Source organism: Peromyscus eremicus, chromosome 2 (assembly GCF_949786415.1).
Source record: "Peromyscus eremicus chromosome 2, PerEre_H2_v1, whole genome shotgun sequence".
Classification (NCBI taxonomy): domain Eukaryota; kingdom Metazoa; phylum Chordata; class Mammalia; order Rodentia; family Cricetidae; genus Peromyscus; species Peromyscus eremicus.
The window spans coordinates 3054209-3198387 of record NC_081417.1 but is presented as its reverse complement, the minus strand read 5'-3'; the positions used below and the strand labels follow the sequence as shown (position 1 = coordinate 3198387).

Below are 144179 nucleotides of genomic sequence, written 5' to 3'. Positions count from 1 at the left end.
TGGATTTTGCTATTACTTCTAGAAATATTACCTCAGTGACCAATGTTCTGTTTCTGTTGTTATTGTTGTATTGTTTTGCTGTTTCACAAAAGTTTGTGAATCTCAGAAGTCCAGTGCATTCTAAATGGCAAGTGAACATAAATTTGAGAGGTGGGTATTTGTTGGAGATGAGGGGGCATTAACAAATAACTACTGTTCAGGTGTGTGTCTAGATTTGAAAACTTTCAAATGCATGAGGCAACTTTAATTTTAGTTTGTCCTACTGCTTGTAAAACATGAAGGGAACCCAGGGCATGAATGTAACTGGTGAACTTCATTCTTGATGTGTTAAAATTGTTCCAGCATTTAACATATACTTAATATCAGCTATGGGATAGTCAGTGTCTTAAAAAAAATTAGTCAATCAATCAAACACTGCAAAACAAGAAAATAAAAGCTCCTCTTTTGCTCACTTCCATTTTCTCTAATATTGAAATAAAAATCACTGTAGTATGTGCTTTTGAATGGAATCAGTAGTCATTTGCTTGCTGTAGTTGGAAGGGAAAAAAAAGCTATCTGACACTGAAGCTGCACTGGCTTACTCTTTCCTGGGGGAAAAAAATATACTTGCAGTATTGAAGAGTAACATTGCAGGATCCGTTTAGAGAAATATGGCAGCAGGGAGTTGCCAGAAAGTCTGATTTGCCTTGCTGAAATATGTCTGGCTTAGATGTGGATTTTCTGAGGATGTTTAGTTCAAGAAAGGATGATTTTGTTACAAGATATTCAGGTAAATTAAATATTTTCTTCTAACAACTGTCAGCTGAATGAGTTGCCAATGGCATAATGAACTCTTGATGATCTCATAGAAAACATTTTAAAAGTATTGTTAACATAGCATTTTATTTGTAACTAGATGTATTCATAGTATCAGTGTCAGGATTCAATTTTTAAAGGCATTGCATTTAATATTAAACTGACATCTCATAGTCATCTGCTCATGAATTAAAACGACATCATGTAGAAATCAGTTTGCTAACTTACAGTCTTTGCACTGAAAATTTGTTATTTGTATAGGGATGTAGAAATGTTTTGTCTATTAATAATCATGAGAGATTCATAACATAGGTTCATGATATGGTCTAAGTGATCAGAGGTTATATGCTTCCTTTTATTTTTGTCTTGAAGAACTTTTCCTGTTACAAATGTGTTCTCAGCTTTCATTTTATTTATATGATGTAACACTATTACATATCTGTGCATAGTATGTTTTATATTCTTCAATTTTGTTTTTTCTAAAGCAACCAGAATTTGCAGGAAGTTCATTTCATGACAAAGATTAATGTTGTCTTATTGATTTCAAGTGAAATACGTGCAGGAAAGATTTGCTTTGATGTAGTTAACTTGAGAAAATTCTAAATGTCACCCCTTCAACATGCCTTTCATGGGGTTGGAATCACGGAAAACAGAAAGCCATCTGAAAATGGCCACACTTGCTTCCTAGCAATTTTGGTTTAGGGCAGAGTTATGCAAATAGTTTACTCTCACAGTCGTTGTAAGTACTCCACGTTATCTTCCTATGCTGAGCATTTTTCATCTGAATCACCTGTGTTATAGTTTCTTTTTTCCATAGTTGCTAGTGCTTGTCCTGTTACTACAAGAGGGAATGTTTCAGGAAGCATGCAGTCCTTTGGTTGACACAGCTGTTTCCTCCCATCCTCACTGGTGCAGCAGAGCACGGCAAACTTCTGAAGTCTGTGAGTTGCTTCTCTGCAAATGAAACAAAATAGATTTATTTTACAGAAATGTAATTTTCATTGTTCAAAGCAAATAAGGACTGTGCTATAATCAGGACCAGGGAGCATAGGTCACTACTTTTGTCTTATGTGAATTTACTTCCATCAGTATTGTATTTTAAAGATTTTCCAAATTATAGTTAAGAAAGTAATGTTAGTTCTGGATAACCCCTTTCTTTAAAGAAATTTAAAGAGTTTGTGTTGAGAGAAAGAAACTTTGTTTTAATGAACTTTTACTTCAGTTACCTAGTTAACAAATGTGTCTTAAAACTGTTTGGTCAGAAGATTTTAGTACATGCTGTGAGCAATATAGAGCTCCTTGCTACACCCAGGAATGTACTGAGAGCAATAGCCAACATTTCCTGGAGAAAGGGCAGCTGTTGCACAGCATCACGGAGAATCATGCATTTAAAACCTGGTTCTTCTACTAAGTGTGTGACTCTGGCTAGTTTAACTTTTTTAGCCTCAGTTTCCTGGTCTGTTTAATGGGGACCAGGATAGTACTAGAAAACAAGTGTTGTGTGAAAACTGAACAAGATATGGTATATAATGTCCCTGGTGTGTCATGCTTGCAGTTTTGAACTTCTGCTTGAGGTTCACACAGCAAGTGGATGCCACACTAGGCCACATCACAGTTCCTGTTCTCTCCTACAGTGTAGAACCTTGTCCTCGCTTCACTTTCAGAGGCCCCAATTCTATGAGATTCTTTGAAGGACTGTGTCAACTCCATGTTGTGCGCTTCTGTGCGCATACCAATCTAAGGTAATATGCTTAGACTGTAAGTGTATGCTAAGTATAGGCAACTAAACTGACTTTTCAAATGGTTGTTTTGTAACTTTCAGAAGAGCATATTAGAATTCTGTTGTATTTCTACATAAACGTCCTGTAAGAAATATTTACTAATATTTAAAGTTAAAGTGAACCGTCTATAATTTAAGTAATTAGAGCAAAGTTCCTTAACTATTGAGATTATAGTTCAATCTTATTCATATTTTTTATTAATGATTTTAATTTCTTGTGCCACTGGGATTTATCTAATTTTTAGCTTACATTATTTCTTTTCACTTAACCCTTGAATTAAGTATAAGCATTCTTTCTTCAAAGCTATAATTATTGAAAAGTACTTTATTTTACTTTTTATCTATATAATGATACTTGAGCTTCATTTATTGCTGAGTGTTTTATAATGTAAGATAAAATTCCATACTAGTGACCTCTAAGAGATACCTAGATTGCATTACAATATTTGAATATTATTTTGTCAAATGTTGCAACAAATCTATGAACCTTTCAGAAAAAAAATAAAGTTTCCATTTTGGGGAGAATGTTGTTGGTAAGGAAATTTTTTCCAATTCCGTATAACCTATGCCTATGGGAGAATTTTCCAATTCCATATATCCTATGCCTATGGGAGAGTATTGTTGACTCACAAAAAAATGCTAGTGCATTCTGTCTTTAAATTATTATTTATATTTTATATATAACTAAATTTTATAATAGAGTAAGTTTTTGAATTGTGATAATTTATTTGATTTATACTGTATAAATACAAAGTTGCTAGAGGTATCTCCCCAAGTTTGCTAAAAATAATAAATTTCTAGTTTGCTGATGATATGTTAATTGATACTGGTCTAATGAGGAACTGCACTTGGCTATTCCATGAAAAACATTGATAATACAATTTCATAAAGTATGAATTTTTGTGGTGTATTTTCCAGATCTCTCACAACTCTAAAGTTGCATAGTTTAATTTTCTAGGTTCTGAGGTTTTCCTCATGCAGAAAGCATGGCTAAAAGCCGGATTGGAAAACCTACCTCCTTTTTTTTATGTGTCACATACATGTTCAGTATCTATGTGGGTAAATTCATGCTTGGCCTGAACCAAACTTAGCTACCATTGTTTACATTGTTATGCAGAACCAGACTAACTTGAAATGGTTAATTGTTTAAAAGTAACAAACAGCATTTCTTTCCTGGAATATAAATAAAAGAGAATATGAAAACAGAATAATTTTGCTATTGAAAGGCTGGTTTGTAAGTGATCATCAGTTGTCAAGACATTTTGTTTGCTTCTTGTTTCAGTGGTATAATTGCTCTGAATTCAATTATTTACCTCTTTTACCCTTTTCTCCTTCAAATATCAAACAGTTGTGGAGAATTAGTCTTAAGACTATTCTTAAAGGTGTAAAAAAAAGTGAGGATGAAATATGCTCTGAAGAAAATGAAATCAGGAAAAGATTGAGGCTGACATTGTGACTGCTCCAGAAAGAGGGCACTAATTTGAGCATACAACCTGCAACACACAGAGCCCTTGGTGCTTTTGTGTGGGTGAAAGATACCAGTGTCTCCCAAAAGGGTTAAGGAAATGCATTCTGTTGCATCTGCTTACTAAATCCCTTCCTTTAGCAGAAATTCAAATTTTGTAAAGATTATTCGTTTTATTGATGCATATAATTATAATCACAAGCCATCTGCTGATTTGGCAGGCATGGTTAAAATTCTCTAACTCTCATAACCTTTCAAGTACAGTGCCCTTGGGACTCTATTTCACTTTTATATTTTGGAAAACATGTAGGGACAAATAAGGGCGGTCATCTGCAGAATGTCAGACCTGGGGAAATGAAAGAATGGGGATTGAGTTGTGTTGGTGGTTATTTTCAATAGTAGGGGAAGAAGTTATTTTCCTTTTTTTTTCTGACTTCATGAAAGATGATCCTAGTTTCTATGATCAATTTTGGAAATTTTTTTCCTAGGGATTAAAGCTCTGTCATTACCCTCCCAAAAGGCAGGTTTCAAGCCTAACCAAAAAGAACATGCCAAAAAACCTTCCAGACATTTCTTATGTTGGTCTTAACAGATAAATTCAGTATATTTCACCTAGTCTTTCTAAATTATGGAATATTTATTTTTATTTTTCTGAAAATATTCAGTTAAATAACCTTACAGCCTAAGATTTTGGGTTGTAAAATAACTTACACATTTTGACATCAGTCTTTAGTTGAAAGACCATGTTTCTAAGCATTTTGACTATGTTGTTTTGGTGTGAAATCATGCACTGGTCATATTTCACATGGCAGGAGTCTTATGTGACCTTTTTCTTCAACTATAAACATTTGAAGCTTGGTGGGCTTCCATGCCTGAATCACTTACTTCTGTGGGAGTATTTCTTCCATAATCTGATGTTATCAGCTTTAATACTCCAATGGTCTGGCTTTGCACGCAGACAAATCTCGGCAGAGTGCGAGTCAGCTTAAGGGAACTTGAAGAAGCCATAGGAGTCCAGGACTTGGCTTCATCAGATAACAGAAGCAAGCACATACGCAGCCAATGTGTTTCTCAGTCTCTCTTTCTTGCCACACACCATGAAATCATCCAGAGAATTATTTTTTAGAATTTTGAAAATAAGGAAGAGAATTTCTAATTCTAGTATTGCACACGTAGTTTTTTTCATGGCAATAGTGAAGTATATGGCTTGACTATACATTAACAATAATAACCTTCCACAGCCACCAGATACTTGGTTTGAGCCAACTGCTGTGCTGAGTTCTTTAATGGACAGCTTCATTTATTACTCAGAATAACCGTGTCTATCTTTACAGAGGAAGCAATGGAGACTGAATCATGAGGTGCTTCTCATGTCACCAGAGGAATGAAAACTTGAGCCCATGCTCTTAATAGTTCCCCATGTATAATGGCTGAAATAGCATCAGCAGCAAGTCGTCAAATAATGCTGGGTGCTAGGTATATCTGGGTTCTATTATAGTTAAATATGACTAACACATTGAATAAATCAGATGAGGTGACCTGACAAGCTGCTTTATTTTCCTTGTCGTCAACATCTGTCACTTTAAGGGTGACCTCTGGAATCCTTTTAGTCCCCCAAATTCTGTAACTGTAAACAATTTATAATTAAAACATGAATTTGAAAAATAATTTAAAGACAACGTAAGCACTCATGATACCTCTCAAATGGATATTTACCATGCCAATTAACCCCGATAGCAAAAATAGCCTGTTCATGAACCATGTGAACTTTATGTCTAACCTAAATATTAGAGTAAGAGTTTAACACTTGATCTCACACTGAAAACTCTTAGCTCTGTGAGATAAACGCAAATGCTCAGAAGCATCTGATAATTGAATTCCAACTTTGTATATTTTTGATACTAATATCACACTGACATCAAGCTAACTACCAACTGCAGTGTTTTATGTCTATAAATCCTCACAACTACCACACCAGGTCAACAGCCAATAGCACAAAGTCAGTTCTCCTGCCCTACCTGGAGGTGAGAAAACGGCACTGGTGAGAGGCCATGCACAGCCATGACTCTGTGCATGGCTGCGAGAGCAGAACCCAGCTGAGGCCAGGCACCGCGGTGACACTGTGAAGACACGTGCACAGGCTTTGCTTTCAGGTTTTTTCTATGAGATTTCATTAAGTTTGACTTGAAAGAAAGTTCCACTCCTCTAGACAAATGTTTGAAACCCTAGACTACAGTCTACAGCATAGGTGGACACATCACAGTCTTTGCTTTTGTACTAATCTTAATTAGCTTGTGACTTAATCATATAGTTTTCTTAAATTATTACAGAATTAACTTAGGGTACTTTTAATCTTTTACAAATGCTATGCTGAAAGTATAACAACAAATAAAAAGACAAGGTTTGACAAAAATCCCTTAGAAGATAAACTATCTTTAAAGCTGTTTGTTCTTCTTATTGCCTAACAGAGAAATTCAGAACATTACTAAGAATTGCTTAAATGTTTCTTCAGAGAAGAAATAATTTAAGAAGGAATTGTTTCAATTACGATATTGTAAATCTTAGATGCCCATCAAGTGCACCCAAGTTTTAATATATTATTTCAACTGGATATGATTTTAACTAATTTGTTTGTAGTATTTACTAAATGCCGAGGAAGAGAAAGAACAATGTAAATATCAAAAATAAATAGAAAAAGATTGCTTGGGTTTTATATAATTGGTTGACTAAGAAATATTTGTGTGCCTAGGTTTCTAAAATGTAGAGAATGAACACAAGCCTAGGCCCATGACTCCGAGCACGTATGAGTCAGCACAGGGCAAAGTGGTACAAACAGATTGGTATTCACATGACAATAGGTTTATTGAAACAAGTTATGGCCAGGTGTAGTTCCACTCAGACTCTCAGCCTTAAAGTATAGGGCCCAGGAACAGCCTGTTCTACCCATCCTTTAAAAGATGATGCTGCAGCATAAAGAACAGAGTGGCTCTTAGCAGAGGCCATGCTGTTGCTCAGAGACGGCATCATGAAAGCTCTTGTAGAGAAAGCTCTTAAACAGTGTTGGAGCTATACATTCAACAGACTTGCTGAGAACCTATTATGTTCCACTTACTTTGTTAAGCAGTGATGCTAGTACATGAGGATTCACAGTGCTCACAGCCAATTAGGAAGAATGAGTGGAGAGTAGAATACTTGTATTGTGTAGAAGGCAAGCCCAGGATTTGAGAACTAGAAAAGACTAATAAGTGAATACTACAAGAATATGTAAATGTACACCATGCACCTATCATCTGGACACTGGGGATTTGATCTTAGGAACCACATACAAAGTAGAAATGACAGCCATCTGTCTTGGACAACAATGTGAATGATGAATCAAGACAGTATATTCAGAAGGAAGAGTTGTTCAGAGGGAACGATGTTGGGTTCTTCAGGGAGTATAACATTTCCGACAACTGGTACTGATGGTGACTGGATGAATGTCAAGATTAAGATCCAGGATGGAAAATGGACATTTGAATGTGGTTCTTAAGTATAATATTGACAATGAGAAAAGAGCCCAAATTGTAACTGGAGGACCAACTATGAATAGCAAAATGGAGAGAAGGAGGCTTAACAAGGGAAGAATCTAGAGAAGGCTGCAGAAAAACTGGGGTGTTAGAAGGTGAGATATAGACATGTTTTCATTAGCTGGACAATAATGTTAACTGCTCAGAAATCGACTGATAACCCACCGTTAGCTCTGTCAGAGAGAAAGTCACTGATGACAACATCCAGAGCAGTGTCAATGGAATTGGGTTAGAAGCCAGATGTCTGTGTGTAGGAAAAGTTAGGTAAGAAGAAGAAAGTTTTTGGGTATTTCAGTAGGTTTGACTCTGAGGAGCAGAGACAGCAGTATAGGAGAGAGGAGTATATGTGGAGAGGCAGCAGAATGATAGGAATTGGAAAGAAAGGGGATGTGGAGGAAGCAGGACACAAATGCAAGGAGAGTATCTTGGGAACCCACTCTTAGAGAAGAAGGCACAAATTCAGGGAGATGTGTAGGAAGAATAAGGATGAGCTGCATCAGGCAGTGGGGACCAATGCAAAACTCCCTGCACAGCTTTGTTGACCCAATGTGAAATGTAAATCTTCAACTGTGAGGCCTTTTAGCATGTCAGCTTTTATTACTTACTTTATTTATATAATGAGATTAAAAATTAAGGCTTCTACCTAACAAGAGAGACCCAGAAGAGCTTTGGAGTGTCCCCTGGAAAGTAAGTTATCATAAAAGATACAGGCAGTTAGTGGGTTAAAGCAGTGTCCACTTTGCTTACTGTTCTTTAAGCTGCGGCCATCTGCAGGAAGGAGTAGCAGAAGATGAGACTGGCTTCTCTCCAGAGCGTGTGTCTGTGGAAGGAAGTGGCCAGAGAGGAGCTAGAATCTAGCAGGCAGCAGATACCTCTGCTCTTCAGTGCATTCAGCCTAGTACTTTTGTTTTGTACTGGAGACAAAACAAAAGTTTTGCTAGTTTTCTCTTTATGATTAACATCCCCTCCAGTCCATCTCCTCATGTCCTGCTTACTTCTTGTCTAGAAGCTGGCTCCCCTGCCTCATATGTCTGTTCAGAGCTGCTTAATGTCTTTCTATCATGCATAACATACAATTCAGACTTCTTAAATGGTCTGTGTGGCTTTACCAGCTGATAAACAGACCAGATCTAGTTTACATACTACACACTTTACTCATTTACAGTGAGTTTGGTAGTGTTCAGTCTGTGCTAAGTTCTGCATCCATCGCCAATGATCATTTTAGAATATTTTTATTTTCCCCCAAACCTTCTGTCCTTCTCATTTAGCATCCTCTCAAATGTTTTCTTCCAGTTCTAGACAGCCAGCATTGTACTTTGTACATCTGTAGAGATGTGTCTTCTAAACATTTCATGTAATTGAAATCACACAATTTGTGGGTTTTGTGCCTGACTTCTTTCATTTAACAATATTTTCAAGGCTTGTCACTATTTTAGCATATATCAGTATTTCACTTGCTTTTATTGGCAAATAATATTCCATTTTTCATTATTTGATATAATTTTGGGTTGTATCTACATGGCTTGTGTCTACATGTTGTAATTGTGAACTATGCTGTGAGGACACTTGTATAATTGGTGTGGATATGTTTTTATTCTCATGCATGTAGCTTGTAGTTACATTGCTGGATTAGAGTGACTTTGTGTTGGACTATTTGAGGTGATACTAGGTGTTTCCTGGTGTGCTTGGGCCCTTCTATGTTCTTATCAGCAATGTACACTCTTCTTCACGGCCATGCCAGGATTTGTGACCTTCTCTTCGATTTTTTTTTCAATCCGTGTGGGTGTAAAATGACATCTCGTTTTGTTCTCAAGTGTGTTTCTCTGTGGCTAATGACGCTGAGTGTCACTTTCTGTGCTTATCATGTCACTTGTATATTGTCTTTGGAAAAATGTCTGTACAAATCTTTCCTCCATTTAACAAAAAATTTAATTATAACTCCTATTATATCTTAATTGCATATCATGACATTTCCAGGCATACATCCACTTGATAATTTACTTTCTTCTATCCTTTCTTGCCCCCACTTTGGCCAGGTCTAATTGGGCTGCTTTTTGTTATTGGGTTATAATCATTTACAATATATTGTAGATACATGGACATGTTTATACACGGACACATGGATTTCTCTCTCTCTTTCTGTCACTCTGTGTCTGTCTGTCTGTCTCTCTCTGTATAGGGGGCATAGAAAGTGTGAAGTGTGTGTGTGTGAGCATGTGCTTATGAGTCCAGAAGAAAACTTGGGTGCCATTCCTCAAGTGCCATCCACCTTATTATTTTGAAACAGGATCTCTTGCTGACCTGGTGTTCAATAAGCAGGCTCCCACAGATATCCTGCCTGCTGACCTGGTGTTCAATAAGCAGGCTCCCACAGATATCCTGCCTGCTGACCTGGTGTTCAATAAGCAGGCTCCCACAGATATCCTGCCTGCTTCAACATCCCCAGCATTGGAATAACAAGCACACTGGCAGAGCCTGTTTGTTTGTTTGTTTGTTTGTTTTTAAACATGGGTTCTAGGGTTTGATTTCAGAATCTCATGCTTGAACAGCAAGCATTTCACTGACTGAGCCATCTCCCCAGCCCTGATGCATATGGCTCTTTACTGTCTCAAATCAACAAAGCTTGATTTGATCCCTTGATGTAAATGGCTCCTACACTCTACGTGACATTATTTTTCTATAGCACTTATTACCTACTTTAATCTGTGCTGTGTATGTATTTACTCTGGTTTTGGATCTGCTCCTCAGTGGGAACATAGTTTCAGTGATGTAAATGGCTCCTACACTCTACCTGACATTATTTTTCTATAGCACTTATTACCTACTTTAATCTGTGCTGTGTATGTATTTACTCTGGTTTTGGATCTGCTCCTCAGTGGGAACATAGTTTCAGTGATGTAAATGGCTCCTACACTCTACGTGACATTATTTTTCTATAGCACTTATTACCTACTTTAATCTGTGCTGTGTATGTATTTACTCTGATTTTGGATCTGCTCCTCAGTGGGAACATAGTTTCAGTGATGTAAATGGCTCCTACACTCTACCTGACATTATTTTTCTATAGTACTTATTACCTACTTTAATCTGTGCTGTGTATGTATTTACTCTGGTTTTGGATCTGCTCCTCAGTGGGAACATAGTTTCAGTGATGTAAATGGCTCCTACACTCTACGTGACATTATTTTTCTATAGCACTTATTACCTACTTTAATCTGTGCTGTGTATGTATTTACTCTGATTTTGGATCTGCTCCTCAGTGGGAACATAGTTTCAGTGATGTAAATGGCTCCTACACTCTACCTGACATTATTTTTCTATAGCACTTATTACCTACTTTAATCTGTGCTGTGTATGTATTTACTCTGGTTTTGGATCTGCTCCTCAGTGGGAACATAGTTTCAGTGATGTAAATGGCTCCTACACTCTATCTGACATTATTTTTCTATAGCACTTATTACCTACTTTAATCTGTGCTGTGTATGTATTTACTCTGGTTTTGGATCTGCTCCTCAGTGGGAACATAGTTTCAGTATTGTCCATTTCTGCATCTCTATCACCCTTCCATGATGCTATAGACTTCCACAGTGGAGAACCTGGACCTCGGAGCAAGATGCCAGTCCCCAGGAGTTCCGAGATACTGATGAGCTAGGAAATTTCTAGGTTTTCTGTGCTACAATTCTATTTTAATGGTGAAATGATGGATAATTTCTGATTGATATAGCTGTGTGTGCAGCATTTATATCAGTCTCTAGAACAGAATAGGAACAACCAGTAAATATCTTTGAATGAGTATTAATGAATTTTCCTATGTTCAGATCCACTTTTCTACTTTTTGTTTAACTAGTCTACATTACTTTATTCAGTAAGCAGTTTCATTGTGACATTATTGCACATGCATAATAGTGTACGTTGACCACATTTATCCCCTTTTACTTTCAATATTCCTCCTACTTTCTTTTCTCTCTCTTCCATACCCTTTTTCTGTCTCTTGTTCACTTGAAGAACATCTCCAAAGATTTAATGCCCCTCATCAACACTGTGGCCACCTGGAGCTGCTGTGGGTGGAGCACACACCTGTGGACTCCATTTTGGAACGATCCTGGAGTTCTGAACTGAACTGGACCTCCATGGCTCTGGTGTCTGCTGAGTGTTTGCAGTGTACCATGGCTTTGTGTGCTGTGTGGCTCATGCAGTACTCACTATTCTAGAGTAAATTTCTGTTATTGTCCACAGGAAATGCGAAAGGTAGGGAGACTAAATGCATCTCTGAGACCAAAGAATACATGTGCTAGATTTAGATACTACATCAGGCTATTGTTACAGCCAAAGAACATCCTCATTCTAACTTTGTTGCCTCAGGCCAGGGTTCACAGTTTCCAGTCATCATGATGCTCACTTACCAAGTCTTTTCCAGCATACTGGTTTTGTGACTCCTACTGCATTCCAGTGTACTATTTACTACTGGAAAATTTTCTTACATCCCTTCCAACCTATAACTGGTCTCATTGAACCACAAAAGTTCACCTCCCTCAGTGACCCTATTCTGGATCTAGGATTTGGTAAAAGACATGAAGTGGATAGATTCCAACTGCCTCTTAGCCAGAGAAATCCAGCATGAGGAATGGTAATGCCAGATGAGGTTTTGTATGGGAATTCTTACAGTATAGTAAGTTCATTCACCATAAACCATAAATAGTGTCAATTCTTGAGGAGTTTAGTCCAGTACCTGAGAAAACTGATTTGTATGAGACTGGAAACCACCATTATCTCACTTGGAATCAGTGTGCTGAAGTAAGTCCATTTGTATGTTTGTGTAAAAAAATTGCCCTTTTCTATTGTCCTTTTTTTTTTTTGTTTGTTTGTTTTTTGTTTTTCAAGACAGGGTTTCTCTGTGTAGCTTTGCGCCTTTCCTGGAACTCACTTGGTAGCCCAGGCTGGCCTCGAACTCACAGAGATCCACCTGCCTCTGCCTCCCAAGTACTGGGATTAAAGGCGTGCGCCACCACCGCCCGGCTGTCCTTTTGTTTTACCCTCTTGTTTTTCTAGAAGTGCCCAATTTAGTTCTCCAAAGCATTGAAACATGTAGTCATTCTTCCAGTTTAATATGACTGGCTTAACTGTGACAATCCTTAAATGTAACTGTTTTTTCCCCTATGTATGCAAGCTAGTAGTCTTGTGAAGAGAAAAATATAGTGGTATTATGCATATGTTTATATTTTTGTTTTTATCCCTGTGTGTGTGTGTGTGTGTGTGTGTGTGTGTGTGTGTGTGTGTGTGTGAGAGAGAGAGAGAGAGAGAGAGAGAGAGAGAGAGAGAGAGAGAGAGAGAGAGATGGTGTGGAGCACTCACTCATGCCTGCACATTTTCAACCCTGAGGTTGAGATTGGATATCTTCTGTCACTCTCTATTTTTTGAGACATTGTCTCTTACTGAACCTGGAGCTCATTGTTTTGTCTAGACTGACTAGTACCATTGAGTGAGCCTCCAAGATATGCCAGTCTCTGCCTCCAGAAGTATAGGATGTCAGGCACATGTGACTGTGCTGAGCTTTCACATAAGCTGTGGATCAGAACTCAGGTCCTCATACTGGCATGGCAAACATTTTACTCGTCAAGTTCTTACCAGATCCTGCTTCTGTTTGCTTGTAAAGTAGATATCAGTTTATTAATAAATTGTTCATAATATTCCTTCCCAACACTCAAGAGTCTAAGACAAAAAAAAATTGTTATGAGTTTGAGGCCAGTCTAGACTACATAGTGAATTCTAGGCTGGGTTAAACAGTGAGATATCTCAAAACAAAAAAAACAAAAACTAAAAAGATCCTCTTTCCTTTCAGGTATAGCATCAGCAGAACATGATAATTAACTTGAACTATGCATTTATTCATCACATTGTGGAGTCTCAGTGTATACTTTTATGCTCACCGTTTTTGCACATGCTGTGGGAGCTTGCACGTCTTATCTGTAAATATTTAATGCATTGATTTAATATATTATTTTCCTAACATATATATCACAGAGAAAGTGGCCTTAGCCTAGAGTCTTCTTATTAATTAGCGGGCTGGTCTTCATTCAAATGACATCAGTCTGGCTGGACATCTGCTCATGGAGGGGAGGTGGAGTCACTCATTCTTGCTCACAGGAGCTTCCAATCTGAGAAGAGCAGGTGGGGCTGGGAGAGGGCATGTGAGGCTTCTCACAGGGACACAGAGCTATGAGTGGAATGGGGAAAAGAAAGACGGAGAAGAAAGAAAGGCTTTCTACCTAACTGCAGCAAGGTGCTATGTTTATGAGAATTCTTGTCAACTTAAAAAACACATCATATAAATTAGATCTTTAAGAGCAGGGATTTCATAGTTTGGAAGCATTTTATTTCTGCAAGCTTGTTTTCAGAAAACAGTCATGTGATAGAAAACCAAGAAAAATTAAACACACGGAATCAGACAGCTGAACAGTGTTTGTGTTGGAGATGAGATAGAAGCGGAGATGTCCAAAGCTTCAATGTTTCTGTTAGAGTTGATGAATAACTGATAAATATTTGGGGTTGTGTAGGTATGTTGATTAGATTGATTTGATAATTCCACTTTATACAAATAAATGTGTATAATTCTAATTTGTCAATATCAATAAAATAAATATTTAAAAAAAAGAAATGAAGAAGGTCACATTCCTTTGGTACCTACCAGCACTAACTATGCTGATTCAGCAAAGGTCCATTGATTAATGATGAAATTGGATAAAAATACAACCAGCATGAATTGAGCTGGACTGACCATCACATGAAACAGCAAACCTGGATGTTCAAATGATCACATTTATATCGTCAGATTCATTATAATTCTTAAAAGCCATATAAAGAGGGACATCAGTTCATATTCCCTTGCACTTTCAGTCCATGCCATTATTATCTGCATTAAAATTTTGTAACATTATGAAAACATCGCATAAATTACATTTTAAGGACAGGGTTTCCATAGTTTTAATGAATTTTACTCCTGCACCTCCTTTTTCAAAAAAAAAATATGACATGACCAAAATCTGTTCGTGTTTTCTCTCAAACTTTGTAACTTGGCGTTTGTACTTTTGGGGTCTAGTTTTTATCAAACCAGTTGGATTGTTCCTCTAAGTCTTCAATAAATAAATTCAACACCTGCATCTCAAAGATCTTTATTTGTCTCTTTGACTTGAATGACAGGACTATCTTCCCTATGAGAATGGCAGAACATGTATGCCTGCCATTTGCAGAAGATTTGCCTGGCTTCTCTTCTCCAGGAGAATAGGTGTTGACAGAAGATTTCAGTGTATCAGTTAATAGCTTGCCTAAATAATGCGATTCTATACACAGACCATTTGTTACACAGATATTAAGTGAATTTATTATTTGTGATATTATTGTCCTCTTTTATTTAGATGAGATTGGCATTGTCTATCCTTTCTGTAAGACAGCAGAGACAAATAACTCAGAAGGAACATTGATTCCTATAAAATCTTTTTCATGTGTTTACTGAACCCACATTTATTGGAGTTCTGGTATATAAATTCATGTCCAGGACAATCTTCCCTGTCCTGTAGAGATCAATGCTAAAGCACCTGGCTTCTGCGTAGTGATAGCCTGCTGTTTTGAGAGCCACTCTCCATTTCCTTACTAAAACACACCAGGAAGATGTTTCACTCTAATTTCTTTTATTAATCCTCTCTTTCTAACAATGTTGCAAAATGCCCTGGTCAGGGATCTGACACTGAGCTATCTATATGAAGGACAATTCGGAAAATAGGTTTTTCTATACTCCAAGAGGTCTCTAGTATAATGTGACCTTCAAAATAGTGGTAATCAAAACAGAACACTTCTCATGTGAGTGTGTATCAGAAATATACTATGCCATTTAGAGGAATTTTCTAGGCTGCTAACACTGAATGTCTCAAGTAATTTTTATCATTGCTTGACATTTTAATTTGTCTTTATTTTATAATTTGTAATTAATCTATTCCCATATTTTATTTGCTTTTTGAAAATTTAAATATTGTACAAAGTCTTCAATTTGTAATTTGTGAGCTTACATTTGATAATCACACCTGTAATGAAGCACATAATTACTGTTTATTTCTTGATATGAATGGCTTCATCTGAAGGGAAGAACAAGTTCAATAGTCTATAAATTACTTTTCAGGATGTGTTTCTGTCCTGTTAGGACAGAACATTCAGTTTGTATCTATTCCTTTATATCATGAGGTATTAATGCTAGAACAAACAAATGTATCTGAAATAAGGAGGACATGCTTGTTGTCCCATATGGGCATTTGTTAGCCTTTGGGTTTGGGGACTCTTTAGTGTGTTTAGTAATGAATAGTTAAGGCAATGGTTTACAAAGTGCAGTCTCCAATGATCAGCATTATCAACACATGTTCTCAGGTCAGGTCCCCCTCTTTAACTATGGAATCAGTCCTCTGGGCTGGATCAAGCCTCTGCATAACTCTGATGTAGGCTAATACTTAAGGACCACTGCCCCATTACTTTGCTATCAGTATAGCCTGTGGACCAACAGGAGCATGTGGTGCTGTGTGAGCATTGTATGATGTTACAGCAGAACTTGCAGTGTCTAATTGAGATCCTGCCTATTAGCAAGATGCCTAGGTGGTCTCCATATGTATGAAAGCCCAAGAGTCATTGATTTAGAATTTAGGATTTAGAGTCTGGAACTTTCCGGAAGCAGAGGATCTTTCATTCAGGGGCATTTGGAGTATGTTCAAGTAGAGCTCCCTGCTACTTTATTGTTTGTCTAGCCCCTCAGCTTTCTCCAGATTAAAAGGGCAGAAGAGATTTATAAACTTCTTCACTAACCTGTTCAGATTTTATAAGGGCACACTCTTTCTACACCATGTGATGGAAAGATAACTGTAATTTGGTTAAAAGAGCTGTGACATAGGTAGTAAGTCAGCTATAGCTTGTAGGTGTGTGTGTGTATATATGTATATATATACATATACATATATACACACATGCACACACATATGTATGTGCATAATGTGCATATGTGTTCTATCTAGCAATGATCTAGAATACAACGATGATCTTGACACAGACAAAGATACAATTTTCAAGTCTCTTAATTTTTGAATTTACTTTGCAGTTATAAAGCTATATCAGGCATCTTTTTCTCTTAATCTCTTTCTACTGTTGAATTTGATTTTTAGTAATGTAACTGCTTTAAGGGAACCTTTTATAAGTGAAGGAAACTGCACAAATCAGAGGTTATTTGTCTTTGATTACAGTGGGTTTTGCCATGCTGTGGCACTAAAGAACAAGTTACACAAAGCCTTTGAGGGTGCAATGAAGTTCATCCCCTTCCAAGGCTTTTACCATTATATATTTATCAGTGATAAACCCTGTTTCCAGCCCAAAAAAAGCCATTGATCAAATAAAACCTTATTTGTCAAAAATTATTTTATCATGGAAACATATGAGCAGGAAAGGATTTAAAAAAATCCTTTTGAAATCTTTACAACACCCCCATATGTAAATAGGTCTGTCACTCCTGTGTTTGTCCACAGCTCCAGCTCCAGATGAACCAGGGTAGTGTGTGGTGGCAGGAACAGCTGACTCATTAGTAGAGAGCAGTGAAAGGTAATTAACCCTGGGAAAAGTACAGCTGCCATGCGGGCTGTTCCTTTCTGTAGGATCTGATTAGAAATTAGTGTTAAACCACTGATTCTTTTTTAAAAGACTATCTTTGATAATTCATTTTCTCTCTCAGGTGTGTCCCTAGAAAAGGTTCTCAAAAGTACTTATGTGTAAAGGTCTCAAATCCAAACAATGTTTTCTCTTAATAGTAGACACCTGTATTCCTTGTTGTAGGATAGTCTTTAAAATAATATCTCTGGCTATTGAATGTCGTACTATCCAGACTCATATTCTGATGCACAGTTTGCATATTACCCTAAGTCTGTGGTTCTCAACCTTCCTAATGCTGCAACACTTTAATAGAGTTCCTCATGTTGTGGTGATCCCCAACCATAAAAGTCTTTGCTGCTTCATAACTGTAATTTTGCTACTGTTATTAATTGTAAGGTAAATATTTCTGGAGATAGCGGTTTTCAGAGTCATGATCCACAGGTTTAGAACCACTGTTCTAAAATATTGTTTATGCAGTTAATAAACTGTAGATATTTGATATTTAATTAACTTTTCTCTTTTCTTCTTTCCATGTTTTCTCTGATGATGCTTCCATCTGTAGCAATGGCAACTCTCTGGTTCAAATTCAATAGCTGCTAGGGAAGGTAAGTGATGCCTATTTAAAATTAAAATTCCCCTCAAAAATACCTCTCCAATGTCAATGTCTTCGAAAATAAACAAGTTAAGAAACTTGATTTTAGAGAACCAATAAAGATGTTGGTATTTATTAATATTGGTACTGAGATTTGTGACATCACATGTATGATAATGAGGGGCACTAGTACTGAAATATTAAGAATTCCTGTAGGTGACTAGAGATTGTGGTGCACAGGATGATTGCCTCCCTTCCAAAGGTGTGTCTAAAATTGGTGAATATGTTACTGCATAACAAAGGATAATGAGTCAGTTAAGAACTGTGAGATGGGAAGACTATCGCAGACTATGAAGGAATGGACAACTATCCATGGTTGTTACAAAAAAGACAGTATAATGAGTCAGGGAGTTAAAGCTGGACAATGACTCAACAAAACCACCCTTTCCAGCTCTGAAGAGGAAGGGGACATCGTCAAGAAAGGTGTCAGTGTCTCGAGGCAGGAGTGACTTGTAGTGTCATTCAGCAGCTCCGTGTTGTCAAGAATGAGGAACTGGGCTTTCTAAGACAGCTGAGTAAGAAACTAGGTTATCCCTTACAGTGCAGCCTGACTTTGTTTCACACTGATGAGACCATAAGAAGACCCCATGCCTCTACAACTATAAAATAATAATAGATCTGTTTTTTAAAGCTATTAAGTTTATGAATATTTGTCAATGAAATGAAAGAGAAATAATAGAGTAAACCAACCAATAGGTAGGATATATTTTACAGCTAGTAGTATAAGTCCTAGGAGGACTATTCTGTTTCTGAATGAAACAAATTCTTGAGAGGCCAAAATTGAAAGTCTAAGATTATTTATTTGGGGATGTAAATGATATTTATTGATACTCAGTGATTGTATCTTCCATTTTGTAATGCTACTCCCTTATAAAAGTGGTACGTATCATATTTCTATAAATGCAGTGGTTGTGTTACTGAAAAAAACAAAGGAATGCGTGTTTATATGACCCCTTCAGTGAACCTGAGTGAATATGAGGTTGGGTAAAAACAATGGAGTATCAGAGAGGGCAGAAGCCCAGGTTTCTGCAGCAGAAGTTCAGTCTATACATGAAAGCAGAGGCTGCCATTTGAACTGTTTTTCACCTGTATGATGCAGAGACTGGTAGTGATCTTACTTGATTGCCCTATCTTGGTGTGTAAATTGGTTGTAATATGGAATTCCATAGGATGTCATGATGATGAAGGGACATTGAGCGGTGCAGTGCCTATGAAACTCATGTTTCCTGATAAGACTCCAGTAAAGATGAGAGACATTTGCTTAGTAATATATCTCCTTTCACTGTTGATAAAATTGCTAGACATGCTTTGTTCTTCCTCCTAGAAATGGTTGGTTCCATTTTCTTCTGCAATATCAATCAACTCATCAATTTTGAGTATGTGGGCATACATTACTTAAAGTAAAATGTAGGTGGCCAATGGTCAGGACCTTCTGGTAAATTTTGAATGAGAAAAAGAAGACTCTAAGAATGAGGTTCTCATAGATCTTAAATGGGTCAGCACCCTTCCTAGACCAATCATTTTCCAAAATCTAGCTCACTGTATTTCATTTCAGATTTGGCATTCATTTCTCAAGAAGAGCCAATTTAAGGTTATGTAATTTTTCATGTAAATGAAGTAAAAGTCGATATTGGGTAAAAATCAGACATAGATCTGTCACATTTCACATATTGTCTTCTTTGCACTAGGGAAACTTTTGAACACATAGGAAGAAAGAAATGCTGGGTAGGGTGGCCTCAGAACTCTAATCCCCATACTTGTGAATTGAGGTCATCTGTGATATGTAGTAAGATCTTATCTCAACAAACAAGCAAACCTTGTCAGTTTTCTTTAGCTAGCAGAACAACCAAACTGACTAAACCTATAACATTCCAGATACTGAGTGCCAGGGTTTATTTAAATCAATTAATAAGCTATAATCTCAAGAATCTATGTTTATTTTGGGCTTATTTCAGTTCAACATCAATGTATTGAGCATATACCATAGCCATAAAATGGTTTCTAGGGAGCATATCTCTCCATCCATGGTCCTACCTGAGCCTAAGTAAAAGTAGAAAGACATGAGGAAATAGAGTGAAAGGCAGAACCTAATTATCAAAATGAGCAGGCCATCAAAATTCTCTTGGAGTACAGGATTCCAGAGAATGCTGTCTATCATGAGTGGGAGTGGATTTTGCAATTCTCATCCTTTTCTTGGAAAGTTACATATCAAATTAACAAATTAAAGGCATTTAATTTCAGATAGTTAATTTAACCATCTGCTGTCTTTGACCCTTTCACAACTGCATGAAAACATAGCTTTAATACAGTGACCAAGCCAGTTTGACCACTGGCATCCTTTCAATTGGTCTTTAAGAATGTTTTCCTATTTTATTCAGGGTTCTCTGAACATCTCATGAATCACAATCATCTAGAAGTTGTCTAGGCCCCACTCATGTCCACTAGTTCCTCAGTCCCCTTTTGTCTTAGGATGTCCCACATTATATTGGAATCAATCCTTGACTTGCCTGTTTGTACTGTTGAGGAAAAGAGTTGTGCCTTGAATATTTTTTATACCCATTATTTCCCATTGGGCAATATGTATATTACTGTCCAGTAAGTGTATATTGAATGATTAATAGTATATTTTAGAAGAAAGATACCTATGTGAAAATAATCTATATTAAAGATTTTTGTTTATAATGATAAAGTCTAAGGATTGTGTTCCCAAAATCCATTAGCTCGTTGGCCTCAACAACTAAGAGTCATGCCATTTTCTTTTAAAAACTTCAGTAGATTCTCCCATTCCATTTTCATCATCAGATAATGAAGACAAATGACTATAATTTTTATCATAATTCATATTTAGAGAACATTGTGAAAATGCTAATGAAAACCAAAAAGTTACTATTGAGAAAAATATCAGACTTATTGAAAATATTGTAAAGAACCTCTTGAAAGTAGTAAAGGAAAGTGGAAAATATCCAAGGATATCAAAAATATTGTGTGACCATCTATATAATAAAATAGCCTAAAGAGAGAAAATTCCCTTTGCATAATGAAAAACCTTGTTTTTTTTAAATCAACAAGTGTTCTTTGAATGCCATTAAAAGTGTTTTTTGCATTATAAGGATGTTTAGTATAGATTTACTCAAAATAGCACATTTAGTTGTAACACAAGCTTTGAAGTTAAGTGGTTAGTGTAGTAAAACATGGTTTCCATAGTTACCACAGGAGAACAGAGAATAACTTTTATTTCTTTGGAAGCCAGGAAGGGGCTTTAAATAAAAGATTATGCAAACAGACCCAGGCAGGTTCATTATTCACGGCTTCACATCTGATTGGGTTTTTAAATGGGGAAACTCTTGATATTATAAGAAATTAGAGTGTTTCCACTAAAATCTAAGGCGGCACATTAAGAAATATCAACCTTCCTGTTCTCTGGACATTTCAAACTCAATTCTAAGTCAGGAGAAAGATTGGCTTAGCAGATAACTCTATCAGATACATTTTACTTTATTGATAAGCCATGTTGTAAACAAGTTGGTTAAAAGCTGCCTGCTGAGCATAGTAACTCATTGCTCATGGCAGATCAGGGGTCACAGGCAACTTTATTATTCACTATCAGATGTATCCTGATGGACTGCCTATGGAAGGGAACTTGAAATCCATACTCGTGAAGATGTACTCAATGCTGGACTCATTGCTTTCTCTGTTAGAGTTTAGATATGTTCTTTCTGAGTGTTGATGGAGGTCACTGTCACACTGTCCTCTGCTGCACCTAACCCAAGGAGTTTTGTACAGTTGCCACTCAAGACACAGAATGACATGGTTTCTGGACTCAACCTTCAGCTCACCAGTCTTTAAAGCAGTGTGATTAACAGGACTTTTGCAAAGTTTCTATGTAGTTACAAGGACAGTTTCAATCTTCTGTCATTTTTTTGCATTAGCTATGATTATGCTTTTACCACAAAAATGCATTTGTTTTAAAGGTAACAATACAGACTGGGAGAATAGCTTATGTTTCATCTATATTTATCAGCATTCACTGTACATTTGTGTCTTCATTACCAGGAAATATTAAGGCACATTGTGCCATCTATTCCTGTTTACAGTTTATTATGCAGAGATAGGAAACACTTAGCATGTAAAATGAATGTAGAAATTATTCCTGGATAGAAACACGGACATTTCCCACTCGTTGGCTCTTTCTCCTCCATCACCGGATCAGAGTGTAATTGTCAGTAATCAGGCCTGCTTGCTGCTGATAAAACCACTCTGAATGCTAGCAGCCTTCTTTGTGTGATGACTCAATTATTCCAGAAGTGCCTCATCAAATCTGCCCCATCAGCTGGGCTAATAAATAAGGAGAAGAAACTGGCCCCCCAAAGCAAATTATAAATCCATTTGCATTAACCATTTCGTTGGTCCATGATCTAGGCAGAAATAAGCATGGCAGATTGTGTTAAGCTTATTTGAATATGTTTATAATGTTTACAGCATGCAACTTTTTTTCCCCACAAGGTGTTGGAATTATCAATCATAAATGGCATCTAAATGCAGTTATGTTAATTACCACATGGCTTTAAGTATCTTTGAGGGCTATTTTGTTGGTTAAATTAGGTAAAATGGAGAAATAGAAGTCTTATATAAGGTATTGGAATTGATTCAGACTTTAAGGAGAAGACACCATGATTTTCTTAAAGAATTGGAAGGACAAATATCAATACTAGGATGCATACTTGTGTAAATGTAATTGTCCTGTCTGTGTGACAGTGCAAGCCACAGTTATTTGAGTCCACTATATGACTTCAGCCTCAGAGCAAAAATGACTTGTTCTCTAAGCAAAATGACCTCTTCTTAAAGCAAATCAAAGTTGCTGTAGAATCCTTGCACTTAAGATTTCTTGAAATATTCTATAGGACAAAGATTCAAAAGCTGGACAAATCCCTAAAAAGTCAACTAAATCACTCAATCATAATTAGTATATTTGTTGATAAATCTTACTTTTTTCTTTTAAAATAACCAAATGAATTGAAGTTTGGTTTATATTTGAGCTTTAGTGATAAATCGGGGAAGCATAAAGTATTCAAAATGGATGATGAAAGGCAATTTGATAAATAACATAAAATAATTCATCTTATTGAATATCCAATAATTTAAAATTGGAAACATCCTGCAGAAACCTAAATGATCCTACTGTCTCACCTTGCAGTAAGACCTATTTTTCCTTGTGGAGTATATGAGGCTTACAGAACCTCCTTGTCCTACTCCCTCTATGATCAGATACCTGACTGTGGTCTCGTTGTGAAAAAAAAAGCTTATGGACAATAAGAAGCATACTTATTTACCTAAAAGACTTAAATGAAACTCATGCTTGCATTCATTTGTTCCAGAAAACAAAGCACATTCTCTACTATCAACCTGGAGAGCTCAGCAGAAGAAATTTATTTTAAACAACATAAATATTATATGGTAACAGACTCACAAAAATTTGATGCATCATTTCCTAAATAGAGAATTGTGTGCTCTAATGGACAAAAACTACTCTAAGGCTTACTGACTAGAACTCCAAAAAAAAAAAAAGAGAAACATGAATAGAAATAAATGTCAACAGAAATTATGAGAAGTAAAAATCACAAATGGAAACTGAAGAATTCCATTGTGTTTGCAGTTAGCCATCAACCTTATATATACATATGTATTAATATGTACATAAGTATGGTAGTATGGGATATTATATATCTAAGTATTTATATGCACATGATATAATAGTATATTATACAAAATTTGGCTGTAACTTAAATCATTATAATCATTAATATAAAATAAATCATGAAGTTTAGAACTGCAAAGAACTTGTATTATAATTCCAAAGCATAGACAAGTCTAAGATAAGCCTTTTCTTCATTCTAGATGGTGAATAATCTGTGAAGCTGTTAAAAGTTAGAACAGTGGATAAGACAGTAAAACTGTTAGAAGTTGTTGAAGCAGGACCTTAAGAAGTAGTGATACATAAGAAGATATGTTGGTATTGTTATGTGGACTTGTTAAGGAAATAAATCCAAGCGGTCTTTAGAGACTATTTGAACTTTCCAGGCTTCTGAGAGGACTGTTGGTCTTGCCCTTCCTGACTAGACAGAGCAGACTGGTTTCACTGGTAGGCAAACCCTACAAGAACATTGGCAATGATGATGAGCTCATGTTAGTTACATGGCATTAGTGGTGGTGGTGAGGTCATGTTAGAACACATTGATTGTGGTGACGAGGTCATGTTACAGAACATTGATGGTGGTGGTGAGGTCATGTTAGAACACACTGATGGTCGTGATAAGGTCATGTTAGAACACATTGATGGTGGTGGTGAGGTCATGTTAGAACACATTGATGGTGGTGGTGAGGTCATGTTAGAACACATTGATGGTGGTGGTAATGTCATGTTAGTTACACCATATGGGCAAATGGTGGTGAGTTCATATTAGACCAGAAGTTGTGCATGGTACACACATTGCATGACAAATTCATTTGCTCCTTCCCCAAAATTTTCACTTTACGTTTAGTTTGGGAGATTTAATAAATATTACTTCCCTTGGAACTACAGTTCTCAGTTTAGGGGTCATAGTTGACACATTCATCAATTCATTTAGTCCATTCATCCATAAAAACAAAATACAATCTCAAATGTTGCAGGTCTCTTTTCTTTGAAATAATATAACAAAGTCATCATACTGTATCATAGACTTGAACAGAACTGACTTTTTCAGAAGCATGTACTCATCCATGAAGTTATTAAGAAGTGACATCCTTTAACTATTTTCAGAAAGGGAAGTCAGCAAATGGAGTACTTGGTGATGACTTCATGGAGTTATGACATCTGAGCAACTGAGTCATTAATTAGAAAGATACTGTGCAGCCTTTTGGCCTGCCATACTTTGGTTACCACATAGTTTCTCCTTTTAAGGTTGCTGTTTCAGGAAAGTAGGGGCTTCCATGAAAGTGAGTGCATACTTCCAGGTGGAGGTAGAACTGTTGGGAGTTCTTGGAACTGCCTTAACAGTGTGAATTCCCCATGGGCTATTATGCATTTAAGTTAGGAAAAAAGATTTTTTAAAAGAATATACAAAATAGCCAAAGAATGGCAAATAATAATTGTTAAAACTCCAAAGTTGGCATTTAATAAAAGTGGGGTTTTAAAGGCGTCTCCTTGTCATAGTGCATATGTAGGAAGAGAGGAACCCAGGTTGCAATGGGAGATTCCTGTTTGATTATGATGGGCTTCTAAAGAGGAGCTAAGTGGAACTGTAAGTGACCGACTCAGAGTGAGCATCCTGAGAGGCCCTGCTTCCCATTTGTATTTCACTGTGCTTCCACATCCTGGGCCTTTGCATGTCAAATCATATTCCTAAACTTATCTTTTCTCCGCACCCTCTGCACACTTCTCAAGCAGATCTCAGCTGTGCTGCCTCCGTTCTAGTCTCCAGGGAGGGAAGCCGCAGCAGATGGGGTTAGGGCAGAGGGCTGACGCATCTGACAGCAAACGGCTAGGCTGCTGAGTAGAAGCTGTGAGCATTAGGAAGCGCCTTCTCCCAGGAGACCCAACTAACCACTGAAGAAAGTTGAAAATGAGCCCTTTGAGGAATGCTATTAAAAGTAGTAAAAAATTGCAATTGTGCAGATGACGTGCTGCTGTGTGCTTATTCGGATGCTAATGAGTTTGACATTAGGGAACTCAGAGGCTTTACAGCTACTCCCTTATGTGATTCAGTTCTTTATTGGCAATCTTTGAGAAAATAAATGGAAAACGTATTGCTAATAAATACATAACACGATAGGGCATTAGACAGAAAGCCATTACTTTCAGGATTTAGAAAGAGCTTTGTTCACCAGTGTGACTGCTTCCAGAATCTTTTGTTTTAGGTTGGTGTGTGGCAAACAAAGGGCAGTAGGCAGGTGGAAAGCTCCAGAACTCTTTCTGAACAAGAGTGCAGCAGAACGAGTCAAAAACATTTATTTTTTAAGTTGCGATCAAATACAAAGTAAGAATTCCCAAGCTGTGGCACTCCTTTTCCATTCTTCTAGCCACAATTGCTGACTTGAGTTGAAAAAGCATCTGATTCGTGTCTGGTCAAAGCCTGCAGGGAACAGGCATCTGTGACTCAGAGGCCACTGCTTCAGTACACTGCACAAGGCAAACGGCAGCAACAGAAGTCTCCTGCAAGGAAGGTTGGTAGCTTGTCTCTTAAAACATCAAACTGCCGGCTGTGAACATTAACCATGGGCATGAGCACATGGTGTTAGTACAGCAGGGCCCGCTCTGATGCTGCATGCATTACACTGGAGTTCAGTGTTTTGTTTTTCCCCCCTACTCTGGAACCAAATAGAGGGGATACAGCCTTGTGCACGGTGACTTGACAGTAATGTAAACCAAAAGCAAGTTGTTTCCTTGAAAAGCCAGTTTCCACACTGGCCATGGGATTAATATCGTCTTTTGCTGGCCTCTTTCAGAACAGCTGCAAATAACAACAGGTTCATTCTATCTTTTACAGCATCATTGCTAGAGCTCATTGCAAATTGTGCTCCAACTTTTTCTTTTTGATGGCTAAGATTAATAATAATAATAATAGTCATAGTAATAGGACTGTGGATATAGCTCAGTAGTAAAGTGTTTGTCTACCATGCATAAGGTCCTCGCATCAGTCCTTAATGCCACAAAAAGAATCAAAAAATTATTAATAATAATACAATTTGCAGTATAACAATTTTATTGTTTGTAATGTGACCAACCAAATTATAGGCAAAAGGTGCCAACATGTCCTCTGTTGTTCACCTAAAGTTCACTTAAATAAGCATTTTTCTTGTCCAGCCTGATGATATGCTTTCTTTCTTTTACTTTTTTTCTCACTAGGATGAATTTCAAGATTTTCCACTAAATGAACAAAAATACTGGTATACAGATTATCTGAAGAAAGAGTGGTGTGGTCTCATTTTTATTATTAAAAAATGGATATATTGGAAGAAAAAAATGCAAACAAAGAAATTTTGTTTTTGGTTTTTGTTTTTTGAGACAGGGTTTCTCTGTGTACTTTTGGTTCCTGTCCTGGATCTCGCTCTGTAGACCAGGCTGGCCTCGAACTCACAGAGATTCGCCTGGCTCTGCCTCCCAAGTGCTGGGATTAAAGACGTGTGCCGCCACCACCTAGCTCAATCAAAGAATTTTTATAAGGGCTCTCTTGTCACCAGTGGTCACCTATATGGATTTGTCTTAAAATTCATTGTTGCCTCTGGATTTAGAATTGTGACTGTTTTCAGTATAACAGTCAACTCAGTATTTTAAACTACTGAGCAACTGACATCCTCTGGGGCTATAAACCTTTGCGTATCTAGTTATTTGTGTCTGCCTAAACAGAAAGATTCATGGTTAAAATAAATTCAAGAATCTAATATGAGTTCATTTGTATTAAAAAATTAGTTAGCTTAAAGATACTTTAAAAACACATTCTTAAAAGTATTCCAGATGACTTCCAGGGCTAGTTCCTACAAACACTGAAAAGTGAAAATTTGATTGTCCTTGGGAAAAGTCTATTTGAAATAATGTATGTCCTCCAAAGGAATTATTCTTTAAAATTTGCGTATTTTGTAGCCAGTGAATCTCAAAATATGAGCAAGGAAAAATGTGAAAAACCTTTTATGTGTTGCTTGCCTTAAGTTATGTTTAAATGGTGCATATTTTTAAAATACACAAAACTCCAAAAACAAAACTGGTGACGCCCTGACCCCTCCTCCCCACGTCACAAAGCTGTGACTCTGAGGCCATGGTGCAGCAACTAATAGAAATCTTTGGCATACATCTGTTACCTATGGGAATAATAGAGCTATTTGCTGCAGACATTGGCAAAAGGATGCAAGCATATGGCTTTGGTTTACATTCAGCATTGCCAGTTGTATAAAGTTTCTGGATCGACTCTACAACAGTGGCCACAACTCAAAACCAGAAAGACAATGTAAATTACATCTCCACTGCAACATTTTCCAAGCTTGTTTCAAGTCTAAGCTATTTCCTCTTGCTGCTGCATTTTTCAGGGACCCCGGAAAATTCCCTTTGGAAATTATTTCAACTGTGAGTAACACACACAAGTATGATCCTTGGATAGAGCTGTGGTCTAGAGAACTATACTTAATCTGATAACAGGCTGAAGCTGCTTCCTCCTTCAGGTTTTCTGTTTGTAGGGGGATTAAAAGTGGCTAAGGGAGACAAGGGGAGTCATAAATCTGAAGCAGACATGCCATTTAATCCCTCAGCCTTTTATACAGAATCAAAGACAATACAGAAATAGGCATGTACATATGGAGAAATAGAATCAAGAATAGCGTGCCTTAAATAAGTGAGAATTAGAAAAACACTTGTAAATATGTCACCATAGGAGGCTATAAGAAAATATTGTTTACATTTTTAAAAAGATTGACACCGAACATCCTTCTGTTCTTCCTTAGTAATCAATAAATGTATAAAAAGTTAGACAAATAGGAAAGTAAGAATGGAGGAAACAGACAAATATTCTAGCCCAGCATTTCTCACCACAAGTCAACATTCTCCTTTACTCAGTATCACAGCTCGTTTTTTCATAACTTTCCTTATATAAACTAGATATCTAGGCTGCCACTTTGGACTGACCCACAGCTATGTTTAGAACAAGCCATCATCATTAAAGGAAAGGACACTTAATATTGGGCTCTTTGTCCTCAAGCTAGTCAAATTTCATTCTGATAGACTGGCATCATCTAGTCATTTCATTTTTCTTGACTTTCAGGTCTGTTCCAGTTTTTTAGATTTCTCTTCATTATTTTCCTAAATTTCACTTCTGATAAGGAACTATCCTTTAGGGATTCACAGGATCTCAAGGTGAGGAAGCCGGGACTTTTCTGCATAGCTACTGAATAGCATCTCCATTTTTCCATGGATTTCTCAGGGTTGAAAGGATATCTTATGGGCTGGGGATATAGGTCACAAGAAAGGCACTTGCCTAGCAAATTCAAGGCCCTGAGTTCAATCCCTACTCTCGCTATAAATAAATAAATCAGAGAGGACATCTCATAAGAATAATACAATATAGTACATAATGTAATATAATAAAGTATTGCCATTTCAAACATGCCAGGGAAGAAGCACAGTGAGCCCTGGTTAAAAAGCTAAAAGAAATTAAAACACAGCTTGATTGATAATTTTTTTGCATAAATATGAGGACCTGAGTTCAATTTGCAATATCCATATAAAAAGCCAGGCATAGTGGTGTGCACTTGTAATTCCAGTACTGGACAGATGAAAGTTTCTGGAACTCATTAGTCTGCCAGTCTGCCTGGATCTGGGAGCCCCATATCACTGTCCCAAAACTAAGATGAATAGCTACTGAGGAATGACACCCAAGGTTCAGGCCTTTACATGGACTTATGTGCATGCACACCCACATACCCAGGTACACTCATCCATATACAATAACTTCTCCCCCCACAAACAAAGCACAGGAATAAAAACAAAAACTCTAGAAGAAGGGAAATGATTGAACATTGGATATATTAGAAGAATTTCTCAAATTGAAAGTCCCTATTTGAGGTAGATATCAATATAGTGTTAACTGTGTACAAGTTTTCAAAAATTACCTCAAAACCGAGTTATTACCATGACTTTCCCATGTGTTGTGAACCTGCCCTTCCCCTAAGAACTAGACTCGATGAATCTGCCTACTTTACTGTATAGGTCTTTGTTGAAGAAAAACCAAAATGCAAGTGAGATTGAGTTTGTAGGTTTTGTATGGTGTTCCTTAAATCCTGCCTTCTCAGAAGACTCTCTGGGACTTCCTTTCAACCCCCAAGTAGGTTTCAGATCTCTGCACTGGAGTGTTGAGGTAGGAATCTGTTTTTTTTTTTTTTTTGCCCTGGATATAATAAACTCCAGTCATAAAAGATGGTCAAGTACAATAGCTAGAAAATCATTCCTACATCTCTGTATAGGTCTGTAAATAAGTAAAGTCGCTAAATCGCATCTTTCAACAGTCAACTAAGTAGATTTCATTCTGTGGTTACTTTTCCTCTTCATTGTGTATCAGTTATTTCTACTCCTGATTCTTACATATCCTTTATGAAATGTTTATTGACTTTCTTCATTTTATAAATGTTTTTTCCATTTGCAGTTTGTTTTTACATCTGCTTGACTACCCAGAACAATGTACCAGGAAGCCTTTTGCAAAAATTTTCCCATGTTACTTTATTGTAAGCTAGATTCTGAACAAGAACTATCTTTTTTTCTGCTGTAATATTGTACATGGTACATGTAAACTACACGTTACATTGAACTCTTCCCAGTTTGTTGAAACAGGGTCTCACTGTGTATCCATGCTGACCTGGAACTTGCTATGTAAACCAGGCTAGCTGGCTTCAAACGCACAAGATCCACCTGACTCTGCCTCCCATGTGCTGAGATTAAAGGTGTGTGCCACCATGTCTACCAAATTCATCTTAATACAGTTTCAAATCAAGAAAAATAGCAATGGTACATTAGAATTCCTTGTAAGTATCTCAGAAATATCTTCTATTTTTTTTCTGCGTAAACAATGAAGTGGACTATACAAAGCTATATAAAAGCCACAGGACATGTTTTTACATTAAATTTCTGTTTTGAAAAAAATCATAACTTTTACAATGTTAACTAAAATCATTTCAATAACATTTTGATGCCTAAACAGAAAGATAACCAAATATCACTTTCCAGCAAGGGGAAAAACAGTTTCTAAGAACTGTAATTTTCAAGATTGCATTACATGTTACTTAGGTCATTTTTCCTGACTCATGTAACAATTGGGTGCCTCCTTTATAATTCAGGAGGAATTTGACAGGATGGTAACCTCTCCTACCCCAAGTTTTCAGACGTACACAGCACAGTGGTCTCTGCACCTTGAACGGTGTGACTGGAGAAAGGCACCCACTTTAGTACACGGTTTGACTCTAGAAAAACTCCCCATGTTCCCTTGAAGTTTATTAAGGCCCCTGGTAGTTATCCAAATGAAGAACATTTAGAAGGTCCTGATCTCAGGTATAAAGTTCTAGAGAGCAAATACCTACTGTGGTGTGTGTGTGTGTGTGTGTGTGTGTGTGTGTGTGTGTGTGTGTGTGTCTGTCTGTCTGTCTGTGTGTGTGTGTGTATCTGTGTGTGTTCATACTGCTTTCTGCTAATGAGTTGTGCCATGGTCTAATAAGATCTGGTTTTGAATTAGAATGAAAGAAGAGAGAAAGACATCTCACAAATGTTGAAACTCCCCACAAAAAGAAATGCTTACATATTTTAAGTTTCTGATATTACTACTCCCCACACAGCAGACACTGAACTTACCACTGCTCTTGAGGGTGAAGGAGAGAAGTACAATGAGGCAGACAGCCTATAAATTATAGCCTTGTTCCATTGCATGCCTATGATGGGCCCACAAGTTCAACTTCAAAGCTAACTAACACTTAGATGTGAGGTATATGTTACACCAAAAAAAAAAAAAAAAAAGAAAGAAAGAAAGATAGTTCAACAAAATACAGTTATGAGATAAGCTTTTAAGACTGGTCAAGGAGTGTTTATGTATTCTCTCCAGTGGCAGTGGTAAGAAGGTGGGTATGTAAAGTAACTACAAGACCCAGACCCATAGCTGGTTCCTCAAAGCTCCTATAAAGAAGATTGAATTTTAGTTTGTTTCTGCAACTTTTGTGTATGCCTTCTGGAACTCTTGGCAGTCTGTGTTCCAGTTTTGGTAAAGGAATTCATGGAATTCAACCATTCCTTGTGTTGGGGGCATTTTTTAGAGTGGTCAGGGAAGGTTAATAGCACCTGTGTTGCCAAATAATAGACTTGCATTATGTGAATGCTTACCCATGGGAATAGTGTCCTCAGAAATATGTGATGTGTTTCATCACTTTAACCCTCACATGCTACTGATCTCTCTTAATCTAGTTATTTGTGTAGCACACAGAGCTACGTTTGCATGAGCTGAGCCACTTTATATGCAGCAGAGATCCTCCAGGGAGGAGGCGGATTTCACAAAGCAGTACGTGCCGTCCTGAGTAAACCAAGCCCTTTTAATCCTAGGCATCTGTCATAAACTCATATGGTTTCAAAAGAAAGAAAACCAACAGGAAAAAAAATCACCTCTGTTTTATTGTTGTTTTCTCTTATTGTGTACTTTTAAAATATTTATAACAATGAACCATTTTATTTAGACTAAAGTGGCTGCTGTTCAGCCAAAGCCGTGAACACTTTTTGTTTGCTAATTTAAAAAGCAGTTCAATGATTGGTTTATTATTATGAAGCAATGACAAAAGAGTTCTGGTGGGTTTAATAGTTTTAGCTTACGAGAGCTGTTGTTAATTTCATCTGTAGTATTGCAGGTGAAAAAATGCACAATGGATAAATAGTCTATATTGGTTTAACTGAACATAATATATAGTGTGTTCTGGAGTTGTTTGTCTCAATAGACTATAGTAATCAAAAGTAATGAACCTATTATGTGCAGGACCTTGGAGAGCGTCGAATGGCAGTAAAAGTGTGGCACATAAAAGGTTTATTAAAGGAAATTAAAGTCCATCATTGCCACACCTGCTCCCCTATTATAAGTCCATGGCAGGTCAGTGCCTTCAATCACAACCTAGCCTCTGAGAGTGGAGCCTAGCTCCCATTACCATGGCAGTCACATTGCCACTGCTCACGTCAGGAATTAAGGATGGGAGCCACAGAGCATTCCTGCTGCCCATCTCTTCTTTTCCACAAGCAAAATACCTTATTTATATTAAGAATTCTAAAAATTTGCAGGAGTGAATTAAACTAAGAGGTTATTAGTGAATTCTAGCTAAATGAATAGATGTCATAGGGTCAGAGTATATCAAAACAGAAGGCTTTGAAAGCCTTTGTGTCCCTTTGATTATTTATTTGATTACATTTGAAATATTCAGTAATGATGGGAATTTGATACTTCCACACACCTCACTTGGATTTTACATTTCTTCTGCATTTGAGTGATCTCATGGCTGTAGTTTTTCCAGAATTCGGAGACTAAATGTAGTTCACTGTTGATAGTTATAATTCCCAATGGTATTTTGGAAGGGCACTACAAGAATTTGCCTTAGGTTACATTTTTACATAGGCAATTGTTTTTCCTAACTTAGAAAAGCTATAATCAGAAAGTATCTAGAAGACTGAAAATATTTGAAATTAGTATATCAGTCTGAAACTTTTATCTTTATGTTTGGAGTTCTCACTTCACAAGCATGGCTGATGAGACAACCCTTTTTCAGTCGTTGGAACTCTATAAGCATGCAAATCACTAGCAAACACTTATGGCCAAGGCCATCTGCCCTCTTCTGTTATTATCTCTGGTTTCCAACATCTGTAGATGTGTCTCTAAAATCAGTGGTACTTGAGAAAAGTCAGCCAGATCCCATAGAACCAGAAGGAAATCCAGAAACATGGAAGGCTATACTCTGCTCTTCATAATGACCTTCAGCATTTCTAATTATGTGTTTTCACAGTCTGGTCAATATCAAAGTAATGATCTCAGTATTATGTGTTCATATTACAGATGGATACAGAGGTTGAAGATAGAACATTGCATATTCTCTCAAAAGGAACTGAAGGTGAGTTAGTGAGCAGCCTCCCTGACACTGTGCCTACAACACAACAAAAAATGGTAGTGCCTATGCTTGTACCTTGCATGTAGTAAGAGTAAGTGAGGAATGCTTCACAGAAACCTTTGGGTAGCAAGAATGATGATCTCTAGTGACTGGAACAAAAACTGGATAATTAATTGCCAAAATGATTTTTATTTTTATGCTGTCTGGCTTAGTAGTCTCAATCTCTACTTAGTTCAAGTGAAATGATAACATTTGTTTTTTGACTGTTCCTGCTGGGAGTTCCAGGCAGCTCCAGAAAGTAATGTTTGGAAGATTCAACTTGTTGGCTACCCCTCTTTTTTTGTAACCAACAGATGGTAATGTAATATTGAAATATAAACAGGCCCTTGATGATCTAAACAGCTGGAAAACAGGATTGACTGGCAATTACACCCCTCAAGGAAAATAACTTTTATTATAATTAGCTATATTTTTGTGACCCTGAATTCTAAGTGGAAAACTAGTTTCACATGATCTGAAAACCTTCTGGTGAGCTGACCTTCAACTCCCTTCTAGTGTTCACGCGGTTGGGGGAGAGCTGAGCCACTGCAACCCTACCTTCCTGGGAAGGTTTGGGATTTACAGTTGAAAGAGACTAATCAAATGCAATGTATTTGTTAGCTATGTGTTTACATATGTAGTCAACATAGTTAAATTTCTATTTAACTGAAATCCAGAGTATCAACATTTTTCATTCAGTCAAGGATAAAATTTTTAGTTAAAATGTGTGCAGTTGTTGTCATTGACCAGTGCATCCCAAATGCCAAGTAATTCAGTGTGTAGCATGGACTTTTATCACTGAAACAGAACTTTTACCCTGTATTATTATTTAGTTTTAGTTTAAATGACTTTTGAAGTAATCCTATCCTGTATCTTTAAATTTAACATAATAAGTTTCTAGGGCTTTCAATTTTTGTGCAACAGACTTCTCAATGGGATATATGCTTAAGAAAAAGGGTCTATTTCATTAATTAGAATAAACTCAAGCTTGCTCTAAATAGCACGATTCTAGAGATTAAACTTTGTATCTGTTATTTTCATGTTTCAAAGCATACCACTAAACCACACTTTCAAGATGTGGGTCTTTCAATTTGCAATTATTTTTGGTCTTTATTTTTATTTTATTTGATTTTATTTTTTGGCAAGTGCCACACAGCCTTAAATAGGGCCAACATGTTCTTTTAGAAGTGAACTACTGTTTCTTGTGAAGCATGACTAATTTTGAAAACCACCTGTTGTCTCCCTCCATATGCTGCTTATCCTTGTGTAGGCAGGTATTTACCAACATGAATTCCTTTATTTCCCAGCATTTCAGGCAGAAAGTCAAAGCTCTTTGAATAAGTCCCTTATTTTGAAAGGCTGTTGATACTAACAATGCTAAAGCTTGTTCCTGTCTCCTGTATGTAGGAACTGTTTGGGATCAACTTAAGGTACTGACTAGTGAAGCTTGTAGGTCTCTCTGAAAACTTGCTTACTGTCATTAAATATGAATACACAGGACTGTGTAGCACATAGGTAGATGCTTGCATAGAATCCACAACCCACTATATCTATTCCCAGAACCACAAAAATAAATAAATAAAAGCAGTAATCTTGGAATTCTTTTGAATAGTTTCTCATTAAAAATAAAGTCAAGTTTTTCTTGTTTCTGATTTTTTTCAAAATCTAACTTCTAACTTCAGGTCATTGAAAAGTCTAATCAACAAGAAGCCAAGGCCACTCAGTGTACCAAACCTAGATTGAGTCTGTTCTGGGGCTGTGTTGTCTGCCCTCTTAGTTCCAAAACAACCAGAGTGAAAGAACCCGTTCCATTTAGTGAGAAGCCAGGTGCTGTCTGTCCTAGTTAGTCACTAGTGTTATCTCTAGGTAGGGGGAAAGTTTCAATCATACAGTTTTAAAAATAAACTCAATTGAGACTCTTTCTTTTCTTTTCCTATCTTCCTTCCTTCTCTCCCTCCCTCCCTCCCTCCCTCCCTCCTTCCCTCCCTCCCTCCCTCCCTCCCTCCCTCCCTCCCTCCTTCCTTCCTTCTTTCCTTTCTTTCTTTTCTTCCTTCTTTCTTTCTTTCACTTTTTTTTGTGAACAGTACCAATGGATTCTCTGATCCAAGAGCTCAGGTAAGATATCACCTTCATGACTCTTTCAAATACTGATTGGTTTAGAATGAATTGTCTTTCTCCAGCTTCCTTGATTTAAAATGAGGACTAAGCCAAAGAGTAACTTCACTTTGGCTCCTTTTAACCTTTGGGGAAGCAGAGAAGGGCAGCAGCTGTGCTGATAATGGGGCTGAAAATATTTGATCTAATATTCTAAAATATTAAAAAACCTTTTTGTATAATGTCAGTAATTATCTGCTTTTCTTCATTGGCCACTTCTTTTCCATATACCTGTATACCATGTGAGGCTGGATTTTGCACTGATGGTCCGTGAGCATGATGAATGAATTGCCTAGATTCTAAGTTATCCAGTTTTTGTTTTAAATAATTAGATAATTCCATCACCCAGCTACTTCCAAATTTTAACCTACACAGTAGAAAATAATGTGACAATTTTAAAGCAGGTCCTTCAATTTCTGTTTTAGGTATTGTACCTTGGACAGTGTTTTTGAAATGCTACCTTACTGAGTGATGCAGAAATTCATTGGGGTTTCAGTCACAGAATTATTGTCAAAGTATAAACTTTAAAAGTAAAGTACAAAGAGAAAAGAAAGGACTATCAGTGGGGGAAAAACACAGGCTGAAGACACTTGCTTTGAGAAACACAATTGCTCTTGCAGACCCAGTAAGCCCCCACTCCTATTGACTTGACTTTCTGAACTCAGAAACCTGTTTGTATTCTCAGGGCAATGCTTGACAAAGAAGGAGTGTTACAGTGTCTGACTTATTTGCACTGCAAAGGGACATACTAACAGGTTACACAGCTTATTCCAGGCACTGTGCTTGGTGATTTCCTAAAAACATAGGCTCTGAGTTACTTCCTCTTTTATGTGATTGAATTTGTCCCAGCATCAATTTATTTGCTTATTTAGATTTCTGGTGTACTTCTTTATGAAAAATTGCTAGCAGGAAATCTATAGGTTTGCCCGGGTTAATGATGCCATCATTAAAAATTTAAAATTTTAAACTAGAGCAATAAAAGCAGGATATATGCATATACACTTGGGCCAGATTACAGTATGGAACTGATCATATGTAAAGCATGAAATTGCTTGGCTCATTTAAAATTTTGCCTTTTAAACCTTCTCTCATTTAAAATTCCTGTGTTGGGAGGCTGCCATTTAAATGATCAAGCGGGGAGAAAGCCTGCAATGTTTGTGGTACCATCTTCTGTGACCACATGGATGCCTTACCTATGGCAGTAACCACAATATTTTTAGGGACCCAAGCCAGTCACAGAAAAGAAAGGGACATTTTAAGCAATAGATCTTAAAAGGACTTTAAAATGAGAGAAATCTGAAGCAATAATATGCATGCCATGATCTAGATGCAGTGTCTACTCAGATGAAGATGCAGGTGGAATTAAAGAAAGAAGCAAAACGTGGGAAATGTGTTATGTTACGTTGTGGAAAATTACTTTTTAAGTATGCTATTAGCATTAATGACTAAAGTAAAAATAGTATTTGTTGAGGTCTTATATACCAAATTCTGTTAATTTTATCATCCAAATACTTCATTTAATCCTCACAGTAGCCTTTTAAAGTAGAAAACATATGAAACAGTTTTCAGAAAAATAATGAAAACCAACAGCTTCTGGAAATATCCTATGGGTGCACAGCTAGTAAATCATCCAAACTCTTGGCTCACGGGTCTGTTTCTCTTCTGGGCTGTACTTTCTCTCACCCACTACCAATCCAGTGTAGGGTGGAAATCACAGGGGTACTGTCCCATGGCCTGGAACCTCAAGAGGCTCAATCTCATAGTGCCACAAACTTGGACAAAGTCTAATTCTGGACAAAGAATTCCTTGTCTTCTAATTCTGTAAAAAAATTACTCATATCAAATATTCCATTTTACCTAATCTGTTAACAGAGTAACTCAGAAAGAGAATAACTGTGGCTAGGGAAATTCACACATTTTCAAGCCTTTTTAATGAGACCAGTTGTACAAAGTAGTTTCTTAAATTTTGTAGTAGTTTGTGCTCAGCAGGATGACCATGCTTAAGCTTTCTTGATCCTAAACTGTTTCTTACAGTTTAAATTTACCCAGACATAGACCCTATCTGCCATTCTACATATATCTGATGAAAGAAGGTAAAGTAATGTTTATATGAAAATGTATTGCTGGTGCCCTTTTAGTTTTTTGTGTCCAGTTCCCCATACTCACTTCTAACTGAACCCACAGGTCTTCTGCAATTGAGCATCACAGCCATGTGACTGAATTCTAAGTTTCACTGAGAAATGTGGAATGCCTTCTCTAGCCTAGAAGTTATGATGGTAGAGAATGCTGGTAACTGTGTATAGTTCTCTTTAAAATGAACTGGCATGTTACTGCTTTCAGAGTGACTACTTACAAAAAAATACTAATATAAATGAAGCCAATTCCAATATAGTATATATTGTTCATGGCACTAATAAAATTGATACTGACATTCTCATCTTCTTATTATTCTGTATGTCAGCTACTATCATCACCATTAAAAAAGCAATTTATAACCACAGGCCTACCTTTAATCATCACCCTTATTAGCATTTCCAGTTTTCCTCCAACACATTCATGGTACAGATGGTATAGAGAAAGTTGTGCTGTCTTCCTCAGTCACAACCAAGAGAGCATTATCTCTGCTCTCTTCTTACTACCATTTCCCTTAATCTAGACCTCACTAATATCTCTAGAGACCAGGACTGTTGCAGAATTCCACTACCACAGGCTGTATTCAGTTGGACCTTGAGGGTTCATTTGCAGTTTACTAGGATATTTTTCAGATCATGGTTAAATTTCCTGCTTCTAACCAAAGGAAGAATGTGTTTCGATATTTATCCTCTTAGTCCTTCTTCTGCATCCATGCAGTGTTGGTACAGTGGAGTCAAAACGGACAGCGTGGTAAACCTGTGGGGTCAGGTCACAGCATCTCCAGTAGGGATGTGAGCAGAAGATGTGAGCACAGCACAAGCCATTTCACAGCAGATATAAAATGTAGACTTTCAGATTTTTATTTTAAGGATTCCCCAAATTTTTTATTTCAATCACACTCCCATACTTCCTTCTAAGAAAACTCTACTCCCCAAGTTGTTTCCTCTTTTATTATTATAAACACTCTTTGCAGGGAAATGGGTGAAAATGGAGGTAATGATGTTTGTACTTTTTGTTTATTTTTGAGATTGTAATTTTAATGGTGAACAGTGCTGCAATAAACACTGAGTGCAAGTATGTCTGTGAAATAAAAACAGAATACTCTTTGCATCTCACTTCTGTTACAGGTTATGGCTAACAGAATTCTCCCTTTTGTCTTTTACTGCATGGGATTTATGCTTATTCTTACAGCCTAGGACTCACAGAATCTCATCTTTGTAGTGTCCCATGACATCCTAGACAGACTAATATTTTCTTCCTCTGTTCCAAAGCTTTTCTACTTCTCTCTTTTAAAGCACCACCTACTTTGACTCATGGCCCTTTTGTTATGTATTTTTCAATTTGTCTACTCGTTCAAAAGGAAGCAGGTTCTAGGCCTTCAAATGTGCAGGTGGATTGGAAAGACGAAAGAGAGGGAACAAGCTGAATGAAAGTCTTATCGACTTTGTATAATTCTGTCTTTTATATAACAACTACTTCTTTAAGTACTGGGAATTTCTTCATTCTTTGTTTCCTCATGTTATTTTACAAATAAAATACTCTTACATCATTAATCTCTATTTGTCTTTAAAATAAATCATGTTAGAGGTTTATTGAAAAAAATTCTATTTAGCCTTTTACTTTTTACAACTGTCTTCAAAGTGTCAACATGAATGGGGGAAATCACACAAGACCCAGCTCATAGATGAAGAGCTACATTCAGTTAATAGTTGCTGAGAGGGAGAATCATTCTTCTCTGAGGATAAACTCCCTAATAGGCTATCCAGTTCCAAGAGGTCAACTAACTCACTCACTCTCTCTCTCTCTCTCTCTCTCTCTCTCTCTCTCTCTCTCTCTCTCTCTCTCTCTCTCTCTCTCTCTGTGTGTGTGTGTGTGTGTGTGTGTGTGTGTGTGTGTGTGAGAGAGAGAGAGAGAGAGAGAGAGAGAGAGAGAGAGAGAGACACTAAATGAACTCAGCTTGCTGTACCTTTCTCTCTTTCTCACACAAATATACACATATATGTATAAAATAATTTAAAAAGAGGTCATGAATTTGAGAGGGTGTGGGGCATGGAAGGATTTGGAGAGGGGAAAGGGGGTAGAATTGATATAACTATAGTATTCATGTATGAGATTCTCAAAAAAAATTAAATTTAAAAAAGTACCTGCCATACTTCTTCCAAATTCGTAGAGTCTTTCCACTGTCCTGTACTTTCACTTATTTTTAAAGAAAAATTTATTAAATTGTGGTAAGGACAGTTACCATCTTAACCTAGTCATGTCATGCCTCCTTTAAATTCATGACTGCTTAGACAACAAGGTTTCACCAGCCTTTCAATTACAAGCCAGGAAGTGTATATCTGTCTCTAATTTGTTTTTATACTATCAATAACAAATTCCATCTATATAGTGATGTATCGAAGTGTCAAATATAAAAGTGAGGTGCTTTCATTTTTGTCAATACCTACTGTGGTCTGATTTGGTCATTTCCAGTCAAGAAGAGAAGACTAAATGGACAGAAATAAGAACCACCAGTTCTGAGCGAAGGAGTCTGAGGACAGGTGTCTCGTGCACAAGCCAATATTCCGCCCAAACCTGTGAGCACGTGGAAGTCAAAGGCTCAGGCAGGCAGATGCTGTGGAGCATAGGGACAGAACCCCATTGAGGATTAGCTTCTGTTACTGTCCTCACAGTGAATCCGAAGAGTAAACAAACTCTTACCTGCCAAAGACTCACTGAGGGATGCTTCTTAAAGGTGGGATTCGAAAGGCACCTCCAGCAATCATGCACAATCAAGTGCAGCCTGAGCCTCTGAACCTTTCTGATGTGGGAAACCACAGAGCCAACTGTTCATCCAACTGTTCTTCCAGGTTGATCTGTAAGAACAACTAACTGAGCCTTGCAGATTCCTCCTAGTGTCTATGATAGTAGCTACAGAGCTCCCCCCACCCTCACCAAGGGCCCTGAGCCCTTCTTGCATGAGGATGCCACAACATAGCCAGGGGTCCTTATGCAGGTGGGTCACTGAGCTTAAAGTAAGAGCTAGAAGGCCACTTTTCTATGGCCCCTTTCAAAAACACATGTTCTTCCAGCATGGCAGGTACCTTGATTTTCTTCTACCACTTATGGCTAGCTTTTCTTTGATTTTCTAATCTCATGACACTGGGCTCCTCAAGGTATATCTTTGTTTCTCTATAACTGTGATTCTCTGATGATCTCCTTTGGGCTTTAAGTACATTAGCATGAAAATAAATCTACATTTTCAGCTCTCCCTACTTCCTTGAACTTCAGATGCAGAGCAGCTTCTGGGTAGATGAGTAGACCAAGGATGCAAACACTGTAATCTCATGATCACTATTTTGCCATTCAAGAATCCTTATAAACAGTGATTTACAGAATAGCTTTCAGAAGTCTACCCAGTGAGTGTGTAAGTCAGAGGATAAAATGAGACTTAGGAGTCCCCCCACCCCCCAGGCTTATAGTGCTACCTGTGTCTCAGGAACTTAGAGCATGCCTCTGTACAACCTGCTCACTGGATTCTGAGCACTGTGAAGTGGGTGCTGCTACCCACACTAGACAAATAAGCATCAGTGCAGAACTTTGTGGGGCACTAGCTGCAGTATTCTTTTGGGTCTCTTAGTCCCATGGTTTTAATACTGTGTCTATTTAGCAAAATAATAGTAGTAAGTTCTTGCCTAGAGTCTATGACCTATCTAGTCACAGGCTCTTGACCTTTGCTTCTCTAACAGAATACTGCAAACTTGAGCAAATTATAAATGCATTTATTTGGTGCATAAGGAAAATCAAAATCTAGGGGTTACAAAGGTACAGTAAGAGCACTGTACTCTATCATCCTTGGGCAGAGGTATCACATGCCAAGAAGGATAAAAGGAGCACAAAATTATCTTTATAATTCTCCTATTCCTGGGATGTTGTCCTTACTATACCTGTGGTGACAGAGTCCCTAGGTTCTAATTACCCCTTAAAGGCCCCAGTTTTCCATACTTTGCAAGGATAGTTCACTTTTTATATGAATCTTGGAGTAAACTTGAAACCATAGCAGGGAAGAATGGTTGTATAATGATCTGAATAAAAATAAACTGGAAAAAGGTCATATTGTGGAATATTAAGCAAGAATAGTTAGTGGCAAAATGGTTCCTACTACTGCCACTGAGGAATAGAAATATCAAAGTACACCCTGAGAATTAAGGGCAAGGAAGCAGATGAAGAATCAACATAACCTGTATTGGGTCCCCAGAAAAGGAAGGAGGTAGCTCATGTGTGGGGTTTGAAGGCAAATCTAGACACCCAAAAGTGCTACAATGGCAGCAAACAACATGTACACACACCATGTGTTGACATCATTTTTGTTGGAGTCCTTCTAAATCAGAGACAGTATTATTTCTTTTAGCTCATTTGTTATTTACTTACTTATTTTGGTTTTTCTAGATAGTCTTACTCTGTAGCCCAGAATGGCCTGAAATTCCCTATATAGTCCAGACTACTAGTCTCAAACTTGAGGCAATTCCCCTGCCAAACCTCAAAAGTGCAACGACTATAGGAACAATTTATAAAACTGGGTTTAGAGACAACCTCTAGAAGCAAGTTGTTTCTAGTTCAGTAGGATACTTCACTGCTAAAGTATTTCACAGCTTGGTGCATATGCATGTGTTCACAGACTCACAATTCTATCTGCATAGTTATAACAGTGTATCAGAGGATGTGACCTCTACTGACAGAGCACTCACCTGTTTCAACACACATTCCTCCTTTGAAAGTCCACTCAGGTGTGATGGAGAATTCTGCCAAATGACTTAAAATGTGCATTGGTGAAGATGAACACAAATGGGAGCATTACAATTGAGAAACTTCCCTTTAAAAAGACCTTGTGCATGTCTCTAGGTTCCAAGGTTTTTTTTTTTTAATACAGGAATAGTGACAAAAACAAAAGACAAATTTGTGGACCAAATCTTTACATTCAGATAAATGTCAACAAATAAATTGATATTTTTGTTGCAGGTGTGAAGTAGCCCCATGGTCCTGAAAAAGTACTTTGTCTAAGTTTCTAAATTTCACTAGTGGAAGAAGTTCTGCCTTTAGGGGTGCAATTTTCTGGTTTATTTTCCATCCCTGGGTTGCTGTGACATTGTTTCTGTGAGCCGTTGACTTACTGTGTCACATACATGTGTGTGCCCACTGGCCAAGTCATCCCTTCTTTTCCTTCCACCTCACATTTATATCCTTGCTCCTTTGCATTCTCATTCCTTCTCCACATTTGTGGTCTTGGTGTCCACTCTAGAGAGCAGAAGGAGATGTGACTTTACTCTGACCACTGCTGATTATAATGCTTCTTTCTATAGGAACTCCATTGGGTTTGAGTGTTTCTGGAGGTACCTCTTCTTTACAAAGCAGAAGTCAACAACTGGTGAGCTGTTTAGAACATGTTGACTTTTTCTTTGTGAAGTAGGATCATCTTAATAGTAATTGAGTACTTGCCTCCCAGACACACAGGAATCTGTAACATGATTTTTAATGATGTAAATATTTAAAAATAATATTTTATTAATTCTTTCAGAATTTCGTACAATTTATTTTACCTCACTCACCCCCAACTCCTACTGATCTGTCCAACTTTGTGTTCTGTTCTATTTCATTTTATTTTGTTTTACTCCATCAGATTCCATTGGTGCTTCCCAAATACTCTTGAATATAGGGCCTGACATGGTCAGTCTACCCAGTGAGGTCACACCCTTAAAGAAAACTGATTCTCCTTATCCTAGCAACTATCAAATGCCAATATCTCTACAATTAAGAGTGAAACATATCTATTTACCTCTGCACCTTCATACTGGGATTTTTGTCTCAATTGGGTTTGCACAAGATTTATGTATTCTGTCATAATCATGAGTTCATATGTGTGTCTGTCTTGTTGTATCTGTAAAACATGGTTTCTTTGTTGTAATCCATCATCTCTGGCTCTTACATTCTTTCTACCCCGTCTACCAATAATCCCTGAGCCTTGAAATAAAGGGTTTGCTATAGAGGTCCTATTTAGGGCTAAGCACTCCATAGTCTCTTATTCTCTGTAGGTTCAATAGTTGTGAGTATCTATGTTATATACTGTCTACTGCAGGAAGAAGTTTCTCTGATGAGGGTTGAAAGATGCATTAATCTATGAGTCACCAGGAGTGGTTTTAATACTGTGTCTATTTAGCAAAATAATAGTAGTAAGTTCTTCCCTAGAGTCTATGACCTATTTAGTCACAGGCTCTTGACCTTTCATGGTGTGAGATGTGGAGCAGGACTTAAACCCAATCAGAATATAGTTAGTTACTCTCATAACATTTGTGCCACTGTTGCACCAGCGGGCACATCTTACAGGACAATTGTTATTGTAGCTCACAGGGTTCCCAGCTGTGTAAGATTTGCGATTACTTTTCTCTTCTTGTAGGGTGCAGAGCACCTTTCAGCACCATGAAAGCTAATTAGTTATATGTGAAGCTTCTAGGTCAATACCAACTCATTTCTTTTCTGTTTTATGGACTTAAGTATATGGTGTCTTCGGCAACAAGGTCTTACTGTGAAGTTCTGGAGGGTAAGCAAACTAAAGCAATGGTTTGGGGAGGCCTATGACTTGGGTGTTTTAAGAAAAATCTCTATTGTGATTGTTACACAAATAATTCAATGTTTCTAAAACACACAGAGGCTTATATTAATTACAATCTGCATGGCCTATGGCTCAGGCTTCTTGCTAACTAGCTCTTTCAACTTAAATTAACCCATTTCTATTAATCTATATGTTGCCATGTGGCTGTGGCATTGCCAGTCTGCTGGCATCTTGTTGCTCCTTGGGTGGTGGGCTGGTGTCTCTCCTCACTTCACCCTTCTTTACCTCCATCTTTAGTCTGAATGTACCACCTAACCTTATTTTGCCTCACTGTTGGCCAAACAGCTTTATTTATCAACCAATGAGAGAAACACATATTCACAGCATACAGAAAGACATCCCACAGCAGAAAATTATCTATTATCTGGCCCTGTGGAAAGAAAAAAATTTGATACCATCAAATAACCTTGCCAATAATCTCAGTGTTCCATGACAGCACACTAGCCATTGATAAATAGCTGCAAGTTATAATATGCTGAATTTATGGCATAGGTAATGGGAAAAGCTGGAATTACAGGTTTATTGCTGGATACATGCTAGCCTAACAGCATCTGTAAACTTGATCATGCTTACAAACTTTCTAAGATAAATTCCAGAAAATCAGCTCAGGAATTCTAGGGATTATCCTGGCACAATGAACCACAGCTCAGCATCCATCAAGGTAGAAGAGTGAATTTGTCATTCTGAGTGACTCATCGATACTTTTAGGAATTATTAGGTTTCAAATGCATTTAGAGAACTTTAGCTTTCACTAGGGTCCTGTTTCCTGATATCCTGAACATGTATGACAAATAGACATGGTTCCATATCATATAGCACTGCACGCACAGGGAGGCCACCAGGAAATGACTAGCTCTTCAAGTTAAAAAATCAGCACAGAGAGAACATAGTATTTCACTAGATGTGACTTTATGTTTGGATAGAAAGTAGATCCGTGATAATCTAATAAATTTTTAGCAGAAATTTAGGGTAACCTGCTCCTCATAAAAATATATAATATTAAAACTGCACCTTGTTTAACAGTTCTGCAAGTAGTTCCTTAGATCACTATAAATAGGCATGTATATTAGGAGCATATCCTGTTAGGACAGGAAGAAATGTGCCCATCTTGTGTGCCTCCTTACCACTTCCTCTACAACTCATTGCCTGCTTCATTTGCTTCAAGTTTAACTGTGTATTCTCTCATCATGTTTATACTTTATATCTTCTTAGACTAGGAGTTATTTTTTTAACTTTTATTTCCATCATTTTTATGTAGCACAAATTCTAATAGGTCTTAATAATAATAACCTGGAGTCAGATATCAGGGTAAAAGGTGAAAGATCAGAGAAGCAAAGGAGCCAGCCACTAGAGAGACTGCTTACCTGTAGGAATCCTCAGATTCTGTCTCCTCCTGCCTTATATTCCTCTCTCTGCTCAGCCATATCACTTCCTGTCTCCACCTCCTGTGCTGAGATAAAAAGCATGAGATCCCAAATGCTGGGATTAAACTTGTGAGCCTCCACCGCCGGCTATGTTTCTTTTTTAGACTGGATCAATCTAGTGTAGCCCAGGGTAACCTTGAACTCCTGATCTTCTTCCTCCCAGGTGCTGGGATTAGAAATATGTGCTACCACTGCCTGGCCTCTATGGTTAACACTCTTATCTCCAGGCAAGCTTTATTTGTTAGAATACAAACAAAATATCACCACATGTTTAGTTTATATGTAGTAATGTTTGACTGCATGTATGTCTGTATAACATGTGTGCCTGGTGCCCACAGAGGCCAAAAGAAAGCACTGTCCTCTGGGACAAGTGTTTACAGATCATTGTGAGTGGCCATGTATGTGTTGGAAATCTAACTCATGTCCTCTGCAAGAGCAATCAGTGCTATTAACCAATGAGCATTTCTCTAGCCACTGGTTAACAATTCTTGACAAATAAATGCCTCAAACTTGACTCCTATTACAATAATCTAAGGATGCCACTGTAATACAAATGTCATAAATTTTAGGCTAAATGCAGAATATTTAAAGCTCATTATGAATGGATATCTTGATGGAGCAAGATAACCAACATATATTAAAGAAACCTACTGTGTTGTCACATAGATGAGCACGTCTTTCACCATGTTGCATCAGTAACTATTATGTTTCTAAATGATCTAACCACTCTGACCTCAGCTCATAGTCAGCTCTGACAAATGTCTCTACTCAGGTTTTTATAATAGCAGTGTATAATTCTCTGATGCTGGTGTATCCTTGCTCCAGTAGTCTGTGGGTCTTCAGTGCAGTTCTCCCATTATTTTGCTTTAGGGTCCAGCAGCATCACTTCCTACCAAAGCTATCTCTGAACCAACAATGGTTTCTACCAGGTTGTATGTCCAACAGGACTGATCATGCTGCAGCCTTATATGCACTGTAGCCACTCAGAGCAGGTTCTAGAACCCTCTGTCTCTCAGAAGTATTCCCAAGTGTGGAATGTGCTATCCCTAGTACCTAAATAGGCCAGTTTGGCATTGTATTTCCTTGTCAGTGGTTATAAAGGCAAAAATGCAATAATTTAGCATTTAAAACAAATGAGTATGTGTAGGAATGTTCCAGATCACTGAGCCTTTAAATATTTCACCTCATACCCTAGATCATTGTTGGGTTCATGTTCTACTTTCTTTTACAAAGGCCTCTGGAATACTTGCTATTTCTTGCTCATCTGTTCGCATTAGGATGGTATAATTAGCATACCATATTAATTCAGTTACTTTCAGATGGCACCATGGCACAGGGCTGCACAGTTAGCACAGAAGGCAGCAGCATCAGAGAACTTCACTCTGTCTTGTGGGAATTCCAACTTCTTCACATTCTGCTTCAGATAGGGATGAAAAGCCTTAGGAAAGACCTGAGTCCTGTACAAGTTGAGTATAAGGGTATCCATTATCTTTGAGACTAACAATGTTACGCTTTCAGATCTTGGAATATTTACATATGCATAATGAGCCACCTTGAACATGAGATCCAAGTTTAAACACAAAATTCACTTAGGCTTTATTTTACTTACACACAGTTCAAAGGTGATTTTACACAAAATTTTGACAGCATCTATGTTTTGATTATGACATGTAACATGAGGACAGCTGTAGTATCTGTCATGTTTGTGCTGAAATATTTCTGATTTGGATGCATTTCAGGTTTTTGTTTTCAAATTTAGGATGGTGTTAATCTGCTATAGCAAATATCCTGCATTGGTATCAAAGCTGCAGTTCAAATGGCCACTTGTTTGCATTTGTTTTGGGCCATTATTGTATAGAGTCCACCTTGGAGAACTAATTAGGAAAATAGGGAGCACCAAGTGGGAAAGCATAAATGGGGTGTGATAGCTTTGAGATGTGAAGGCAGGAAATCAAAAGTTTAAGGTCATCCTCAAATACATAGTGAGTTTAAAACCAACTGGGGCTACACAAGACCTTGTCCCCAAAGAAACAAACAACAAAGCAAAATCAAAACCAAGGAAGCACCAAGTCTAAGTTGTAAGATTAGTACTAATTGCTCTTCCCACAATATTACATGTTGGATCTGTTACACTGGTGATGGGAGAAGCTGTTTTCTTGAGTATTCCACCTGTTGCTCACTATTGCTTCACTAGTTCAGAAGCCAGTTTGTATCTCTTCCAATCTGCACACAGACACTAAGCATCTGGCCAAGAAACAGGGCATTCTGGGGCTGCACTTGTGACCTGCCTCCATCTTTCCTTCCTAATCAGGATCTTTTCTTTTTTTCCTTTTTACTCTAATTTTTTTCATACAATATATTTTGATCATGTTATCCCTCTCCCACTTCCTCCCAGATCCTTCCCAATTACAGAACTTCATGTTCTCTGTCTCTTTGTATGTCTTTCTTCGCATCTCTGTCTCTTTGTCTTTGTCTCTCTGTCTCTCTTTTGTTCTCTCTCTCTCTCCTCTCTCTCAAGAAAATAAAAATAAAATAAACAAAAAACAGTAAGATAAAAAAAATATCAAGACCAAACATAAAGTCCCCCCCCCAACATACACACAAAAGCAACGAATGTTTTTGGTTGATGGATTCTGTTTTTTGTTGGCCAACCGCTATTGTGCGTAGGGCCGGTCCTGAAGTGTGTTTGATATACCCAGTGTCATGCCATTCGAGAAAACAGATTTTTCCCTTTCCCTGCAGGCATCACTTGCGAGTAGCTTATTGAGGGATAGGACTGTGTTCATTTACCCTTCTCAGTGCTGGGATTTTTCACTGCTCACCATGTCCTTGATGTAGCTTCATTCCCTGGGTATAACAGTTCTTGAAATGTTTGTTCAGTCTTTCCTCGCCAGGGTAATTGTTCTCTGAGTATACTGCCATAGATCATCATGGTGACAGCTGAAGGGAACAATAACCATGAAGACATCACTGTGGTAAAGACCTCCCCCACAGGGAATCACTGGACTTAGATTCTGAGAAGTGCCTCAGGCCTACAAATTTGGCAAGGGATAAAGTAGGTTTCCAGACCATATATCCATTCCAGAAATGGCCATGTCTCTCTCCTCTTTTCTTCTATTGTCTGTGGTGGCAGTTCTAGAATTTCTAAATTAGAATGACATGTTGCTTCTCTAGCCTTCCAAGATCCAATTTATTAGTCTGTAAGTACCATCCCCCAGGCTTATTGACAGGGTATGAAATCCTGTAACATGAGAGATGGCTTCCACACCAACTTCTCCTTATCCAAGTTGATGCTCCATACCTTTGATCCAGCACCAATCTGAGATCTGGCCCATATGTACTCCACTAGCTCCTGCTGTGAGTAGTAGCTAGGTCCTGCAGCTCGCTTGGCCCGATGGCCCTTTCTACTCTTAGCGGGCCAGATGATGTATATTGACCTTGGTTTTTGTCCAAAATGGAAGGAAGATACAAGTACGTATTCTCTTACAAAATAAAAATCTCTGCATCATCTTCAGTGTGATACAAGGAGAGGGGGCTTCATGGGATCAGAGAGTCAAGGCACTCTTCAGATATAATATTTCTGAATATATCCTATTTCCACAGCCAGTGAACATGTTAATTTAACATGCTTCAGATTTTGTGGCCCTCAAATCTTGCTTCTCAGTCATGGCAACAACACAGTTACAAGTCTTAAGCCAAAAGCTACTTAAATCAATCTCCACTCCTTTCTGTACCCCTCATCTACTCTGGCACTAATGCCACTTAGCTTCCTCTTCCAAATATGTTCAAAATCTTCCACCACCCCTGTCAGTACCACCATATCCAAATCACACACCATTTCTTATTGACATGATTAGTAAACTTATTATTCTACTTGTTTCTAAACTCATAATCTACAACCGCTTCTGAATAGACCAGGATAATATTACTAACAAGAAAATCATTATATGTCATCTCTAAAAACATTACAGATTCTTCATATCTCAATAGAGTCAGAAGTTCTAAAATGGTCTGTAATTCTCAGCATTATATGGACCCATTGTTTTTCTGATCTAGTTTCCCATTACTCCTCCTTTACTCACTGTTCATGAGCCTCTGTGTTATCCTGGAATATTCCATGCACTATTCTGCCTCTGGGTCTTTAGGTTTGCACTCACTGTTCTCCTGGCTAAAATTCTGGTCACTTCTGTTTTTTTTCTTTTTTTTTCTGTATCCACTTCAAATTTTTACTAAAATTTAATTTTTTTCTTTTTTTAAATATAACATTTTTATTAATTCTTCAAATGTCATACATGCTTATAGTATATTGTGGACATAGTTTGACTCCATTCCTCCCCTTAAATCCTCCTAGACCTACCAGCCACCTCCTCATCCCCTGCCAACTTCATGTTCTTTTTATCTTTTTTTAATAACCCAAGTGTGTAGTCCCATGCACTAGAGTGTGATTGACTTACCAGAGTCCATACCCATAAAGAGAATTGAGTTTCCCTCCTCCAGAAGCCACCAGCTCTCAGTAGCTCCTTAGCAAGGAGTGGAAGCTCATGAGACATCCCCCACACACATGCAAAATTATGAGTTCTTTTTGTAATTATTTTTTGAAATGATTATATAATAGTATAGTTTCCCCTTATTTGTCTTTCCCCCAAACCCAAACCCTCCCATTAACCCCTCCTTGCTCTCCTTCAAATTCGTGGCTTCCTTTTTCATTAATTATTGTTACATATGTATGTGGGGGTGGCAAGTGTATTACTAAATACATAAACATAACCTTCTTAGTCTGTGTAATGTTATTTGTGTGTATGTTTCAGGGCTGACCATTTGATATTAGATAACTAATCAGTGTGCTCTTCCCTGGGGAAGACTATTTCTCCCACTCTCAGCATTCCTATGTTGCCTGTAGTTCTTTGTGTAGGTTTGAGGTCTCTTGGACTTTTTGTAGCAACAAACGCTCATCGATTTTGGCACATCTATTGGTGTCTTCCTTGTTCAGCTCATGTTTGGGCAGCCATGTAGGTGAGACTTTATGGTTGTAGCTTCTGACATTTCTAGGAGACATTCTCACAGCAAACTCCCTGATCCTCTGCCTCTTATAATCTTTCAACCCACTCTTCTGAAATGATCCCCAAACCTTACATTCTGAGGTACTGAAGTTGTGTTGTAGATTTATCTACTGGGATGGAAGTTGTGTTCTTCTATAATGTTCTCTGACAGTCACAAAGAGAAGTTTCCTTGATGAGAGGTGAGGTGTCTTACCAGTGGGTATAAGGCAAATATTTTGATCGTAGTTAGGGATCATGCTGTTTTAGTACAGTGGTGGTGTAGGTTCTCTTTTAATATTCATGACTTTAGTAGCCTTGGTAGTTAGCTCAGTTTTCCTTACCAGACATGATTTCCCCCTTGCTGAGTGGAAAAATTTAATTTTCTTAATGGAGATTTTCCTGATCACCCAATCTGCCTGAGATTTTATCTGGAATATCTCCCAAAGACTCAAATGTTAAAGGCTTGATCATCAGCCTGGATCCTTTAGAAGGTGGAAGGTCATGAGGATGTATCCTGAAGGGGGTTTGTGGCTCTGGCCATCCTCCTCTTGCACTCAGCTTTAAAGTAAAGAATTTTGACGTGCTTTGCTGCTGCAGTGTAGGCAACAGGACCAGCCACTCACGGACTGAGTCATAGTGAGCTTTTCTTTTCTTCTAAGCTGATTATAGCAGGTATTTTGTTACATTAATGTAAAACTGGCAAACTATCTGAAAGTCTGACCCTTACATTCTGGATTTTTCTTTTATTCATCACTTTCCCAAAGTATTCATCCAATGATGTATTCAATGTAGAAAATTTTACAGGAAAATTACAACTTTGTGTTTCTTTTCTCTTTAATAAAAACTCAGGAAGAGCTTTTTTAAAAAAAATTTCATTCAATGCTATATCTTTATTGGTATCATTATATATATTTATTGAATATCCCCTAAACTGAGCTATAATACTGCCCATAAGCATTGCTGAAAATTGTTCAGTTGTGTTTTTCCAAGAAGCATACAAAGCCTCAGAAACAACTGTACTAATGACTGGTTATTGTTCTAAGTATAGACTAAATTTGTTTTATAATTGTGGTATGGAATGCAAATGGATTCAAACATAGTTTCTTACTTTGGATAATTTACACTGGATAATCAGACTAATGTACACACAGATAGCACATGGAAATATTTGCAAAACAAACCTCCCTGTAATCATGCTAAACTCCATTCTTAGTCCATGATAAATGACTTTCCTTTCTTAGGTCAAAAAAAAAGTATTCTCCACCAGTAGCCTAAAATAATTATGTCATCTTTTAAGAAAATGTTGAAGGTTATAATTATAGACTATTTAGTTTTAACTTATTTAAGTTTTGTCAATTGGCTATATTTCTGGCCTACAAAGACTGACATTTGGAAAGCTTCCTGAGGTCTTCCATGATTGGCTGTCGATGTTCATTGAATTAAGCCCTGTCTGTTTAATAAATCACACTACCAAAGCTTGGCAGCTCATAATCTCCTGTAATCCCACCTTCAAGGGACCAAACTCATTTCCACTGGAGGAGCAAGAAGCACTCTAACCACTGAGCAATCTCCAGACCCCAAGTCATGTACCCAGCAATTGCCTATGGTTTAAATTGCTAGTTTGTCTTTTTCTTATTGAGAAGAATTCTTTATGTAGTCTACTTCATGCTTTGTAAGATGTATGTGTCAAATACCTTTTCCTGCTCTGTGGTTTCTGTGGTTTTCTTCGTCATTCTTGTCTTTTGAAAATTCTCATCAAGAATGTGATGCATGTGTAGAAGGATGGGAACATTCAGAGAGCACAGCTCAGTGGACATTTCCCATCTGAGCATGTCATGGAAACTGACTGAGACCTGCACATGGGTGGGATGGTCTGCATCCTAACTGGTACCTTCTGATACTAGACCTTTTACATTTAAATGTGATGTAATTTACTAGTCTTACCCTTTAAATTTGCATTTTTAACTGGTTAACAAACCTTTGCTTCCCTTAAGCTCATGAAAATGTTGCATCACTTTTTTTTTTTTAAACTTATGAATGCCCAGCCTTAGCTTGTTTTAGTTTCTAGCCAGCTTTCCTTAAATTAACCCATTTATCTTTTGCCTCTGGGCTTTTCCTGTTCCCTAACTTCTGTAAATCTTACTCTTTCTCTGTGGCTTGCTGTGTAGCTGGGTGGCTGGTCCCTGGAGTCCTCCTCCTCCTCTGGCTCCTAGATCTAACTCTCCTCCCAGATTTTCCCTCTATATATTCTCTCTGCCTACTAGCCCCACCTATCCTTTCTCCTGCCTTGCTATTGGCCAGTTCTTTATTAGACCATCAGGTGTTTTACACAGGTACAATAACATATCTTCATGGAGTTAAACAAATGCAACATAAACAAAAGTAACATCCCTTAAAATAATACTCTACTAGAGCTGAAGACTCCTGGGATATATCCTGTGCTTCTGAATTGCTCCCTAGCTGGCCTATGGGGATGCTGCCATTGGATCCTCTCTGTAGCCACCTGAACACCTGCTGCCACTGGAACTTCAGGATGTTCCTGACCACCTCAACATAGTAGTCATCTGGAAGTGGCTTCCTCTGACTCCCAGGCTGCAGAAACTTCTTAATTGTAGGAATGTTGCTGATTCTTGTCTTAAGTACCTGCGGCAGAGGGAAGTCAGACAGCACGGGAGCGCTAAGTTCTTCCGCCATCTTAATGGCTTCTAACAGCTGTATGTATGCCCAACTGAGCTGGTTGCCAACAAGAAAAGCTTCCTCGTGGTCTTTTAAAATCATTTCAAAGACAGGGAAATAATGAGTTTTAGCTCTCTTCATGATTAAAGCATAATTCTCCTCTTTTTCCTCAGGGAGTTTAAATGGTGATCATTATCATCAGGTCCAGTATACATGTCAATCCTGACTCTCTCCTTCAGATCCTTCCCATACAAGTTGTACTTGGCAGTAAGGTAGCTGAGGATGGTTCTAGACTATGTCAGCAGCATTCCATCCATTTCAACCAAAGGTACTTGGTCAAAAAGCAGGTGTCCATCCTTTTGCAATTTCTCATACTGTTCTCTTGTCTCAAGAAATTTTTCTTCAAACTCTGCTCCTGCCATAGCCAGGACACCATCCTGCCTCTGCCATGAAAGTAGTAGAGCTTGGGTTTGGTGTCTATGGCTCCTGGTTCAGAGTTTCCGTATTCTTCTAGGATTGGGTCTCTGCATCACATTCTTTACAGTGTAAGTTTTATACCCATAACTCTTCCTGAATTCTTTTGCTATAGTAATCCACCATTGCCCATAAAGCTGTGGATAACATCAACCTTGTTTAAGCTGTATTTTTCTCAGTTGAGAGCTTCCCTACTTTCCCTTAGAGAATTGCCTGTCTTTTCAATTCGTACACTGTAGATCACTATCACCATTAAGTAAAGCATGGGCCACCACAGCACATGTACTGCAGTTTCTCAGTAGTCTGTCTAATAACCAAGATGGTTGCTGAATGTCTAATAATGGGTGGCATAAAATATGTGGTTACTGTGGGCCAAGAACATAGCAGGATAGTACCAAATCCCACTCTGCTAGGCACACAGTTTTAAACTTATGAATTACTTATTTCCAAAATTTTTATTTAGTATTTTTGATTGTTATTAACGGTGGATAAGAAACTGAAAAATAAAGCCTGAAATAATGAGGAGTAAATATACACTGTAAAGGACAGGCCTTTGGGGTTTTGCTTGCTTGTGTCAAATAGATACCCACTCTATTGAAGAAATAACTGGTTCCCTAGTGACACATACTGTCCGCGTAAGGTAGCCATTGGAGTAGGCCTGTTTCTGGCCCCTCAATGAGTTCCCTCAGTCTGCATTTGTGCTTGTATTGATAAGGCCACAGCTCAAATACCAAGTTGTATGACAAGACTTCACAGCCGTGACCATCAGCCCTTCAATTTTATTTTTGCTCTTTTGCAAAATGATCTTTGCTGTTCTTGGTTCTTTTTATTTCTATAGAAACATAGAATTTTCCATTTCTTTTAAAAACTCTCTTGGGGCTTTGATAAGGATTACATTGATTTAATAAATAAATTCAGAGCAAGATGGGATCTTTTTATGCTGTCTTTCCCTCAGGGACACTTTAGAGTCTCTCCTTCACTTAGATATTCTGTAATCTCAAAAGGTGGTGATTTTATGGAGCTTTTGCACATTGTCTGTTCAATTTCTCATTAGGTATTTTTCACACTGCTATGCTATTCTAAATGCATATTATTGGTTTATAGATTTGCCACTACCTTTTAAATAGCAACCTTACTGTATTTACTGCCTTATCACCAAATTTTATTTATAGTCTTTTGGATTTTCTTCAGATATAATCCCAAAGCTGGAGAGATGGCTTCATGTGTAAAGTGCTTGCTGTCAAGTGTAAGGACTTGACTCTGAATCCCAATGCCTGTATAAAACCAGGTACGAGAGCATCTATAATCTCAGTGCTCCTATGTGGAAATGAGAGATGCAGATATGAGAATCCTGGGAAGCTCATGGGCCTGTTAGCAAGCAAGAGACCCTACCTCTCAAACAAGTTAGAAGACAAGGGCTGATACTGCTGATCCACACACACTTGTGTTGTATATGCACCCACACATACACAAGAATATAAATATGTACATATATATATACAAATCACACATACATACAACAGTTTTACAATTAGAATCCTATTTCTGTGAAAAAAGTTTTCCTTTTTAATCATCATGTTTTTGTTTTATTTTATTTTATTTTATTTTATTTTATTTTATTTTATTTTACAATACAATTCAGTTCTATATATCAGGCACGGATTCCCCTGTTCTCCCCCCCTCCCACCCCGCTCCCTTCCCCCCAGCCCACCCCCCATTCCCACCTCCTCCAGGGCAAAGCCTCCCCGAGGACTGAGATCAACCTGGTAGACTCAGTCCAGGCATGTCCTGTCCCCTCCTCCCAGGCTGAGCCAAGCGACCCCACATAAGCCCCAGGCTTCAAACAGCCAAGTCATGCACTGAGCACAGGACCCGGTCCCACTGCCTGGGTGCCTCCCAAACAGATCAAGCCAATCAACTGTCTCACCCATTCAGAGGGCCTGATCCAGTTGGGGGCCTCTCAGCCATTGGTTTATAGTTCATGTGTTTCCATTCGTTTGGCTATTTGTCCCTGTGCTTTATCCAACCTTGGTTTCAACAATTCTCGCTCATATAAACCCTCCTCTTTCTCGATAATTAGACTCCCAGAGCTCCACCCAGGGCCTAGCCATGGATCTCTGCATCCAGTTCCCTCAGTCATTGGATGGGGTTTCTAGCACAACAATTAGGGTGTTTGGCCATCCCATCACCAGAGTAGGTCAGTTTGGGCTGTCTGTCGACCATTGCCAGCAGTCTATTGTGGGGGTATCTTTGTGGATTTCTGTGGGCCTCTCTAGCAATTTGCTTCTTCCTGTTCTCATGTGGTCTTCATTTACCATGGTCTCCTATTCCTTGTTCTCCCTCTCTGTTGTTGATCCAGCTGGGATCTCCCACTCACCCAAGCTCTCTTTCCCTTGACCCTCGCCCTTCATTACCCCTCCCCTCATGTCCAGGCTGTTCATGTATATCTCATTCCATTTTTCTGTCATTGGGCGATCCCCGTGTCTTTCTTGGGGTCCTGTTTTTCAGGTAGCCTCCCTGGTGATGTGAGTAGCAGTCCAGTCATCCTCGTTCCACATCTAGTATCCTCCTATGAGTGAGTACATACCATGTTTGTTTTTCTGAGTCTGGGTTACCTCACTCAGAATGATTTTTTCTAGATCCATCCTTTTGCCTGCAAACCTCATGATGCCATTGTTTTTCTCTGCTGAGTAGTATTCCATTGTGTATATGTACCACATTTTATTTATCCATTCTTCAGTTGAAGGGCATCTAGGTTGTTTCCAGGTTTTGGCTGTTACAAACAATGCTGATATGAACATAGCTGAGCAAGTGCTCTTGTGATATAATTGAGCATTCCTTGGGTATATGCCCAAGAGTGGTATAGCTGGATCTTGGGGGAGACTGATTCCCAGTTTTCTAAGAAAACGCCATATTGATTTCCAAAGTGGTTGTACAAGCTTGCATTCCCACCAGCAGTGGAGGAGAGTTCCCCTAGCTCCACATCCTCTCCAGCATAAGGTGTCTTCAGTGTTTTTGATCTTAGCCATTCTGACAGGTGTAAGGTGGTATCTCAGAGTTGTTTTGATTTGCGTTTCCCTGATGATTAGGGATGTTGAGCAATTCCTTAAATGTCTTTCAGCCATTTGAGTTTCCTCTGTTGAGAAATCTCTGTTTAGTTCTATAGCCCATTTCTTAATTGGACTGTTGGACATTTTGATGTCTAATTTCTTGAGTTCCTTTTATATTCTGGATATCAGTCCTCTGTCAGATGTGGGATTGGTGAAAACCTTTTCCCATTCTGTAGGCTGTCGCTTTGCCTTGTTGACCCTATCCTTTGCTCTACAAAAGCTTCTCAGTTTCAAGAGGTCCCAATGATTGATTGTTTCTCTCAGTATCTGTGCTACTGGTGTTCTATTTAGGAAGTGATCTCCTATGCCAATGCATTCAAGACTACTTCCTACTTTCTCTTCTAGCAGGTTCAGAGTAACTGTATTTATGTTGAGGTCCTTGATCCACTTGGACTTAAGTTTTGTGCACGGTGACAGATATGTATCTATTTGCAGCCTTCTACATGTTGATATCCAGTTATGCCAGCACCATTTGTTGAAGATGCTTTCTTTTTTCCATTGTACACTTTTGGCTTCTTTGTCAAAAATAATATGTTCATAAGTGTGTGGATTAATATCAAGGTCTTAAGTTCGGTTCCATTGGTCAACATATTGGTTTTTATGCCAGTACCAAGCTGTTTTTATTACTGTAGCTCTATAGTAGAGCTTGAAGTCAGGCATCGTGATGCCTCCAGAGGTTGTTTTATTGTACAGGATTCTTTTGGCTATCCTGGGTTTTTTGTTTTTCCATATGAAGTTGAGTATTATTCTTTCCAGGTCTGTGAAGAATTGTGTTGGTATTTTGATGGGGATTGCAGTGAATCTGTAGATTGCTTTTGGTAAAATTGCCATTTTTACTATGTTAGTCATGCCTATCCATGAGCATGGGAGATCTTTCCATTTCTGACATCTTCTTCAATTTCTTTTTTCAGGGACTTAAAGTTCTTGTCATATAGGCCCTTCACTTGCTTGGTTAGTGTTACCCCAAGGTATTTTGTATCATTTGTGGCTATTGTAATAGCTGATGTATCTCTGATTTCCTTCTCAGCTTCTTTGTCAATTGTACATAGGAGGGCTACTGATTTTTTTGAGTTGATCTTGTATCCTGCTATGTTACTGAAGGTGTTTATAAGCTGTATCAGTTCCTTGGTGGAATCTTTGGGGTCACTCATGTATACAATCATGTCATCTGCAAATAGGAAAAGCTTGACTTCTTCCTTTCCATTTTGTATCCCCCTTAATCTCCTTATGTTGTCTTATTGCTCTGGCTAGAACTTCAAGTACTATATTGAATAAGTATGGGGAAAGTGGACAGCCTTGCCTCATTCCTGATTTTAGTGGAATTCCTTTGAGTTTCTCTCCATTTACTTTGATGTTGGCTGTTGGCTTGCTGTAAATTGCCTTTATTATGTTTAGGTATGTTCCCTGTATTCCTGATCTCTCCAAGACCTTTATCATGAAGGAGTGTTGGATTTTGTCAAATGCCTTTTCTGCATCTAGTGAGATGATCATGTGGTTTTTTTCTTTGAGTTTGTTTATATGGTGTATTACATTGACGGACTGTCGTATGTTGAACTACCCTTGCATCCCTGGGATGAAGCCTACTTGATCATGGTGGATAATTGTTTTGATGTGTTCTTGGAGTCTGTTTGCCAGTATTTTAGCGTCAATGTTCATGAGGCAGATCGGTCTGTAGTTCTCTTTCTTTGTTGTATCCTTGTTTGGTTTAGGAATCAGGGTAATTGTAGCCTCATAGAAAGAGTTTGGTAATGTTCCTTCTGTTTCTATTGTGTGGAACAATTTAGAGAGTATTAGTATTAACTCTTCTTTGAAGATCTGGTAGAATTCTGCACTGAAACCATCTCGTCCTGGGCTTTTTTTGGTTGGGAGACTTTTAATGACTGTTTCTATTTCCTTAGGGGTTATTGGACTATTTAAATAGCCTATCTGATCTTGATTTAACTTAGGTATGTGGTATCTATCCAGAAAATTATCCATTTCTTTTAGATTTCCCAGTTTTGTGGAGTAGAGGTTTTTGAAGTATGACCTGATGATTCTCTGGATTTCCTCAATGTCTGTTGTTATGTCCCCCTCTTCATTTCTGATTTTGTTGATTTGGATGCTCTCTCTCTGTTTCTTGGTTAGTTTGGATAAGGGCTTGTTTATCTTGTTGATTTTCTCAAAGAACCAACTCTTTGTTTCATTAATTTTTTGCATTGTTCTCTTTGTTTCTATTTTATTGATTTCAGCTCTCACTTTGATAATTTCCTGGCGTCTATTCTTACTGGGAGACTTTGCTTCTTCTTCTTCTAGAGCTTTCAGGTGTGCTGTTAAGTCACTAATGTGAGATTTCTCCAACTTCTTTATGTGGGCATTTAGTGCTATGAATTTCCCTCTTAGCACTGCTTTCATAGTATCCCATAAGTTTGGGTATGTGGTGTCTTCATTTTCGTTGATCTCTAGGAAGTCTTTAATTTCTTTCTTTATTTCTTCCTTAACTCGTTGGTGATTCAGTTGAGCATTATTCAGTTTCCATGAGATTGTAGGCTTTCTGTAGTTTTTGTTGTTGTTGAAATCTAACTTTAAACCATGGTGGTCTGATAGAACACAGGAGGTTATTCTAATTGTTTTGTATCTGTTGAGATTTGCTTTGTGGCCAAGTATGTGGTCCATTTTAGAGAAGGTTCCATGGGGTGCTGAGAAGAAGGTATATTCTTTTTTGTTAGGATGGAATGTTCTGTAGATATCAATTAAGTCCATTTGAGTCATGACATCAGTTAAGTCTTTTATTTCTCTGTTAAGTTTCGATTTGGGGGATCTGTCCAGTGGTGAGAGTGGGGTGTTGAAGTCTCCCACTATTAATGTGTGGGATTTTATATGTGGTTTAAGCTTTAGTAATGTTTCTTTTACATATGTGGGTGCCCTTGTACTTGGGGCATAAATGTTCAGAATTGAAACTTTATCTTGGTGGATCTTTCCTGTGATGAGTATGTAATGCCCTTCTTGATCTCTTTTGACTGATTTTGGTGTGAAGTCTATTTTGCTGGATATCAGGATGGCTACACCCGCTTGTTTCTTAAGACCGTTTGATTGGAAAGTCTTCTCCCAGCCTTTTATTCTTAGGTAGTGTCTATCTTTGAATTTGAGATGTGTTTCTTGTATGCAGCAGAAAGATGGGTCCTGCTTTCGTATCCATTCTGTAAGCCTATGTCTTTTTATAGGTGAATTAAGTCCATTGATATTAAGGGATATTAATGACCAGTGATTGTTCATTCCTGTTATTCTTTGGTGGTAGTGTGTGTGTACTTCTCTTCTTTGGGATTACTGCTGTGGCTTTATCTATTGCCTGTGTTTTTGTGGGTGTATCTGACTTCCTTAGGTTGGAATTTTTCTTCTAGTGCTTTCTGTAGGGCTGGGTTTGTGGATAAATATTGTTTAAATCTGGCTTTGTCTTGGAATGTCTTGTTTACTCCGTCTATGATGATTGAAAGTTTTGCTGGGTATATTAGTCTGGGCTGGCATCCATGGTCTCTCAGTATCTGCATTACATCTGTCCAGGTCCTTCTGGCTTTCAAAGTCTCCATTGAGAAATTGGGTGTTATTCTGATGGGTTTGCCTTTATAAGTCACTTGGCCTTTTTCCTTTGCTGCTTTTAAAATTCTTTCTTTATTCTGTGCATTTAGTTGTTTAATTATTATGTGACGAGGAGACTTTTTTGGGGGGTCTAATCTGTTTGGTGTTCTATAGGCTTCTTGTATCTTCATAGGCATTTCCTTCTTTAAGTTAGGAAAGTTTTCTTCTATGATCTTGTTGAATATATTTTCTGTGCCTTTGAGTTGGTATTCTTCTCCTTCTTCTATCCCTGTTATTCGTAGGTTTGGTCTTTTCATGGTGTCCCAAATTTCTGGGACATTTTGGTTCATGACTTTGTTGGCTTTAGTGTTTTCTTTGACTGATGAATCTATGTCTTCTACTGTATCTTGAACACAAGAGATCCTCTCTTCCATCTCTTGCATTCTGTTGGTTATACTTTCATCTGAAGTTCCCGTTCATTTACTCAGATTTTCTATTTCCAGCATTCCCTCTGTTTGTGTGTTCTTCATTTTTTTCTATTTCCCTTTTCAGGTCTTGGACTGTTTCCTTCATTTGTTTCATTGCTTTTTCATGATTTTTTTTCAGTGCTTTATTGTTTTCTTCCAGGACTTTATTATTTTCTTCTACTTTATTTGTCCTTTCCTCTAGTTTTTTTTATAGCATTCTTCCCATTTTTTTGTCTTTTCCTCTATACAAGCCTCTACCTTCTTCATGATGTTATTCATAAGGCTGTTTTCTTCTGCTTCTTCCAATTTTTGATGTTCAGGTCTAGATGTTGTAGGAGGGCTAGGTTCTGGTGATGCTGTATTGCTCTTCATTTTGTTGTATGTACTTCTGCCTTGACGTCTGCCCATCTCCTTGTGGTTCGTTCTTGGTCTTATCAGCACACTTGGTTCAGACAGCGCTGACAGATTCAGGGAGTCTCTCTCTTTTGTCCAGATGGGAGCTCTCTTGTCCAAATGGGAAGTCCGGGCAGGATGGGAGCTCTTGTCCAGAAGGGAAGTCCGGGGCAGGATGGGAGTTCTTGTCCAGAAGGGAAGTCGGGGGCAGGATGGGAGCTGGGGGCCGGTCTCTAAGTCTCAGGAAATGGCTGGGGTCTTGGGCAGATGGGCATGGGGGCAGGGCGTGGAGATTGCAGGGTCTGCTGGGGGTCTTAGAGGAGGGGAGCCTTCTCGGTAGGGCTAGAAGGGAACCTGCCTGGTGGCCAGAACCTGGGTCCAAGTTGGGCAGGTCTTCCCCTGAGTGGCTGGTGCCAGGGATGGGGTCTAGGCTGAGCCCGGACACTCACCTCTGGTCCAGAAGGGAAGTCCAGGGCAGGATGGGAGCTGGGGGCTGGTCTCTAAGTCTCAGGAAGTGGCTGGGGTCCCTTCTTAGTCTTAATACAGATACCTATGTCTCAGCCCTAGTCGGTGGATCTGTGGAGTTCATAGGAAGTCTTGCCCTGAATTCTCCATGAAAATATTGGAACATGTGAATGGTTTCCTTGCATGTGGAGGTTTCTATTTCATTCATTTGTGAGGGCTCAGAATGAATGCATTTCTGGATCTGTAGTTTTGAGTTAATATCTTCTAGCTTACGGTAAGAATAGTTTACTATTGAAATAGACTACAAAACACATAGTGGCAGCTCTTGTGAACTCAGGATTTCTGAAGACTGAGGTTTTCACAAATTTAACTTAGAGAAATCATCCTTAGGTGATTCTCTTGTGAACTCTCTCTGTGTGGCTTGTCTGAGTGAGTTAGAAACTCAGGTATACGTCATATAAATAATAGCATTTCAAATTGGAATTCCAATATCTAAATGGAGTCTTCTCAAGATTGTAACCCCAAAAGTTCTCAGAGGTAAATACGGATCCTATGAAGTTAGTTTAATAAAATCAAAACTCAAAATATGATGTTTAAAGTGTTTGGTGATTGATTAAGCCCCCTGGGGGCTCTGGGTGTCCAAAGCAAAAATTTGATTGAACAGAACAATAAATGCAGTGCTGACTGTATTTTTTTCTGTTTCTTTCTCATCTGCTAGAAAAATATAGATAATAGAGCTCATTTATTTTCTTTACATTTCAAAGCTCTGCAGATGGGAAAACATAGCCCAGTGGAAATGATTTCTGGCAACCTTGAGAAGATATGTTAGCATTTTGTGGCATTTCTCTCCATGACATGTAAAGCATGGCTTTCCCTCATTGCAGTGTCACAGTGAAGTGTCACAATAAAGCCAAAATAGTGTGCCCTCAGGGAAAACTAGAAAGGGACCATTTTCTATGCACACACAAAGGGTAATATTTATTATAAAGCCTTTCATTTTAGCTCCAAATGCTGCCTGGGCTGTGAGTACTTTGCAATAGAGAAATGCACAGAATGTGAGGTTTAAAGCAAATGTTATCTGTAAACCTAATTTTTGTAAATGTAAATAAAAAGTGAAAAATAGAATGCTGTCATAGACAGTTGTGCATTCGTAGTCTGCAGAGTGCTGGAAAGTGGCAGCATTGGCTGGTGCCGGTGGAACACAAGGAGCACTAAATTGGGAGCCACAAAACTCTGTCTTGACCTGGTTTGTCAGCACCGATACTATTTTCTTAGTCCTTAACATGTAATGTAGAAATTATCCTCCCATTTTACCCATGGGAAATTTAATGTTCCAAAAGATCCAACCGTTTATGACATGTTACACAGCCAGGATTACTCAATCTGTTTCAATACCATTAATAGAAGATAAATCTAAACCTGTACTTTTTAATTAATTAAATTTGTTCTTCAGTAGTTTCATACTTGTCTATATGTATCTGATCGTTCTTACTCTACCCTCTTGTCTTGTCTCTCCCTTCCACCCCTGCCATTCCAACTCTCCCTATAAGTCTTTTTTCCACATCCATGTCTTTTTGTTTTGGGACCCAGTGAGTTTAACCAGCACTGTCTGCTGTGGGTGCTGAACTATCACTGAGGTCTGCTAGGCTCACCTATAGGAACACAACTGAAAACAATGATCTCCCCTCCCTAATATCTCTAAATAGTCAGTAATGCCTCAGGGAGGGATATGGCCCCATGAGCCAATTCTCTGTCCTTGACTGACTATTGACAGGTCAGTCTTGTACAGGCCCAGTGCAGGGAAACTCCACTGTTGTGAGAACAGGTTCCAATGGCTGTCATGCAATGAAGGTAGTATTTCACAGTCCCCTTATGATCCAGCTCATGCATCTTTCTATCCATATCCGGTATAGTATTTCCTGAGCCTTACAGGGGGTGATATAAATGTCCTGTTTAGAACTGAGTGCTCACTATTCTCAGCACTCTGAACAGCCATGAGTCTTTGTATTTGCCACTGTTCAAAGAGAAGCTTCTCTGATCAAAACTGAGAATAGTATTTGGTATTTGTCAATGGGCATAAACATTATTGAGAAAGCATAAATTCATACTTTTGATTTTAAAAACATTTATATTGCTCTTTATCCTACACTTGCAAAAGTATTATTTGATCCAAATATTGAGCTTGGTTTTCATCACCATTGATAGCCGTCTCTTAAGTACCAAGCTACTTCTCCAATTTAGGTCATAATCAGATTTTACCTTTTTAAATATTTATGTGAACCTAATTGTGTTTATATGTATATTGTTGGGTGTGAGTGTGTACACGTGTGAAAGCAGGGGCCAGTGCATTTCAAGTCTCTGATCTCTTGAAGCTGGAGATATATGCAGCTGTAAGCAGTCTGATGTGGGCACTAGAGGCTGAATTTGGGTCCTGAGCAGCACCTACTCATAGCTGAAGAGCTGTCTCCCCAATCCTTGCCATGTTGTTTTTTAAAATTCTGTAGCTCAATATCATCACTAGATAAAACAGTTGCCATGTGAGTGCACCTGAAAATCACTAGCCAAAGCCCTATGTCAATCACTTTCCCTTCAGTCAGAGAATTCTATCCCTGTACATAATCACTTCATACAGAATTTGTCCAAATCTATTGATCTGGTTTAGAAATGCAGAGGATAAAATAAGTTGTGAGCCCTTGCACACTGGATCCAACTGTCAGTCCCACCAGCGAGTGGTTTTGCTTGCTTGTTTGTGGAATGCTACTTTCTGTGTAAATGAGTAATGGGATATGATGCTATTTAAAAAGATAAAGTCTGAAGGACTAGCAGCATGTGTGCATCCCCCATCATTAAAGAAATGATACTTTCCCTGCTGATTTGCCCTTCCTAACTAGAACATGATGAATGGCTGCTGGTGCCATCAAATCTCTTTCCTCCACCACCTTTATCTTCTTAAATGTTATGATTACAGTGTTGTTTCACATAGGATTCACCTTTTTAAACATATTTGTAAATGTGTGACACATATTGTTGACCTGGAAAAGTTGTGTTTTTTGATTTTGTTCAATTAAACTTTTGTATCTATTTATTGGCAATTCTCTACTTCCATCCTTCAACACCTAGCAACCACTATTCCTTATTATAATGTTTTATTTATTCTTTAAAGTCTTCATACATCTTACATAATTTATTTTGATCATGCACACCCACCACTAACTCTCTCCAACTCCTCCTACTGCCTCCATTCCATCTTCTAACTTAAGTCCTTACTTTGTTGTTGTTGTTATTAATGACCCCAAGTCCAGTTAGTGGTTCCCGAGTATATATGAATGGGGCCATCCACTAGGCCATTCACTAACCTATTAACAACCATGTCCCCAAAGGAGAGTGACTGCTCCTCCCTCAGCAACCACTAGCTTCCAATGGCTGCTCCCACAAGGGTGAGGCCTCTGTGATACTTCCTCCCATTCAAACTGGAATTTCAACTGACTTCATATTGTGCAGGTCTTGTGCAAGTAATCACAGCTGCTGTGAGGTGATATATGCAATAGCCGTGTCCTGTCTAGAAGTCAATATTTCACAGCTTTCTTCCTCATCCACTAGCTTTTACACTCTTTCCATTCCTTCTTCAGTGATGCTCCTTGGACTTTGGATAGGAGAGGTTAATATAGATGATTCATCCACAGCTGAGCTCTCACAGTTACTTACACTTGATTCTTTGATGAATTTTGAGTTCCTTAATTAACTGTTACCCACTGAAAAAAAATAAGCTTCCCTGACCAAAGTTGAGTACCATGGGTGTAAACAAATATTCAGAAGACAATTTGACAGCATAACTACTTAACATAGTAAAAATAGTTTCCCCACTAGGGCCTGTGATCTCCCAAGTCATGGGATTTTGTCCAGATTTATAGTACCAGGCATGAAATCTCTTCTGTGGAGCAAACCTCATATGGTTAGTTGTTCCTATAATATTCATACCACTATTGCAACAGTGGGCATGTCTTGCTGGACAGGGACTAGGACAAACCACTGATGCCTTTTATCTCCCAGCAGCCTGTGTAGAAACTTTTGGCACTATAAAAGCTAGCTAGTGGGGGAATAATTCCCTGGTCAGTCAAGACAACCACTATTTCTTTGATTCTAAAGTTTACTTCTCTTGTGTTCCTCATCTGTAAGAGAAATCATGAACATTTTTCTCTCTGAATCTATGATTTATTTTACATAGTGTAATACATGTCTTCAAGTTGATAAATATGACAATATTTCTTTCTTGTTTAAAGTTGAATTGTACATATTGTATGTATAAAACATTTTCTTTGTCCATTCATCTGCCATGGATGTTGAGGTGTTTCCACAGATTGGTCATTATAAATATTGCTACATATAACATTCAAATCAATATGACAATTCCTCAAAAATAGAGTTACTATTGCTTCACCAATCCAATTTCTGGATATTTCTACAAAGGAATTAAATTAGGAGTCTTCCTGATTAAATCTTCATTTAAATATGTTTTGTTAGCTTCTTCTTTAATACTAATTTAAATCACTCAAATTCTTAAAATGCATTTTCTGTCTCTTCTTTTAATGTCTGAACTGCAGAAGAGTCTCTCCTACTTTCTACAAACTGTCCTATGTCCTGAGAAGGTCTTAGCAACTTTATCTGAATATTTTCTGAGATTTTTCAGGGAGAGAGGTGTGGAAGTTCATTTGATTTTGAAATGTGTTATTTGGGGGTTTTTTAGTCTTTCTTAGGAAGCCCACAACCCAACTCCCAAATAAATCACACACACGGAGACTTATTATTACTTATGAATGCCCAGCTTTATCTTGGTTTGTTTCTTGCTAGCTTTTCTTAACTTTAATTATCCCATCTACCATTTGCCTTTGGGCTTTTTCCATTCTCTTACTTCTGATTTGCTGTGTAGCTAGGTGGCTAGCCACTGGAGTCCTCCTCCTTCCTCTCTCATTCCTAGATCTCCCTTTCCAGTTTTCTTCTACATATACTCTCTGCCTGCCAGTCCCACCTATCCTTTCTCCTGCCTCACTATTGGCCATTAAGATATTTATTAGACCATCAGGTGTTTTACACAGGCACAGTAACACATATTCACAGAGTTAAACAAATGCAATATGAACAAAAGTAACATACCTTAAAATAATATTCCACAACAGAAATATTGAGAATTTCATGAACTCTCTTCACATACCTATCATCTCTTACCTCATCTTCATGTCTTTGACCTGTCCTTCAACTGTGAGCTGATTATTAGTACGGTGGGTGTAAGGGCACTTCTGTATGCTAAGTCCTTTCTCTTTATATCAGCATGGTGTGCAGTCTTGTGCTTTCCCAGACCAGTAGTTTCAGTCCACATAGTTCTCCACCTTCTGTAGGCCCTCTTACCAAGATGTCTGGGCTCTTACTACCATCTGGTCATGTTTCCTTTCCTTTCCTGCATTTCCTGTACTTGTTCACTTTAAACTTGTGTTCAAATCTGTGAAAATTCATTAGTTTATTTAGGAAAACTCACTCATTTCTTCCTTTCTGAATTTTTAGTGCTCTTGTTTCCACTTTTTATGAGATTGTAACTGTTACCCCTCTCCCCTTCCAAGTTTTTTTTTCTTTTTTCTGTTCCCTCCCTTGGTAGTTTCTGCATCTACTTTTTTATATTTAAGAATGTGTATTTCACTTCACAGAATTGTTTTCCTGAACATGTCACTGTCACCATCTCTGTATAGTGTTCCTGTTAGAGCAGAAAAGGGGCTTCTGACCAGTTGTTAGTGTTACCGAGATTTTTTTCAGAGCTGAGTTAGTAAACTGTTTCTCTGTTTCCAGGATTCTTTCTCTTGGATTTTTTCATGTGAAGCTCATTCATTCATCTTCAAATAGCATTTAACAATATCTGTCATAGATTCACTGTCAAGATCCTCTGATCGTCACAGATCTTGCCAGGAGAGTGATTCTCTTAACTTCACACAGTAATCCGCATTAATTCTGTGTGAGGTGCATATAAGAAACCTGTGTTGAAATGCTCCCTTGGGAGCATTTCCAAACAGACCCATGTGAGAACAAGAATAAGGATAAACTGTTGGTCATTTTTGTGAAATCAAATCTTATTTATTCTCCTTTTATTTGTTTGTATGTGTGCCAAATGAGTGAGAATCCAAAGGCACATTTCTGTGTAACAACTCTTCACATTTTTGTGTCACTGGAGATGGGTTGATTGAATGTCCATAGCTTGTTCTCTTGCTCGATTGCTCTTTCAGTCAAATCAGGGCCCAAGACCTGGGGTATCTCAAATTTGAGGCATGAGTGTGGCACAGACAAGCAATTTCAGTGTTGTGTTACTATTGGAGTACCCATGGTTTAATCATACTACACATTCTCTGTACCTAGTGGTGTATTTTTCACATTAGCTGTTTCTCGGGGCTTGCAACCTGGTTCAAGTCTTATTTCACTTCCCGAGTATGTAATGAAGTGAAACACAGATTAGCATATGCTTACTCAGTATTAAGTGTGAGTTTTTAAATACTCCTGATGGACAGTGAAGTACAGTTCTCAGTGAGACTGTTAGCATTAATGATGAACCCTAACTCCTGGTCCCAGGTGCTTTAAGTTAGACTTAGTGAAAGTCAAATGTTAAGCAGCAGCGAGTGTATTTTACTGTGTTCTTTATCTGCCCTGCTCTGCTCACTCCAGGGCTGCATATGATTGCTCTATGGCGAAGAAGAGGAGAGCTGAAGAGCAGGCACTGGGAGTGCCAGTTAACAAGAGGAAATCTCTATTAATGAAACCCCGACACTACAGCCCAGACATGGACTGCAAAGGAAACCCAGACAGCAGGAATGAGGATGATGGCCTCTTAGAAACGAATGATCACTCCACTGCAGGTAGCAAAAAGGCATGGCCCAAACTTTATGTATTCCTGTCACCAAAAGTCATTCTTAGTCTGTGGAGAATATATAGTTACTGTGGCTATTAAAGTATATTTGGCTTTGGAAACAAAAAAACCAAACACTTGTTTCACTCACTATTCACTTATTAAGGTGCTATTTGTTTTAATCAGATTCAATTTAGGATCTATAGACACAGCTTGACTATGGCCTGGACTCACTTCAACTAATGGTTGAGTTATGCCTGTAGCTGAAGTTTTTGTATGTCCCTCCTGGCCCACAGTCAGGACAATTCTCTCTTACCCTCAGGTTCTGCAGCCACTTGGACCCAAATAAACACACATAGGCTAATATTATTTTTAAACTATGGCCATGGCAAGCTCCTTGTTATCTAGTTCTTATATCTTAACTTATAACCCATTTCTATAGATCTATACTTTGCCATGTGGCTTGTGTCTTACCAGTACTTTTACATCTTGCTTCTCATGGTGGCAGCTGGCAGCATCTCCTCTGCCTCTTCTTTATCTTTCTGTCTATCTGTTTGGATTTTCTGCCTGCCTCTAAGCTGCCTTGCCATAGGCCAAATGGCTTTATTTATTAACCAGTCAGAACAACATATATTCACAGCATACAGAACAATATTCTCATCATGTGCCTCTTTGTGTAGAAAATAGAAGACACTAAGCCTTAAAGCTAAAGAGTCTGTCTGAGTAGATAGCTAATTTCTAAAAGAATCCTTCAAATTACAGGACATATTTAAGATTTAAGATAACTTTCCAATGATAAAGGTCAATGTAATGTTCATTAATGATATGTATATACACATATTTGTTGTCTATATATACAGCTAAAACATTAACACATATTTTTATGAATATGTATAGCATTATTTAGCCCCAAAATATAATAGTAATAGTATGACTCAATGTAAGTATTCTGTAATATTAATATTTTTACATATTTAAAATAATACCTAGAGCAATAGATTATAGAAGTGACCTAAGGTTATTACCCTTGAGGCTTCTTCAGTGGGAGAATAATAGAAAAGATATCTCTGTGCTCATATTTATAAAATAAACCCTTTAAGCTTATCTTTATAATACAGTAATTCAATCCTTTGCTCACTCTTCAGACATCCTTTACAAGATGAGTGAAATGTAGCTACTACTTTAAGGACTTAGAGTTTATGTCTTCCCAGTTCTCAGTTGCTGGCAATCACTTGCATCCAGGAGTTGAAGTGTCATTGATTGGTTTGTGCATGAGACTAAGGTGTCAGACATGCAAAAATCTCAAAAAACCTATGAAAAGTTTAAGATATAAGGATTGACTAATAAAGACTAGAATTAAACATGCACATATCCTATTGAATATATACCCTTTACTGAATGTGACATTTAGGGAATCAACATATAATAATAATAATAATAATAATAATAATAATAATAATAATAATAATAAAATGATTTACTTGAAAACTTAAACAAATATGAGGTAGTAATATTTATAGATCATATATTTATAAGTAGAATTCTATAAATACCTCTAAATATTATTTTTAAAGGTATAAAAACATATTGACTGAAGACAAGTTTCAGGTCAGAGAATCTTCATTATCTTGGCTAAGTATTGAAGATTCTGTGGCTGTCTTCTGATTTGTACATGGGTAATGATGTTTTTAGGCTTTCTCAAATTTAGTATGTGATTTTAAGTATCAGGGCTCATATTTAAATTGTAATCATCTAACTTTTTCTATTTCCTTGGTCTGGCCACTTTTATATATTGATTCATAGACATGACAGATGGAACCTGATCTTAGCACAAGTTCTTAGACCATTATGGATTTGAGGTCTATCCATGCAGCTTGTCCACGAGCCAAAGGCTTTATTAGGTCTACAGACCTCCCACCTTCTGCTCTAACAAGTTGATCATCATAAATGCTTATTATCAATTAAGTGAATATTGTTCAAATATATGCAGTAAAATATTCAGTCGTAAGCACTTATAGACATCTATTTGCAGGCTTACAAAGGCTAATGGCTGCAGTTAATATTAGAGCTACTACTGATAGTGATGCTGGAATCACCATGGTGATGATTAATTTTCCACTCTTTATGTATTTCAGACACTTTAAATGGTACCATTTAGTCCATTTTACAATGTCACACAGTGTGTAGAAACCTGGTCTTGGTTTTACAGATGAAATTACTAAAGACCAAAGAGAGTTAATTCTAAAAGTAGCACAGATTGCAGACTAGGGAGAAAGCACCTAGTAGACCATCTAAAGAACAAGCAAAATAACTCTATCCCAGTTAGCTGTGCTCTGCAGGCTCAGTTCTCCTTGCCCATATTCTCCTCAAAGTGCATACTGGGCAGAGTTCTCACAATGTCTACATGAAGTTGCAACTTCTAAAAATGACAGGTCACAAATGTTTCTAGCCTAGGTCAATAGAGAAAAGATTTTAACTTGCCTTCAGCTTCTGCAGAATTTTAAGCACAGGCACAGAAGGAGAGGGGGCGAAGGCTAGCACTCAGTTCAACAGAAGTACACCTAATTTCAATGCTCCTCTATTCCAGGCACCTCATTAGCTTTGCCTTAACAGGAGTGTGTCTAGGTATAGCTTCAGCTATACTGCTCAGATAATGAGAGTATACAGGACTCATGAAGGCTAAGGTCATGCTCTTGAATCCTGTGTTTCATTCCTTTTTATGGCCCAAACTTCACTCCACACTCTAACCTGACTCCAAAAAACTACATGTGGGCACTACGGTAGGTAGTTAGAAATCCCTTCCCCCATGGGGAGGTGAACACCAGGAAGAAAGTCTAGCTCAGACTCCTGGAACAGACAGAAAATGAGAGTCATCATGAGTTCAAAGTATATCAGTTGTAGAGTTCCCAGCAACACGGCCCATATGCTTAGAACCTGGGAATGCCTGCGTGAAACACAGAAGTTTCTAGGAGATGAAATTATACTTTTAATATGTCACCTTCAATAAAAAAATAAAGAACAAATCACTCCAGGCTCAGAATTTTAGAAAATAAATTCATTTTTCTGTATTTTTTTTCCTGCCAAAATTTCACATTCAAAAGTTCTAATAAATGAGTTTACCTGTACAAACGTCCTCACTGGTTACAGAAGCAGAACTGAACTCAATGTCCATAAAACCGAGTCACACTAAAGACTTCATTCCAAAATCAGTGGTGTTTTTCAGAGGAGTTGAGAGAGAGAGAGAGAGAGAGAGAGAGAGAGAGAGAGAGAGAGAGAGAGAGAGAGAGAGAGGTGAAAATTCACTAACTATATATAGGATTATCAACCACTCATCATGGAAACCGGGTTTATAGTCAGGAAATAAAGAAATAAATGAGCTTTTATGTACCAGACCAAACCCTTTTTCTTTAAAAATTCTACACAAAAGAAAGTTTCCCGGCCCAAGCCCCTTCCCACCAAACATGCTTGGAAGTTCACACAGGCCAGAGAAAGGCTTAGGCCATTTCTAGAACTGCCAGCCTGTTCCCTGCTGGGAATTGACTCTAGGGTTCCCAATTTGCCATCTTTGTGATACTAGCAAAGTTAAGGTCTAGGTTGTAGGAGAGTTTTGTGTTTTTGTAATTGCATATTTTGACCAATAATTTAAGGATCATTGTTCTTTCCAGCCTAAGTTAACTGGAAGTAGATTCAAGTGTCTTACTATAAATTTATTATGGAAAAGATTTCAATTTGGAAAAGTGTTTGGCTATTAATATTCTTAGTGTCTTCTCCTAAGAATAGCTGTGTAACATGAGCCATCTTAGCTAGTAAGGCTTTCTAGGCTATGGGATACTTGCAGTATGTAACAGAAACAAGGATACAAGCCTCAAGCCATGTGGCCCTTGGTCTGGATTCAGCCCTCTACTTAATAGCTGTGTGGTCTTAAGCAAGCCCTGGGAGACTTCTGTGAGATGAACTGGAAAGCACTTTGTAGTATTGTGAAATAAAGAATGGGGCACTATACTAGGCACATCACATTCATTGTCCAAAGAAGGGTTGCAGGTTCATCTAGTCGTTGGCTCCAGAAAGCAAGAGCTGACTAGAGTCATATAAGCAGATGGTGCCTAGCCAGTGGCATATGTAGTCTCTAGACCTCACATATTTGTGTATTGTGCCCCAGCTTCTAGCTCTGAGGGGCAGATGCCAGTCTGTGCTGCAGTCCTCAAAGGCCTATGTGGTCACTTGCTGAGCTTTCCTCTCTGTGGCCTCCAATGTTCCTTAGGAATGACTTCTACTGATGAAAGTAGGCCAATCCTGTTGTTCAGGTTGAGGTGCCCCCTAGTCCCCCGATGTTAGTCTTTGAAAATAGCAGCTGAGGAGGGGGAGGAAGCCATCATTTACTGAAGTGCCTGTTGTGTGCTCCTGTGATCTCTGCAGTAATGCACAGGCTGGGCTGCTGTCCCCACAGTGCAAATGGAAACCCCAGGCTCTGATGGGCTGAATAGCCTGTCCAGCAAACATAGACACTAACAACAGAGCTCAAACTCCACGCCTCTGCAACAGACCTTACTACTCTTCAGAAAAATAATACTGCAGAGTAAAGAAAAGAGAGAGCCAGTGGCAGGGCTGGGAGAAACAGCACCTTGTCTCAGATCTGTCATGTCAAATGCTAACTTAGGGTTTTTCTCATGCCCACAGTGAAATCTGGCTTTTCAGAACAAGGAATGTTGATTTGTGGTTTAGACTATCCCTAGAAACCAGTGTGTGTGACAGTATGGGTACCCCTGGCTTGGGGTTTCTCTCTTTCTGAAGAACAATTAATAAATATTTTCTTTTAGCATATAACACACAGTTGAACCAAACAATGATGTAAACTGGAAATGACCCAAAATGTAAGCAGTTGGCAGTCACTCAATGAAGTGCATTGTCGCGCACATGTGTGAGTTCGTCACTCCGCCTCTCTGGTGATCTGCACTTAATAGGAATATTTTAAACTATGTAGCTAAGCAACAGAGGTAATTGTTGCTTTCTAGAGCTTTTGTTAGCACTCTAACACAGCCCAAATATGCATAATGAGGTATAATGTCTATAAATCATTATTGTACACATGTGGGTAGTTAAGTGGAGTGAGAGAACAGTTCAATGAATTGAGCATATTCACTGAAAATGCTTTTTATTTGTTTTCTGTAGTTCATAATACTTTAAAATTATCATAACCCTTTACACTTTCTCTTAATAGCCAACTGTGATATTGAGAAAAACTTCATTTGCATTTTAGACTATGTTTAATATATTATTTAAAGCTGGAGTTGCTCTGATGCAGATTCAGGAGAGGATAGGCCCATCCTATCAACGTTATGTTCTTGTTTATCCAGCCTCTTTTCTAGGAACTGAAATGTTAAATTTTTCAGTTTGTGTTGAATAGATCCCAACAAAAGACTGCACCCTATAATCAGCATTATTTACAGGGGCTAGTGTTGTGACTGAATTCTTCTCTGCATCCAAAAATGCTTTTAGTTACTATGGCAATATTTACTTGATCCTGGCAGTCCAGTGTTGATTTAGGGAGATAATTACCAGAAAGGAAGATGATGGAGATGTATTTTTGAGTGTCCTTGTCAGAGACAATGTTTATAAAAAAATTGAATGAGACAAAAAAAAAAAAAACTGCACATTGTCTTCCAAACAGACATCCTCTCCCACAGCTTCATGCTGATGGCTGTACTTTCCTCCGAAGATGTTTATTAACACAGAATGCACTTCACTTGGTGTCTTTGACAGTATTTAAGGGGGCTTATCATTTTATGTTTCCCATCCCCCACCTGTCTTTGAAATGCAGGAATGGTTGGGTTTTTTTGTTTGATTTGTTGTTGTTGTTGTTGTTCTGGTGGATGTTAGCAGACTCATGGTGGGCTGTTTGATACATTTCACAAATGGTGTGCACTGAGAATCCATATTCTCATTTGGACAGTTTACATTGGGGTAGCTTTGGTGAACTGACCATACATATGTCATGCATACATGCATATATACATACATACATTCATATATACATGCAACAAGACAAGTAAATGGGTGGTACTGACAGCTGCTTTGGACTGGCCTGGGCGTTTGGAGGTCTGCTCTTAGTCACAGGACCCAAATTGCTCATATTTGACACCCTCAAACCAAGTCCCCCTCATCTCCTTTACTTTATAACACAAATACATGCACATGTCAGACAAGAAAATGTATTACTATTTGAAATATTTAAGCCTGATATTTTCCCATTTATGTTTCCATGAATATAGAATTGTAATGTGACACCAAAAAGTGAGCAGAAAGATTTGGGAGCTTCAGAGTACTTCTGTCACAATCTGTGTAGAGGTCTTTGTATCTTAGTTAACATCACATAAAAGCTGAGACTGTTTCTGAGAAACTACAGCAAATAGAATTCAAATAATCCCTAAAAATACTTGCCATGATCAAGAGAAATTTGATGAACATTTTTCTGCAGTGTGTAACAGCTTGCACATTCAAGTTCCTCCTGGCTGCTAAGATGTAGGAATATAAGAGAGTGTAACAGCAGGAACCTCATGTGTGGTGCTGTATTGCCGAAGTACCAACTTCAGTCATGACAGTACCCTAAAAGAACTTAGCTCTTCACATGCAAAAGATACAGAAGCACTAAACTTATTTTATTTCTTTTGTATTTTTCTCATCAATGTTTGTAAAATTAATAGACATTACATATTATGCATATTTTGTAGGCATACCAGTATCCATGTACATATACATGCAGATTTATACATATACATGGGTACATAAAGTCACATGTATATGAATAGTTATACAAGCTCCTTAAAGTATTTTTACCTTCTTGTTTGGTTAATTGGTTACTTTTTAGAGGTAGGAATCTCACTTGTGGTCCAGACTAGCCTTGAACTTGCTAGCCTCTTACCTCTGATTCCTAAGTATTGGGATCATAGGCTCCTGCCACTATACCCAGGACCTTTAAATAATTTTTTTTCCAATATCTGTTTTCTTTTTTTTTGTAGAGGGAATCATGGTAAAGCCCATGGATGAGACCCTTCATTCACCTGCACAAGAAAACTCACTCCAGAAGGAAGACCAATACATGTGTTATCCAGAGCTCATGGTTAAATCTCTAATGCACTTAGGCAAATTTGAAGAAAGTGTGACTATGCAGACCATAAATGAGAACTTAAATGACAGTGGCATCCAGTCTTTAAAAGCAGAGAGTGATGAGGCAGATGAGTGCTTTATGATTCATTCAGAGGATGGAAGAGACAAAGTCCGTAGTTCCCAGCCACCTTTCTGCTCTTCTGGTGACAGTGAAAGTGACTCTGACAGTGCAGAGAATGGGTGGGGCAGTGGCTCCAATTCATCAGAAGACACTGACCCTCATGGAGCCCACAGACACAAGCTGACATACAATAGAAAGGACCTGTTGGAGGTTTCTGAGATAAAAGCTGAAGGTGACAAATTTAGCCCTTGTGAGAACAGGTGTGGTTCTGATATTGATGGTAGAGAGCCACAGAACTCCCACATGGAACCCTTGGCTGTCAAAGCACAGCCTTCATTCCCAGAGGCTGAAGATGGTGAGAGCCTGGTCCCAGTTTCAGAGGAGCCTGGAGAAATGGAGAAAGCGAAGGGGAACCTGAGTTTGCTGGAGCAGGCTATTGCTCTACAGGCTGAACGTGGTTCTGTCTTCCATCATACCTACAAGGAGCTGGACCGCTTTTTCCTGGACCACCTGGCGAAGGAACGGAGACAAACCAAGGTTACTGATGCCAGTGGAAGACAAATCTTTAACAATAAACGTAAGTTCATTTTTATATTCATTGTAGGAGGAAAGTTGATTTAGAGTTTGAAAATGTTAAATGTTCCTATTCCTTCTAAATTAGCCATTTGACAACTTAATGTAATTTAAAAATCAATTTGTAATCATAAAACATGCCGTTTCATACTTTGCAGCTACTCTTCTGGTTACTGTTAGCTTAGAGTCTATGGGTGCTATACTGTCTTAACACCTGAAACCTTTATCCCTTCTGATTTTCTCATTGAATTAGCTCTTCATAATCCCACCATACCTACCTTTTAACAGTGCTTGATTGGACATTTTCAGAAGACTTTAACTTATTTTATTAGAGAAATCAAGCCTATAATTTAATTTTTCTTTCTACCCGTTGTTGTGGGATTATGAAGCTTCAAAATGACAGACATCAAGTCACTCGTAGACCAGGCAGGATGTTCTGAGCCTTCTTATGAGTAAACCAGGTGTTAATATATTTGTAAGATGGTGCTTTCCCAGCTTGCCCATGGAAACCCACAGACAGCTGGATCGAACTTAAATTGTCAGAGGAAATGTGCTTGGGGAAGACCTTAGATTGCTTTTCCAACATCAGGGGAGTGACACATCTTCCCTGGTGGAGGACTAAGCCTGTTCTCACACTCGCAGCCTGTACTGTTTGTGAGTGGCTGTCCCAGTAGGCCACAGGTGCCCAGAGAAACATGGGTTATGTCCAGGGTCCAGTCAGATTCAGACTTCCAGTATAGTAATGACACAAGCCAGGCATTGCTTTAGTGGGACAGTAAGTTTGTGGAACTCGCCACGGAACACTTGCAGATGACGCTGCAGTGTAAGCACTACACTACCTATCCTGTGGCACCTGTCAAGTAAGAAGAGTAAGAGGAACAATGGGGCAAGTCTGCTTGGTATGACGGAGGATTGTCCCAGGCAAACCAGGACACAGCAGCACTGGAGGATGAAGTCCCCTCATTGTGTAGTGCTATACAAAGAAAATGAAAGAAGAGGCAGGCTGAGCAGCTGCCCTGAGCCTGTGCTCGGGTTTCTTATCATGCAAACAGGTTCTGCCCTCCAGAGCATTTCATCTGCAGCTTTGTTTCAGGAGGCCCAGGAGAGAGGTGCAGACAAAGGTGCACGGAGGACTGTCAGTGGGCCCCACCTGGGCAGGTGCCAGCCCTGTTATCTCCAACACCCTTTCTGGCTTCACTCAGATACACAGTGTACTGAAGAGGGGAAGTGCTCACCGCCAGCCCTGTCAGTGCTTAGAAATGTGGTGTCATGTGGACGAGATCCAAGAGAGGAAGCACATCAAAACAGACACCGTAGTTTATCTCCTCTCTGTGAGTGGCACTTTGCGATGGTGTCAAACCCCTCGGCTAATTTCTGTCGAACATTGAAGACTTTGACCAGTGGCATACAGGTCTTATGTGCCCAAATGGACTTGAAATTTGGCATTATATTACTGTGAAGTAAAACTTGTATGCACAAAGTCATACAAATCACAATCTTAATATACTCTTTTTCTCTTACAGAGTACAGAAAGGAGCATCCCCCCACATCAGTCATTTTAGTTAAATCTTGTCTTTACTTAACAAAGCTGTTTCCTGGGCATCCCTGTCCTTGGTTGTTCTCTGTGTACTTGAGCACTCAACTTTCAGCATCCTGACTTGTCCTGGACTGTCAGTGCTGGCTACAACCTGGAGGATCCTCAGCCCTTCCTTCTTTACTGAAACCATGCCCTCATGTAATTAGATTACACACAGCCTGCTGTTGCCCATCTGCCTAGGACTGCTTGTAATCTAACAACTGGAGTGATTTGGTATCATAGGGACATGTCTGCTCATGCAATGTAGTACCATAGAGATATCTGACACATTCCATGTCAGTGGCCTGTTCTGGATGGTTTCCTTAGAGCAGAAGGGTATGGCCTTTCCTTTCCTCTTACTCCAAGCCAACAGCTTTATGAGCAGGGTCTTGTAGATTACTAGTTGTTACCATGGGGCCTCAAGCCTGCTCAGTATTCTTGTTGGTCCACATTGAGAGTTGCATATCCCTTCTGGAGGCTGTTTTGCTTCTTTCTCTGAGGACTCACATACTTCTAGTTTTCTGACCAACATGCGCGCGTGTGCACATGCACACACACACACACACACACACACACACACACACACACACACACACGAACACACATGAATACACAATTTTTCCTGATCAGTATTCTGAGCACAAGTTTGGGCAGTCTGGACCATAAGATTGCATTTCTGTGTCAATTTTAATTAGCATCTTGGCCATACATGTATGGATGTGTATGTGGTATATGAATGTACATGTGTGCATGTGTGTATGTGCATGTATGCACATGGATGTGAATGTGTATGCATGTGTGTATGCACATGTGTGTGTTCGCACAGGTGCATGTATATACATGTGTTCGTGTGTGTGTGTGTGTGTGTGTACCTATGCAAGTGTGTGTACCTATGCAAGTATGTGTATATGTCTGAGAATGTCAGTGCCAACCTCATCCACATTGCTATTCTGCACTCATTTATATTATTCATTTATAAGCCTCTCTTGCCCTCAACACCCTGAGTACCAGTACTCCTGATATTATCTTCACTCTTCCCATCTCAGGCTCCTATCCTGTGGCATCTGTCACACCCTCACAGGTCCTGAGTCCTCTGGTTGCTGGGAATCTCCATTTTCTGCATTTCCCTCTTTTCAGATGCCCCACTAGAACATTTCCCTCCAAAGGCTTCTCCATCACCTCAGCTCTGAGTCTCTGCAGCAGTGACCACAGCTTCCCTCTGTGGTCACCTCACATACTGCTGAGATAGTCCTCACGGGATGCAGAATCTTGAGGGTGTGGTCACCTCACATACTATTGAAATAGTCCTCAGAGGATGCAGAATCTTGGGGGTTTTGTTTGTTTGTTTGCTTGCTTTGTTGTATTTTTTTCACTTGGTTGTGTAGGATACAGCCTATTGACTCCCATCAGCTGCTCTGCAGGAAGCAACCTCAACTTTTATGTGAGTAGCTGGTCCACCCCCAAATTCACCTGCTGCCAGGAACCCACAAGGACAAAGCCAGAGAGGCCTTCTGCCTGTATGGTGGGCTCTTTGTCTTATAATTTTAAATCTGCCTTTTTCTAAACTCTCTCAATAGAGGATAGCTTGAGGTTAAATAAATTCTCCTTTCTCGCTTTTCTTTTTTCTTTCCTCCTTTTCAGGAGCATGTTCACCTTCTGGCACATGGTGACTTTTTCATAGTAAAGAGTTAACTGTAATATGTGACATGACAACTTAAAATCATCTCCGTTGTTAACAGTCCCTTGCCCTGTGTCAGCCTTTGCTTAGGAATCCAAGAAAACTGAAAATGTGTTTTGCTTCCATGGGTCTTAGTTGAGGGTTTTATTCAAAGGCACCGTAAGAAGAATGTTTATGATGGCAAAACTGAATAGTGTGATTGACACCGCAAGGCCACTCTATTGAATGATGAGGAAGAAGCACCATGTGAGTGTCTCAATTCAATTTCTCTATAGATTCACCAAGGCCTGAAAGGAGGGAGGCCAAGTGCCCCATCCCTGGCTGTGATGGCACAGGGCACGTAACTGGGCTCTATCCCCACCACCGCAGTCTTTCCGGGTGCCCCCACAAAGTGCGAGTTCCTCTGGAAAGTGAGTATTCCTTATCCTGAGGACATACCTATGCCATCATACACACAGCACAGCCTCACATGGTTGTCCTATGCTCCTTCTGGTTAGAATTAGGAATGGAAACATCACCTATTTCCGTGTTTCTTTAAGCAATTTCCATGTAACCATGTGAGGTGTTTGTATGTATTTGTTTGTTTCTGATTTTGAGATAAGGTCTGGCTTATGCAGCCCTGGCCTGCCTCTTCCTCTACTGTGCCCAGTTTAGCTATTGTTTTTAAAACATAGTGTATTAGAAAAATTCAGGAATAGTAATTTCAGATGCAGTGACCTTCTGACCTGCCCTCAACATGAGATCACATGGTCCTTGGAATTCTCTCAGGATGTCTTGTCACATCTGAGACCCCAGGACAACAACAGCCTTTCCTCCTTCATACCTACCATACATAGTTCTTCAATGCCCTGGGCTGTAGAAGGAAAGGGAAGGACCAGCTGAGAACACTGGGCTGTTACATGATTTCTCATCTGGTTATTGGGACAGTTCTTGGTCTACCCTATAGGTAAAAGTGGGGACACTTTAAGATTCCCAGCTGTCATGACTTGGCAAGTCACTAGTTTTCTCGCCCATGCTAGCTGTGGCATTAACAGTTTCTCAATCCAGCCTTCTGAGGCTTCACTTAGTCTTACTCTTTCCAGTAGTCATCTGGCAGGGGAGGGTAGATGGACAGATGCAAAATAACACCACTTAGGAAATAAAAAAGGGCTACATACACCAACCTCCAGCTTACAGGGAAAGTATTGAAAGAGTTGTGTGGAAAAATAAGTTCTCTGCTGCTGTAGAGAAATGTACTTAGAAGGAAAAGTGGGAGTGATGAGCTGCTCAGGGTAGAGAAGCAGCAGACTCTGTCCCAGGGTGAGTGTGGCCCCAGAAGCATACAGAACAGTTCTTCAATTGACTGTGAGCAGAACCATTTGGGGGAGGGGATCTAGGTCAATACTGTTTGGCAGTCAGAGCAGTTTAGACATGATCTATCTTTCCGTGTTTCCTTTCTGAAGGAATGAGGTGCTTTGGTTCAGTACAAATACATCCCAGGAAGAACCATGGTGGACTACCTATCTGAAGTCATTTGAATGTAAAATAGAAAAGTAAATTTGATGGTGTGTGTATATGTTGTGTATGTTTGTATAGTAAATTGTTCTTACCTTTAACATGATATTTTGTGCTTAGTTCTTGCCATGCATGAGAATGTGCTCAAGTGTCCCACCCCAGGATGCACAGGAAGGGGACATGTGAACAGCAACCGCAACACTCACAGAAGGTAATTCTGATGACTTACCAATCATTTACATTGCAAACTGCAAAAGAAACTTTCCACAAATGAAATAATCGGTCATGTGTTGAGAGAACTGTTATGTCACTATTAAATGTTACCTCTTGAAATAGCTGACAAGTAGTCTCAATCTCAGGAAAATTTATATTAGTGGTCAACTAAGACAATGAAGCAGTTGTATCTAAAGATACTCAGGCTCCATGTCCATACAGCCACACACAGCATATTTTTTTTCTGCCCTAGATCTTACCAGCACACGTGGATATTGGAGGCTGGCATCAGTGTTCCTTATGAGTTATCACAAATCCCACTCAGTAGACATTTAGAAGGGTTTCAATGTACAGTACAGGGCTTTGAGTGTAAACCATGCAAGGAGTATATGGCATTTTTATTAAAATTTAAGCTAAAATAAAGCACATTGTGTGTTTTTATATACAAATACATGGTATATACATATGGATATTTTAAGTGAAATTTTATTTTATTTTTATTGTGTATTTTTAATGTGTATGTGTGTTTTTCCTGCATGTGTATCTCTGCACCACATCTGTGCAATGTCCACAGAGGCTAGAAGATGGTGTAGGCTTTCCTAGAACTAGAGTTATTGATAGTTATGAACTGCCATGTAGGTGCTGGGAATCAAACCCAGGTCCTCTGGAAAAGGAGCCAGTGTTCTTAACCACAGAGTCATTTTTCCAGTCCTGATTTTTTAAAATTTTTCTGTGTACATTTCATATTACATGTGGGGTGTGTCGGTATGAGCTATAGTTTGGCTTATAAAAATATTGACAAAAGATTTCATATTTGTGCTTTCAATTTAACTAAGATATAAAATTTAGTCTTAAATTTTGCTAAAGTTTGTAAGATAATCATGGGTTTATCATGCTAATTTCTGTTGTCAGGCAATTGTGTGTGTAAATGAACATATTGAATTTAAAATACTGAGTTTCAGAATCATTTTGGTATTTCCCCATTAAATAAAACTTTAATTTTCTTTAAATGTATTCACTACTTGTCATTTCTGAGATGGAGCTAGGGATGAAATGTAGACACTGCGGTTTGCAAACCCTTCGGGATCTTTTGTATGACAATGACGCTAAGTGAACTATTAATATGACTTAACATTTGCTGTGTGCCAAGGGTGCTGTGTGCCTGTGCCAAGGCAGACCACATTGTCACGCTCACTCACATCCTCCAACTCTTCTTTTTTGAACAGTCTTTCCGGTTGTCCAATTGCCGCAGCTGAAAAGTTGGCAATGACACAGGACAAAAGTCAATTTGATTCTTCCCAAACTGGGCACTGTCCTGAGCAGGCTCACAGGTATGAACTCTGTTCATTGGATCGAGCAGAAACTCTGCTCCACATGTGCTATTGCTCTGAGGGCTTCGTGTCATGTTCAGTCACCAGTTCATTGATGTGGGTAGCCAGTGTGCAAGGCTAGGGAATGCAACATCATTCAGATGATCCAGTTAAACTTTCCGAAGTTTAACTTAAAGTCCCTATCTTTACAAGGCCAGCATAATATTGGTGAGCCTAAAGGAATGAAATATACAATCACATACATTAATCCAATTTCTCTGTCACTAATATAACACAAGGTAGGCTCCCATTTGTGACTGATTTCTTTTCTGCCTGGAGGAAATTCTATCAGGAACATTCAAAGTATGTGATTGTTATGTGCTGTCTTTAGGTCCACATAGGCACAGGGCTTCCATTAAGGTAGCTAGTAACAAAGTGTCTCCCATGGTCCCTTGAGTGCCCAGGTTCCTCATAATATCTAGTAGTTTAGAAGATATTTTACATAAAATGAGTGTTGATACTTAAGGTAATAACAAGTTTATTCTGTAACAATCATGCATGTAGTAAAAGTTATTTGAGAGGAAAGAAAGGTATCAAATAACTGTTGTTAATGAGCCACTAAAAATGCAAAAACAACTAGTAGGCATTTTAGTATTTCTAGGGTGTTCTACTTTACTTTCTGTTCTTGTGATAAAACACTCTACCAAAAGCAAAGTGAGGGAGAAATGGATTTATTTGGTTTATACTTCCAGGGCACCATCCATCATTGAGGGGAGTCAGAGCAAGAATTCAAGCTGGAGGCATGGATTAACCTAGAGAAATAACACAGTGGTAAAGACTACTGGATGATCTTGCAAAGGACTGGGGTTTAGTTCCCAGCACCCACATGACAGTGTACAACCATCCATGACTCCAGTTCCCAGAGGTCTAGAACACTCTTCATGTAGGAAAAAATTTATCCACACAAAATAAAAATTTAAATGGAAAAAAAATGAATTCAAGCAGGTACTGAAGAAGAAACAAAGGACCAGCACTACTTACTGGCTTGTTCTCTGAGCTAGCTTTGCTACACATCCCAGGCCAATCGGTCTCCGAATGGATGTTGCCTGCAGAGGGCAAGGCCCTTACACCAACCATCAATCAAGGCAGTGTCTCACACATGGTCCCAGGCCAGTCTGATCTGGATAGTCCCTCAGTTGAGGTTCCCTCTTCCAAGTAGACTCTAGGTTGTATCATGTTGACAATTAAAAAAGGGCGGGGGGGGGGAAACACACAGGAGGTGGCTTCTCTTGATTTTTTTTCTACAGATTCAATTAAAAGAATCAAAACTAGCATTCAAGTCACATGAGTGAAAAACATCAAATGAAAATCACAAATTACTAAATATGTAGCAATAAGGAATCTTAACATGGGATTCTTCATTAGTATTGGAATGTTTTCTTGATTCTCCCTAAGTATGCTTATGAAAAGCTGCAATTGAATTTCTTGTATATTCATTGCTTTAGAAACTAATGTCATTTTAGATTAGAATATTTCTACAATTTTAGGGTAATAAACCAACTTACAGTTACATCCACTATTCCCTCAAGCATTTCTTTATTCAAAAGCAATTTTTTCATACAATATATTTTTATCATATTATTTCCCCTTCCCCAGCTTCTCCCAGGTTCTCACCACCTCCTTACCCATCCAACTTCATGTGTGCTCACTCATTCTCTCCCTACTCTAAAAAAACCCCTAAAAACCCAAAAAGTTAAAATCGAAATAAACAAACAAAAAAAAACAGTAAGACAAAACAAAACAAAATATGTGCATGTACATCACACACATATATACTATGGAGTCTGTTCTGTATTAGCCAATTACTCCTGGGCATGGCTGTGCCTTGGACTATATTGATATACCCAGTGACACTCCAGTGCAGAAAACTGACTTTCCCTTTCCCAGCAAGAATCAGTTTCAAACGGCTTCTACACTGGGGGTGGGACTTGTGTCCACTTCCCCTTCTCTATGCTGCAATTTTGTCTAGTTTGAACTTGTTCAGATCCAAGCATGCTGTCACATTGTCTGTGAATTCATATATGCATCAGTCCCTTTGTGTCTGGAAGACACTGTTTTCACAGAGTCACTTCTGGCTCTTACAGTCTTTTTACCTCTCCTATGTAGATCCCTGAGCCTTGAGGGGAAGGGTTTGATGAAGACATCCCATTTAGTACTGAGTGCTCAAAAGTTTCTCGCTCTCTGAAAATAGACCAGGTGTGGGTCTCTGTGTTAATTCCAATCTATTTCAAAAAGAAATTTCTCTGATGAGAGTTGAGCAATACTCTGATCTATGGGTATAGCAGTATATCATTAGGGGTCATTTTAGAGCTACATTCCTTTAGCATAACAGTATTATTAGATTTTCCCATAGATACATGACAAATCTATTCTAAGGTTCCTGACCACTTTAGCAGAATCAGAAATGGGCTCCAACTTATGGAGTGGGCCTTAAAACCAAAATGTAGTTGGTTACTCCTATAACATTTGTGCCACTATTTACTAGTATGTTTCATGCAGGTCACTAATGTCAGTTGCAGGATTATAGCTGGGTGATACTATTACTTTTGTTCTCTGGTAGTGTGCAGAATACCTTGCACCATAAATGCTAGCCAGTATAGTAAAGCTTCCAGTTAGGCATCAGCTTGATTTTTCAATGACAGAGTGTTGTATTCAACAAAAGTCTTTATAATCAGGTTGTAAGGAGTAACCAATAAACTTAGAAATCACCTATTATGGCTAGGGGTGAGGGTGGTCTATAAGAACCCTTTGGCCCATTGGGTCAATAAAATGTGACCCATTCTTAGCACTGAGGATTTCACTTGGTGGCGTGAGATGTTTAATTGGGGGCATTGTTTCCTACATTATATGGTAACTTCAATAAATTTCTCTTTTTTTCTTATATTCATATATATTTTAGAAAGCTCCTATAGTAGTAGCTTTCCTTATGACTTTCCAAATGGCCTTTAGTGTTAATTGTTCCTCCTCATACTTCCTCCTTTACCCTGACCTCTCATCCCCCTCTCACCTTAATCCTCCAATTCTAGCATGTCCTTTATCTCTTTATAACACTATATTCTATTTCCCCTTCCTTGGAAGATACCCTCCTCCCCCTTGGACCTAACCTAACTTCTGTCATTATTCTAATTAAAACACACATAACCATGTATAAGAAAAAATACAATATTTGTCTTTGGGGGTCTGGGTTATCTCACTCAGAATAATTGTTTCTAGCTCTATCCATTTACCTGCAAATTTCGTAATTGCATTCTTAATAGGTGAACAATATTCTATTGTATAAATGTACAAAATTTCATTATTCATTCTTCAATAGATTATTTTCAATTTCTGACTACAGTGAATCAATGCACGTGAGTGAGCCCATATCTCTGTAGGATGTAGAGTCCTTTGGATATATGCTCAAAAGTGGTACAGCTGGAACTTGAGGGAGAACAATATTTAGCTTTTTCAGGAACCTCTGCACTGATTTCCATAAAGGCTATACCAGTTTGTACTTGCACCAGTAATGAATAAATGTTCCCCTTTCCCTGAATCTCCACTAGAATGTGATGCTTTGTTTTATTGATCTTGACTATTCTGACTGGGGTAAGATAAAATTTCAAAATAGTTTTGATTTGCATTTCTCTAATGACTAAGGATCTTCAAAATTCCCTGAATGGTTTCTCAGCATTTGAGTTTCATCTTTTGAGAATTCTCCTCTTAGCTTTGTACTCCATTTTAACTGGGTTATTTGTTTCCTTGGTGTCAAGTTTTTTAGTTCATATATTTTAGATATTAACCTTCTTTCAGTTGTACAATTGCTAAAGATTTTTATTTCATAAGCTGACACTTTACTTGAATTATCATGTCCTTTGCTGTACAGAAGCTTTTTAGCTTCATAAGATTACATTTATTAATTATTGATCTTAGTGCCTACACTATTAGTATCCTGTTCAGAAAGTCTTTTCCTCTGCGAATGAGTGCCTACTCTCCACTTTCTCTTCTATCAGATTCATACTTGGTTTTAATAATGAAGTGTTCTTCTTTCTCTTGTCTATTGTGATTGTTAGTTTTGCTGGGCATAGTAGCCTGGCTGTCATCTGTGCCCTCTCAGAGCTTGTCCATTCCTGTCTAGCTTTCAGAGTCTCCTCTGAGAAGTCAGATGATATTCTAATAGCTCTGCCTTTATATGTTACTTGATCTTTTTCCCCTTGCAGCTTGTAATATCCTTTTATCATTTTGTACATTTAGTGTTTTGATTACTATGTGTTGTGGGGAGTTTCTTTTCTGATCCTATCTCTTTGATACTTGTTGTGCTTCTTGTAATTTTATAGTCATCTCTTTCTTTATATTGGGGATATTTTCTTGTATGATTTTGTTAAAAATATTTTCTGTGCCTTTACTTGGGTTTCTTCTCCTTCCTCTCTACCCATTATTCATTGGCTTGGTCTTTTTGTGGTTTCCCAAATTTCCTGAATATTTGTTCTGTTTTTTTCCCTGTCTTTAAAATTTAATGTTTTTTTTTTTTGACTGAGATAACCACTTTTACTACCTTGTCATCAAGATGTGAAATTCTCTTTTCTATGCTTTTAATCTGTTGGTGAAGTTTAGCTCTAAGGGTGGTGTTTTGATATCCTAAGTGTTTCATTTCCAATGTTATTTTAGTTTAAGTTTCCTTTAGTGATTCTCCTTGATTTTTTGTTATTGCTGTTAAATTCTACTTTCATGTCTTAAATTATTTTCATTCAACTGTTTGTTAATAGTTTTTCAGTCTTCATTAAGGCATTTATTCATATCCTCATTAATGTCCTTAAACATATTTATAATTTATATTTTGAAGTCCTTGTCTTCTTCCTTAGCTAAGTTGCATTTGTGTAAGCCTATTGCAATATGGTTTCTGGCCTCTAAAAGAGGCATATTTTCATGGTTGTTCTTGTTTGTGATTTTGTGCTGGGATCTAAAGATCTGGAGTTAGGAGTTTTGAGTATTTCTTGGTGCAGATATCTGGTCTCACCCTTTTTTGGGTGAGTGTTCCAGTCCTTGGTTTCTGTTGCTTAATCTGTATCCTAATTAAGTATAATGGCTCTGAAATCCATGGTAGAGAGCTGTTCAGTGGGTATCAGGAGTCACAAAGCAAATTAGGAAAGGTCGAGAGTGATGTTGGGAAGAACTAGGAGAACCCTGGGCCCATACCAAGAGGCTTAGTCACTAGGCATGGAGGTGGATTGTTGGGTTGGTTGTTGGCAGCACCAGTAATAAGAGTAAGTCTAGGGGGACTGGTGTGGAGGACAGGGAAGAAGATGTAGGTTACTTGCCTGAATCTCAGCCTAGTGTGGTAGCTGGGAGTCACCAGAGTCAAAGAGGAGTAGAGACTGCCTTCAAGGAAAAGCTGAAAGAACTGGGGAGATCCTGGGTCTGCATATGAATCCCTCAAATATTTTTAATGTACAATTTGAAAAGTTTTACCCAGTCTACAAGTTATCACAAACATTTTCAACATTTTATTTTGTTGTAAAGTGAAAAATATTTTTTATTCTGAAAATCCTGAAAGGTGTGTTTGTTTGTGATCTTTGACACACAAACCATAGCTAAGCAGAATTATACTTTGCTTGGCCAGAGCTTGCTGCTCAGGTACCATGTTCCTGTTTAGTTCAGACACAAAAAAATCTACAGGACTATTTAACTCAAACTTAGAGTAGAACAATTATTAAAACTCTATGAGTATAGAATATAGTAATTTAGATACATCCTGAAACAATGACAGTTTAATACATAACACACATAATGACAATACATTTAATACCTCTGCATAAGGACTAAATACCCCTTTTTTACTGGTAGCAGTCCAGACACAGAGCATGGAGCAGCAACATAACCAGACTCAGCCCAAAGCATCCCCGTCTCACTGCATCTTAGAGCATCCACTCTACTGTGAGCACATCCTCTCTAAATGCTGAGTAGTGTCTCTGTGAACTGTCAGGCAGTGGCAATTCCATCTACTCTAAATCCTGACAACAATTTCTATTTTCTTCAAACTACTTCTTGCCTCTTACCAGGACGAATTTGGTGAAGCAAATTGAATTTAACTTCCGCTCACAAGCCATCACCTCTCCAAGAGCTGCTGCATCAAAAGAACAGGAGAAGTTTGGGAAAGTACCATTTGATTATGCCAGTTTTGATGCACAAGTTTTTGGTAAACGTCCTCCCCTACAAACAGGACAAGGACAAAAAACACCACCATTTCCTGAATGTAAGCTTCAAATTCAAATCCTAACACTCATTACCCTAAAATGCATCTTGTGTATGGGGGGGTTTATAAATTAAAATATAAATATAAAATGTGCTCTCTAGAGATGACAGGAAACAATAGTGAAATAAATAAGATAACCATTAGTACTAATTTTATATCAAAGTTACACTGAATATTTTATTAGTTATTTCACAGATAGTACCATTATTGAATCTAAATATAACAGTGCTGAAGAGATAATTAGGATTGTGATTAATATATTGAAAGCTATGACAGCTGTTATTCTATATTATTTTAATTCATGTTGTGGTTATGGCAATCTAATAAGATGAAATATGTAATACTATTTAAAACATTGAAATCATCAAAAGCCATCAGACTGAAGGTAGGGAAAGCTGAAAAATCCCAGAAAATCATTTAAGGAATCTGAAATTTACTAGGATAAAAACATAGGACTATCAAAACACTGACTAATAAATTTAAGGATTAATTAATATATAAACCTTGAAAATAGGTTAAATAGTATTCTCACACATCTGTGCAGAAGGCTGAACTGAACATCTGTGCAGTGTATAAGACTCGTGGTCTTGTGTATACATTTCTCTTAAGTATGCTAATGAAAAGATGGAGAAACAGGTGTTAGAAACAGAAATGATGGGTAATACACCTTCACTAAGAAAGGCACCCACCTGGAGTCCTCTGTGAGCCATACAGCCTTAAAAATCTATGAACCTCTCAGATCTTACATCTGAATGGAGTAGGCATCTTGTCAGTCCAGTGTCTGCTTCATTATGTCACATTGACCCACATTTTCAGGAACCTAAAACGCTATGTAACACCTACCTGGAAATGGAGATCCCATGGATAGAGCAATGCTTACATGTACAAAGTTTGTGTTTTTGCCCTCTACCCTCTTCCAGATAGGTCAGCAAACTTGAAAGGAGTTTATCCATTATTGATAAGTACATAATAAAAAAATCTACCTATTCTTAATCAAAAGTTGTCCCAGCAAACCTGAGTAGCCATTGACAACTTGTTAGATTAAAAAAAAATGTACACAATAATGGTTTTATCTAGCAGTCAAATTTGCATCAATATTTTTATTATATGTATACAATGTATACATGTGCATATACACTTAATTCACATGAAGGTGGATGAAGAGTGCACTACAGACTCATATTGTTTGGTTTTTAGTTATAAAAACCATAATAGAATTAGTAACATTTCATATTCTTGTAGTTACAGAAATAATATTCAGTAATATTTTTCATAAAAAATAAGTGAATCTTTAAAATAAGCCATATTTAATCCAAAACTAATAGCAAAGTGCTTTTATATCTTTATATCTTAGATGTTTCTCCCATAACCTTGAGGGGTGCTCACAAACAGCCCACAGTGAAGAGAAATATGCATAATTATGTCCTTCAGAAAATCCATGATACCTAAAACAAAACACAGAAAGTCAGCCTTGGTAACTAAATGGCCTATCTCTTCACCTTGAGAACAGGCTCTCTCTGTCCTCTGTTCAGGTCACTGAGGACTCTGTCCTAGTTAAGTATTGAACAAACATTCATTCCAAGTAATAAAAATACACCCTGTCTAAGCAGAAACCTCAGTGAGAGCAGCCCCTGAAAGGTGCCTGGCCCAACACCTGAGTCATGGTCTTCCTCTTGTTCAGCTTGTGCACATGCCGGTCCTGAGCTGTTTGCTGGGTATGATGGGCTTTGCTCAATTTTTTTTAATCTACAATTTTGCGTACATATTGCCAATACACCTCCCCTGTAACATTGATGATGGAGTTTCTGTCACCTATAAAGAAAACACAAAAACTCTTAAGGGCACCAGCATCTTTGAAGAATTATATCATCTGCTCTGTGCACCTTGGTGAAACCTGCCTGGGTAACCTTCATTTAACGTATCAAGAAATAATGGTTCTGCTTTAATTTATTTTAATGAAAGATGTTTTGTCTTTAAAAAAAAAATCTTTGATGACTGAAGCTGAGTACATGCAATTGCTAATCAAATCTCTCTTCAACAGCAAAGCATTTTTTAAATCCAGTGAAATTTCCTAATGGGCTGCCTAGTGCTGGCGCCCACACACAGAGCACAATCCATGCCAGCTCTTATGGCCATGGTCAGTGCAGTGAAGACACCCACATAGCAGCAGCTGCTGCCATCCTGAACCTTTCCACCCGCTGCAGGGAAGCCACAGACATCCTCTCCAACAAACCACAGAGCCTGCGTGCCAAGGTAAGCTAGGCCAAGAGCATGGAAGGTGGGCCAGCGAGTGAGACTCGAGAATCAACTGCCTTTCGTGTTCCTCACTGCATCCACTCACTTCCCCTACTCCCTACCCAAGCAGGGACAAGCTCTCAAAGGATTCAAGGAAGGAAGGTGGGCTTATTTTGGAGGTGCAGTCATATGGAGATCAGTGACTTATGAGGTTGTTGAGGAGAATCTCATCACTGTTTCTGTTTTGAGGTATTTGGTGAACAAGGAAAGAGAGTTACTGTTAAAATGCATCTGTGCTGTGGAAGCTGTTTCACCGTCTGCAGATCAAAGCCATTTAGAAACAGTGGCTGGTGGAACATTTTTGAAACTGACCATAGAGTTATGTTGTACATGTCACCACTGCATAGCATGAGGACATCAAGTTTGTAGTGTTCTCATGAGACCCACAGTACAGTGACTCATCAGACTAAGGAGACTAGAGGCTTTAATGTTCAATCCAGAATCAAATTCTAGGACCTTTCTGAACACAGTACATTTCCTAAGAGATTAATCATATTTTCCATAGCTTTTCCTTTCTAACTGTGGGAAATATTTATTTGTACTTATGGTGACTTAATAAATGCACAAAAACCCTGCATGCAGTGGGCCACAGGGAAGGCAGTAAGGGCTGAGTGTTTCTCCTGTTTACTCAGATGGCCTCACTCAAAGAACTTATCACCTAACTAGATGATTAGAAGCCTGCCGATATAGAGCACCCAGATATTTTCTTGTCACAGATTCCACCCTCGCTTAAAATGGAAGATTTCCTGAGTGAGTCTCAGACCCTGAAGTCTGTGCAATGCAAACTGAGACATTTCCCTTTAAGAGCAGCCCTATCTTTGTGTGGTCAGCTGCTTGCCTATGCTATGCCAGGTCTTCAGGAGAGCAGGTAGCATAGTGCCACCAAGCATTTGACAGAAGAATCAGAATTGGCTTCTGGAAGAAGCCAAGCCAAGTAAACCCCAGGAAGACATGGTTGCCAAAACCCACTCAAAAACAGTCTTTAAACAAATGAGGTTCTTAAACAAAGAAAAAATATATCCTCTAAAAATAAGGAGAAAATATCAGACTCTCTGAATTCATAATGCCAGTCACAAATTACTGACACAGGAGATGAATTTGAGGGATTTTAAAACACAACTTTATTTTTAAATTGACATTTTAAGGTCTGATTTATTTTTCTTTTTTAAGACTATTATAGAGATACTTGGTTCCAGAAATACTAGAAAGCACTTCCTTTCTAGTGCTGTGTGCCTGACTTAATCTCTGTTTCATAGCAAATGGGGTCTGCCATCACAGTTACTGATGTGAAGCAGATGAGTGGCACTGCTAGGACAAATGCTGCACATGTGCACATTTCCCGGGTCCCCAGAATGCTCCTTTCACCTCAGATCTTCAGGGTCCATTTAATTGCTGACATCAAGCAAGTAACACACAGATGACTAACAGTTGAGTGGTGTTTTCTATTCAGTCTGCTCTCTTTTAAAAACACATTTCTGATCAGAGAAACACCTGCTTAACCACCATATTTCAAAAAGCCATATAATCCTTTTCCAATGTCTGTTTGTCCATTCCCTGTGTCAACGAGACTCTATGCAGCAGACCTGGTATTCCTAAGATAATGTCCTCTCCAATACATCTCTTTGCAATCTGCACTGATGCCTGGATGTGGACAGTGGAAATAGAAGGGGCTTAGCTCAGCTTCTGAAAGGAGCTACTTATACCTGCCAGAGATCTCAAAAAAATTTTCCTGTGAGAAGTACCTACCTCACACAATGGTTGTTAACAAAGGATAGTTATGGCTTCCTTCAGCATCACTGTGAACAGTACTGCTGAACTGCATAGCACTCACATTTTCACACAATTGTACCAACTTGTGGAACTCTGTCTTCATTGGTGTTATGAATATAGAACTGTTTCTCACAAATTTGCTGAAACAACTCTTTTAGAAACAAAACAAAAACTGGTTAATTAACTCTGCAGACCTGCATCTAAGCAAACCATGCTGGATGTGTGGCTTTGCTATTGCCAGCAAACATGGGATTAGATGCCATCTGCCCCTGAGCATTGCATGTCGGCCTCATTCTTCCTCCAGGAGATTTGAGTTTTTCTCTCTATCACAGGTTGTTAATGTCTTTATTTCTGAAAGTTCACTCCCATAAGATCTCCTATGCTTCATATTTAGATGCAAATGCAGAAAACAGGTTTTCTTGTTCTATAGTTATGTCAGTATATAAGTCATGTTGGCAAGTGTAGTCTAAGCACTGGCATTGTCTTCACCACTGGTTAAGACTAGTTGTTCTCAACTTATGGGTCATGACCCCTTTGGAGATAGAATATCCTTTTCACAGGGCTCACCTAATACCATCAGAAAACACAGATATTTACATTCTGATTCATAACAGAAACAAAATTGATGTTATGAAGTAGCAACAAAAGTAATTTTATGGTGGGGGGTCACCACAACATGAGGATCTCTATTAAAGGGCTGCAGCATTAGAGAGCTTGAGAATCACTGCTTCAGACTGAGCTTCAGACTCTGGATTCAATGAGCTTACCAATAAGCAGAAGGAAAGAAATGCTCCGCCCCTGGACATCTGAGGTAGAGGTGGGCCTGTGGTGGCTGGGGCATGCACAGGTGGCTTCACAGTGCCTTCCATTTGAACCGGAGATGGCTGGTCACTTCTTTTCCTCTTGTTCCCATCCAGAAATATTTGCTGTGAGCATCTCTTTGGTTGCTTACAGCACCGATCAGAGAATTAATTGAAGAGCACACTGCGGCCTGTAGGCCAAAGCCTACAAACCTTAAAAGTGCTGAAATATCGCCTCAGGCAGTACAGATTTTTCTACAAGGACACAACTGACTCTACACTAAGTAGGATTCTGAATTAGTGATCTGCAAAACACTCAGAGTATTTTCAGAGGAGCAAGGGAACTCTGAGTCTCTATCACATTTTAAATATAAAAATATGATGTTAAGATTTCTATTGCTGTAAAGAGACATTATGACCACAGCAACTCTTATAAAGAAAACATTTAACAAGTGCTGGCTTACTGCTCAGTGGTTTAGTCTATTGTCATCAAGGTCAGAAGCATGGCAGTATGCAGGGTGATGTGGTACTGGAGAAGTAGCTGAGAGTTCTACATCTAGATCCTCAGGCAGCAGGAAGAGTAACACAATGGGTCTAGTTTGAGCTTCTGAAAACTCAAAGCCCACGCATGTCCTCCAACAAGGCCACATCTACTCCAACAAGGCCATACCTCCTAATAGTGCCACTCACTATGAATCCATGGGGATCATTTTCATTCAGACCACCACAGATGATATACATAATTTACCCTGCTATCCACACTGTTGTCCATTTAACCAACCTGTGTTCTCTATACATCAGGTACACATCATATCTGTGCAAAGAACATCAGACCATTTCTAACATGACTTGTCACTTTCCAAACCCAGAGCCCACTACATTTTAGATATTAAGAGAAACTATTTGTTTTAAAATACTATCTTATCTCCGAATAACATATTCATACCACCAGGTCTCATTCATATTGTTTAAGAAAGGAGAGAATAATTTGTACATTTAGTTCCTAGTGAATATCATAAGGATTAAAAGGTAATCTTGTCTGAAATACTAGTTTTCTTTTTATTCCAGTACTTTTGTTGGTTCTAAGATATAGAAAATGTCCTCCATCTTTATTTGGCATAAATATGAGTTTGGAAACATAAATTGGTCACAATGTCACATACCCTTAAGGTGCTTTTGCCCAACCACTGTGACTCTAGGTAAGAGTAGAGTCATGAGTGTAGATGGATAGAAAGTGAGCATCCTAGGTTTGCTGGGCACTTTCTGTCAATGCCCCTGAGAGCTGCACCAGCCGATTTTAATACATAGAGGTAGAACATGCCTCATGTCTATCTTTATCCTCGTCACTGCCACTTGCCAAGCATTCTGTTATTTGTTTTGGTGTTTTTCCCACCTGCTTAGACAAAATGACATATGCACAGTTCCTTAAAAGAAAACAAAAATTTGACACTTACTTGAAGTGTTTAAAGTTCAAAGTCTGTTTTTGCTTGTACGAGGCCTAGAAACAGCATGCTATTAGTGCTGCCTGCTCACAGTAATACTCCAGTGGTCCTGGGTGGTTAGAACCCAAAGCATATTTTAACATCTGAACACATTGTACTATACATTGTGAATGAAAGATCAGATGAGGGTCTCGAGGCAGGGACCATAAAAAACTGACTGTGTAAGTGTGTTGTAACTAGATATGTAACAACTAGCTTCTTGATGGGCATGGTGATTCAGCTTGTAACCAGAGAGGCTGAGATAGGATACCATGAGCTTGAGGCCATCCTGAGCTATGTAGCAAGATCCTGCCTCAAGACAAGTTAAGAAATGAAATATTGACTCTTTAGCCCTGTGAATAGCTGAGGGCTATGTCTTTTTGGGGATTGTGATTTGTAGAATACCTACTATGTGCTACATACTGTTCATAGCTCTCTGACCATGTGAATCCCTTTAAATCTTCCTAAAGATTAACATAGATAATAATTTTCCATTTTTCAGTGGAAGAAATAGTGGTACAGAAATAATGATTTTCTGTGAGTGGCATGACTATAATTGCTGGAAATAAAATTTGAATTCACACACAGCCTTAGTTATTTTTTAAAGTGCTTTATGGCTCATACACTGTTAAACTAAGAGCTTGGTAGACCATGATTTCAAATTCAAAATATCTGTTTTGTTTGAACAAGGCCTAGAAATTTGGGGAAGTATCTCTAAATTTCATTTCAATTTCACACCTTGGATTAGTCATTTCTCCTCTGCACTGCATAATTCTGTGTTATAAATATATTTCATATGTTTATCATCTTTACAGTGATAGCAATTAGTTACTGCTGAGTAAGAATAGAGTGCATGCTTTCTGTCTTCAGTTGTATAAGACTTTCTAACCTGCTCTTTGGTTCTCATAATTACTGTCTCACTGATCAGGTAATGTTCTCGTTAACAGAGGTGCCCCGGTTACACTAATCATATCCTTTTGTTGGACATCTATGGCACTACTTATCTTCTAGGAGAAATGATGATTACAACACTAGGTCTGTAAACCTTCGGTTTCACCATCATTGGTAATAAACTTGGTACCTTTCATTAGAAGTCATTACCCATAAAATATGCCCCTGAAAGCCACAACAATCTGTTTTGAGATTCTCTTTTCTCTATACTGTAGTGTTATGAGTATACTGTGCATGTCCTCAGTAATGCAATGAACACATCCACAGCAGTAAGGTGGGCATCTCAAAGGCAGCATCAACAGATGGCCTATGTTGTCCCTCCTAAGCTGGAAGGTATATAGCCAGCCCCAGGAAATTTAAATTATAAATACTTCAATTAAATACCCCAAATAGCTCTTTAGAAATCTAAGTGTTAGAAGGTGTAAGAGAGAAGGGCCAACTCAGCTGCAACTCTGGCCCTGCCTCTCCACTAGCCTTTCCCACCACTTAGATTTCTGTACTGACATTTAGAGTTCAAAGCATAGAAAAATGGTGCCTGGTGGTATTACTCTGACTAAAAACCCATGCTGTGAGTGTGTGATCCCCACCGTGGTTAGAAAGGGCCTCTCCTGCTACAGAGTAATTGTCAGATGCATCTGCGCACTTACTTAAAGCCCATCTGGACTCCTGTCCCCAGCACATGACATCCATTTTCCCCAAGTCAGGTGCCCCGAGCAGGAAGCTGAGACACCTTTTTCAAACATTAGGAGTGAGATTTTTCTAATCAACTCTAATTATACAACACAAATAATTATAATGGCTCCTAGAATCTCTAATTTTTAAACAATATTTGAAATACTTCTATAAAAACTAATATATATGTATACATATACATATATATGAGACTATTCTTGGAATAGTTGGTATTTTTCAAAGCTAAATCTGCACTATTTATGGGTTTTGCACTATAAAACTCTGCAGCCCAGTCACATGGCTTCTTTTTCCTAAGCCATCTGTCACAGAGGTCTGGAATTTTATGTGAATGTTGGTTGTGCAGCTTTAACCCAAGTTTTTTATTTTTTATGAAAAATGTCAGTAACTACAATATTTAGCATTTTACTTTACGTTGGCCATTAAACTTGATTACTATTGCTCTGTTTCATTGCTATAGTTACACATCAGCTACAAAAGCAAAAAATTGCTTTGATGCCCAACTGGCAGAATGTATTGTGAGCTCATGTAAGAAGGGGGGCTGGTGGCACTGATATGGTTAATATCTTGGATTTTTTGTAACTGTGGTTTATTAATGCTGGTATAAAAATGTATTTGATATTATACAGATGGCATAAGATGCTGTGGTTACTATGTTATTATCCTGGATAAGCTGTAATGTCAAATTCAGGGCTTAAAACTATCACAGGAGATTAAACTATTTACTAAAAAGGGACAGAAAGATATGGCCAAAGCATCTTAGCCTGCCATATTAGAAGTGTATTTACCTCCCGTAAATGCTGATGGGCTGAGCGACTAGATAGGACTTTGTGGGTAAAACAAACAAAAAGAAGAGAGACTTTGACAAGCACAAGCAGCGATCCCAGCCTGTGTACAAGAAGATCATTAAAACAGTATCTGGTGACTGCAGGAGTAAGGATCTTGCTCACATAGTCAAAAAGATGTCTCCTTTGCCAACTAAAAAGGAAAAGTCAAGAACTTGTCAAGAAGTTAACTATAAATTGATGGGTGATGTAGAAGTAATAGCAAGGTTATTTGATTCATTTGGAGAGTCGACAGGCATGTTTTTCCAGCTTTGGGGAGCTCTGATAATGTTAACAAAAGCCACCTACAGTGCAAATCAGGAGTAGCTACTACCCAAACAGAAAGACTACTCCTCAGAAACAATTAGCTTGGCCAAAGGATCCCAAAGGATCCCAAAGTCTCATCACTATTAAGTCTCACAGGAAGCACTAGAAAACGAATGCCTTCATTCCAAATCGTCATTCTACACTGCTGTTTATCACTAAAGCAAGTCAGGTTAGGGACTTGAACAGGGCAGGATCATGGAGGCAGGAGCCTTGGAGAAGAGCTGCTTACTGGCTTGCTTTCACTGGCTTGCTCAGCCTGCTTTCTTATCCCAGGATCCACAACCCAGCAATTGCACCTCCCACCATGGGCTGGGCCCTCCCCCGTGGGTCATTAATTGAGAAAATGGCTTCCAGCTGGATCTCCTGAGGCTCCTTCTCTGATGACTCTAGCTGTGTCAAGTTGACACAAAATCAGCTAACACACTTCTCCAGTTGAGATTGTCTAAGGTGCATGTTGCTTTCCTAATCCTACAACATTCTGGAAAATTCTCTTCTAGCTGATTTGGTTTGCATATTTATAATGTTAGATTAATATTATGATTCAGGAAGTTGAGAAGTTATACATCACTTTTGCTAAATACAAATATTAATGTTAAAATGTTAATGTTAAAATGGTGAGTTTGGAATGATACTTCCAGTGGGTAGAAGACTTTTGAAGCTAAACTTTAAAAATATGCAAGTATGTAAAATTGTTTTACCCAATTCATCTCGTTTATATTAAGCTTACTTTGTTTAAACCCAGAAATATGAAGCACATTAATGGGCTGTTCTTTAAAGTCTGCCTAAGTATTGAATGTTACCCAATGCAAATCAGAAAGATGAATTTAAAAGCAGATATACTTCCATAAAAGCTTACATTTTAAATTATCCTTTAAAAGCCCCACATGGCTAGCCTCTAACTGCATACTGCTGAGATGTTTTCTGTTTCTGTTTCTGTTCTCTATCAGGGAGCTGAGATAGAAGTGGATGAAAATGGCACATTGGACTTAAGCATGAAAAAACCCCGAATCCTGGACAAGCCTATACCCCCAACTTCCCCTCACACTACAATTACAACCCCGTCTTCTTCCCCGTTTAAAGCAAGCAGCCTTCTTGTCAATGCCACATTCTATCAGGCTCTTTGTGACCAAGAAGGCTGGGATGTGCCCATCAACTATAGCAAAACCCATGGAAAGACAGAGGAGGAGAGAGAGGTATTGTGTTATGCCTTGTTTTAGATTTTCCGTTTTATTTTTATGTATTTGAATGATCTGCTTGCATTTATTTATGCATGCCTGGTGCCTATGAAGATCACAAGAAGGGATCATATTCCATGGAACAGGAGTTATAGATGATTGTGAGTCACCATGTAGGTGCTGTGAACTGAGCTTAGGTCCTCTTCAAGAGCAGAAAGAGCCATCTTTTCAACCCTTGTGCCTTGCTTTAGATCATGATAAAGTAATGCTTTTAAATTTCAGAAGAAATTTATTAATGAACTCAATTTTTCAGGTTATTTGCCTAAATTAGCATCGTGATAGTGAGTTTTATTCATAAAATGATGGCAGTTGTCCTCACAGCAGCCTGTAAAGGGCAATGCATTACTCAACACTAAAAGCCAACTCAGTAACACACGTTGAATTGGTGTCAAGGTGAAATGTAACCAGAGACAATAAGAGTCTTAAAATCATGTCAAAGCTACGTCTTTGGTGTCTTGGAGGTCCCAAGACATGGGACATGTCTGTGGAGAGTTTTGTGAGTAACTGAAAGAGCAGGTCTCTGGACATCTAGGTGGAATCAGTCCCAACATCCAGGAGACATACTTGTGTGTTTGACTATCTTGAAAGGGGCCAAAGTTTGTGACAAGATAGGAAGAATCTGGCCCTCTTCATTTCTGGAGAGTGAGCCATTGACATGGCCTGAGCAGATGCTTTGGTCCCACACAAGTACAAAGGTAGCCCTGGTGATGAATGTGGGTGATCCAATTGTGATATTAGTCAGAAATGTCATTGAGAGGCTTTCTAGGTGGTATGTTTAAAAGACTGACATATTGATTTGCTGCAGAAATATGTATGATCTTGTTTGGCTATTTGTGTTTCAAAGATGGGGAGAGCAATTTGACTTTTGTTTACTATCTTGGGAGTGAGTCAACATTTGCAGTAGTGACCACAGGCTTGCAGGTTCTCCATTCCTTTCTCGCTTTCCCCTCCTTCCCTCCTTCTACATAGTTCCTCTGGCATCTCTAAGGATAAGCAGTGAGAGAGGTCTGGGAGACACACTAGGGGAAAAACTTCATCTCCACCATGGTGCTCACCTGGCCTCAGGCCTGCGCATAGTGGCATAGGGCACACACCTGTAATTCTGTAATTCTAGCACCTAAGAAACTAAGGCAGAAGGATTGTGAGTTCAAAGTCAGTGTAGTTTGCATCATGAGACCCTTTCTTAATAAGTACATGAAAGTAAAACAGGCAGGTACCCATGGTGGTGATCAGACATCCATCTGGAAAAAACCCTGAGCCTAGGACTCCTTGTATCAACATCAACCATGTCAATCCATGCCACCGCCTATACAATGAATGGGCTTGTGTGGCAGCAGCATTCAGTTAGACTGACACTACTGTACCTTGTTGGAGATTTTCAGACTTTTACATACGCTTCATCAGTTAAATATCCCTAACTCAAAAAACCTGATATGTTCCAAATACTTTTAGTGTCATAGGCGGTTTATTGATCTGCAGTAATGAATATAAACTTTTCCTACTGCCAGCCTGTGTACACACAGAAGAACCAAAGTTACACCACACTCCACCTACTAGTGGAGCTGAGGAGGCAACAGGCAGGGTGCTGGGAGATGATGTGGGCTAAATAGAAGTCATTCTATTTCAAGAAAAATAGTGCTTTATAGAGTAACTATAAATGCATCTCATTCTTAATATGGATAAGAATGCCAGCATGTTCTGAGAGCTCAACACCATGTCATGACAGGCTTTTAAGCATTCTGTTCTTGACCACATAACTGTGTTGACTGAACCTTGGTCAGTTTATGTACCAGAAACCTTCCTAGAATCTTGGTGCCCAGTGTCAGCCAGGAGGATGTGAACCTATGCATAAATGCAGCAATGAGCCCTTGGGTATGACATCCTTTCATACAGGATATCCAGAGTAGTTTGGCTACCACTACATTTTTATACCATCTGGCACTTCTCCCACTGCCTTCTTGTCTATCCTTCTTAGAGGCCAGTGTGTCAGAAAATGAGTCTCCTAGCAACATTTTTATCTTTACTTCTAATCTTTTTGATAAAATTTAAAAAAAAAGAAAAGAAAAAGAAGGAAACATTTGGGTTCATCTTGGTAGTTGTATAGATTCAAATGTTTTTCCCTACTTCAGCATATATTTTTGACAATGTTTCAGGAGAGAGAGAGAGAGAGAGAAAGAGAGAGAGAGAGAGAGAGAGAGAGAGAGAGAGAGAGAGAGAGAGAGAGAGAGAGGTGGGGGGAGATGAAGAAGAGGGAAGAGGGTGTCCTTAGTTTTCAGAATGGCTAAAGGTCTGTCAGGGCAGTCTTACTCTACAATTTTCAACTGAAGTATTCTGAAATGGAACTTAGAAGCTATGTTGGAATTCAGTGCCACTGGTAGAGTCCAGGGGGACTGGGAGGGTGCTAAGTGTTTGTGGACTCACATTGCTTACCTTGAGTGAGCCAAAAACTTCTTCCATAGCTGTTCGTAGTTGATGGGGACTCACATGAAAGTGATGCTCAAGCATTAAAATTCCCGGTACAGACTCTAACCTTTGTTCTTTGTTCCCTCACTGTTACCAACATAGTCTATGAGCAAAGAGTATTTTTCACATAATATTCTGAATCTTGAAACATGCAAGTATGAGACTTGATAGATACAATTTTTGAAAAGTAACTTGGATTAAATTAATAACTTGTATTCAGAATCCTTATTCAGAAGACAGCAGAGGAGCACCACATGCAGAAAAAAAAAACAAAAAACAAAAAACAGTAACTCCTATACCATGTCTTATGATCCCAACATTCCTGTGAAACAAGTTTGGTAACATTTCCAGAGAAGAGAATTGATACACAAGAAGGTGTGAGTGTTGGTCCTTGTGTTACAGAAATTAAGTGATTGGCTTGGAATTACCAAAGACAAAGAAAAAGTAAAGTGGGAGTAATATATAAAAAGAGAAAGAAAAAGTTACAACAGAGGTTTCTAGGGAATATTAAAAGTTTCAAAGGGGAAAATGAGGAGGAGGAGGAGGAGGAGGAGGAGGAGGAGGAGGAGGAGGAGGAGGAGGAGGAAGCAGAATAGGGAAGAGATAGAGATAGTTTGGACAAGATGTGTGGAAGCTATCATTTCCTCGGATGGTCCAAGGATGAGGACCAAAGTTTAATGCTCTGGCAAATCTTCAGAATGTGACTAAGGAACAAGGTCCCTTTGTTGTGCTTGCTTGGGGACACTGAGTACAACCTAGCAGTTCATATAGCACTCACACCACCAGAAATTGAGTGATTATTTCTAATTCATTGTTATCTAGTTCATATGCACAACAGTTGCTTAATTTTGGTGGTAATTTTCAGAAAATATTGTCTATCTCTCTCAGCAAAATAGCCTGTCCAGATGCCCCCTAAAAAATACCCTGAATCTGGAAAAAAATCAAAATATCTCAAAAGGAAAGTACTGAGAAATAACTAGGACTGTCAGCTACGTTCAACTGTCAGTTATCCAAAGATTTCAGGGCTTAAAATTTTAAAAGTGCCAGATGCTATTATCTGTTATTCATGTTACCATTATGTTCTGGTCTTTACTGAAATCAATATAACTTTCCATCTGTACATTGAAAAATCTGGTTGCACACGCATACTCTCTAAATACACATATGCAGGCTTTCCTTGTATATCTTATATAGAACAAAATTACTCTTTTTCAAAACTATACTTTTTTAAGTGTTGAATAACAGTCTCAAAATATTATTGAATTCTACACTGGGTGCTATTTAAAAATTCATCCAGTATAATGTGTTTCTATAACAGAACTAATTCTGAAAATTCTTTTATCTATGGCCACATATGTATACATTCTCTGCAGGTTTGTAAAGTAGAATATTAAGGCAAAGCAAAAGCAAAAAATACAACCAATTTACAAACAATTGAAAGCACAAAAGTCTATAGTTTAAAAAGTTATAAAATATTTAAAAGGTCCTCACCAATAAAACCATCTTGTAAAAACCCTTTACAACATGTATCCAGCCCAAACTGTTTTATATGTATTTTAGTGATATAGTAGTTTGAACTTTAATATTGATCATTTTCTTTAAAAATCCAGCATTCCACAACACACAGATTTAACCCTCAACAGAAATATTCTCATGCTTAGCTGTAAATGGACATGCCTTCAGGGAGAGACTTTTGTTCCCAACTCTAGAATAAAGAAAACAATAAAATGATTATTCTACTTCATGCCACTTTGCGAAAAGTACAGATCTAAGTAGGAAAGCAGGCTCTTCCACACTGAGACAGTGTTGAATTTAGCTTTCACATCAACTTTCAAAAAGCCAAGACATTTCTAAACTAGAATGGAACTGCTAGTAAGCCAAGTCCACATTAAAGTGAGCACAGAATAGGCAGGTGGAAAGCTCCCTTATCAGGAATCCTTCTGTTTTAGCCGTTTCCATAATAAAACTTTAAAAACAAACTTCACTCACCTACCTTGCCACAGATTACTGGGGGGTGGGGATGCATTGAAGAAGCCCCCTGCAGCTTGGACACATGCACATTTACCTTTCAGGGCATATTAATATCAGCTATTTTTTAATCAGTAAAATAACATAGAATACTTAGCAGCACAAAAATATAAAGTATGGTATTGTACCACACTGAAGTCTGTTAATTTGGTATAAAATAACATCACATTGAGGTAGTTCTGCCAATGCTCTTACTATGGCACAATGCTCTTTCTGTTCTGCTGCTGCTGCTGCTGTGGCAGCTGGATAAGCAAACAATGATCCATGCATTCATTAGGACATGTTTATTTAGTGAAATGGCTTGAAATATTCTAATATATTAACAACTATATAGTTCAAGAAATGTCTCCATATCCACAAAGATGTGAACTTTTAAAAGATGTCACTTCCTTAGTTATAATTCCCAACTCTTTGGATAAAGGTCTCTAACAATCAGAACACGTCCTTTTATTCATTATCTTATTATTTTTCTTATAACTCTTTTGTGGGACTCAAGGTATGTCTTCAAACTCAGTTGACACCAATAATTTCAAATCCAGTTGTCTTTTCATGGTTCCCTAATGTCTTCTCCCTTTCTCTTCCCCCCACCACCATTTTTTTGTTTTGGTTGTTATTTGTTTTTCAGAAAGACCCTATGAACTCCCTTGAAAATTTAGAGGAAAAAAAGTTTGCTGGAGAGGCCTCTATTCCAAGCCCAAAACCCAAGCTCCATTCAAGAGATCTCAAGAAAGAGCTAATCACGTAAGTGGTGCTCACCTACCTGCTCTAAAAGATTCTGCAATTAGGAGACATAAATTTACAATTGTGAGTGATAATGTCCTGAATTAACTACTATATGAGAGTGAAAAGGTATAACTACTTTAGGACATCCCAAATGGTCAGCATATACCTAGTACTCTGCACTGCACTAAGGAAGCTTCCAAAAGTATGTATCAAGAGGTGGGAACCTCTGTTTTTTACAAACAAAATAGAGAGGCACACTCTTTGGTCACAGGTTCTCAGCTAGAAATATCTTGACTTACAGTGTCTAAATCCTGACTTCAAGGAGTCAGCTAAATTTGTAGCTACTCTGAAAATTATACTTGGGAAGAAATGGTTTTCAGTCCTCTTGGGGGTTTTTAACTCAGAAGAATTGAATGAGCAATTACCCTGATTCAACCATTAATATAAATTATATATAAGTCAAACAATCACATTTTATCTATGTTACTCAGCTTTCTGTCACTGCTACAAAGTACCAGAGGTCATCAATTTATAAGAGGAAAAAGGTTTATTATAGCTTATGAATTTGGAAGTTTCAATCCATGGCCACTTTGCTCTATTGCCTTTGGGTCTGTGGTGAAGCAGAACTTTATGGCAGAAGCATATAATGGAGAAAACTCCTTACATCATTGTGTTTTAGAACAAGAAGAAGGATCCTAATATACCCTTTGGGACACAACTACAATGACTTCCTACTAGGCCACACTCCTTGAGGTTTACCATCTCTAAATACTAACACACCCTGGTTACAGGGCCTCCAACACTTGACATAACTTTTGGGAGACATTTAAGATGTATGTCATAGCAGCCTCATAAATATGACAATTACTATGTGTCCATAAAAACAAAACAGAATGCAAGCGAACCTGGAGGCAAGAAGTGTTACTTAGCAATGTGAGGGAGAGAGGGGGGAATGGAGGGAGGAATAGAGGGATGGAGAGAGGTAGGGAGAGAGGGAGGAAGGGATGGAGAGAGGGAGGGAGAGAGTGAGGGACAGAGGGAGGGAGGGAGGGAGCAAGCAAATAACATTATGGAAATAATTTGCCATCAGGAAAATGTAGAGTGATGCACAGATATGTGGAGAGCGGCCATTAGAGTTTCTGGAAAAGAATAGCCTTTCTACTTGGGCACTATCTCCTTCCTTCTGTAATCTTCTACATAAGTGCATTCTTTCTGTTAAAATCTCCCCTGGAGAAGCCTCAAAGGATCTTCTTGTTCTTAGAGCTAGACTCCTCCAGAAGGTGTTTAGTAGTACACCACTTCATTTAGCCTCCTTAATCTTTTCTATTCTTACAGCTGCTCCCAAACCAGGGTTCTTGTGAAGCTCCCCACAGCCCTCTCACCTCCAGTGTGGAGGTGTATCTTTGACCCTTGTTCCTGCCTGACAGACAGCAGATACTATGACCATGCTCTCCTCCATGATCCATCACTCACCAGCCACACTTGACTCCTGGGACCCCCTCACCTGAGGACTTTCTTTACCTCACAATAATTCCTTCCTAGATTCAGCACAGTTCTCTGGTGACTGAAATGCCTGCAGCTTAGTCTTTAGACCTCTGTTCTCCTCTTCCACATGTATGCCACCCCAGCTCTAACCTCTGAGGCATATTCACCAGCTCACAAGAACAGAGCATTTCCTCCTCCTAGACCTTACATACTGGGCAACCTCATCTCTTGTTTCCCATATTCATCAGGGGCACACTTGTCTCAAGGCCTTGCAATTGCTATTACCTTGGCCCATGGTCTCTAAAAGGAGCTCACATTCTTGTTTCTTAGTCCTTCCCTCCAGTGTCACTTGCAGAGAGGCCCTCCACCTACTACAGTTCCTTGTCTCTAGGGCTAACCCTGGGTTCAGGATCCTTCCAGAATTTATCACTAGCTTGCCAATGTGTACAATTGTTTCTTCCCTGCTCTACATTATCTGCCCTGAGAATGAGGTCCAGAGGCATCTCTACTCTTCCTTCCTCATTTTGTTCTCTGCCTTGGCCACATCATTAGTTCATAACATGTACTGTGTACTTCTTAGATATGCTGGCCAGTGGTAAGTATGGGCCTTGTACAAAATAGACATCAGTAGACCATTCCTACTAGAGGACCAGTTTGCTGTCTGATAAGCAAGTAGCTTTTTAAAAAGCTTGGGTATTGGCATTCTTTACAGATTCCATAGTCATTCATGAACAGTGAGCTTCACCTGGGTCTTGGTGACCTGCACAACATAGTGAAGGGTACCAGACACACCAGAACTCACATTTCTCACAACTTATTCTTTCCAGAAGGCCGCTAATGAGAGGCAGGCACTTACTCCCCTTGGATCTGCTATTTGAGCCTCTTCATCAGTTTTTTTTTTTTTTAACTTCTTTTCTGTGTGATTTTTTTCAATGTCTTCCAAAATGGCAAAATTCTATCTTTTGAAGGTAGGTATTTAGGAACTGCCAAAAGTTATTATAAACTAAATGCTGTGTGAATGATAATTGACCAGCCTGAAACAGAAAAAAAATGAAGTGGTATTATTTTGTAATGTGCAACACTACTGGAATATGAAGGTAAATGCACACAGGAAGGCTCCCAAGGTCTTGAACTGTGTTTTTTAGTCCATTCTGAATTCCTTGAAAATTAAGAGACCTTTCAAGTACCCCACCCACCATTTGGGTGGGAGTATCTGATTTGTTTGTGTCTGTGTTAGTATGCTGAGTTTTGTACTATCTTCATTATATATGTTTCTTTCCTTTTTTTTTTTTTCCCGGAGCTGAGGACCGAACCCAGGATCAATATGTTTCTTTTTTTAAGAGATAATCATAGAGTAACAACTTACCCAAAACTACCAGAAAGAATTTGTTAAATTTTATCAACTCTCTTCTGACTTGAATAGATTTGAAAATCAATTACCAAGAGAATTAGCTAGTTTATTTTCTTTAATTTTGTTATTTTTATCAGAAAACCCTCCAAGAATGGTATTATGTAATATTGAAGAGTATTTTTATTATAGATTTGAATTTACACCAGCCATCAAAGGCCTATCAGGAGTCAATTAAGAATATCATTCTCCTATCAGGAATAATATTGCCACTAATTCTTTATTCTTTTGATCTTTTTATACCACAAAGCTTTATATTTTTATCTAATCAAATTTATATGTTAATACTATATTCCATAGGTAATTTACAGATAATTAGTTTGAAATTAGTATAACTTCTTTGCCTCTTGGGAAGTGCTATTGAGCATAGTTGAAAATAGAAGAGAAATAAAATAAACACAGTGCTTTTGGGATACTATTTGGGGGTGAAAATTCCCAAATACTTGAAAACCCTTCATTCTCCCATTAAATGGTGTTTAGAGATATTTCTGTATTCAGTGGATAAATGTTTACCAAAAAGGTATCTCAGCCTGAATGTAATCATTATTACTTTTTTTAAAAACTTTTTTGTACATATATTTTATTGTCTATACTTTCTGATATCCCATCCAGAAACAGAGACAGAAGAAGAATTAAATGACCCCAATTTAGATCAGTCCCTGAAAAGCAAATATCCCTTTGAGATTCCCTAATGTTCATAGTTTCTTTACATTGCCTAAAACATTTGATAAATGCTTAAAAGAGAAACTACTTAGAGGGAGATAGTATCACAATGTTACTAATCCCAAAAAAGCTTCATTCTGAATTTAATATACATGGATAGAAAGGACTTTGCTTTGGGAAGGATGCCAGGGAAAACCCAATGCTTTCCCTCAGATCCTTAATACAACCACAGATAGCACTTCAGGATGGGATCCATCTATGCACTCCAAATGGGCAATTTCAACAGCATCTAAGAAGTTAAGCAACTGAAAAGCTAAAGAATGTCTAATTAGAAAGATACCTCTTAAGGGTAACAAAGTTGTTGTGGTGTTTTCAAAATATATATAAGAAGGTTAAAACAGAAGTTTCTGAAAAGTGTGAAAAGATACAGATCACAGTGGACCCTTTGAAATCTGTCCTCAGGCTAGCTATGAATTAATGTGTGTATTTTGTTACAGCTTTCAGTGAAACTGCTCAAGAGTTCTAGTAACTAAATATCTTGTCTATTTTTCTGTCATCAATAACTTTCCCACATAAAATATCAATTTACATTTCAGTCAAAGGTTTTCTTCTTTGTAGTTTCTAAACTGTCAGGGTTACTAGGTGGTTTTTCTCTTGAAAGCCTACAGAAATCCCTTTCTATAATGTATCATATCACTGGTGCCAAGATTTCTGTTCTCATATTTCTGTGTTATGGAGACATAAATTTATCTTTTCCAAGAACAGAACAGCATGGATTGTTGACTGACAAACCACCAGGACGGCATGTTAACATCACTTCTCACCTTGTTTGAGTGGGAAATTTAGACATAATGTTGAAAAGAGAAAAAACAAAGTGTCTGGAAATGACATGCTTACTTTTCTTCTACTTATGAATTCTCATTTTAACCTCTAAGTTCTTAATGCTCTAGCTTCTACATCTCCTAAACAGTGCAGTCTTGAAAGGAGAAAATGCTTTTCAGTTTCTCTGGAAGAACAATAATCTATGAAATGCACTTGACACTCATGATATGTTTTTCTGCTGACACAGCTGCCCAACACCAGGATGTGATGGAAGTGGCCATGTCACAGGCAACTATGCATCTCACCGCAGGTACCAAATCATCTTGGTCTGTTTCAGGTCACCTATTAGAATAGCAAGTGGCTGTCTAGATTAGGAAATTGACACTAGGTTAGTTGAATTCGGGGGTTAGTTTATTTTTTAGAGGTTTAGATACGGCACATAGAAATCATGATTCTTGTTCAAGAGTGTTCTGGTCCTGGTCACAAACAAACTCAGGGTTCATGTCAGGCTCTTATCCCACCTATCATTAAGCAAAGAAAGCCTCTCACTAGTGGAAGAGGCACCTCTGGTCCTGAATAAATAAATAAATAAATAAAAGTGTTGGTGTGGCTCAGCAGGATGAGAGGCTCTCTCATTTGTTTTCCTACTGATGGTGTTTCCTTTCCCTTAGCCAGTGGCTTAAAGCTGAAGCCATCGTCACTGGTGCTGCAGTGAGTGTGGACTGTTAGTTGTTGCTGATCACTGAGTTCTTATTTCATTAAAGACCTTCATTTGATAGATAGCAAATCTGAGTTTACAACAAATAATTGAAATCCCCTTGAGCCCATGTTCATTAATAGTAAAACCAGACCCAATCCCTGTTAATTCTTTTTAACGCTTAGTCACTCAGAACTTAATGTATATCACAAGCTCAGGACATCTGTGAGTCAATTCGTCCTAGTCAATGCTGTGCGCCTCTTCTTCCCTCTGTAGTGTGTCTGGATGTCCTCTAGCAGACAAGACTCTTAAGTCCCTCATGGCTGCCAACTCTCAGGAGCTTAAGTAAGTGCTGGGAGGCATGGCCTCTGTGCCCTTCTTCACCACAGTAGAGCCTTCACTGTTTAGTGTCCATGTTGCCTTGCCAAGAGAACATAAAATTGTACCTGACTGATTTATAGCAAAACACACTTGTCAAAATTTGAAAGGACTGAAGCCTAGCCCTTACACTTTGCCAGGACTGCCTTGCTGGGGTCTGGAGGAAAGGGGGATGGTACTTACCTTTTACACTGATTTGTAACAAATAGCATACAAACATAATCTTTTTGCTCCTAATTTCAGAATTTATTTACTAAACCAGACTAGTGAAGATGTAGTAAAACATTTTCAGCATCAATTTTAAGAAATCATGAGAATTTTAAATCTCCCAACTGCTTCTCACTTTTGCTAAACATTGCTCTGCCTCATTTCCACTTTGTTTACAAGATCTCTAGGTTACATATATACTAATATTTAGTTATGATTTTATTTCCTCTACTTTCATTTTATTTCAAATTTATCATTTGATGTTTTACATAAATATATTTATATTAAATATCCAATAACTTCACATTAGAATACATCTTATAGACTTCATAACGAGGAACATAAAAACCTGAAGTTTTTATACCAAAAATAGTGAAAAGTTGGAAATATGCAAATATGTTCATTTTCAAAATGTTAAAGCATAATTTATTGTATCAAGGTAAAGTGTTGAATAATAATAGTCACTTTTATAGATCGAAATATAGGGCTGTTTTGGAATTAGTAATTAATAGATTGAAATGTAAGGTATACCATAATATCATTATCTAAGTGTTTCCATTGCCACAACTCAATTATAGCTATCACTTCATGTACATTCTCTAAATTTTATGTTTAAAAACATCAGAAAGATACTGGAAGCATGTAGATCAACAGGTCTTATTTCAATGTCCAGTAATTAAATGTTTCATATAGCCACATAATAAATAATTTGTCTGTTTTATCTATACAGGAAAAAGATATATTTCACTAACCTCTTGTTTAGATATTCAAGGAAAAAAATCTAAAAAGATATTTCTTGACTTAATATATAACATATAGCAAGCTATTTATATCATATATAATAAGAAAATACATAAACTATTAAAGCACTGTTTTACAAAAATAAATGTTAGTAAAGGGCTGGGGAGATGATAAGTGATTACGAGTTAGTACTGCTCTTGCAGGAGACCCAGTTTCACTTCCCAGTACCCATGTCAGGCAGCTCACCAGCAACACACTCCAGCTCCAGGGGCTCTAATACCCTCTTCTGGCCTCTGCAGCAGCACTGCCCTTACCTGCACAAACCCACACAAAGACACACATGGAAACATAATTAAAAATAATTTTAAAGTTAATAGAAAAGGATAAAAAACTTGTGTCTAACAGCAGAGAATATGTTTCTGTGTTTAATTGATTAAATTCTCAATGTCCGTTTCTCTAACTAATTGGATGTTTGCTAATTATTTTGTTTGAGAAACTGTGTTACTCCTTACTTTGTGGATCAGGAATGGCATTCCATGATATAAAAGCATCCTATGAATGCTCATTGAGGTAGAATTTAAGAAAACATCTACCATGGTGGCACATGCTTTTTAATCCCAGCACTCAGGAAGTAGAGACAGGCAAATGCCTGTGAGTACAAGGCCAGCCTGATCTACATAGAGTTCCAGACTAGCCAAGGCTACATAGTGATACTCTATCTCAAAAAATTAATGTATAATAAATAACAATATATTGTCAACCAAATATCACTCAGCAGTTTCACATGTTGAGTTTTTGTTTTCAACATGGATTTTTAACTGAAAGACAGTTGCTTAAACCAAAAGAGTCCAGCTTATCCTCTTTAACTTACATGTGTCATGATGCCCATCTCTCCCCTAACATGGCAGCCCACTGTGTTCCTGTGTTTTTTAGGTGTCCAACCCCAGGTTGTGATGGTTCTGGGCATGTGACTGGAAACTATGCTTCCCACAGAAGGTAAGACCAACCCTATTTCTCAAATGGAAACTAATGTGTTGGCAATGATATCCAGTCATAACCGCATAATCACAGTGTCTTATACTGTTCTTGATTATTCATTTTAGCTTGTCTGGTTGCCCTCGTGCAAGGAAAGGTGGCATCAAAATGACTCCTACCAAGGAAGAAAAAGAAGACTCTGAACTGAAGTAAGTATAACTGATGAAGAGCTGGGCTGGGCTGAATCTTGTTGACTGAGAGGAGCCTAAGGATGCCACTGAGTACCCACTGAATCCTAGAGGAGATGAACCAATTAAGAGCCATGACTTCTGGCTAAAGAGTCATGTTGTTCAGAAGTTCAAGAATGTTTTCTCCTTCATAACTGCATTTCTCCATTTCTTTGAGAAATTTATCCCTTTCCCATCTGTTTTAAAAGAAAGCAACACTGTGGAAGTCGTGTTTTTATGGGATTTCTCTGTGTGATTGTGTGTGTGTGTGTGTGTGTGTGAATGTGTGTGTGTGAATGTGTGTGTCTCTGTGTCTATATGTGTTTCTTGATCTTTTCTTTGGATCTTTCGTTTGTTTGTTTTATCCAATTCTGGTTTCTTTTGATTTTTATGTATTTTTATTTTATTATTAGTTTTAGATGCCTGTTTGTATCCTAATGAGAGAAAGAAAGAAAGGTTGTAGATTTGTGTGGGTAGAACAGTGGGAAGGATGTGGGAGGAGTTGGGAGAGGAGAAACCAAAGTCAATCAAAATATACTGTATTTAAAATCTATTTTCAATTAAAAAAAAAAAAGAAAAAGAAAAAACAGTGGGTATGAGCTTGACTCTATCTCTTGCTGCCTAGGTGGCAAGTCAGCTAAGCTCTTATACAAACCTCACTTTTCCCTGCCTGCAAAATGGGATAATATTCTCTACCCAAAGAGTTTTCAGTGAACATTAAAAGAGGTGATGCACGACATTTTCTCAGTGCAAAGCCTGCCAGCTGTTACTGCTAACACAATGCTGTTTTGCTGCTTGTTGTGTATCTTATGGTTTCTACTGCTGTGATGAAATGCCAAGACCAAAAGCAAGTTGATGAGGAAAGGGTTTATTTGGCTTACACTTCCACATCACTGTTCCTCATGGAAGGAAGTCAGGACAGGAAGTCAAAAGGGCAGGAACCTGGAGACAGGAGCTGATGTGGAGATCATGGAGGAGGGCTGCTTACTGGCTTGCTCAATCTACTCCTACACCACCAGCCCAGGTGTGACCCCGCCTACAATGAGCAGAGCTCTCCCATATCACTAATTAAGACAATGCCTAGATAGTGGGATATGAAGATGTCTCAGTTGGTAACATGCTTGTCATGCAAGCAGGAATGCCTGAGTTCAAATTCCCAGCACCCACATAAGAGCCAGGCATGAAGACACAACTCTAATCCCAGCTCCCAGGAAGTAGATGGAAGAGGGTCCCAGGAGCTTGGTAGCATCCTGTCTACACACATTGTTAAGTTAGGTAAGAGACGTATTAAAAAAAAAAAAAAAAAAAACAATAAGGTGGAGATATCCAATGATGACCTGGCCCTGATACACCTGCATGCATGTGAACACATACAAACATACATGAACACACATGTACATGCATAAACCATGTATAATGACATTACATCAGCTATTGATAAGAGACTCATTCTACTGCAGTACAGCTGGCAGGAAGTATGATAACCTTTTTTATGATCTCTAACTTTAAAAGATATAGTCATTTTATTTGAGATTCTTTAATATTAGCAAAATTAATGTTCATTTTAATTATTTGTTGCTATTATTTTAAACTCTGTGAACTATCTGGTATTATTCAGTGTTAAAAATTGAAGTAACAAAAAATTTTCAAAATTACTATATATGAAGGACATTTATGCATAAATGTTTATTTTATTACTTATCTTTTATTTATGACTTCTCTTGACAAAAATACTTTAGTTGTTATGAAGTTTTATTTTTCTCTTTAAAGTTTTTCATCTCTTTGGGGTCCAATGTTGTGGATACATGTAAAGTATTTTATATATATCACCAAATTACTTCCTGAAACATAATAGATTGTACTAATTAAACAATAAAAAAAGAAAGAAAATGTCCTACAGGCTTGCCTGCAGCCTGATCTTATGGAGCCATTTTCTCAGGTGAGATTCCTTCCTCTCTAATGACTCTAGCCTGTGTCAAGTTGACATAAAATTAGCCAGCATATGGTGCTATCTTTTGAAATTCTCTGCTGTTGGTTGCTGCTGTATAGTATGGAGCTGCTAGTTCCCTTTTTCAAGCTGATAACAGCTCCACTGTGCTTCTCTAGATGTCCTGTAATAGGATGTGACGGCCAAGGTCACATATCAGGTAAATACACATCACATCGCACAGCTTCTGGCTGTCCTCTGGCTGCCAAGAGACAGAAGGAGAATCCCCTCAATGGGGCCCCTCTCTCCTGGAAACTGAACAAGCAAGAACTCCCTCACTGCCCCCTGCCAGGATGCAATGGGCTGGGTCATGTAAATAACGTTTTCGTCACCCACAGAAGGTAATGCTTCTTTTGTGTCTCATTGTTGTTGTGATTGTTTGTGACGAAAGTTACTTAGGAGAAGGTGAAAACCATCAAAATGCCATTTTTTTAACACTTTAGATATATAACACAGAGTCTTACTAAGTAGATACTTGATTAGCCTGAAGAATGAAAAGTGTGTTTGCTGTTTCTGAAAATTCACTGCACAGAAATCAAGTACTCTAGAAACTCCATTTTTGTGCATTAAAATATTGCTTGTTTTAAGTGTCTTAGTCTTTTAATGCTCCACTCCAATTCCAAGTGGTGCTATCCACTCTGTCATGTAGTTGTGATCTTCCACTGACTTATCTCTACCATCCCTACCTTTCTTGCAGTCACCCAATTTCAGACCAGTGTAGCTTTGTTTTGCTTCTGGGAAGATGCAAATTGCCCACAGCAACCTGAAAGCAAGCAGCATGTGTAGGTGCTGGTGGGGCTCAGGGACCTGGAGCTTTGCAGTGATATCCTTCATCACTGAGCCCCTGGCTCTCAAGGGAACCCTCTGTTGCACAAGGATGACCTTAGTCCAGCTGTTTGCCTCACTTTCCTCCTAAAGGAAAAAAATCTAGAAAGTTCCTGATGTATTTCTGCAGTCAGTGAGTGTTCCATCCCCTTTTCATCTTACAGGCTACTTCTTGTGCAGTTTTAGGGAAACTTTGATTCTTTTATGTTCAATATACAAATTGAGCAAAGTTGGGACATTTTGAGACCTTTTCAATTCTAAAGGTATAGAAATGATCCCTATAAGAACTGATTGCTTTCAAGGTGCCAGTAAAACTGACATGTGGAGAAACTTGCATTTTCTATGTGGAGGTCAGAGGAAAACCTTGACATTGATACCAGATAATTATCTTTCCAGAGATTGATTATTTTGAAGTTGTCATTGAAACTGGCTTATGAAGAAAACCCAATGTGCACTAAGCTGAGTCACCTGCCATTTTGTTTAATGAAAGGCAAATGAGTCTATAGCCACACTACCCTAAATATACCCAATGTAGTATGAGAAGAAATGGAGACATGCTCATCTCTGATTTAATGTGCCGTAACTGAATTGCGGATGTGATGGAAATCATACAAGACTCATGTTTTAGGTTCTTTTTTTTTTTGTTTTTCTGCTTTGGAGCCACACCTCATAGGCCTGTTCCCAGGCCTGCCAAGCTCCACCTTCAGATCCATAAAGGACTTCTATTGTGGGAGCTGAGGGTAGGGTCACACATGCATGTGTGCATGGGTGTGGAGGCCTGAGGAAAGACACCTGAGATTGACTTGTGATACACACACACACACACACACACACACACAGGCCAGAGGACAACTTTGGGTGTTTTTCCTTGGAACTGTCCATCTTTTGTTTTAGAGAGGATCTGGAACATCAACAAATAGTCTAAGCTAATGGGCTAGTGAGGTCCAAAGATCCATCCCCCTGCCTCCACCTTCCAAAGCCTCCATTTCATAACAATACACAACTGGTTCTAAGCTGTGTAGTGATGGCTACACTTCTTTAGCATTTTTTAACACTGTGTCTACCTAGAAATTTACTGTAAATTGCAAAATAGATGTTGTAAGGGAGATGTGCAGTTTCAAATGAAATACTACTGTCCATTATGTTAAAAACGGACCCCTTTAACATTCCACTTTACCAGTTAAGTATTCATCCCCTTCACAACCATTTTCTAAGAACACAGCGTGTGACAATAAGAGAGGACAAATTCATGAACACTCTTGAGGGAAAGAGTGAGTCTCCATGAATCTTACATAGGCAACGATGGTCAGAAAGAGGCTCCAAAATGGTTTTAAGCTCAAGTTGTGCCTCTCATTTTCTTTTCCTGCATAAATAACTTACCACTTATCAAAGATGAACAAACCACATAGTTTTTTTCATAATGTTACCCACTCTACATTACCATCAAAGTTTTATATTAGTTTCTGTGTTTTATAGAATCTTAATGTAGAATAAGTTGCTTATTCTTAAAGCATGCAATACTTCACATTTATTAAGGACTTCACTCCAGAAAACTTTTCTTCCACTTGGCATAGCATCATGAACTTCAGGTTAAAATGGTTGCTTTATAGATGAATTGAAACCATATTTCTGTGGGAAAAATACTTTAAATGGTTGATTATTCTCATTTTTATTTTAATCTAAAGCTGGTTTCTACAAAGATAGAACAAAACCGTGAAAGAATTAATGACTGCTTAGAACAAGAAAATTACCTGATCATAAATGATGGAAAACAGGTTTTGTTCAGTGTTGTCATTATCACACTGGTGCTGTTTAAATAAAGCAAGTGACATTAAAGGAAGGAAGCCTGCTGAAGAGAACAGCAATTCAATGGGCAGGGTCATGAGCGCCAGCTCGGATAACAGATCTCCTGGCCTGGCTGCACCTGCAGCATCTGCTTTTATTCTCATTTCAGGGTAGAATGTTTTAAAATGAAAATAATGTTTTAACAGTTACAGAAAAAAAGAAACTTTTCATAAGCAGACTGAATTTTCTGTTGTGAGTGGGGGCTTGTTGTTGACTATTGCGGAGTCACTCTGTGAAGATCAGACTGTACTTTGTATGAAAACAGGAAGAACTAGACTCTGCTTTATTCTTCATGGACTCCAGCTGAGTGATAACAGTCCTTGTTCATGACCTATGTGCGCAGTTTTATATCTACAGAAAGTGAAGTATGTACCACTGAATGCATATTCATGAATGAGGAAGACCAGTGTTGTGCCAAGTGAATGGAACTGGTTGTGTCAGCAGTGACCACCTGTATTTTGATTTAAGAAAAAAAATGCAAACACTTCCCATTACTTTAGGACCTTTGGATTTTATTTAATATAAATTTATTAGTTACTTTCTATGAAGAAATTATGGGTTATGATGTAATTAAAGATCAGGCAAAAATATCATTAGTAGGTAGCAAAGAAAGTTTTAATTTTATGAGAAATGACATGGATTTCACACATGGGTATAAATTATCTTCTCATAGCTTGTCTGGATGCCCTCTCAATGCACAAGCTATCAAAAAGGTCAAGGTCTCTGAGGAACTAATGACCATCAAGCTCAAAGCAACTGGGGGTAAGTCACCATCTCAGCCAAGGTCTATCCAGCAGATCCCACTGCTCTCTGAAAATGAAATCTTCACTATAGCAAGGCATATTTTCAGTATGTGAGAACAAAAGAATTTCCTCAGATTTGAGCTGCAACTGTGACATCGCAGAGACAATTTCTTTATGTTTCCTCTATTATTTAATAAGGCTTTCCTGCAAAGAAAGGTATTAAAGACACACAGATAAGTTAAGAGACACAATAATTGTGTTCTTCAGTGTTTTCAATGTTAGCTTTTCTCCTAGGAACATGTGTATATGCATATACATGTGTGTGCTTGTGCATGTATATGTGCACTCATGTGTGCATGTATATGTGTTTCCAGTATATGTTATTTATCAAATTTCAATATCCACAATTTCTAGCATTTGTATTTGAATATTTAAATGTTTTCTGTTTAAAAACAGATGTTTTTATGGTGACTCTTGCTGCCCTAGTGTCTTTATCTGTTTCTCCATCGAATCCTCAGTGTCAATCCCTTGTCAACATTAAGACATATTAATTCTGAGTTCATAGGAAGCTTCAATTGTTATTGTGGTACTTGACTATTTTTCTAATATTTCTCTCATCATCGTTTCAGGTTATCTCAGGCTGACTTTCTTCCCTTCAAAGCATTAGATATAAGGTGGCAAAGCAACACTGTTCTTTAGAACTGTATTTGATGTTTTCTTTGCTACATGATCAGAGCTGAGTTAGAACCATTTTTCTTTTCCTCTTTGGTACAGGAGATGGAACCCTAGGCCTCTGCATGTTGAGTGTGCACTATAATGCCATGTTCAAGCTGGGGACTTTAAATGGTTCTCAAATTTCTTTTCTGAAAGTTGTTTTGCTTATTTAATGTGGGAGATATGTGATATCATAGAGAAACGAGCTCTCTCAAGCTGTCTGTCAATTCCTACTCAGGAACACATTTATCTGGGTTATCTATAGCGTCGGTGGGTGCTTTTCTCATTCCCTTGCTTCCCACTGGTAAGACTTTGGGAAACTCACCATCCAAAGCTTAAGCCCCTAGATGTTAAGGACAGACCAGCATCCTCCACCATTGCCAACACCCACATACGAAACAGCTGAGCTTTGCCCAGAACTCTGGCTGTTTCTTAGAAGCACCCCACTCTTTCAGTTCCTCTCAATACATTGTCAGTGAAATTGGGACACTTTAATGTGTTTATGTCACCTTAGTTCAAACATATATAAAGAGTAGAGAGCTCTGGTATGTACTCACCCATAGAAGGATACTAATGTAAAACAAAGATGACTAGACTGCTACTCACAACTCCAGGGAGGCTACCTAGAAAACAGGACCCCAAGAAAGACACAGGGATCTCCCAGTGACAGAGAAATAAATGAGATCTACATGAACAACCTGGACGTGATGAAGGGCAAGGGTCGAGGAAAAGAGAGCTTAGGGGAGTGGGAGATCCCAGCTGGATCAAGAACAGAGAGGGAGAACAAGGAATAGGAGACCATGAAAATGAAAACCACATGAGGATAGGAAGAAGCAAAGTGCTAGATAGGTCCACAGAAATTCACAAAGATACCTCCACAATAGATTACAAGCAGTGGTCGAGAGACAGCCCGAACTGACCTACTCTGGTGATAGGATGGCCAAACACCCTAATTGTCATGCTAGAAACCTCATCCAATGACTGAGGGAGCCGGATGCAGAGATCCATGGCCAGGCCCCAGGTGGAGCTCCAGGAGTCCAACTGACGAGAAAGAGGGTGGTTTGTATGAGAGAGAATTGTTGAGACTAAGGTTGGAAAAAACACAGGTGCAAATAGCCAAACAAATGGAAACACATGAACTATGAACCAATAGCTGAGAAGCCCCCAACTGGATCAGACCCTTTGGATAAGTGAGACAGTTGATTAGCTTGATCTGCTTGGGAGCCATCCAGGCAGTGGGACCGGGACCTGTCCTCAGTGCATGTGATGGGTGTTTGGAACCTGGGGCTTATACAGGGACACTTGGCTCAGCCTGGGAGGAGGGGACTGGACCTGCCTGGACTGAATCTACCAAGTTGAACTCAATCTTCAGGGGAGTCTTTGCCATGGAGGAGATGGGAATGGGGGGATGGGCTGAGGAGAAGGCGGGCAGGGGAGGAGAACAAGGGAATCTGTGGCTGATATGTAAAATTAAATTCAATTATAAAATAAAATTTAAAAAAAGTGTATAGAGCACAAAGCTCACTGAATAAACATACAATAGGGTTTTCATATGTTTTCCTTGATCCATAGCAACACCCGGCTATTCTAACATTATACCAAGGATGTTCTTAAAGGAGCACCACGGGTGTACATCTTATTATGCTTCCAAATCACATTAGACATCTGTGAGTAGAGGTGACATCGTTCCACCTCCAATGTCCAAGACTCCAGTGGATTCCAAACCACACATAATGCCATCTCTATGTGTACATACCCTGCTGCAGTTTAATTTATAAAATTGGGCACAGTAAGAGATTAGCAACAAATAAAAATAAAATAGAAGAATTACAACAACCTACTATAAACACAAGTTTTTAAAAAACTTATGGGCTATTTTTGGAAATTTCCATTGAATATATTCTGTCTAAAGTTGAGCATGAATAAGTAACATTCTAGATAATAGAGGCCCTGAATAAAGCTATGGAAGATACTCTGGAAGCTGAAAACTCATGTTTAAATCACCTTCCATTTCCACCCTTGAAACTCTTCATATACTTCTTCCCTACTCTTGTTCAAATTTATGGAAATTTTGTGAGTCAGTTCTCCCATTCTTGTTAATGCTACTGTACTGCATACTCCAAGCTGGTTGTCTCAGCCTCTCATCTTCCCATAGGAATACTGGTATTACTGTTGGTTGCTGTGATATCTAACTTTTTATGTGGATTCTAGGAATCAAACTCATGTTGACAGACTTGAGCAACAAGCACTTATACCTACTGAGCCATGTTTCTTGCCCTGGTAAACTTTTCTTGAGTTCTCTTCCCATGGCCATACTTTCTAATAATCCAAGGAATCATTTGTTATTGGGAATCATCCAGATCACATACCCTTGGTTAAGTAGCTGTGTTCTTGTTAGTCAACTTTCTACTGTGATTATGTCTGAAATCATGAAGTTAAAAGACCTGAGGTTTGTGTTGGCACATAGCTTTGGAGGTCCCAACAATGGTCACTGCTGTGAGCTTGTGATGATGCAGGGCATCATGGTAATGAAATGTGCCAGAGCAAAACCACTCACTTTATAACCATGAAGCCAGGAAAGAGGAGGCCAGTGTTTCATAATCCCTTAAAGGGATATCCTATAATTACCCAAAGCCCTCCCACAGGGCCTAACATCATAACATTTACACAATCTCCCCCCAGAGATTACCCCAGAGTCCATGCTTTAACTCATGGGCCTTTGGCATCATTCAGGATTCAAACTATAGCAGTCATCTTCATTAACAGTATCAGGGAAACATAACCTTAACTGAATCCCATTACCAATATCTCTCATTTAAAGAGACTTCTCAAAAGCATATCATAACATAGTCAAAATTGAATATCTCTTCATCCTACTGAAAGCTGTTCTTCCGCATTGTGAAGACTGCCCATTGTAACTGTATCATTTGCTACAGAAAAATAAACACCATAGCATCTTTCTTCTCACATCTCCTATTCGAGTCCATCACAAGTCTATAAAATTCTGCCTGCACGTCATATTTTGAGCCCTTCTCTTTCCCTTGTTTCTTATTCCATGGTCATGCGTCAGGGGCTGAGACCTAACCAGGACTCCAGGAATAATCTCTCAGCTATCTTCTGTCTTCTGCTCTGTCTCACCATCTGTTCTGTCTCCACAAAAACCCAGATGTGTTTTTAAGTTTCAGCCAGATCACTGGAGATGCAGCTCAGGAGTATAGCACTGTTTTTTGCATGTACAGGCCCTGCATTTATTTTCCAGCACATCAGGAAGGAAGGAAGGAAGGAAGGAAAGGAAGGGAAGGAAGGAAGGAGGGAGGGAGGGAGGGAGGGAGGGAGGGAGGGAGGGAGGGAGGGAGGGAGGGAGGGAGCCGGGAGGGAGAGAGGGAAGCAGGCAGGCTGGAAGGCTGATGAAGAGACAGAGGTGGGGAGGCAAACACAGCAACTTTCTGCCTTAAAATCCTTCCCTTGATCCTATTCCAAGTCCTTAATGAGGTCCCCATGACTCATTCCCCTAGCTTACCTTCTTACAGTGCTAGGAACACCCACTTCTCTCCTACCTACATCTGTGTGCTTTCTGTTTCCCTCAATGAAATCTCGCTGCTCGTGTGTCCATTGCCTGCTTTCTTAGTTTTGAAGTCAGAGTGCTAATATTTTCTAGTGAGGGTCCTTACAATACCTTGCTTATGCAAATATTTCATAACTCTTCATACTTTTTGTCTGTCTTAGCCATTATTAGAAAAAACACCACCAGGCAGTGGTAGCATACGCCTGTAAGCCCAGCACTCAGGAGGCAGAGGCAGATGAACTCTGAGTTCAAGGCCAACTTGGTCTACAGAGCTAGTTCCAGGACAGCCATGAATGTTACACAGAAACCCTGTCGTGAAAAACCAAAATCAAAAACAAACAAAAGCAAAAATAAAAACACCTAAAGTGAGGTTGTAGAAAGACAGAAAGGAAAAACATTGTGTCAGAGAAATGTAGCAAGGGAATTTTTCACTTGCTCAAATAAGAAAACGGTCAAGTGCTGACAGTAGTCAATGAGAATCCTTTCTTCTTGAACTCTTATGTATTATCTGGCCAAGAGATGACTGTTCTCCCAGTATATCATCAGCCAGCAGACTATGATGCTTAGAAATTCAGTAGAGTTCTCTAGGTATCATGGACCTCTTCCATGGAAACATCATAGTTCCTTAGGGTGAGCCTCTGTCCCCTGCCTACTGTTGATGTGGAGCTGAGTCAGACTGTGCTTAATACTTAGTGTTATCTAGGAACATCTTGGTTGTGCTCTTTTTATTGAGTGTCAGAATCCCATGTGATATCAGTCTGTTACAACACACACACCCCTTGGCCAGGTATGGCCCACTTCTAAAAGGAATAAGGCTACAAAACAGCCACCTGTTTTATAGCATTTATAAAATTTCAGGCCTTACAGTTTTTGCTTCATATTATATTGTTATAAATTATCCAAAGCATGAACAGATTTCTCGGTGGTTTAGAATGCTTATTGGTCATGCCTAGGACTTGACTTCAGTTCCAAGCACCACATTAGGCAGCTCACAACCACCTATAACCACCTATAACTCCAGATCCTGGGGATCTAATGCCCCCTTTTGAACCCCACAGGCACCTACATTCATATGTGTGCATGTGCGCACACATGCAATTAAAAATAATTTTTTAGAAGGGTCATCTACATCATGATTGGGAATGGGAAAGGTGTCTGGCTTGCTTCAGCAGTGAGCTTTTGTAAAGTCTGGCTGTACATGTTGCAAGTGTATCCTGTGTGTGTACCTTCCTGTCTTGGCCATGTATTTGGGAATGAAATTGCTAGGTCAGGAGAATATGGATGAGCATTCACCTTCATTAAGTACCTTATGGCATCTTCCATTGTTATAAAGATGCTTGATATTGGTAACTTATATACAGTAGAAGTCTATTAGGTTCGTGGTTCTAGAGGATACGAAGACTAAGAACATGTTTCCAGCATCTGTTGGGCCTCTGGTGAGGGCCTTCCTCTGCTAAATAACTACGCAGTGCCAGGTATCATGGGGTGAGACAGAGCATGTGATAGTTCCAGTCTCTTTTCATAGAGAGTTACTGGTACCACCAAAGGGCCCCTACTCATGACATCTAATCCCAATCACTCTGTAAGGATCCTGCTTCCAGCCATCAAATATGACATTGGAAGTTAAGTTTTGGGCACATGAACTTTAGGGAACATCCCTGAGCATAAAAACTGGTTATAGACTATTTTCTACTCACTCAGAAACTGCAGTGGCTTAGTACTAGTAAAATTATAATTAAAATTGCCCTTATGAAATTGCTCCTGAACCAATGTGCAGGAGGTTGTACTCATTCCTCTGTTGTTGGCACTATCATAGATCCACTTCTCCAGATTGTTGAGATTAACTTCAGTCCAAACTGTGGCATTCTTAACCACTTTTCTCAGACTTTCAAATGGTAAAATGTATTCACACTCACTCTATAAAACAATGATGGAAACTAACGTGTGTTCAGTGGACACTGTTCCATAATCTACATTTTATTGCATTCATTCTCATACATGCATATTTTTACAGAAATTGAAACCTAAAGTCCAGTAAGTGTCCAAATGCAATAACAAGAGTCAAGACCATGTTCTTCTCCTGAACCACATGTGCTCCTTACCAAGTCCACACAGAGAAATCTATTCTGCATTCCTGGTCTTGAACTCATCTGCTGGTAGGCCAGGTCTGCTTCTAGATGTGGCTCCTAAGGGTCATCCCCAAAAAGCAGATATTTAATTGCTGGGCATCTCTTGTCACCTCACTATCCTTGCAGCAGCTGTACAAGAGTTTACATGGGTTTGAACACTGTTAGTTCATTTAATTTCTGTCAAATTATTTTAATTTTAGAGGTCTGGCAATTTATTATTTGAAAAGACTACAATGGTTCATGTAAGCAATTGTTGCTACTCTAGGGATTTGGTCCTAGGTTTTGGCACCAAAATATGAGTTTTGCTGCTCTGGGGGAAAGGTATTCTGACTACTTAGGGAGTCAGGTGACACCCTGAACTGCTAGGACAGCTCTGATAGCTGTAGCTGCAATGAGACAGCTCAGCCCTGGAAGGGAAGGTATTCTGACTGCTCGGGAGAGTCAGACCTGGGGCTCCTAGGATAACTCAGCAGGAAAGGGTATCCTGACTGTTCGGGAAAGTCAGGCCTGGAACTGCTTCAGCAGCCTCTAATTCTAAGGCCAGGGCACATTTCTTTCACTAGCTCTGATTCTAGGGACCAAGAGTGTTTCTTTAGTACTGGTTTCAGAGTCAAGGCGTGTTTCCTTGGTTCTGGGTTTGGGGATAAAGTGTTCATTTCTCTGGCTCAGGTCCAAGAACCAGGCTGTGTTTCTTTCCCTGGTTCTGGGCTCCAAAGCCAGGATGCTATTTTCCTGCTCTGTGATTGGTTGGTTTCACAGGTCAGTTGGCCAGGAGCAGAGATAGCTCTGATCTGAGCCAAACTGTGTTTCTTTCACAGGTCTTTCTTAGATTTTTTACTCTAATTCTAAGCCAGGGCATGTTTCTTTCACTGGCTCTAAGTCTAAGGACCAAGAGTATTTCTTTGGTACTGGTTTCAGAGTCAAGGCATATTTCCTTGGTTCTGGGTTTGGAGATAAAGTGTTCATTTCCCTGGTTCAGGTCCCAGACCCAGCCTGTGTTTCCCTGGTTCTGGGCTCCAGGGCCAGGGTGGGTTTCTTTAGCCAGCCCCTTTTCCCTACAGTTCATGCATGTATTGACTACAAACGAGGGCTTACCAGGTCCTCTGGAACACAGTAGAGCCACCTGAAAGCTGCTGCTTTTGTATTTCATTTTCTTAGAGAGCATTAAATTCCAAAACTATTTTTATATTTAAACATAAAATAACCCATGACTGGGCCTTGTCTCCTGTTTTCAATATGAACTGTTGACTCTTTACAGGTATTGATGGTGATGAAGAAATTAGGCATTTGGATGAAGAAATAAAGGAACTGAATGAATCCAACCTTAAAATTGAAGCAGATATGATGAAACTTCAGACCCAGGTTAAAAAATATTAATTAATTATTTCTAAAATAATGATAATCTCTAGTGAATATAAAACATTGAGCTTCCTGATCTTGCATCTGAAGCTGTGCTGATACCCTAGAGAAATTTGTTTCTCATTAGTGGCTCATGACTGTGTCTACTGACTCAGCACGGGTGGGAAGAGTTACTCCTGCCTTCACCTAGCTGACCTAGAAGAATCACTTTGTGGATAAATAAAGTAGATGACCATATAGACTCCTGTAGAGCACATGGTACTTTGTAGTGAATCATGTCACAAGGATTAAGGGTCCTTCATTTTATTAAAAATGCACATACAACATCACACTCTTTAAACGTAATTCTTCTAGAATATTGCTGTATGTGCTAAAAGTAGATCTTCTTGTACAGATGTTTTATTTAAAAAAAAATGAAAAACTCAGCCGGGCAGTGGTGGCACATGCCTTTAATCCCAGTACTCGAGAGGCAGAGCCAGGTGGATCTCTGTGAGTTCGAGGCCAGCCTGGGCTACAGAGTGAGTTCCAGGAAAGGCACAAAGCTACACAGAGAAACCCTGTCTCAAAAAACCAAAAAAAAAAAAAAAAAAAATTAAAACTTCCAAGCAGTGTCTAATCCTAGACCACTGTGAATTAAAAATTCAGTCCAGGATTTTTAAGATGTTAACACAAATTCTGTTATTAAGAATGTACTTTGGTGATAGATTGTTTGCCCACCCATGTAAAAGACTCTAGATTAAATCCTGAGGATCTCAAAAAGCAAAAATAACTGCATTGCAACAAGTTAGAAGTGGAGAAACAAGATAAAGCAGGGTAAAGGGCCCTTTATCCCACCTTTCCCATTTCTTTTCCTTTCCCACTCCTAAAATGCAAGCTTCATCCCATCTCTCAGAAGTCCTCCCCTAAGCAGTCTAATCCATATGAAATAGTTGCTTCATCCCACCTTCTGAATGCCCCAGAAGTCCATAGAAAGAGCTTGATGCTTCCATTCAGAAAGCATGAGACTCCTCTTGAAACCAAATTGAGCTTAATCTAAGTGGGGAAGACAGACAATAAATTGTGTGTGTGTGTGTGTGTGTGTGTGTGTGTGTGTGTGTGTGTGTCTAATCTGCTGTTATAAAAAGTGGGGGTTGATATTAAACAGGATGGCCAAGCCCCAAGAAGAAGGAAATTTTTCAGCAATGATTTGAGAGATGAAGGAGTTAGCCAACAATGGTGGGGATTATATCTGGAGGTAGTCTAACTGGGTAGAGCAAGTTACAGAAGGGTACTAGAGATGACACTGGACTATTCACATAGTACAACCTAGTCAATATTGATTATCTTTGCATTTACTTTGATGGATTGAGTGGGCCCTGAAGGGTTTGAGACTTGAGAGTAATTCAGTCATCTTGACATACATTCTAATTTGACCTTCAAAAGACTCATTTTATTAGTGTATTGAAGAAGACCAAGAAGAGACTATACAGAGCAAAGCTGACACAAGGTCACCCATGAGAAATGATACCATCATACCAATGGATGGGTCCACGTGACCACAACACTGGTGGACAGTGGCATTATCTTGTGTATTTTAAAAGAAGTGCTCAGTGAGTTTGAAGTATGAGAGAAGAACTCTGAGTCTGGGAAACATTCAGGTAGTCATCCACTACAAAGAAGAGGCATGTAGCTGGAACAGGATTGGGGAAAATAGCAGATTTACTCTAAGGCCTTTGAGATATCTACCATCTAGCCATGTAGAGAAGCTAGACCTGCAAGTCATGGAAAAGACTGTGTTGAGAGTACAAATCTGAAGGTGTGAATCCAACACTTAGAGCAGTAGGCAGGGTTACAATTTGACACTTATACCCAGCCACAGGTTTTCCCTAGAGGCCTTGCATAGGCCTCAAGCTCTGCTTCTCATGTCATTACCTCTGTTTTAGATAACATCTATGGAGAGCAACTTGAAGAGCATAGAGGAGGAGAACAAGCTTATAGAACAGAGCAATGAGAGTCTGCTGAAGGAACTGGCAGGGCTCAGCCAGGCTCTCATCTCCAGCCTTGCTGACATCCAGCTGCCACAGATGGTAAGACCCAGAGCAAGGCTCTGCTGTCCTGCCATCCGCCTCAGTGTCATTACCCAATGGCTGAACTGTCAGCAGTCACCTACCCTGGATGCATTCTCATGATCAGTCATCTCCCCATCTGAGAACATGGTAGATACACTCAGACTAATGAAGGCCAGTGACATTTCAAAAAGCTAGGGTCCTTTAAAGATGAAGGTTTGCTTGAAGATATTTTATAAAGTTATATGAAAGTTGAAGGCCAGCGCGCTCACTCACTGAAAATATGTTTCCAAAAAAGAAGATTCTATGCAGCCCTCAGCGTCATCCACCCAACTTATGAATTATAAGATAAATAGTTCCATTCCCAATAAACTTTTAATGCTCAACTTCTACACATGGATGTGATTGAGGCATCATTACTTCTAAAACCTAAGCATGCAACTATTTAGAATTCACGAAGTTTATTCTACATTTTTATAAATATAAATCAATCTTTGGAGATAGAGCTGCATTGTTGAGGGGGATATTGCTGAATGCTGTTAATTTCCTCAGAGCCCATATTCTTAAACCAAAACTGCTAGTTTACATATAAAAGGACTTAAAGCAACAGCAATGTAATAAAAATATAACTGGGTTTTGCTCAAAATATTAAATTGCTCAATTTATTCAACTTCCCAACTGAAGTCTTTGTCTCACCCAATTCCAAATGTTTCTTAACTTCTGCCCCCCCCCCAAAAAAAAATCAAGATTTTAACTTTGGGTACTGTCAAGGAGAATATTATCATCTTCCTTTTGCCTGTCTTTCTAGCTCCTTCTTCAAATGTGTATTTCTTAGTATTTTCTTTGTTGTCAGTGCCACAGAATTTACTGACAAGATAACTTGTACCTAGCTACCATCCAGGGACCCCCTGAGGTGCTATAGCAGTGACTGTAGGCCTGATCACATGAAAGCTCCAAGTGCACTAAACACTTAAGATTCCCAACCGTAGCCGAGAAAGTCACGGCTCAGCATCCATCATTGGGTCTAGACTCAAAGATGGCATGAGTCAGGAATGTGTGGGAAAATGAACTTTCTGATGTGGCCTTTAACCCACCATGCCACCAGAGTCTCTGTCCCATTACATAATTCTGTAAGAAATACATACACAGCAGAGGTAGAAACTAAATGGGAACAATCATAACTAGACAATGCACATATTCCAGATCAGAACTCTGCTGGGCACATCAAATTGTCTTCAGATCTAGAAAGCTTACCCTCTAAACAGTAACGATTATAGTCATTCTCTCTCCACTTGAGCTGTTTACTCATTTTTAAGTCTGTCCTTCCAAGCACCTTGTAATGTAATGTAGCACTTACCATGGGTTTTCAAAAAGGTGGGAACATGGAGGTACCATACATGGCTGGAGAGTGTTCCCTTTTGTCATGCATGTCCTGCCTCTTATGCATGCAGTATACATACAGCTAGTAAGTACCTACTTTAAAACATATTATGGGACTGGAGAGAAAGCTCAGCAGTTAAGAGCACTGGTTAACCTTCCAGAAGACCCAGGTCCAATTACCACTTCCAGCCTAGTGGCTCAGAACTGGCTGTCACTCCAGTTTCAAAGTATGTAACACCCTCTTCTGGCCTCCACAGGCACAAAGCACATATGTAGTGCACAAATATACATGCAAAGCATCCATATACCATATACATATTGTGTGTGTGTGTGTGTGTATGTATGTGTGTGTGTGTGTGTGTGTGTGTGTGTTTCCCAGCATGGTGGCACTCCCCTTTAATCCTAGCACTTGGGAGGCAGAGGCAGACAGACTTCTGGGTGTTTAAGGTCAGCCTAGTCTACATGGAGAGTTCCATGCCAGCCAAGATAACAAAATGAGACCTTGTCTCAAAAATAAATAGATAGATGATAGATAGATAGATAGATAGATAGATAGATAGATAGATAGATAGATAGAACCATTATATTGGGCAAAAGAAGATGCCAAAATACCACCCATGGTAAAGATGAGTCAGTCTGGACCTTCTAACACTGATATTCTCCCTAAAAAAATAGAGAGGGAGAAATGAACAGTATCATACTATAAAATCTCTATCACAATTGTTAGTGAGCAACTGGCTTAAGGCTAAAATCCCTGCCATTCCAACCTAGAACTGTTAAAGAACCACTTGGCACAAGCAAACCTTCATCCCCTGCACATACCTTCCACAGACGCTGTTTTTATACTGAGCAAGTGCAATTGAGGCCAAGACTCCTCCCAGAGAAGGCATGTTGTTTGGAGACACCTAAGCTCAGCAGCTAGATGCATTCGTTATATGGCTCCAGACTGACCCTCAATACCATTCAATCAAGTTTCATTAATGCCATGAATGAAGAGTGAACAGATAAACCCTACAAACACTAACATTTGGATGTCCTGTCCCAAACTGCCACAGCCATATAAACCCGTCTCTTCCTACTTATACATGTTGACAACATTCTTCACTGTCTCCTGATCTTCCTTGGGGCAGCTGAACCTCTGTGATTGGTTCCATGTGCTTTGTCTCCATCAGGGGCCTATCAATGAGCAGAATTTTGAAGCATATGTAAATACTCTCACAGACATGTACAGCAATCTGGAACGGGACTATTCCCCAGAATGCAAAGCTCTGCTGGAAAGCATCAAGCAGGCGGTGAAGGGCATCCACGTGTAGGAGGGCAGCATGCAGGAAGCAGAGGTCACCACAGCAGTGAATTCCAGCTGATCCACAGGGGCCTGCAACCCTGGAGCCTGGAGGCTGCCCCTGCAATCATAATTGCAACATTGCACTAATTTTTCCCCAACTGACATAAAAAGGAAAAAAAAAACTATGATAAACTCTTTGGATTAAAAGAAATGCAGTCAATTATTAAATCTCATTTATTTTCATACCTTTTTCTTTTATTTCTTCATTGCACTCTTTATTTTGTAAAGTATATGTAAAATAAATGTGACATTTTATATTTTATTTATTACTAATCAAAGAGTTTTTTATCTTTTAGCTGCATTTTGAAGTCTACCATATTTTTACAGGTGTGTTTATTAATTTATCTTCTAATAGGATTTAAATAGAAATGATGTTCTCAAATCATACATCTTTCCGGGTTTAAATGAAAAAAAAAATGTGAAGGAAATCCCCGTGTCAGGACTGCACTATGGTCAAGTCTGGTTTCTACTGTGCGCTTCTTTTCCCCCTTTACTGGTTTTGTAAATGGTTTTTGGTAATGTGAGCTGCAAAGGAATGTGAAGATAAATGGCGCCCACTAGTGGGAAACCCACATTCATAAAAGCATAGGATGCTGGCAAACAGCATGCTCAGAACTTGATAGCAATAATTAAATAAAATAGTCAGCAGAGTATTCCACGTGGCTGCACGAATTTAATTAATATGAATTATTTATTTGAGCTATTTAAAGCATAGATTTTAAGTGAATCAGATTTGTCTTTTTGTTTTTCAAGTCACATTGGCTAGTTGGCAACCCTTCCCCAAGATGAGAAATCAGCTTTGATGTGACCAGCCAGGCTTTTCCTGCTGTATGTTAGTACAATATCACAAGTGACAATATTGGTATAGAATTGTCCTTAGGAAATACAGACACATCCAAATGGAAATTTTGTAGATACCATATCCCCTGAAATAGCATTTATCTTACTGGGTTGACTAGAAGAGTAGAAAACATAATAAGACATGAAAAAGTGTCATTCCAGTCTGAATATTGGCAACACTGGTCTGCACTTCCCTAGGAAATAAAACAAATTTAAATTTGATGTAACTCTTGAAACACACACGCACACGCACACGCACACGCACATGCACACGCACAGTCCATACACATATGCACTCACAAACACTCATCCACACATGAAATTGAGTCTACAATCTCAACTGGATCAGAGTTTAGTAATTGCTATAGTAAAGGCAATGTCTATTTCAGGGACTGTAAAGTAGTTTAAGCATTGTTTCAAAAGTTTTTTAAAACTTATTTTTTTTAAGGAAAAGGTATAGACAACCAGCTAAACTGCCTTTTTGGTGTGCACACACATTTCATGTGCAGATGTGCCTCTGTGTAAATGTACACATGAACTTTAGTGTGGGCTTAATTTTCTGTGCTATAATAAAAGTGTTTATTTTTTATTAGCCTCATGGATATTTAGATTTAGTGTGATGGCATTCACAGGCTTGAATTCACTGTTACTACTGTTACTGCTCAAATACATGAAAAGTGGTCCAGTCACTCCACTCTCATGGAACTGTGGTTATTGTTATGCATCAAGTGGAGCTTATCTTTGGCTTGGGGTTCATTTGAACTCTTGAATTTTAGTTTAGTGAAAATGAGATGTCTGTTCTTAGGTAGGAAAGGTGTTTATTTAAAACTCAATTTAAAAAAAGCAGCTACCATGAGTGGTGTCTACTAACAATGGGACACAAAATTTCCTATTAAAGTATGTCTTTGAACATTTGCTACATAGTACTTCAAAGAAGCACACAAACGGACTCACTTATTACACAGAAGTTTACTTTGCTAAATATTTTAACAAGTTTGTTATATATTTTATTTAAAGAGATCTCTTACAAACCTATGTATTTATTACTATAATTTACATGGCTTCAGTTAATTTATTTGTGTTCACATAGTTTTATGAAGTGTGTCTATATTTATTTGCCTCCTTGGTATTTGTGTTTTGTAACATGCACTAAATTGTTTTCATTTCAACTATGTTAATGATTGACACTGTAAATTGGGTCTTTTGTAAACAAAACAAACAATGATGTATGCATTTTTATTTGAAGCAGTTTATTTGTATACTGTTTCTCCAAACAATATTTCTTACATCAATGCGACAAAATTGTGTTCAGTGCTGTACATTTGGTGTATGGTAGGAAATAAAAATTAATAATGAATTTTGCTGTGATATTTATTGGGTTAATTTATGAAGACAGATGTCACCGTCCCTAAGATGGTCTATGGAGCAGCACCTGAGGAGTCCTAGCCTGATAACAAACTGCTGGAAGTCCTGAATATAGCTTGCATAATGCAAGCTAGGTTGAAAAAACTGTCGATAATTTTAGACTACCTATTACGCTTTTATGTTCTTATCTAAGTCATCAGTATTCTCTATTTTCAAGTTTTGGCCAAACTTCCACATCTCTTAGATCTGGTTGTCCCTATAGGTAATGTAAAATTCACACAATGAAGTTAAATTAACTGAAGGGAAGTCTGGATCCCAGAGGCAGCTGGGTTAAACTTGGGTTCGCTTTCATAGAGCACATGGAGATGCTCATGTAATGTGTTCTGGGAAAGCAGCTTATATGATGCAGAGCTGCTCAGTCAGAATCTTACCAAGTAGGGACTGCCTATCAGAAAGTAGTAGCTACAGTTCATGACACCAATTTGTCATAGAATTGTACCAATTCTACTGAAACTCAGGAAGGAATAATGTGCAAGATCCATCCTTTCTTATCACAGATTTCTGATCAGAGCACACTGAAGACAATTCACTTTCTGAGGTCTTCAGTTCAGTTTAGTGGGGACAGTGAGACAAATGATAGGTTTTATGACACGTAAATGTATTGTTATATCCAGGTGGTGGGGACCCTGGAAAGGCCACCACGGAGACCGAATCCCATGTGTAAAAGCAAAGTGTTTATTCAAGTTCGAGTTTGGTCTCTTTGTCCGATGCAGCTATGAGAGCAGAGAGCTCTGAACCTAGGCGGGGTAGGGTTTTTTTATCATAACAGGTGGGAGTGAGGGTTTAGGACCCTGATTGACTGACATTTGTCTAGGGGTTTCTTGGTAAAATGATGAAATAGGTTTGTGCTAGGCTCAAGGACATTTGGAGATCTTACCTAAACTTATCTAAGGATTGGAATGTTTGGGATGTTAGGTAATTCCCCTTATATGCTGGCCCATCCCTGGGTGGATCGCTGGGTGGTGTTAGCTCATGGCTTTTCCTAGATTCAGGTGTTGCCTGCCAGTAAGCCTGTCACAGAAGCTATGTCTGGGCCTCTAAGCCTGTCATGGCAGCTGTGTGGTCAAGCTGTTTTGGGCCCCCCACAGTCCTAACTCCTGTGGAAACAGTGAGAGTTAGCTAGCCATTTCCAATTTCCTGGCAAAGTGTGAGTTCCAAATTAGTTGAGACAGTTTGGTAAAGACAGGGCAGTCAGGGGAACCACAAATACAGATCTTAGAGGGGAAACATCCACCAGCATCAGAGAAGGTGCAAGAAGCCGTATGACTAGAGACAAAAAGTCCAGGAAAGTGGGACAGGAATTCCCAGTGTAACAATCGAGGCCTTGTGATTCTAATTTCCAGTAGCAGCTTTTGCTATGCAAAGAAAGATGAATTTCAAGGCTGGGTGTGATTCAGCAGTAGAGTTTCTACATCATAGACCTGGAGCCTCATTTTCCTCCCTATCTCTTTCCCTGGAGACTTAACAAGCAGAGGATAATGGATTCAGGTTTCTATTGGATATAATTTGTTTAGCAATACAAATATGTCTTACACCAAAGCAATGCAACTGTGCTCAGTATATTACAGGTGTAATAAGATGTAAAATCAATAAGGACATTTTCTATAGTCATTTTCTATCTATCACCATTCCATAGAAAAGTCCTGAGGTTGTTAGAACTATTGTTGTGCCCAGATTGTGACCCCCAGAAAGACCACCAAAGACGAGCTTGCTGGAATGCAAAAGCAAGGTTTAATTCTGGATATCCAAAAGCAATACAAGCCTAGACAGGGACTTCGTCCAATACATCCAACGCAGTGGAGGCTGGAGGAAGTGCCCACCTCTTGCAAGCTCAGTTTTTAAAGGCAAAAACCACAAGGTTACATCATTTAGGGATGCTAGTATGGGTACAATTGTGATTGGCTCGCTTCTAGGGGCTTTCTAGAAATCATGGCTTAATCTTCTAAGGGGGTGGTTGCCTGCCACCATTTCTCATTGGCTGCCCTCAGGTGGGGACATTTCTGTGGTCAGTTACCCTGGAAACCAGGGAGAGGACATTCCATAGTCCGGCAGTCATTACCTCATGACTACCTGTGACTCTGTACTTTTACACTTCCTGGTTTCTGGAATCTGGACTGACTGGTTTCAGTAACTAATGGCTTATTCCTAAAAGAAGAAATCTTAGGCCTTAGTTTTAGGGTGAAAGCATTTTGGTCTTATTTCTAAGATGGCTCATTTTGGTCTCACACTATGACTGACATGTTGTTACTGGATCCAAAGTCCTGTATGAAAAGAAAGGGATGGATGAATTCAGAAATTAACTTGTTCTAGCACATAAGGATTTCACTACTAATGTTTTCTATGTATCTTTCCACACATTACACCCACTTCATTGTGGTCTGCAAGTAGTGCCTTCTGTTTCTTTTAGTTCACCAGAGGACGACATACAGTAAGCAGATTGATCTCGCTAATAACTGTCCACATTCGTTCACAGTCAATGATGCTTCGTACACTTAGAAAATTCTCAATTGGATATCACTATATCCAATGAAAATGATGAGATGGCTGGTTCTTGGATAAGTTAGTAGCTTACCCCAGGCTATGAAACTGGGCAAAAGTGCATCCCAGATTCAGCCTTTCATTTACTTGAAAAGCTAATCAAGCCTCTTCCCAGTGTTTTAAGCAAATCCACTAAATGCATGTTTTTTAATGTAGACACTAGCCTGCACTTCCAGAAATAAGAATATAAGCACACTTCTGACCATCACTGCCTTGACCAACAGGTATTGTTTCATCTGCAGGATATAAATGAGGGTGCATTAACACCATGAACTAGACTACTCCATGAGTAGAAATACAGTTTATTTGGGGATTCAAACTGCCAGGCTGGGGCAGTGCAGTGTGCAACAGGCAGCAAGGAGAGCTTCAGCAGTTTTATGGGGATAGGCAATGGCAGGAGGAAGAGTACATGAGCTAGGACAGGCTGTGAGCTAGAGTAGCAGGGAAGGTCCTGGGGGGAGCATGGGAAACCTGTGTTGTACCCTTTTCAAGAAACACCGAGAGACCATCAAGGAGCCGGTTTCTGATGTAAGCACTTAAGGGTCCTTTTATTGTCAGGTTTCTACCTGGGCCTCCACCAGGCAGATGGAGGGAAATGTGGTGGTGGCAGCAGGCCCTGGGGTTGAGAGCTTTTAAAGGGAAATGATGCAAGCTAGGTATTACACACTTTGGCCACTTGGGATTGGGTAGAAGGGATATGGGGCAAGGTGATTTTTTTGAAACTATTGGTCTAGACTTTGGGTGCGAAATCACATTTGAAACCATTAGGTTAGACTTTTTGGAGGAGAAGCACAACTTGCTAGGCAGGATTATCTGGGATGCTCAGCAGAATTATCTAGATATCTTCAAGGGCTGTAAACCGCAGACAGAATGTCTGCAGGAGCATACTGCCCTGTATCTGTTAGAAGTGTCATTGCACATTCCTGAGGTCCTTCCCGGACCTGAGTACAGCAGGTGCTCTAAGGTGGTGGCCCTCTCCTACGACGGAGTCTGTATTGTCTTCCGACCTTAACTGGGCTAGAATGCTAGGTATTTGACTCTTGCCTGTGCATAAGGGAAGTAATTGCTTTTTTGACAAACAGGACCCAGCTTCCCAAGATTTTTGAGGAAGGCTAAGTTTAGGCTTCTGCTCCCTGGTAGCAATCCTTCTTTTCAGTTGGAGTTCTGCCTGAGCCCAAGCTGTCACTTACGTCGTTTACTTTTCACCACTGTGACCCTTGTACAGAGGTAACTTCTCTGAGGATACATGTTCTGTTGGAGCCTCTGGCTGGCCCCTGATCGGTCTTCCTCCTCTCTCTCCCCAACCCTGCCTGTTCAGAGAGTCTCCAAACAAAGGAAAGGTGCTGCAAAAGCCCAGTTCTGCATTCTTGGTGGCTATTGCAAATTCCTCCCCTGCCACTGCCAGCTGCTCAAGTCCCCATCTAAGCACTCAGCTTTTCACCATACTTGCACACAAACCCAGCTTTTGGTGATATGTCATCTCTTGCCTACAATCTGTAAAACCTCTCTGCCTTAGTCTGGGCACAACTTCTCTGGTCTTGATCTCTGAGATCAGTGAAGCCACCGGAGAGTTACTTTGCTCTGAATATAACTGTTGTTATATTTTTTCCAATTCAGCTTGATTTTGCTTACTATATCATCGGAGAAACTTATTGTTAAGAATGATAAACGGTGCTGGCTACTGGCTCTGGTTACCTCAAAGAAAGGTCATGAGCCATGACAAAACCCATTATCAGAGCTTTATTGGTGGTGGTAGGGGGACAAAAGAACCAGGCCTGGGGGAGATGCACATGCAGAGAACAGAGAGAGAGACAGCAAGAAAGGCAGTGGGGGGAAGAGAGAACAGAGAAGAGAAGAGAGGGGGGTCTGTGTCCAGCTTTTTAAGGGTTCCCATGAACATGTGCAGGTGGGCTTACAGAACTATACCACGCATGTGCTGATTGCATGACCACGTCATGCACCAGTGCATACTGATGACATAAGATGCAACACCCCTTGCTTAGCTCCTGAACTGCGCATGTGCAGACATTCAGCTGGAGTGGGGGCAGAATCCCAACACTTGCAGCAGGAGGAGTGTGTTGAAACACACTGTTATATATACTTTTGATTTCAGAGGAGTTGGCCTATCACAGTGAGTAGGCTGTGGCAAAGCAAAGCAGACCTTAGCAAGGTGGCCAGGAGAGAAAGGGGAAATATAGGAAGGGATACATATAGGATATACAGGAAGAGATACAGCTACATGGATAAACCCTGGTGACATACTTAGTCCACCTAGGCCCTGCCTCTTACCTTTTACCACTTCTCAATAATGACATTATAGTTACAATCCATGGAGGGATTAATCCATTTGTTAGGGCAGAGTCCTCATGATCTTCCTGTCTTTAGAAATGCCCTTATAAACACACTAATCTACATGCTTGTTAGCCCAATTGAAGGGACAATCAAAATGGACCATCATACCTACCAACTGGTATGAAGTGTGCTCCTGAATTCACTGTCCTGGACTCCAAAGTCACATTATAAATGGAATTATTACCATGTTTTAAGAAATTGGGATTAGGGAGAATAAAGAGCCTGCTGATGCCCAAGGATAAGTACCAACATCAGTATTCAGCTCAGCTCTGAACTGAATATGATATCCTGTAGGTCATCATTCCTGCCACCAGCTGACGCCTCTCTTTTCCTAACCTACCTTGGTTCATGAAGTAAGACATGATCATTTACTCAGCGCTTTTGGGAAAGTTCTTGAAAGCTTTGCTGTTATGTTAGAGCACATTATTCTGAACATTTTTCTTATAAAAGTGTATCATAAAACTATACTGTCTTCAACGCGACTGATACACATGAACTCATAGAGACTGTGACAGCATGCATAAGACATGTACAGCTTCAAACTAGACAAAAACCCAGCACAGAGAGGGGAAAGTGAACAAAAAGTTCTATCCCTAACCAAGAAACTATTTGCAATTGCTACTTGGAGAGAAAAGGAAAATCAGTTTTCTTCACTAAAGAGACACTAGGCCCAGGGCAGGTCCATGCCCTGGAGCAGTGGCCAACACAAAATGAAAAATGTTGTTTCATTGTATTTTGCTTTGGTATTTTTTGTCTTATTAGGTTTTTGTTTGATTTTCATGTTTTGTTTATTTTTTGGAAAGAAAGAAAGAAAGAAAGAAAGAAAGAAAGAAAGAAAGAAAGAAGGAAAGAAGGGAAGAAAGAAAGGAAGAACCTGAGGTTGTGTGGGTAGGAGGTGGGGTCTGGGAGGAGAGAGAGGAAGAGAAGATATGACCAAAAAATATTAAAGTTAAAAGTTGCATCTGTATCTGCAAACATTTGCAAACTTTACACCCAAAATTGCTCTCTCTTCATAACTGATTCTGGGACTAAAAGATTTAAAATATGAGTTGTGAAAAACTCATAAAAATGTAAATAATTTATTTTTGTTTTGTGGAGTTATTTTTATGTCATTAGATACTTTGTGTGTATGTGATGGTTTTGAATTAACCGTTAACTAATTAAAGTGTACTTCCCATTGACATTTACCAGCTATGAAATATTCTGCATTGTGCAGTGCACTTTCCACTGATGTTCACTAGGTATGAAGTATTCTGACTGTAAACAGGAAGGAGTCCCCTGTTCTTACTGAATATCTGTGACCTTAGAAGAATTTTCACTTCAGTATGTATTGTCATATATAAAGTAGTCATTTTTCTTTCCTAAAAAACTGCCTTCTTTAGTTTTACATGAACACTTTGGAGTTATGAGCTAGATATTCTAAAATGTATGTGGTGCTTTAGGGATATGCCCCTAATAATGCTTTTAGAGGACCAGTGTTATGAAAGAACTGAGGACCAGAGAACCGACATTGCCTAGCCATTTGTCTATGTCCACAGCTTACTGTCCTTATGGACAAGCAGTGGCCACTAGATGATTCCCATTAGCATGGGTTCACTACTCCAGGAAATTTTTGCCCAGGAAGGAAGACTGAAAATACCTGTAGGTATGTTAACATTTATTATGCATTAGATATATTGAGAATATGAGCAATGCTTTGTGTTCATTACAGAAGTCTCACAACAATTCTATTCATTCTGTATGAAATACGATAAGTATGCCATATTTTAAGGGGTTGCCAGTGCTCTGGACCAGGATCCCACCTGGGGCTGTGCTCCTCCTCTGACCTCCCCACTCTCCCAGACACCCCTCAACCCACTCCTCAGAACGCCCTCCTGGTCCCAACAGTAGCTGGAGAGTACTATGTTTTAACTTACAGCACGGGTTGAAATAAAAAAAAAAATCATATACATTGGGTTGAATACAACGTCATTTTAAAGTTAATTTTTAATTTTTTTATTGGTTTCTAGCATTCAATGTGACTTAAAAAACAAACTCATGAGACTCTCCATTCTGCAGCAGGGTTCTGGTACATTCCTTCTGCAAGAAATTGTTCAAAAAGGCAAATGAAGAAAATAGGGAAAGAAAGAAAAAAACAGAGGTTAGGAGAAAGGAAGGAAGGAAGGGAAAAGGGAGGAATGAAGAAAGGAAGGAATGAGCGAGGGATGGAAGAAGGGAGGAAAATAAGAACAAGGGAAACAGAAAATAGAAAATGTCTTGTTTTTTTACCCTTGCCACAGCGTGAAAATTATATGCTTCCTTGTTTGCTTTCTTTCTTTTTTATGGGGAAAAAATTCAAATCAGAAAATATCTGAGAGTAATGATGATTGTTTCTTTTCAGAGACAAAAACTAAGTGGTAATTACGTTGTGACATCCACAAATCCAGTGAACACCTGGCCTGAGCATCACTAGTTTCCTAGTTTCTCTCTCTCTCTCTCTCTCTCTCTCTCTCTCTCTCTCTCTCTCTCTCTCTCACACACACACACACACACACACACACACACACACTTCTTTCCTCATTTCTCTTATAATTACCTATCTTGATAACCAAATTTGACTTAAAGGATCACTGTAACACTTAGAATTGTTTTTAGATGTAACTATGTGAAATATTGAATTCAAAGCTACTAAAAATGAGAAAAAATAAGTGTAGTAGTTCACACCTGTTTTTATTCCAAGTCCTCCAGAGACAGGCAAGGAAGATCATGAATTTTAGGCTAGCCTGAACTATATAGTAAGATCCTGACTTATATAAAGAGGGCAGGGGTTAGGGAGAGAAGTGATGGAGTCTGAAAGATTATGCAGTAGGTTACAGCTGATATTTAGAAGGTCAACCCACCAGAGATGTACATGTCTGATGGAGCAAACTCATATGCTGGGCAGGAGGATTACTGCCTTTTGAGGAGATGGCTGCTTCTCACTGTAAATGTCTTGTGTGATGCCATGGTCTTCCCCACTGTAGCAGCTTTGGGACTTGTCCCACAACCTTAGCAGTGTATTCCTCATTTGTGGGGCACAGTTATTCCTGTGTACTAATAGAAGGATGACTTCTACCCACACTGTATGATTCTGGTGATAAAAATAAGTCACACAGTCAAATCTTGTTCCACAGTCCGATAAAAAAAATTAAAAGTCTGTTCTCCATAATTATCTTTATGGCAAGACAATTTGGCCAGACACAGTGTTTATGCAAAATATCACAAATGGGACTTTCACAAACAGGCTCAAGAACAGAATTGCAGCATTTGTTTAATCAAAGCCCCTTCGAGATAATAAGAACAGAGTGCCTTGAAAGTACCCCCCTGCAGATAACGAGAAGTACAACTCAGCTATCCCTGCTTTGACCTCAGAAGGCTATTAACACTCTCACTTCTGTTTATTGATGCAAGATTTTAGCTTAGGAGACTAACTGTTTATGTTTTAGCCATGAGATCTCTGTGATTAACAGATAGAGGTTGTTAACTGATTGACCAGCCTCGGAGAGCGCCAATTTTCTCACACAGTCAACATGGGAATGAATGCTGCAGATGACCAGAGTGGCTGGGAGGTGTCATGGTTATAAGTCCTCTCTTTGTCTAACCACTTAGGGTAAAAGATGTATTTTTTTTTAGATCTAAAAACATTCCTTGTTGCCAGTTCACATTTGGCGTATGTTCTGATGTGACTCAAACGCTGTACTCTTCCCCATGGTTTACATGGGTTGTCATGGTTACGATGGTGCTGCCTCCTTGGCCAAGCTGCTTTCCTGGCATGAGGTTAGAGAAACAGCTTTTGCTGTGTTTTGCCTTTTTTGCGTTTTATGGATCACAAACTTTTAGCTTATATATTTAGTCACACTTAAGAATGTAGAATAGTAGACGAACTCCCCTTTCCCTTCTTAGATTCTTTATTGGTTTAGTTTCTCCCCTTTAGCACTTCTTCCCTTTAAGAGTTAGTCGGTCATCAAGACAGTGGGTGGTCAGGGGAATTTCCCCCAATCCTCAAAGCAAAAGAGTATGTTTTTATTTTTAATTTTTTTGGCAAGTCCCTTTCCCCAATTTTTACCTTTAAAATCTTAAATGTTATTATTGCCAGCCACAGGCATGATGGGCAATGAGCAGGTGAAGAGCCAGCGTAGAAGTGTCCCAAACCTCCTGTGAGCTAAACCTCTGAATGTATCTCTGTGCTCCACAGAGAAGGCTGGAGAAGCAGCAAAGCTGACACATCAGCCTTTGGTGTCTCTTTGGACTTTAAAATTGTTCCTATGCAGCTTATTTTATTTCTGTTTAATCAAATAAACAGAGGGGTCTTACTGTGGAAAAAAAAAGTTAGTTGGAACTTCTTACAGCCATACCTGCTACCAGCCATAAAAAAATAGATGACAAGTTATTAGTTTATATGACTCTTATCTGCTTTATGACCCTGGGGCGGGGGGAACCTTGTAACTTGCTATTCCCAAAGAATTGTATTTGTATATAAACTAGAAACGTTTGAAACTCAAGGCAGAACAATAAAGAGACATGACTGGGACAGCAGGCTTGTGAGATTTTCTGTACCCCTCAGATTAGAAATATCCTAAGTTCCTTTTGCTATACTGTGGCTTCTGACCTGAACCCTGGAGGTGGCCTTGCAAAGCTGGACTCTAAGGCCACCAATAGAGAAGAATCTTTTTCCTTTCTGCAAAAGCAGTCTTCTCTCCTGATAAGAAAATGGAGATTTTACTGCTGTAATTAGTAAATGCACAGCCATGACAATCTCAGTGTCATCTAGAAGAAGAAAAATGTGGCTTGTCATTTCAGGGCACTGGTTTCAGAAAGGCCTTTCATGGCAGGACTAACTATTATGATCAATAGTTATGATTGTCTGTCACAGGTTCAGAGGTGAGCTTGACAGGAAGTTTTAGTGGGTAATCCATTAACTTGATGCCCTATGTTGGAAGCTGAATGCTCTGGTGTCATGCACACTGATGTCATTTTTAAGTTCTAGAAATGAACAAAAGCCATATTCAGCTTTTATCTTCTTGACAAAATTTCCTACAATAGTAAAATCCTGTGGGGATACATTGAACAACAATAGCTATGGTGATTTGCACATAAGCTGTGGCAGGACAGCAGCTGGAGCCATCTTGAGAGAGAATGTGTTGTTAAAAACTGAGCCAGCCTGAGGGCCTACGAACAGAGAACATCCATGAGTCACAGGTCAGAGAGCCTCAGATTGTCCTGTTTGGGCCTCAAGGTAAGAGAAGGTCCAGAGAGACAGTGGTGGGGAGCAAACGAGCCAGAGTCGCTGACAAGCTGGAAGGTACAGCTGTCTGGAAGCTAACTCGGGCTGAGAAGTGCGTACGGAGAGAGAACCTGCATTAAGTGATCAGGTATAGCTCTCGCTAAACCAAAATAACTCTTCAGTTGGGTAGAACTGACTGATCCCTATGACAGCAAAGGGATCAAAATCTGGAGGTTCCTAACATTTATTGCTTTGAAGGATTCTGTGCACCCATTTCCAAGGTGCTTTTCAGCCTCACTGATACAGCTAGCTGGTGGGTTCTTTTGCTCATGGATTAAAACAAACAAACAAACAAACAAAAAACAATTATAGGACGGGTTCAGGACAAAGCAGAGCACAGTTTTCTGGCAAGTCCCGTTCACAAACTGAGGCTTCTAGAGTGAGAGACCTTGATTCTGAGCAGTATGGGTTTTAATTTGGGTTCACGTATCCTGCCTGGTGACTCTTTTTCTCTTCTATTGGTCCTAGAACGTGTATGTCACTTCTGGTTCGGAATTGGGTCTCTGCTTCTGTCCAGAAGTACAGAAACAACTTCAACAGGACCATTTACCTCTGTGCTTGGCCTTGAAGCAACGGCCCTCAGAGTCTCTGGGTTTAGGGTCTGGGCACGGAGACAGCGCGGCTTGACTGGGGTTATAATTGGGGTCCCTAAGCCTCCCCTTTCCTGTGGTATAATGCAGGAAAGAAACTTACTGCAGATGAAGGGAAATGGCCTACTTTCCCGGAAAATGGAAACTTAACTGATGAAGAAAAAAAAAAAAAATTGGAGTCATGTTCTGCTCTTGTTCTGGGGGCTCACAGTTTTACTCCACTCCTTGGCCAGGCTGCTATTGTATGTTCCAAGGGAGAAGTGTTTGTGTCCCCTCCTCGGGCTACCCTTGCCGAGGCAGGCCAGCTTGCTCATTCCTGACCTACGGAGACCCCAGAGCTGAGCTCTTCCCTCCTGTCCTGTGTCCCTGAGAACACTTTAAGGAGGCCAGGGGATTCTTGGAGCGCCAGAAAGAGGGGCATGCCTCTGTGATGGCTTAAGTCTTGTGTCAGGGACACTAACAGGCAGCCAACGATAGAATTGCTGTTCTCTGAAGTTCACCCACAAAAGCCTATAGACCACAGGGTTTCCACATAAAACTTGTGTCAAACTATGATTCATAAAACAAACAAAAAATGTAAAATAAAAAAATAAAAAACAACCTCAATGAAGTATCTGGCATCTTAG

At 38.8% G+C, this 144179-nt stretch overlaps 1 protein-coding gene and 1 pseudogene across 4 annotated transcripts; one reads left to right on the top strand and one right to left on the bottom strand.

The window, feature by feature from the left end:
* Window positions 1-47280: 47280 nt before the first annotated feature.
* On the bottom strand, window positions 47281-54802 carry LOC131904440 (glutathione S-transferase A4-like; annotated as a pseudogene).
* A 14048-nt stretch (window positions 54803-68850) lies between these two features.
* On the top strand, window positions 68851-130474 carry LOC131904498 (suppression of tumorigenicity 18 protein). 4 transcript variants are annotated; one of them, XM_059255621.1, is made up of 19 exons: window positions 68851-69031; window positions 76038-76404; window positions 76492-76823; window positions 80349-80483; window positions 81688-81778; window positions 83007-83111; window positions 89186-89379; window positions 91421-91632; window positions 99465-99710; window positions 104869-104984; window positions 109592-109654; window positions 110318-110386; window positions 112301-112363; window positions 112471-112551; window positions 114676-114897; window positions 117900-117988; window positions 125636-125739; window positions 127659-127802; window positions 130334-130474. In XM_059255621.1, the coding sequence occupies exons 1-19, from the start codon at window positions 68860-68862 to the stop codon at window positions 130472-130474; spliced, it is 2946 nt and encodes a 981-aa protein (XP_059111604.1). In that variant the 5' UTR covers window positions 68851-68859. The 4 variants fall into 4 exon arrangements, with proteins under 4 accessions (XP_059111604.1, XP_059111603.1, XP_059111605.1 ...); XM_059255620.1 differs by having other exon boundaries at window positions 76038-76823; XM_059255622.1 differs by lacking the exon at window positions 99465-99710 and having other exon boundaries at window positions 76038-76823.
* The last annotated feature ends 13705 nt before the right edge of the window (window positions 130475-144179 follow it).

Excerpts from the sequence above, each read along its gene's own strand:
- LOC131904498 (XM_059255620.1), top strand. The coding sequence starts at position 68,860 with ATGGCGAAGAAGAGGAGAGCTGAAGAGCAGGCACTGGGAGTGCCAGTT. Across the intron at positions 83,112-89,185 it reads TGTCCTGAGCAGGCTCACAG|GACGAATTTGGTGAAGCAAA; the intron begins GTATGAACTCTG and ends GCCTCTTACCAG. Across the intron at positions 112,364-112,470 it reads AACTATGCTTCCCACAGAAG|CTTGTCTGGTTGCCCTCGTG; the intron begins GTAAGACCAACC and ends TATTCATTTTAG.